This window comes from Mercenaria mercenaria, chromosome 7 (assembly GCF_021730395.1).
Source record: "Mercenaria mercenaria strain notata chromosome 7, MADL_Memer_1, whole genome shotgun sequence".
Lineage (NCBI taxonomy): Eukaryota > Metazoa > Mollusca > Bivalvia > Venerida > Veneridae > Mercenaria > Mercenaria mercenaria.
In genome coordinates, this window is record NC_069367.1 from 12,325,277 (window position 1) to 12,469,455 (window position 144,179).

Sequence of the window (144,179 nt, forward strand, 5' to 3'; positions counted from 1 at the left end):
AAAATTTTAGGGAAAAATACAATAGCTTAAAAACTGTACTGTATCACCGTTTAGGCATTTTCTTCAAAAAGTCATCTTAAATTAAGTAATAATTAAGAAAATTTAGACTTTTCTTCTAAATTAAGGTTTCTTCCACAACCTTAAAAATAAAAAGAGGCGATAAAACTACTCGAAAGAAGCAATACTGCCAATTATGAACTCGCATACAGCCCGATACCATTATATTTTAGTTACCCCCAAGCTGTTGTATTAAACAACAATATATACTTAAAAAATTTTTTGAAGCCTTTTGCATCAGAAAATATGTAAGTGCTGCACTTCTAAAAATGTGTAAAAAATTTAACTTTTAAAGCATTTTGCATTTAAATAAAAAGGGGAAAATTTCAATACGTGTTGAATTTTTAAAGTGTACTTTGTGCCAGGTAGACATTGAAAAAAAAAAAAAAGGGCCCCGACTTGCTTAATATTTTATTTTCATACAGATTTTGTTAAATATATTAGAGCTGTGTTTATGTAAATTTAACTTAATCTTTTAAAGGCTTGGCTTTTTGCAAAAAAATCTTTTTGTTGTCAAAATCTATAGATAAAATCGAGTAAATTTAAATGTTAGTATTTTTTTTGGGGAAAGTTTTTATTTTACTTATCTTTAAATCCAGTTAATTAGGTTATTAAATCCTCAAAATTTACGCTTCAAAAAATTTCCTTTTTTCCCCTGAATGAAAAACGGTCTTTTCAAATTTAATGTATGTTTTTTTAACCTTTAAACGACGCATATGCGTTAAAAGTTAAATAAATTGTGAAATATAAATACAGAATAAAACTAAAGATGTTGACAAGGATACGATATTTTTAATTTACTGATAGCTTCTTCTTTTGAAAAGCTGGAATAAAAAATAAACCCGTAAAAAAAGAAATTTTTATTTATATAATAAATGACAATTACCGAGTCAAATTTTTTTAAGTTTCAAGCACAGAAAACATAATTGGTAACAATAGAAATTATATTTGTAAAAAATATTTATTTAGATAACAGAGGAATTTGTTTGTTTCAGTGTAAGAGGCCAGGCACAAATTTCAAGTAAAAAACTTAAACAATTGCTTAGCTACATATCTTACTTAAAATGCTGCTTTTGAACTTTAGCTCTAAAAGTGTTTTTAAAACTTTAAAAAATAACAAAACAATACCGCCTTACAGAAGTAAAAAGACAAATTTTGTCTGTTAAAAAAGGCATTGTTGTTTTTTTAAAAACAATGTAAAAAATGCCTTGAAAACAATTTGCGTATGAACCCCGTGGATACTTTTTTAGAAAAGGAATTTCAAACCCAAATTTTTTTTACCAAACAAAAATCAGTATCAAAAGATTTTTTAGAAATAACAAAACTGAAAAGTACCCCCCCTTTTAAAATAGAAAAAAAAGGGTAAAAATTCATTGTTCAACAGGGGGGTAATTGGGGAACACCTTTTTAAAGTTTGTATTAGAAAAATGTATTTTTAAAAAAAAAAGCTGAAAAGCAATCTTTGGGACTTATGTTTTTCTTCACTGAAAAAGGTTTAAACCCGAAACTTTGGAAGAAAATTTTTAGAACAACGCTATACTGTTTGTTGTTGTTTTTCCTTTTTTTATAAAATTTATTTGAAATAACTGAGATAGAGCAGAAGGCATAAAACTTGAACCGAAATTTCAAAAAAGGGGAAGCTTAACCTCAGCTTTTTTGGCCGCAAATAAACCTTGTTCACATATTGGCTGATGATGGGGAACAACCCTTTTTTAAAGTTTATTAAAATTCATTTTGAAAAACAGAAATTGGTAAAAGGTGCAAAAAACAAAATTGAAATTTACGAAAAAGGGAAATAACTCAAAAAAAAATTTGTGCCAAAAATATGAAACAACGACGGACAAAATGTGAAAGAAATTTTTGAATTTTGAATAAAATTTCATTTAAACAAAAAATTAGAAAAAAGTGTACCAACTTTAAAAAAAATTCTTAGTAAAAGGGAGGGCAAAATTAGGGTCCTTGTGTCATTTAATGTGGGTTTAGTTTTGCCTTGATTAATTTTTTTTTCTTTTATTTATATGCCTTGTCCCCACCATCAAAAGTCCGAAATATAATTTAGGTTTTTGTAAAAGGGCAGAAATCGAAGTTACGACCCGGCCTGTTTGCTATTCACCTAATGTTTTGTGTAAAAACCTTTTTCCCTTGTACCTAAAATTTGTCCTTTACGAACGAGCTGAGTCCCTAAAAATTTCCCCTTTTATTTACATCACCCGTAAATCGAAGAATTTTGGGGAAAAAGAGGGGGTTAATTACCACAATGTTTTGAAAAAGCAGACCAAAAATGAACTTTTAATATAGCAGAATCGTTTTCTTGGAGAGTTCTCCATTAAAAAACGTAAGCGGAATCCTATTTTTTTAACCATAAAATTATGAACGGATAACGCAATGTGGTGAACAGAAAGAAAACGCCGCATGGGTTTTTTTTTCGAATGACATACGTTTTATACGACTTTTCCATTGAATAAAAAAGTAACACAATCAAAGCACAAATTCTTTCACTTTTTTATCATTCAACCTTTTCCGCTTTTAAAAAAATTGTGCGTTTACGCACTTTTAAAAACAAAAAATGAAATGTAACCCCGATTTTTATTTGTAATACGTCGGCAGCGAAAAAGGATCCATAATACAAAAAACCACAGCTTGTGGCATCTTCACCGCGTTAAAATTTTTTTTAAAAAATTTTGGAAATTAGGGTAAATTTAAAAAATAAACTATATCCTTTTTAAGCGACGGGCGCACTTGCACCAGTACAGAAAAGAAATGTCACTGTACATGTTATATCATATCCCTAGGTATACTCTGACTTAGAATCATTTGCCCTCACCGGGGGTTTTTTCGGGCCTCATTTGGGGGCTTTGAATTTTCATTGAGGAAGCCACCAGTTGGCTTAGGGAAGGTCTGTGTTTTTCCCCCGGGGCCCTGCTTCTGAAAAAAAGGGGAAAAGGATGCAGGGGGGTTAACGGGGTTTTTCCTCAACCATAAAAGGGGAAAGTCTCCAATGTCTATAGTGGTGCATTTTAACTAAAAAAAAAGGAAGAGAATTAAACCCAAATCTGAATAATATAGCCCGTTTCGTGGCGCATTTCTCCCCTTTAAAAACGCGCACTTGGGAAAAAGGGGGTACATGAATTTTAACTTTTGAGTTTTAATTTTTCTTCTATTACCAAAACAACGACTAAAGAAAGGGTTAATAGACAGCTTTATTGCTAAAACCAGCTCAGCAAAAATGTAAACAGTTTTAGTTTCTTAGGGAAAATGAGCAAAAGAAAAGATAGTAAGTATACAAAAACACCAAAAAAAAGCTGAAGTACATTGACTCTCATTAAGTAAATTTAAACACAAACCAACACGGAAAGGTAGGGAAAACTATTTTTCTCATTTGCCAAAAGGGTAACACGCCCCCAAAAAGGCGCGCATAGGGCGCTACCGCTTGATTGTCTAAACAAAATTAACTTATCAATTACGGGGCTTTGCGTTTGCCAATGAACACTGAAGTTACAAAAAAAACCGTTTCGTATCCTTTTAAAGAATATGAAAAAATTGCCGAAAAATAACAAATATGCTGGTTTCAATTTGGTATGAAGACTATGCATCGCATGGAAATTGTTTGATTTCAAAAAAATTTTTTTAAAAAAGGGAAAAGAAAGATGTAAAGAATAAAACCCTTCCTTCCATTTTTTTGAACACGGCTTTCTCGAACGGGATTTTTTAACCCTACAACTGACTAAAAAAAAATTTTAATTTTATTTGATGAAAAAAGTTTATAACCTGACAGTAAAGAACATTTATTTCATTTTCCGGGTATCATTTTGTTATTTCATTCGTACCCTAACTGATCAAAATATAACTTATACACAGTAGTGTCATGAGGCTTTGACAGTAAATGCATCTTCGGACATCAGATTGCATCGAAAAAAAAATGGAAAAGAACAATTTTTCCCATAAAGAAGGGAATCAGTCGTGAGAGTAATTACTACCATTTTTCAAGAAAAAAAAATTAAATTTAGTAAAGATATCAAACAGTTTTCAAAATTTTTATCAAATTACGTTTTTTTAAAATTTTTCAAATGGGGGAATATTAAGAAAACCTTTAAAACGGTGCGAACACAAATAAACCCTTTTAGCTTTTAAGGGTAGTAACGGAGTTCCTATCCCTAAACAATAAATCTATGTTTTTAAAAAAGAACTACAAAACTTAAAAAAAATATCCCCCAGTTATAGAGACGCATTTGACCGCGAGGTTCCCTTTAGGGTTATTCTTTCGTTATTTCATTATAAACAAGGGTGTTCTCATCTTCCCTCGGGTCAGATCGCCTGTGTCTGTACAAAGAGAGGAGATTTCGCCCCCGTGGGGCTGCATTGCGTAAGCGCCTTTGAACGGTTTTCTGAAAAGGGCGCTATATAAATTTGGTTATAATAATATAAAATTTAGGGTACCCCTGAAATTTTTATTGGAAAAAGTTTTTTAAACGTGCATTTTCAAAGAAAATACTTCATTTTGATAAATTTAAAAATTTTTCCAATACACTAATTTTTATTTCACAAAATTATTTTCCCTTTTTCTGGCCCCCGGGTTTTTTACGTACCCCTTTTCAAAATAGGGTGCCTTATTATGTTTTTAAGCAAAGGTAAACCCATCGGTGTAAAGTTCTCCACATATGCAGTTTTAAGCTTAGATTTTAAATTTTTTTAAGTTTTGTAAAAAATTAAACAGTGCTGCAATTTGGGACTTTTTTTTTAAAACGTTTATTAAAAAAATCTATAAAAAAGATTAAAAATCTGGTAGCTTTTGACTAACAAACGCTTCCAGAAGATTGGTTGTAAATTTTTTGTATTATTGACACAGTTTGTACGGTTTGTATGGAAACTATTTTGATAGCATACACTAAGGTTGTCTCTCATGAAAGCCATCTGAATCTTTGGAGTCAATTCAGGTCCACTAATTTTTTGTTTTCATTGGCCTCTCTTTGCTAAGAAACCTAAACATTGTCTTAATACTAGCGTCATTTTTTTATTGTGCATTCGCTTTTTTCGTCAAATCTTTCATTCTTTTGTTTGTATTAGTCAAATTTTTTTTTCCCAAAATCAGAAGTTCATCCCCCCCTTCTGTTCCCTTGGTCTGAAAAAACATAGAGCGTGTAATGTGCGGAACGTTTTTAAAACATAGTGTGGCAAATATATGTAAAATTACTTGGTTTTACAAATGTACATAGCTTCAAAGCGGTCAATCACGTTTCGTCATTATTTGATCTCATTTTATAATCTGTTTATGATGCTTTCCAAGAAACAAAATGATGTTTTGTTGGTTTTTTTCGTGGAAATTTGTATTAATCCCAATAAAACGAAGTACATGTAGGGAAAAAAAAATAGGAACACTGCTTTTATTTTAATATTTAATTTCAACTTTACAAAGCATTTTACGTTTTGGGAAAATTTAGCGACTGGCACCAGACCAGAAAAAAAATGCCATGACAGTTTCCCGTACCCCTGGGTTACTATAAAAGAACAGTTCAGAACAAGAAAATTACAACCCCAAAATTAACCAAATTGTCTCACATAAACGTACATTTTCAATGAATGGGTCCCATGGTGCTAATATATATGCGAAAGCTATTGAACAAGGGGTAATTTATCTTCCTCGTGTACCATTGAGGTACAGGGTTGAATATTTCTACGAAGAGACACTCCAATCTTTTGATACAGGAATTTTCCCTAATAAACCCCCGGGTCTAGAGTTACAGCGGTAACACGAAAGGGAAATAAAAAAAAAAGAAGAAAATATTCAAAGTTTTAACAAAAAAAATCAAAACGGGGGAATGAAATTCATTTTAAAAGATTTGCACTGGAAACTTTTGTATTGTTTTTTTAATTTACATTGACATTTATGCTGCGTATCACAATTTAAAATTTCGCGTGTAGAAAAATGAGATTTGAAACATTTTCACATCAGCCGTCAAAAGTTTTGAATTTTATAGAAAGTTCATCCAGACTTTTTCTGTCCCCATTGATGAAACTTAAAACGCTTATTTTCAGGAGAAAAAGGTTTGACGGAAGGACTTGTACCAAGGAAGAAAAAAACCCTTGTTAAAATACACAAAGTACACATTTACCGAACGCGCTTTTAGGGGAAAATGCGCAAATGAAATGGGTTAGTATTTTTTTCCTTTCGCCATGGTTTTATAGAAACCCCGGGAAGGGTATAATATGTTGTGGCATTTTCTTTTTTTTTGGTGCCAGGAAGAAACAAAAAAGGGCATTTTAAAAAGACAACAAAGGGGGGTAATTATCTTTTCAACTTTTTTCAATGAATTTCGGTTTAAATTTTATATTATAGTCAATGTAAATATTTGACAAATATAATACAACATTTCTTATGCTCATATGCTTTCTTTGGTAAAGAATGTTTGTTGAACTCATACATGTGCAAAAATATCTTGGTTCCGCAACAAGGACAAGGAAACCATATTCTGAAATCCCCTCTAGTGAAATTCAAACATGTATAATGTAGTCGGCGGGCTCAAATACGTGTAACTGAACACTTGTTAAACTTTCGACGAGTTTTATTCTTTAGTAAAAGCGATTCACCGCCTTTTTTTTTTAAAAGTTTTCACTCTTAGATAAAGTTTCAGGAAAACCTCGTTTTTTTTTCAAAAAAGGTAGAAATGCGTCGATACGGAACCAAATGAAAATTTACGCCTATAGCTTTGTACCTAAAATATCATACAATTCTGAAAATACATTGTTTTAATTTTAAAAAAAGAAATACGTTTCTTGGAGTTTAAAATCACGGTGTAAATAAAAAATTACCGTTATATGCATCAGTTGAGTGATAAAAATACATGTTTCATATACAGTGGTCTCCCTTTGCAGAAAAAAAAGACCACTCAAAACACAAAATTTTATCAAAATCTTATCAAAAAGTTTTTTGTTTTTTTTGTTTTGTTTTTTCATATTTAAAGATTTTAATTATTTTAATTGTTTTGAGCATAGTTCATAGATTTAAGGCTAATTTGCGTGATTCTAATTTCTTTTTAACGGTGTTTTTCATGGTCATGTGAAAAATTTTTTTACTGCTGGAAATTTGAGTATTTTAGCTATTTACCTTTCTACACCCAAACGGGTTGCACCTGAAACCCTTGATTAAAATCCTCAGACGATTGCTTCGTTTGGGTTAGAAAAAACCATTTCTTCGCTTGGTTTCGAAAGTTTCCCCGTTTGGAACGACAAAGATATAATTCCTTCGAATTTCCAAAAAAGATTTAACAGTAGTGAAAGAAAACATCAACTCTGTGAATTTGATCTCCCGTTTTCGGATGAAAAAGTTTTTACCCCCTTAAAAAAAATTCACTGCCAAAAAATACTTAATGCAACTGAAAAGTCTCTTTGAAAGCTAGCATTCCCTTAAATTTTTTTGTTGCAGGAAACCTTTTTTTGTTTTTAATAGTGACCCCCTTTATTTAAAACCCAAAAGAAACAAAAAAATTGGCCTTTTGGAAGCTACCCATTTAAGGGTTTGGCCGTTTACCTCATTTAAACGAAAGATTGCAAGAAAAATTTTTTTTTTTTCTTTTAGAAATGATATTGACCTTCGCCCAAGCAAACAAAATTTGGGCTAAGACATTTTCATGCCCCCAAAATAAATGGAAAATTACAGAGCCACCCTTTGTTAAAACTTAAACTCTACATGCTTATTTAAAGCTACCAACCAATTTTCAATAAGACTCGGCGGAGACAAAATTGGATAAAAAACACTATTAAAGATAGCACTAGATTATATATAATTGAATGGTCAAAAATTTTTTCTTCTTTTACCCAAACGAAGAAACTTAAAGGTCTTTGCAGTTTTATTTGTACAAGAATTTAAACCCCAACCCCTGTCCCATAAAACCAGCGGACGAAAGTGGAAAAAACCTATAAACGTATTTAAAATCATGTTAAAAGACCTAAATCTTTTTAACGAAATTGCGTGGTTTTAAATTTATGGTTTACTATTTTTATTCTTAAGGTTTCAAACATGAGTTAAGAAACCGAAAGAGTCCCTTTCCTATGTCGTTACTACATTCTGATAACTTCCCGTATTTAAAAGGTACATGTAGAAACTAAAAATTTTTACTATAGACGACTTGGGTGAACATAAAAAGGGGAGCAACCACAGTTTGTTTTAATATATAAATATGTTTCTTACCTGTAAACAAAACTGGAACGCCCCTTTTTTGAAACTCTCAACATTTTTCCCCTGCCCCCCGACCTCAAAATTGTAATTTTTATTTAAATAACAACGTTAGGTGTTCCAAAACGAACATGCTTTCGATAACAAAAAAGATATATCATTCAATTTAAGATATACAGCGAACTACGACGAGCAAAATTCACTGGGAAAAGACCCACCCACCCCGTTAAACGCTTGCCTTACAGCAAAAGAACACTGGGGGATTATAGAAATGCCAAAACGAAAAAGTAAATAGTTCTTGAAAATGTTGTTTTTAAAGGCGTTTAACTGTCGAAAGTATGTTACTTTAGCACTTCTTTCGGAATTCAAGAACACCAACAAAAAACCTAACGGGTTTGTTTAATTTTATTACACTTTAAAAAAGCTAATTCACACAAATTCCCCATACCGAATTTGGGAGGTACTGCAGCTAATTATTTATTTTTTAAATTCCGACAGCCCCCGGGGGCGTTTCCTTCTCACCAGAATTGTGTTTTTATAGTAGGCTTTTTTTCATAATGCCGTAAGTTATGGACCCCTATTGGGGCACGCCCTGCACGTGCAAAAATAATCATGGATTTAAAAAATTAAGCGTTACATTGGCCGTGAGCGGCAAATACAACAAAATTTCTCATCCTATTCAAAAACGGAGTAAAATTTCTTTTAAAAGCATGCATTATTAAAAATAAAATAATCAATAGAAACTCCAATTAGGAATTGGTTTTTATGTATATCAGTATACAGACAATTTTTGTAGATTTAAAAACAAATGTAACGATTTAAATTTTCGAGTGAAACAACCCCTTTTTTTCTATGATTTGAGTTGTCTGAATTGTTTTTTTTCAAAATGAAGAAACTTTAAAAATATAATAAATTTTTCAATAAAACTAACACAAGAGCTGTCGTGATTCGCGCTCGACACGAAGAAATGTTGAGAATGGGGGCACAAAAATTTCCTAGATTTTTAGACAAAAAAAAAATGGATTAAACAAAAAGATGTTCCTGTATTTGGGATTTTAAATTAGTCTTGCCTAAAGGGAATGGTGACCATGAGGCAAATAGTTAAAACAAGTTAGGCAAAATATGGATTTTAGAAAAAATTTAACTAATTTTCCCAAATCAAAAAAGGGCCATAATTTTTAAAAAAGTTACAATTAGTATCTTGCCACAGATGGGAAAACATGTTGCAATTAGTGTTAAAAAATTTTCAAAAACACAGTTTAAAAGTTTGCAAAACGAGAAGTAAGAAAAAGAACAAAAATTTTAAAGTCCAAAAAAGGGCCCCTAAAACAGCCCAAAAAGTTTTCAGAGTTATTACCTTTTCCTCAAAAAATCTAACGGATAAAAAGTTTTAAATTTTAAAAAAGCCATATGCAAATAGTCTTGAAAAAATGGACAAATTTAAAAACAAACAATTTCCAATTCAAAAAGGGCCCAAATTCAATCAAAAGATGACAGAGTTATGTACTCTTTTCCTATTTATAGATACCATTATATTGAACAATTATAAAGCTCAAGCCTAGTCAAAAACCCACAAAAAATATAAACTGGGACAAAAAAAAAATTTTAAAGGGGCCTAAATTTAGCCAAAAACTTTTAGGGTTAGGGACTCTTGCCTACAACTGGGGCTGGTGAAAGAAACAAGTGTTTTAAAGTTCAAAGCTTTACCCCAAAAAACTTTGTCAAAAAGTAAGGACAAAAAATTTTAAACCCAAAATTTCTAAGTTAAAGGGGCAAAATTCAACCAAAAAGCTTTATGGGGTTAGCTTTTGCCCACAAATGGCATGGGGATGGTTTTAAAAAAGTGTTTAAAAATTTTAAAGCTTTTTTTTCCCAAAAGACTTTTTCAAATTATGAAAGGTACGAAAAAATAACCAAGATTTTCGAAGCAAAAGGGCCACAATTAGTCAAAATGCTTTACAGATTATTTCTCGCCAAACTGGCAGATGAGGAAAAAAAGGTTCAAAATGGTGAAAGTTTCAAACTTTATCCAAAAGACTTTGGAAAATGTGGACTGGCGAAAAAAAACCCGGGTTTGGCGCCGACCCGGGGTGAGTGGAACCCTACTTATTCTTCGAATACGAACTAAAAAATGTTTTAAATTTTCAAATAATTAAAAAACATGATTTGGGAGGAAAGATATAATATATCTTGAGCTGGGACTGTTTCGGCTTAAGGGAATTTTGCAAGGCCGGATCCGCACAGCGCCAGGTGTACCGACCTGGAAGATCCCAAAAAACCCGAAACAAAAAAAAGAGCTTCCGTAAACAGCCAAAACGACACGAATATGCACAGAAGCAGAAAATTTTTACCCAAAAATTTAAATATCAAAAGAATTTTTAAATTCGAAAGGGGGCATAATTTTACCCAAAAGATATCATAGTTTATGGACTTGAGCAACAACTGTTTTTTTTTAACCCCCCCGGAAACAGGTTAAATTTAATTCCCTATCTTCATTAGTTTTAGAGAAAGTAATTGCATGAAAACTTTAACCAAATTTCTAAGCCAAAGGGGAAAATTTTTTCTCAAAAAAAATGTTAGAGTTTTGGGAAATTTACCCCGTGAGGTTTGGGAAATTGACCAAAAAAGAAAAAATAATTTAAAACTATTCCTTTTGGGTAAACTGTATTTCTTTCACGCAAAACTTTAACCAGGATTTTTAAGTTCAAAAGGGGCAAATTTTCCCAAAAATATATGTCAGAGTGATGCAATGATTCTATCAAAGGTTTAAAACCCAAAAACACTAGAAGTTTCAAATTTTAATTCTGCATTTTTTTGGGGATAGAAAAATTGCGTGTAAACTTTAACCAAATTTTTTAAGTCCCAAAAGGGGGGATAATTACCCCCAAAAACAGTCAAGTTAGGGACCTTTACCCAGTAGGTAGGTAAATTTATAGGAAAAAAAAAAAAAAATTTCAAATCTATTTTCCCTTTTTGTAAAGCTGATGACTTGCACCAAAACTTTAACCCAAAAATTTTTAAGTCCCAAAAAGGGGGGATTATTTTGGGCCCAAAAATTTAAGGGCAGATATGGGGCTTTATGCTACAACTATTTTTTAACCCCGAAGAACATGGAATTTCAATTCAAATCTGCATTAGTTTTTGGAGATAGTAAATTGCATGAAAACTTTAAACCGAATTTTTTAAGTCCAAAGGGGGGAAATTGGCCAAAAACTGTTAGAGTTTGGGAAATTTACCCGTGAGGTTTGGGAACTGACCTAGAAAAAAAATAAAAAGTTTCAAAACTTAGCCTTTTAAAAGATGCGTATGTCTTGAGCAAAAACTTAACCAAGGTTTTTACGCCAACGCCCCCGCCAGAAAAGAGTAAATGCTAGAATATTCTTTTAAAAAGCGACTAATAACAAATCACACTGTTAAATACCCCTTTTTTGATACCCCCATTTTTGTTTGTTGTTTTGTTAAGAAAGAAAACTTTAAAAATTATCGATTTGAAAAAATTTTTGGTTCGCCATTATAGAACTCTGTCAGGCCATGCTATTAAATAAAGTTTTGTCAACAACATACAATTAAAAAAAAGGTACAAAGTATTTTTCGGGCTGTTTTTTTTTTACTTTGAACCAGCGGTTTTTTGCGAATAATGGATACATTCGTTAATAAAAAAATTTATTATATTTTATCAACGACATGAAGAGAACATCGTTTTCCAAAAACGTCTGACAGCAAATAAAAATGTTAACATCTTGAGAATAATTAATACTAAACTGATTTTTACCGAACCTCTTCGAACTTTTCCTTTAAAAATTTTAAATTCAGAAAACAACCGTAAAAGTTTTGACACCTATACTATTTGTATCTCATCTTTTTTTGCGTTTCATGAAAAAAAATTTCTGGCTGGCTTAGGAAATCCGAAACCAGGTAGCAACTTCACTTCAATTTATCAATCTATAATGTTTTATAATTCAAAAATCAAACACATTTTTAGTACATTGCGCTTTTGGATTTATAATTTTTGGGGCTTAGTCAAGGGCCAAAATGGTCTACCCAAATTAAATCTTTAACCAAACCCCAAGATATCAAATCCATACAAAAAAATATGATGTTTTCATAATCCTCGTCAGATATTCTTGATATCCACAACCTTTTAGACCTTATCATATTTTTGCCTAATTTAAGGACCATAACTGTATTCTAACTGTGGGAAATCCCACTAAAAACATCAGATGCACACTTTCACATGCTAAATAACAACCCGGTGAGGCTCTGAGTCAAAAACATTTTTTTAGATAGTTCACACAAAAATTCGGGCGGGCGGGGAAAAAGGGAAAGGGCAAAGGCAACCAAAAGATCCCTAAAAATTTTAGGGGGATACAAAAAAAAAACAACACAAAACTTAATATGTTCCACCTCCACAAGTTTAAAAACGAAATCGAATAATTTAAAAACAAAATGTAAATTTCGTAACCGACAGGGGCTAAACTATTTTTACGACAAAGCCCCTTTAAAATTCCCCCTACTCAAATCCGCCAACCAGATGACGACGTCGCCATAGGAATGCCCCAAAATTTCCAAAACATCCGTAAGAAAAAAAGAAAGAAAACACTAAAAAGGAAAATTTTTTTTACATAACAATTTATTTTACGAAATTTCGTTTTAATGTAATTTTTTTTCAAGAAAAACGTCCCCTACATGTAACAACATGGCCATATTTAACAATTTTAAACAAAAAAAGGTAGTTTAATCATTTAATGCTCCTCACAAAACAAACCCTAAGGGGGTTTTGCTACCCGAAGTTGAATTAATTTCTTGACCAGTGTTTTTGCCGAAGCGTTTTTTTTTTTCATAAAACAGGAGAAAAAAATTGTCCCCTTTTTTCCATCTAACAACCCATAACAGTACAGTGTTTAATGCTGCTTTTCCCCTGAAGCTTCGGCAAGCATTTTTATTTTTATACCCCTTTTTAGAACGATATTTCTAACGAAGGGTTAAAACACTAAAGCAGAACCGTTCTCCCCCCTAGAATTTTTCACATGCAACACTTTTAAAAAATGCTACTTCTTAGAAAAAAAAAACACATTAATAAAAATTTAATCATCTTTAAAAATCATGAGTCATGAATGTTTTAAGCTTTTTAATTTGATCACCTGTTGAATATACAAATAAAGAACTGGAAATATCTTGAATGAAAACACTTGGTGTAGAAAAACAATTAAAAAACTTTTCCCAGGTTTAAATATTTGAAACTTAGGGTTTAAGAGCCGTCTGTGGGCAAAAAAACGACAAACATCTATAATTTTTATATTTTAGGCAGTCGTGCGTGCACACATTACCAGCGACTGCTAATCTTACCCCCACGGGGTCAAAATGGGCGGAATCTATTTTGGGTTTTTTTTCACTGTTTTTCTGTGAAATTGAACAATACAAAGATTCGTGAAATTCAAGTTAGTTAATTACCAGAACAAATACGAATATTTTTTGTACAAACAGTCAAGCGCTACTGTGGGGTGCGCATGAAGCTTCTTTCATCCAAAATTTTTTTTTGTTTCAGTAAAGTAATACTACTTAACACGCAAATCCTAAGATACTATTGCAAAGACAAGATTTGATTTGTATCAAAAAATTTTTAAAAAGCTTATTTTAAAATGAGGGAAAAATTTCGTCTGCTAAATAGTAAACGAAAATTTTCAAACCGATTTTGGAGACACAGCCAAAAGCGTACCAGTGCGGTGATAAGACGGCGACGATAGGTAACACCTTCGTCAGAAATGTCTTGCTAATTGTCCATAACATCAGAACATAGGTTCCCAGATAATAAGTCTTCCTGGCATATGTTAGCACATTAGTCCACGCAAGAAGGATAGAGAATGTGCCTAGTATCCACTGCCAATTCTGTTTAAATTATAAGAAGTATTTCTACAATGTGTACAAGATTACAATCTGATTAAACTGAACAATTAAGATACTACAATTTACCAAAAAAAAAAGAAACCAAACTAGAAATGTGTCACAGCAGACACGGATGCCCACGCAACATGAGAATGGTCACAGGCATGGCACTGCTCACAAACTAAAAGAATAACCCTTGACCCTATTTGTTTACAAAAAAAAATATTGTAGGAAAACCAGAAAATTAAGTAATCTGTATATGTAATGAAAATTGGCTAAGTTCAACCATAGACTGTGACCTTGAACTTTAAGCTAGGGAAATGGTTTAGCGCACGACACATTGTCTATCCATGCTTATCATTTCTCTCAAAAAATTCTGAAATCGGACAATACATGTCACAGTATTGGCCCGGACACGATGACCACTTACGAAGTGAAAATTCAATCAAGGACTGTGACCTTGAACTTAGAGCTAGTAAAATGGTTTTGCGCATGACACATTGTCCATCCATGCTTATCATTTCTGTCAAATTATTCTGAAATCGAACTATGCATGTCAAAGCTATGGCCCAGAAACGAACACCATCCTTTCCTAAACACACAAACAAACAAACACACAAACACACACACACGGACAGGAGTAACACTATATGCCCCCCGGCCCCCCCCCCCCCTCCCCCCATCTTATGGCGGGGGCATAAAGTAATTTTAGTTACTATACATTTATACCCTACTGGTCTTAAAATACTAAATTAAGCTTGAATACAGCAGCACATTTTATCAATATACACTTATCAAAATCTAAACTATAGTTTTTATGTTCCGTTTTTGCATCACCAGTACTTTATTCTTTACCAAATTTGCATTTATACAACTTGACTATGAAACATGTTTCCGTAAAGGATACAAGATATAATAGTCAATATTGGACGATACAAAAACTTCCATTCTAATCTCCAAACTAATTTAACATTTAATACATAATATACTGCTTGAAACGATGTTCCTGTATACGGTGAGATAGGAAGCAGTTGTCCAGCGGTAAAGCTGTCTGTACGAATCTAGGGGTGGTGAGTCTGAGCCCCCGCCGAGTTCAAATATGGGCTATTACTGCTGTGTACGAGTGCAATAGAATTCAGTATTGTACTCAACTACCTCTTTATTTCATACAATAATAAAACAAGAGCATCGCCTTGCCATGCAGACACTCGTCTGTTTTTTTTGTCTATGTATAATAGAAATATTGGCATACCAATGAATTTTTCTATCAAGCGATGACAATAACTCGTCTTTCTTTAAAAAAAAAAAGAACAAAAAAACCCCAGACGAGCTTAAAATTGCAGAAAAGCATATATTCACATATATTTTTTAATTGACGATTAGAAACACTTCCATATACAACAAACATAAGAAATTGATATTTTCCTCTCATAATATGTATATTAATGTTGAGTGTGTTATCATGCTATTATTACACCAGCTCCAAAAAATTGCAACAACTTTTCATTAATGTTTTAACCGAAACCATATTCAACAGATAGGAAATGTTTCAACTTGAAAACCGAATGCTCAGACTTATACTTTCGTTCTGAAACTCATCTTTTATTTCCAATTTTACTGAAATACATTATACAAAGGGGAGTAATCCCGATCAAATCATTGCATTAAGGAAGTCGAAGAGTTGTCCCGTCCAATACTAAGAAAATATATGGATATTTTGGACTCTAGTTCAGTAGGAGAAAAATATGGCCATTTTTGACTGTAGGTTTCGGATATTGTTATGTATTATTTAAAAGATCGTATATTTTAGTAGTGTTAAAAACAACTTTATTCCAATATATATGCAAATAATCGAATTTATCACTGGTAGAAGAAGGAATTATCTGTCTCTCGGGTAAATGCTGTCGCGGTAACTTAACGGCTAAACAGTTACTCTCGTGTCAGATATTTCAGTCTACACCATCACCTAGTGAAAGAATGACAAATATTACATACGGCCCGGTAGTCTGTATTTTCGCAGTCTGTGAAGTTTATAACAAACAAGATAGAGGATATGTAAACAGCAAATTCCACGTAGTTTTCTTTCTGCATGAAGTACTCACGTCCGTACATTCTGACCAGCTGGTAAACCTGTGAAATATTTCAGATGGTGTTAGATTTATCTTTGCTAGATATTTAAATTTTGTAATAGGGCTTACTACAAGTTCTGGCCCCGTGTTCACAAAACATTTTCAGTCTCGACTGAGTTTGATAATGAAACTTTATTTGTCATTTATATCTAAATAGCAATTTTAAAGCTAAATTTTAAGTTAATAACTATTTTCAAATGACTTTTCAGTATTGATGGTCAGTCTAAATTGGAATTAAGTCTTGAAGCTTTAGTAAAATTGTTATTGAAATTTCAAACTCAAACTCAGCTGAGACCGAAAAATGTTTTGTGAACACGGGGCCAGATCTTTGTATTTCTTTAAGTATAATGAACCCTCTGAACATGCTAGTTCTACATGGTCTTCCAATATTTATTATGCAAATCTGAAATGATATTAATTAGGAAATAAATTAAACCTGGTACATATAATTTAAAATGTTTAAATTATAAAGCAAAGTGAATGATTAAGCGTTTTCAGATCTGTCACAAATATGATACAATGTATGGGATCAGTAATGATGATAACAATTTTCATATCGAAAGTCGGTCCTGAAAACAAATTGTCTCTAAAAGATGAAGACATGGTAAATGCCGACTTTTTCGATATTCGTGCACACTGGGTGCGATTTATGTAACGACGCGAAACATTTTAAAGGCACTACGTTTGAACAATCTAAGTGCAACACAAACTAATGTGACCCCTAATAGAGTCTCAATGACCATACTTACTTTTGGGCGACCTGTAGAGTTTTCACCTAATGTAGAGGTTTTTTGTAAACTATGTTTACAAGCGATGCGTTTTCAAAGCGATTAAGTGTACATTTCGTTCCAAGCTATTCTAATCACACTCAGGCTAAACACGATTTATTTTGCACTTGCGACCAGTGTAGATCATGATTAGCCTGCTCAACCGTGCAGTCTGATCATGATCTGCACTGTTCGTCATTCAGTTAGTAATGTTTTGGTCAGCACCCCTTTAAACAGTTAAGGGTACTTCCAAATTGAAATCTGGACAAGTTCATTATAGATATTTAGCAGGGCAAGTGCGCTGCTATAGAATCATTCATAACAATACCATAGTTATAAAGCTGGGGAGGTTATTAAAATACTAAGTTATTCTCATCTAAACGTAATTTTGGGTCAATGTTCATTCATAAAATTAGGATGGGTAAAGCCCAATGTATCTGAATGATAAATCTGTACCCTTTAGCTCCATACATGATCGATGCACAAGGTCTGAGTAACTGCTTTCCCTGGTCAGTGTTGGTTATTTATACACAGATACTGGACGTTTTTCATTGCCCAAGGTTGGAAGCTTTGGCAAAAAGACGTTTTCCTTTAATGGTTCTGTTTTGTGGAACCACATTCCCCAGGATCTGAGACAATTACTTGTCCCTCAAAGTTCAAACACGGCACCGAAATCCAATGAATGACCAGATAGTTCTCCTACTTTCTAATTTTCTTTTCATCCAGTCACTATTATGTAGTGCATGATATATTTCTGTGATTTTCATACTGACATCTAGATGTCATTTGATACTTTATACTCTGAGAGTAATATGTGTTATCATATACAATGATAATACATAAAACTAAATTATCTGTGATATACTTAATTTCAAGATATAATGTGTAAAATTTTATAGTTAGAACAAATACATGATTTATGTTTGTGCCCTGCTGCCAATAACAGGGACCACAATAGCATTAATGGGAACTATATTTCTGTTTTGTGTTATCCCTGGTATTGCTCCACATTTCATGGTTTAGAATATAAAACAAGTTATGTATGCTTGTAATTAGTCTGCTTGCCGCCATATTGTTGTTATATATCATGCATCTGTACTACTGCCATGTTTTGTTAGATTTGTGTACGCTTTTACAAAATAAAATCCATCTATCTATCTATCTATCTATCTATCTTTTGATATTTAAAATACAAGTAGTGTTTACCTCTTTTAAAATCATGATGACAGATAAGCCTATGACTAAGTATTGCATATCTACAATCATTGATTTTCTGTTACTTTTAAAGGAATTACACGCCGGTTTGGTTTCAGGATTTCCTAACGTAGTCTTGTTCAAGCACGTAGTTGTGTTCTTGCACGTAGTCTCTGTCGGGGATATCGTGACGTTTGGGTCAGTAGTTGTGTTCCCGTAAATGGTTATGTCGCTTTGACTTCTAGAATGACAATATACATAAAAATCTTAAATTCTTATTACTTCCAATTTTCAGTCATTGTCACAGGTTTAACTATTTGATTACCTTATTAGAAAGTATGACTGCACACATTGTTTTTATTTCCTTTCTTTATTGACCTGATCGTGTAACATTTAAAACTTTTTTTCTAAAAATGCAGTATGGATATTTGCTTATCAGTTTGTTACAAAGATTCAAAATATTTTGAAATGTTATAAAAAATCATGATCCGATTGTATATCCTGTGGATATATTAAACCATTTTTTCATTCTAAGTGTATGTCAGGACCATGGCCAATGTTGGTAGAATGCCACACACGACACATTTTATTGAATACCAGAAGTATAGTTCATTCTTAATGTATGTTAGGACCATGACCAGTCTTTAAAAAGGGCCTAAAATTGTATCGCATGTATGTTTGAAGTATTTGAATTCGGATTATGATACAGCAAAGGAATGTTATTCAGTGTGTGAAGTTGTGTACCTAGGATATGTTTGAGATTTCACTCAGCCAAACCACAGTTATGACCCTATTTAAACTATGTATAAAGAATGATGTCGTACGTATCTTAAAACTTATTTTATCTTGGGTCATGAAACATAATAGCATATTATTTAGCAAGTCAATTTGTGCAGTTTGAGATTTGTTTTGGATTTATTTGAGTTACGGTCCTTTATTCAGTCAAACTATGCACAAAGGGTAAACAAGTTACTATCGCATGCATCTCAAAAAGTATTTGACTTAGCATGTGAAGATTCGCACCTGGTTTTCTGATTGGGGTTTCACTCAGGGACTTCAGAGTTATGGTCTTATCTACACATAAAGTTCTTAATAGTTTGTGTTTCACATATTTTAAAAATATTTGATATAAACACATGAGACTATGTAGGATTGTTATTCAGTTTGTGAATATGTGCACCTGAGTTTTGTTTTGGATTTCACTCATTAAGACCAGAGTTATGGCCCATTACTTAGTCAAAATATGCATTAAGTGCATAAAAAATTGTGTCAAATTTATCTTAAAAAGTATTTGACTTAGAGTCATAAAACATTGTTTTAAATAACGACCTTTTACAGGGGTAGCATAAATCAAAACAATAACGGTGTATTTCCCCCTGTATATTTCGATATATATATTCTAAATAAACATATCGATCAATGAAATTCCGTAAAATAGCGTTAGATTATGAAAGGCGAAAGCACTCGGGTTTATATTCAAACTTTTGACAATGTTTTTTTATAATCTGCAAATCATGTTCGTGTATCATTGTTTCGAATGGTTTTTGTTATTGTTTTATCGTTCGCGCGTGCGTGCGAGTCTGTTTTTATTTATCTTATGAAACTATTACTTTAACTGATAAAGTGAAGAACATTGTAAACATAATTAATGCCTACTTACTGAAAATGTACATATGGTGGAAGAACGGTGTTCACACACACAGTCAAAACAGCCAAATATATCAAATACAAAGCCAAATTAAGAACAAGGAATTTTACATCAACATGATTCAATTTACGCCTTACTAGGGCTTTTAAAAGATGATGATCCAAAAGTAGTTAGTAAATTCAATCATTTGCTGTATCATTCTTCTGCCTTTAAATTAATATAAATATGAAGAAGTGAGTTAGAGGTGCACTTTATCCTCACAGTGTCTAGATAATTGACTTCTGACTGAGTGTTGTACTTAATTCATCTATCAGCAAAGCTGAACTCATTGATATTTAACTCTGTGTGTGTGTGTGTGTGTGTGTGTGTGTGTCTGTGTCTGTGTCTGTGTATACGTGCGTGTGCGTGTGTGCGCTCGTGTGTGCGTGCGCATGTACGTGCATGCGTGTGTGTGTGTGTTGAGAGTCACATGTAACAATAACTTTCATTAATATTCTAAACCAAATTGTAAATCATAATGCCTACTTACTGAGAACGTATATACGGCGGATCAGTGGTACTCACACACAGAGTGAAAACAGACAAATAGATCAGATAAAGTAGAAAATTCGCTGCATGGAATTTCTTTCCTATATGATTCCATTTACGGCTGACTAGGGCAACTACAAGAGGGTGATCCAAAAGTTGTTGGTAGGTTCCTTCACATGAATGATCTTTCAGTTTGCCATCTATCTAAAATTGAATTAGAAATTACTCAGTAAAGTCCATCAGTGAGCAACGTAATTCTATTGGATCAATTTTATATAGAAGTGACGTCATTTAAATTAGGCCGTCATGTCGACATGTTTCAAGCTGCAAGTTTGGTGTTTATATATTTGTTGTTGACGAAAGCATTCCGACTTGTTTCATATTAAACCCCTATGCAGTTGTCCTATTGCCTGCAGCTTGGAAATATATAAAACCATATATTTAAATTGGAGTCGCCAGAAGGACGAAACTGACATTGTTCGGTTTAAGTTCAATACACTTGGTCAAGCTAAACACTGTAAAGAGTGAAGTGCCACTTTCTATCAAAAGGAAACTTTTAAACCCGACCGTTTGAGTTATTTATAGATCACCACAAGAACTAAATAGAATTGTGTGATTTGGACAGGGATGCCGCCATATACTGCATCATTCTCTAAATAGCATTGTTTGTAGCACAGACCTTCTTTACACGAAGGATGTTCGACAACAATTTTGAAGCAAATTGTATTCAGATAAGGTCGTGCATCCGTGCAACTTTGAACCCATTTCTTCAAAAAGTGTACACATTTCTTCACTATGGCCTTTTTAGTGAAATTAAGAAAAAATAATAACTCTAGAAAGAAATAGCCACAGAAAAAAAGTCTATTTTTATAATCATCTTCACATGAAGGTCCTTCACCTGTATAGTGTTTGGGGAGTTGGACATACACGATTTTTTATCTATATTCTATATAGCAGAACTATAAAAAGCCTATAGCTGCGGTAAAAATAGTCACAGCGAAGGTTCATTCATTCAATTATTGTCATCTACATCTGTGAATGTTTAAAGCACATGAGGCTTATAGTGTGGGAGGAGTTAGACACACAAAATTGTTCTCTTTATTCTATATACCAAAGCTATCAAAGGACCATAACTGCGGTAAGAGTAGTCACAGAAATAGTTTCTTTCTTCTTCTGTGTCATTTGTACTTAAAGCTTGTTCATCTCTAAAGGTTTAAAGCAGATCAGGCTAAAATGTTAGGAGGAGTTGGACACACAAGAATTTTCTCTTCATTTTATATTATAATAGCAAAGCTATCAAAAGACCATTACTGCGGTAAGAATAGTCACAGAAAAAGTTCCTTCCTTGATGTCCATTCGCATATCAAGCTTGTTCATTTGTGAAAGTTTGAAGCAAATCAAAATAATTATGTTGGAGGATTTGGACACAAAAAAGATTTTGGACGGACGGACAGCAGCAACGCGACAAGATGACAAACACATCTACAAAGAGGATCAAACAAAAGAACGTGCTATTAAAAATCACAATAATAGAAGGTTTATTAGATTGATGTGGAACTTTAGACTCAGACTGAGGAAGATAACAGTTATGAATTTATCTTATACATTGTGTACATGCACGTACCAAAAAAACTGAACCCTACCCATTCAAAACGTCATCAGCCCAACGAATACTGCCAGTCTGAGGTATCAACAGAAGCTTTTAGAGACTCATATCATATTTGATAAAATGCCTTAAAAGGTCACCTGATTTGTTTAAACAAATTCGAATTGACTGAACATCAAATAAGGTCACACACAAAAAAAACAATCTATCTTACTATTGCAATGTTGATGAACGTTAAGCTTTACAGAAAGAACTCCGTCAGGAAGTTAAGATGTCACAGGAAAGAATCTTTTTCTAAGATTAAAAAGAGCACATTGTCAACTTGTTATATTTGCTTTGTACATGTCGGGATAGATATGGAGAGCCGAGCTTTCTGGTTTAGAATGGCAGCAGAAATTAGAAACATAATTGGTCATTGTGAAAACTGACAGGACTTGGACAGCCAAATGAAAAAAAAAACCTTATGAAGGTATTCATAACAGACCCGATGGAAAAAGAACAGGGATTGACATTTTCGTATTTGAGAACAGGTCATACTTTATAACAAAAGATATAATATGAATTTCTTGCAGATTGATTTCCTGAAAAACAACTACGCCAAACATTTATATATATATAACTCAGAGCATAATTTAAAAGATATAAAATTCCTAATGTGGCGTTTAACGATAATGGGTCTAATACTTTAGCAGACAAACGGGTGGTCTACAGCGCTTGGGCAACTGACCACATTGTACATTTAGAAATTGATGAAATGTATGAACTTCAGACAAGGATATGTTCAATCTTTAATTGTGGTATATCTAAGATTCCTTCAGTTCTCTTCATTATTTATCTCAAATATTGAATATTATCCAAGATAAGCGTGAATTATGATGATTAAAGAAATTGTTTTGAAAGAAGCCCCCTACTGATATCTGCATATATATTATATCCATATCGAATGCCAGTTTTGCCCGAAATAGGTTGTGTTGAGGCAGTTTTTGCAGTCATCCATTTGTCGCCAAGGCAAACTTGATGCGTAAAATCACGGGTTAAGTGAAGAGCTACTACTGTAAATTTAAACCATGGGTAAGTGAGGAAAATAAACTTGGGAAAATGCTTAGTATCACCACATGAAATGATATTCAAAATGATGTATGCTGCAGCTATTTAATGGAGTTGAGAGTTAGTTTAACGGCTCTTAGCCCATATCTATTTTAAGCAAGTCAAAAAAATTGAGTAAACATCTGCGAAATTCAATATACTTCTATGGTTATATTACATTTGATATAACTTGGATCGATGTTTCGACTATTCACTGATTTGTTAAAATAAATGTAATACCATCAGCCAGAGGGGGTGGTTGGTTTTCATCTTCTTCATATTATTTGTGTATGCCTCAAGTTTCTCGGTATCTGTAAATATAATAATTACTATAAAGATAAAGAATCTAAAACCATGAAAACGTACGCATGTGTTCCTACGGACTTTATCGAACCAAACCAATCTGTATTTAAATAACTTGTTAATCATCCAGTAATAAAAATTATATGAAAGTCTGTTACATACGGCTATCTGCTGTCCACTTGTTACTAATTCTCGACATTGACCATATCGACATTAAGGATAAATCCCGTTTTCCGGTATTTCCGTAAATAGGGTCAGGGGGGCTGGCGAGATTAACCGATATAAAGACCGTGTACAATATTAGCCATTATTTTTGCCAGAAGATAAGGATTTCGGAAAGTTCTTACTTTATCACAATTGAAATACTATTCTACAACCTCGGCAACATTTTTTTTTGCAAAAAGTAATCTGTTTACCTTGAAAAATGCGAATAATTTCACACCTTCGGTAGCGAGCCACTGAAGCGGTAGTGTAGAATAAAAGGTAAAATTTCAAAAATAAAGTAAACTTTGAGGATATTTTTGCTACATCTTAAATTACAATAATATTTAATGGTAATCTGCCATACTTTTTTTATTCATTTTCTTTGTTTAAAACTTGAAAAAAATGATAATCTAAACACTACCGCTATATAGCGTAATGGCCGATACCCCCCTCACCGTGAAAACAGGAACGGGTGTTTATTGGTGGTTAGTACCGGAAAACGGGATTTATCCTATAATGTCGATATCGAGAATGTGGCGGTTAGGTCAGCCTCTACCAGTATATCTTAACTTTGTAATATTAATAAGGATTTTGTTTGTTTCAAGTATACTGTATTTGGCCTCTGTTCCCAGGGCCTCGACATCTGCATTTTTAACCATATACTTTATATCATATGTATTTGTATATTGACATTTATGTGAAGCTATGACCAGTTTCTGCCAAACATAATCTAAACGAAATTAGATATTAATTGCCAAAGTACTTTGTTAATAGTAAAATTTTATAAGATAAACTAAACCAGATTTTGCCTCAATTAAGCAGGGGCCCGCCTAAAATCCGTTTAATTTTTTTTCCCTGCTAATATAAAACGGATATGGAATCCTGTTAAGTTAACCGGTATTCGGCCTATAAGCTTAGGCGGAAAAATAGGCGGTGAATTTTATGACTTGTAAATAAAATAGAACCAGTTTTGCAGCACTATGCTAATAATTTTGTCATAAATATGTATTTTTCATTAATTATTAATAAAGATGAAATTGAAAATTACAGTCATTACCAACTTTTAGTAACATCTCGAAACCGATAAAGCGGGACAGATCTACCTATCATAAAATCAATAAAACCAATAATCCGATATCATCGCTACCGGACGAATTCGTTGATTTCCGTACTAACTGTTGTTGTTGTAGTAACACGGGGGAAAATCGATAATTAACAGCTTAAAATTTAGTCAGTATCTGATGCATTTACAGGCGGGAGGTTTACTTAAATTGAATGAAGTTTAGATAATTATTAAAGTGAAAATCGGAACAAGTCGAAAATCTATATAATACTTTATTAATTGTCAAATAAAAGTAATATTTAAGAATATGAATATGTTGTCTAAAATATTTAGAAATCGTTACATTTTATACATCGAACACATAGATTTACTTTCTTTTTAATACATGAAACATCATGCTAACGTATACCTATGTACAGAAAAGAAATATTTACGCACAAGAAACTGTCTGTAAATAAAATAAATATTCAAGAATATGAATGTTTTATCTAAAATATTTAGAAAGCGAATATACTTCCTCTATACGCGCTTTCTTTCGCATATTATGAACATTAGAATATGAGCTTTTGTTTCTAAAATATTTTCAAAATTCTGAATCATTAACGTTTTTCGATTTTCATCGTAAAAGGTAGTAAAAACAGCAAATTCTCATGTATTTCCATAACATAAAGTTTGTCAGTAATTAGTTTTGAAGCCTTCATAAGAAATATAGCTTTTTTCAAGATATCTAAAAAGTATTTTTGTTGTCGAACGATCTGGAGGCCGGTCGCTTTAAAGAAAAAGAAGTATAGAAATAAGACTTATACTTTTAAAAGGAAATACTTAACCCTTACCATGCTGGACACGATTGGTTCTTCCTTTGCAATCAGTTTAGATCATGATCAGCCTGCACATCCGTGCAGACTGATCATGATCTGCACTGTCTGCCATTCAGCCAGTATTTTTTTTGGTATGCACCCCTTTTCATAATTAATAGTACTGTCCAAATTGAAAGATAGACAAGTTCATTATTGTAATTTAGCATGGTAACGATTAAGTTTCTTAATTATATCGTGCCTAAATAGAAATATCATATTTGCGTGACTTGAATAAGTACTGCTGACAAATACTACTACCATAGAATACTTTAACTATAAATATATTGTTACAGGGGAAAAAAAACATTAAATAACAATAACTTCATCAATATCTCAATTTTAGAATAGCAGACTTAACTAAGTAATAACTTAAGATTTTTCGTGAAATTTGGGCCAGGATCTTTACTCAGTAAATATGTACGGAACAACTCTATTAACGATGTGAATTCTAAATTTGTACTGATTCTTCCTACTGTCATTCATGAAATAAGAGTAAAAATCGTAAAAAAAAATCCTGAAAGAAAGGGAAAAGACTATATAAAGACAGAAGAAAGTGAAAGACATATATTACAACGCAAAAACCATAAAAATACCTATCACTTATAGTAAGTGGGGTAACATATCTTTTATGACCCGCCTTGAAACAACACTGACCGGATATTGTTTACCCCTAGGCAATATTGTAATACACAATAAAAGTCAAAGGGTATTAAGATATTTGTTACAATAAAATCATTTTATGCTTAATGTGATGTGTGCAATCTTGAGACTAAAACAAATAATAGATATCGCAATTTTTTAAAACGAATGATTAAAGAATGTACCAAAAACACGCATTAATTACAGAATAATATATACAAAGTAGGTTCGGAAAGATGCAGAATTATCAATTCATCAAGGCTATCTTTCAAATTAAAGTTTGGTCATATTATGAAGAATAGAAAATGATGGGTTTTTTTGTTTCAAAATTATTAAAAAATCCTATATGAAGAAAAAAAGATGACCGCGTCGGAGATCGGACCCGGACCGCCGCGGCAATAAAAAAGTCTCCAGATCGATCGGCAAAAAATAATATAGGTATCTGGAAATTAACCATCGCTATATTTCTTAGAATACTTTGAAACTCATATTACTGACAGACTATATTTTATGGAAACACGTAAGAATTAGTTGCTTTAAGTATTTTTTGCGATGAAAATTAAAAGCATTTGTATATTAAATGCGAATTGAACACTAAATCCTCCATAGCGTTATTTTAAACGACAGCGGATCTAGGTTTCGGCGTTTCTGAGTTCAACAATTAATTTGTTTTAATTTGTCTAATTACAATCTCAGATTGTTCTTTTTTTTTTTTTTTTTTTTTTTTTCTCAATGTGAAGTTGCCTACAGTTCATAGGCTTTGAGCTATAACAATTTGTACCGACAAAGTCAGACTAGCAGACGACAATATTTTCCGTAACAGCTTCCGAGTACTTACGGATAACGGCGGAAGAAGCCGGAATCTTTTAAGAAATGTTCACTGTACACACTAAAATGCAAAAAGGACCAAACAAACAATTATAAAATTTAAAACAAATTACACATAACGAAAATTGAATAATTTTTCTACATTTTTAGGGGTATCGATTTTTTGATTATTTGCGGAAAATATCTCATTTTATCTGTTATATTTGAAAAAGTCAGTTTTTTTTACCCGTTTCCTACAGAGTCTATATGAACTGAGGTGGGTCTGTTTAAGGTCAAAAAGGACCAACCAAATATTAAAATATTTTTTTAAAAAAATATTCATAATATCCGGAATAAATTAAACTTTAATTTGTGGGGTATCGAATTTTTGATTTCCAAATAGAACTTTTTCTATTTAAATTTAAGTATTTTTTTCCTTCTTTGTTTATATAGGCAAATTTATCGATTTTCCGATAGATCGATGTTACTAAAAGTTGGTAATGAATATGTATAAATAATAAAGATATACATGTAGAATTGTACCTAGTATTTTCTAAATATTTCCATTAACCAAATGTTTTTTTTTCTTAAGCAGACGTTTTGCTTTTTAAGGATTTCTTAAGGTGACTTTTTAGACACATTTTTCCCTGCTAAATATCGTCTGGGCAGTTTTTTAAAACTGGTTTCCGCCTTAGAAATTTCGCAGCATATTCCTGCTTTTAGGCGAAATCCGTGTTATATAAACCTCAATTGCAATAAGCGATATTTGCCTTACAACCTTTTTCAGTTTTTTTTTCTGGGCGGAAGATTTCGTACGGGAATGTTTTCAAAGGGTTTTCTTACACATCGAATTAACATTCACAATAACATTCTTACGCTCCTAGATGTGGTCGTCAAAATCATGCCCGTACTTTGACTCAACATTATTATTTTTGTTCCAACGGACCATTGTGTCATCTAGTGGATTCAGTTTTGTTCTATGATCGTGTTCCTTTTAAGGAAGTTCTTGGATGGAGGACTTATGTCCATTTCATTACCTCTAAAAACAAATATTTGTAAACCAAATCTGCTATTATTTTTCTCTCTTCCTCGAATATTCAAAATAAGTTTGAAGAATGTGAGGCAACTAAGTATTTCAAAAATATTTCACCATGGTGTGGTTAATAACCAAACACGCAGTCATTATGCAATTTACTTATATTCCAACGTTTCGGCTCCATGTCTTCTTCAGGGGAAAAGTAAAAATAAACAACGGATGAAACGGTAAAGAATGTTACGCTGAGAATAGCAGGAAACAGGCGGCATTAAAATGGATGCACCTTCATAGCTGATATATGCATTAGTACATTTGAATAAGATTTTTTTTCTCCTAAAATTAATTCATCTGCATTTATTCTAGCAAGAGGGATTGCTATATATACACATTATGGAATATTACTTATACCTTCATTACTTATGTCTTTACTATTTGTATTTGATAAAATCACATTGCCGACATAACTTGCAGAACTTCAACAAACACACCTTTTAACAAACGGTGCTCCCATGTAGACGGATAATCATCATGTTTCGGCGGCCATTCTTTCAGGAAGTAAGTGTCATCCAAAAATTCATAATGGAAAGTAACCTCACTCCTTTTCTTTGTAATGCATTTATTCATCACTTCCAATGCAACCTCTTATGCCATAAAAATACAAGAAATATTACTTTTATCGACATTTATTTTTGCTATATATACCTAAAACGTTGATGCAATTACACAGTACAATATATCGTCAAGAGTATAAAGAAACGGTATCAATTGGTTAAATGTATATAGGTTTTCAATAAACACGCTATCTGGATGAAAATTTTAATATGGACAATCCATTTTTATACTATTTATCCCCGGCAGCTTAGGTTTACTCCGGAACTAGGTTTACGTTTGGTTTCCCCAAGTTTCATGCACGTGCTGTGGGTACAAACAAACCATTTTATAAATAGATTGCGCTTTGTAGCATTGAAATATGTCAAAATATTCAACCCATACATGGACATAAATTCAACCTTATTTCATTAATCCAATACATAATGATGCTGACATATCTTCCTTAAGAAAATATTATCAGTTTGGCTTGTAAATTCAAAGAAAGGCTGATGTATTAAAGGTTAAACTTTAATTGTTTATATAACAATAGGCGATATTTGTACCTACATTGACTTGGAAAGTCCCAGTTCGGGATTACGACTCGAATATTGATGTTTCGCTTTTTCCCTTTCCTTTTGTTTTAATTTACATTCCCATATACCTAAAATGCTATAGATAATACAATTTGCGACAAAATACATCTACTGTGATCCTGGTAATGGTAATTTCCGTCATATAGATGTACTACGCGCAGTTTCTTATAGGGTCTATATTTCTCCATTAATCAGACTTGCTGAAGTGTGTAGACATGCTCAAGATTTCAATGAACGTAATAAGTAAAATTTTATTTAATTATCTACTACTCCTTCAACAGGGCTACCGCTAACATTAATTGTGGAATATTTCTACTATATTTTACTTTAGGAATTTATAAAATTCATAGTAATTTGAAGGCACTTCTGTGACGAGGTTTATCAAAACCTGATTTATATGGGTAAGTTATTTACAAACTTCGGAAAAATGCTGGTTAATGGAAATTTTCAAACTGGTTTAACTGGAAGAGGGTGTGACCCAGTTATTTAGAGACACGCCACATGTTTGTTATTCACCCTTGGCAGTTGGGCGCTAGGCTTTCGTCATTGATTGTGTCGTCGGTCCCTTAATTATGTTTTTCTAGTTGACCTGCTTTCTGCAAATGCATTGATGACTTATGTATTTGGTGCTTTATGTTTAAAAATATTTTTGAATGAGCATTTCTATGTCTTTAGTTACCAATAACCACGTGAAGGATTTACCAGAGGGGGATAACTCTGTTTTACTGTTAACGTAACTTTTGAATATGGTTTGGATAACCAGTGAGGGATTGCGCGCAGTAAGCCGGATTAAGCTCCCGAGTGGTGATTCCGCGACTGACATGTCCAAGAAGGTGCCCTACACTTTTCTTTAACGCGTTTGTATTGTCTTTGATTTCTATTTGTTTTACTAAGTCAGACGGTTTATGTGTATAAGTCTATCTTTTAAACGCACATACAGACCCATTTTTTGGAGTTTTGTTTCAGGAGGCTGCGTTTATTTTGAATTCATGTGCATTTTTCTACTTGAACGATAGATTGATGTTATTGCTTGGCCGTAATAACTTTCCCTGTCCACCAGAAAATTGTTTATATCAGGAGCATACATAATTATTGGTTAAATGCTTTCCCAAAGGCAACATAGAATATCATGATGTTACGAAAAAGTATGTGACTATAAAATATATATTGCGCTGTGTTTATTTCAATACATCCCTTAAAATTTAATGTATGTATAAGAGAAAATGAACAATTACCTGGCATTTTTTCTATAAGTTCCCGAAAAGGCGTGCTGAATGTTTTTCTGGTATTATTTCGAAGCAGTCTAAGCAAGCAATAAAGACCAGTTTCCCGAACTATATACCGGACAATGTTCCTAGAGTTTAACGGAAATTATATATTTAAAGTTTTGAAAATTGTGTTCTTATTGGAAATGAATAAATGTCACCAGGACGATAGAAATCTGTCTTGCAGGCATTTTGATATTCACATTCGTCATCATCAAGGCATTAAAATTGGCATCTTTAAACCAAATGAAGTATGTTATACAGTGTTGACAACAAAACATGAAAACATGTTCTTGAGTTAAATTTTGCCGAAATACATGTTCCAATTTATATTTAAGCTACCAAATGATATTTTTTCATTCCCTGTTATCTTCAAATGTTCTTTTCCCTGATTTACCTAATAAATAGTATGTATTTAATAAAACAATTAGTTTGGACGCAACTATCCCTTCACGTGTTCTGTATTTCCACTTATATCATATAAATATTATTGTTGTGTCGTTTAAAATGAACAGTTTCGTTAGAAATGAAACACATTTTACCTTCTCTCTTCATTAATTTTATTATTAGTAGCAGCCGTAATCTTCTCTAACGCAAGATCTAAAACATTGAAGCCTTCTTCGTTAACTGATACAGCCGTATCAATCCAGTACTCACTCCTTGTTTGAGTATAATGTTTACCTCTTTTTGTGGTTTCGTGTACAGGCCCAGTGCCACATATTTTTTCAAGTTTCTATAAATTAAAGAGATATCAAAAATATAAACAGAGCAAAGCCATCAATTTATCTATCTAAAGTTATGCTTACTTAAGATTTATAAGGATTATGCATATATATTGGTCTTGACTGCATCAAAACTTTAAATACAGTTAGAGAATATGTGCAACCATTGTAAAGGAAACACAATTTTACCAACATTATAACACATCTGGAACATTTCAGGAGCTATTTCAAAAACATATTAAATACCTAGTATAAGTACAATGTTCAAACCAAATTACGTAAAAATAAACTCATCTTGAATGTCATCTAGCTGGGCAATTCGTCATATCTCAAACGATTCTCATTTTCTTTTATTTTGTTTAACGTCGCATCGACACAACTTTAGCTCATATGGCAACCTTCCAGCTTTGGTGATGGAGGAAGACCCCAGGTGCCCCTACGTGCATTATTTCATCACGAGCGGGCACCTTGGTAGAACCACCGACCTTTTGTAAGCCAGCTTGATGGTTCCTCACATGAAAGGCTCGAACCCACTCGGCCGCGGAGTCCCCCGAACGATTCTTACTCAATATACAATGTATACCTTATATAAACGTCAGACGAGGCCTTTCATAAATAATACAAACGTAAAGGTGACAGAATGAGTCAGTGGTGAAAGCTTACACGTGAACATTATATTTCTTATAAAACGAATATTTAATCTTAACATGTCGGCATAAAAATCCGACGATACGTAGAAAATGCTATTTTGATCAGAAAGCAGTGATAAAAATTATTTTGCATATAGAAGAAATTCAAGCCACATAGCATTTGTTAGGCATCTGAATATAAGAACATTTAAGCTTGGATATACCTAAATAATATAATTATAAAACTCTATGCTTTCCCGATACTTTTTATGGCAAATAGGAAGGAAATCTGTTTCACAGAAAGTACATTTTATCTCAAATTCGAAAATAAATCACAATGCATAGATGTTTTGGAATCAAATTGGAAAACACAGGAAAACGGCCGTCCCTGTTATATTTTATTTCAACTTCGACCAATAGTTATATATTCTATTTTAACAATATATAACTGTGGGTCACTGTTTGTTGTTCAGACCATTTGTGCTGTTGATAAAGTCACAAATATTTAAAGTTAGAAAAATTGTTCTTGGCTTTCATTATTTTTGATACATATTTTTAAATGTTTTTATGAGGCACAAAAAGAAAAAAAACGCACCTTGATAATAATTATGAGGTGTCATAAATGTAACGAGTAACAGATTTATTTTGCCCTACCTCCTTTGTCGGAAGAAGACGTTTGAATACATCACAGGCTTTTTCCGAACCACTTTGTACAGCAAAATGAAGTGCAGTATTACCATGAGTATCTCTGTTAAACAAAAACATTTTATTATGTTGGATATAAGAGAATTGACTCATTACTTCAGGATGCTGTACAATGTTCGTGTTGAATGTGAACAAAATAAATAGTTTTGAAAAAATTAAAACGAAACAGAATTTTATGTTTTCTAGACTTTTGAGACCATTCGTCGTTACCTTAAAACAGAGTTTCTTTTAAGCTGTTCCCGGAGAGAGGCCGTGGAAGATAATGAAAATTTTGTTTCCTCAAAGTGAGTACACTCTATTATTTTGCTTAATTGCACTTCATGCTTCCAAGGGAATTTCTCACAGACTCGCTTATGCCTCGAAAGGCTTAAATCTCACCTATATTTAATATGAGCTCCGGCTTGCAGCAGCACGTCGACGGCTTCTTCTTCTCCTTTTAATGCAGCTTCATGCAAAGCCGTTCTCTCATCATCCTTGTCGCTGCAACGAATATAAAGTCGTAAGCCTGCAGTCAAAATGTATTGTCTTTTTTTTGTATTCTTGTCAAATTTCAACACTATTGCTAATTAGCAAGGGTATTTTTGTGTAATTAATATGATAAACGATGGTATTCAATTTTAGAAAAGAAACTTAAGCAATTTCAACGAAAGTTTGATGAGGTAAAGAGATCCATTTATCATAAATTATCAATTTCTAAACTCGAAAAAACTACTTACCAGGAATTTACATCTTCGCCAGATTCGATAAATTCTTTCAGCCTGTCTATATTTATTGGACTCTTTTTCACACATTCTAGAATGTAGCTGAAATCACACAAAAAGATACTGAATGGGACAAAGCATGTTAAAACATCTAGGTATAAAACGCCTCTTTGTATTCTTTTAACATACTAGTATATTTTGTACTATGAAAATACTTCATCAGAATAAGCCGACTGTCTATTGGATTGCACCAATTATTGATGCTGCATTGATTCCAACACAGATTATCATTGTTGCATTAAATGATGTAACCACATTGTGAGTTCTACAAGCTAATATTATTCAGTTGTATAAAAAGTTTTATGTAAATTAAATAATGTTGTGACGTTATACACAAGTTAGAATCAAACAAACATTTCAGCACTTTTTATCATTTTTTTTTTATTTATATATTTGATTTGATTATGAAATGTTAGACTACTTTACAAAATACTTCTCAAATATCCGTTAAAAACAAATATCGAAATGTTTCGTAAGCAATGCAACACTTTCTAACCTTGGGGGAAAATTGTTATAACATATTGACCTAATGAGTGACGTATTGAGTCAAAGGTGTAGAACTGTAAAACGCGAATTATTTACTTTGTCAGAATCGAAATAATCAACATGTTCCAATACTTTTTTCAGTTAATAAGATATAAGCAGTCGGTCGGATGCGAACGCTAGTTTAAAGCAAGAGTACTACGCTCTCGTGTCTTAATCGTCAGGCATTCTATCTCCTGCCTATGGCATGTCAAACGTTGCTAAATTATATATGTTTGTTATTACATGTATTATTGTATGTTTGTTATTGTTATTTAATGCCGTATTATTCATATTCTAAAATTTTCTTTTATTATTGTATATGTCGTTATTTTTCTTTTATGTTCCTTGTATGTTTTATATTTCATTATTGTTATTGTATCTTTGATATTGTTATTCAATGTCATGTCATTCATATTCTAAATCTTATCTTTGATAATGTAATTCAATGTCGTGTCATTCATATTCTAAGTCTTACCATTGTTATTGCATATGTCCTTATTCTTGTTGTGTGTTCGATATACTTACGGTAAAAGTCATTACTGTTGCTCAGTATCTGATAATTCTATTTACATATCATGTCTTTCATATTCTATGTTATGTGATTGTATTTGTATATCGTCGTTGTGCTATTTATATCGCTTGGAATGATGTAATTAATTCCCATATTTTTAACAAGGTTTTTTATTGGCTTCTCATAAACGAAAGTAGACCACGTTTCCATCGAGAAATACAGAGTATTACTCTCTTACTTTTACTGTTTGGTCAGTACCAGATTGTTGATAATGTTTATCATTTTGTATTTTGTTTTCTTGCCGGTTTGATGCATGTCGGTTCCTAAGAAAATCCAATTTTTCTATTAATTCTATTTTTAATACTAACGACCTAGGTGTCATTGACCTGACCCCTCCCGAGGGGTTTGGTAAGAACTTAAAGAATGAACCCAATGCCCCTTACTGTTCAAAGATTAATTAAAAAGATAAGCATTGTATATTACTTCTATGTTAAAAATAATGACCTTCATCTATGAGGTAGGGTTCCGGGTTTTTCGCATGACACATTGTCTGATAATGGAGAAAACATGTGCCAAGTGATATTAAGATCCCTTGATTAATGACAGAGTTATGGACCGGACACAAAATTGCATTAAAAAAAGACCATTTACCTATGACTTCCTAGTGTGACATTAACATTTAAGATAGCGGTCTGGGTTTTGCGCATGAAACGTCGTCTGATTATGGGGAACATCTGTTCCAAGTAATATTAAAACCTCTTGATGAATGACAGAGTTACGGACCGGATGTGAAACTGCATAAAAAACTCTGTTTAAATTTGACCTCCATGTATGACCTTGACCTTTGAGACATGGGTCCGGGTTTCAAGCACGACATGTCGTCTAATTAAGGGGATCGTCAGTGCCCAGTAATATTAAAATCCCTTGATAAATGACAGAGATATGGATCGGACACGAAATTGTGTAAAAAAGCCCAGTTTACCTTTTACCAGTAAGACCTTGACCTATGAGACTGGGGACCGGATTTGCGCATAACACATTGTCTGATTATGGGAAACGTTTGTGCCAAGTAATACCAAAAACCGTTGATGAATGACAGAGTATTGGACCGGACACGAGATTGCGGACGGACGGAATGACGGACACAATAACGAAATACAGAATAACAATAATGACTTTTACCATAACAATATCGATAATACAATAAGAATAACGACATGTAGAATAACAATTGTAATAATTGGAATATGAATGAAACGACAATGAACAACAATATAAGACATACAATAACAAAAACATAATATAGAATAACAATAATGACTTTCACCGCAAGAATATCGAACATACACTAAGAATAACGACATACAGAATAACAATTGTAAGACTTAGAATATAAATGACACAATATTGAATAACAATATCAGAGATACAATAACAAAAATAAAAGGAATATAAAATAACAATAATTACTATTGGGACAGATTAATTATTTCTTAAACACAGGATGTCTATTAGAAGGCAGCAATAATCGTCCAACACAGAATGTCTATTAGAAGGCACCAATTATCGATGGAAAATTAGAAGTAACATAGCCGGTAAAGGTCCCAATAACATGCGCATGTTCACGTCATGTTGATGATGTATACAATATAAGTTTCATTTCAGTTGGATGGAAACAGTAGTAAGAACTGAGCACAAAATGTTTTGATGTCGCTGAAATATGTTCAAGTCAAAAAGGGGTCATAACAGAAACAAAATATAAATGAAAAAGAAAAAGGCATATAAAATATAAGGCAAATAAAAGGCACATGTCAAATTCATGATGATGATGTATAATTTAAGCTGGATGGAAACTGTAGAAGAAGTTGCGTACACAATGTTCTGATGTAGCTGTATTATTTATCTGAAGGATCGAAAAGGGCCATACCTCCAAAGAAATTATCGGACATAAAAGTCTCCACAATATGAGTATGTCCGATTCATGTTGATGATGTATACTTAGTTTCATTTCATTTGTATGGAAATTATATGAGGAACTGAGCAAACAAAGTTCTGATGTAGCTGATATATGCAACAAGAGGTTTATGATCACCCTGGATCGCTCGCCTGGATTATATGAGCTATACATGTATCTTAAAAAAAAAAAACAAGAAAGTAGGTCAGTAAGTCACATTCATGGTCTCTAAAAGTCAGTTTTATGATCGTTGTGCAAAACTGTGCATGTCATCCAAATTTTAAGGCTTTATCTAAAAAACAAGAAAATATGTCAGTAGATCACATTCATGATCACTGAAAGTCAGTTTAAAGATCGGTGCAAAACTGTACATGACATCAAAATTTCAAGGTGTATCTTAAAAGAAACAACAAGAAAGTAGGTCAGAACGTCAAGGTCACAGTCGGTGACCACTTATCACTTGGGCCATCAGGTAATTATAATCAAACAGTCTGATAATTTTTGAAGTATTTTTTCCTATATAACTCATATCACAAGTGACCCCCGGGGCGGGGCCTCTTTTCACCCCAGGAGCATAATTCGAATAATTATGTAAGAGATCAACTAGGAAATGATACATACAAAATATCAAAGGCCTAGGCCTTGATTTTTCAGACAAGAAAATTTATAAAGTTTTTTTTTCCTATATAAGTCAAAACTAGGAACCCCCCAGGACAGGGCCTCTTTTCATCGTAGGGGAACAGTTTGAACAATTTGGATACTAGGCATTGCAACAAACCAAATATCAAAAGCCTAGGCCTTGCAGTTTTAGGCAAGAAGATTTTTAATGATTCTTCCTATATAAGAGTATGTAAAACTTGGGACCCCTGATTGGGGCCTCTTTTCAACTCAGGAGCATAATTTGAATATTCCCGGTAGAGGACTACTTGGCAATGCATCATAATAAATGTCAAAAGCCTAGGCATTACAGTTTCAGACAAGAAGATTTTCTAAGTTTTTCCTTTATAAGTCTATGTAAAACTAGGGACCCCCAGAACAGGACCTCTTTTCACCCTAGGGTAATAATTTGAACAATCTTGTTAGAGGAGTACTAGATGATGCTACATACAAAATATCAAAGCCCTAGACCATGTGATTTTGGACTAGAAGATTTCCAAAGTTTTCCCGATATAAGTCTATGTAAACCAGGTGACCCCCAGGGCGGGGCAATATTTGACACTAGGGGGATAATTTGAACAAACTCAGCAGAGAACCCCTAGATGATGCTGCATTACAAATATCAAAGCCCTAAGCCTTGCGGTTTTGGACAAGAAGATTTTCAAAGTTTTTCCCTATATAAGTTTATAAACCATGTGACCCCAGGGCGGGGCTATATTTGACCCTAGAAAAATAATTTGAACAATCTTGGTAGAGGATCAGTAGATAATGCTACATACCAAATATCAAAGCCCTAGGCCCTGTGGTTTTGGACAAGACAATTTTGTTAAAGGTTTTCTTATATAAATCTATGTAAACCATGTGACTATAACCCCACCCACCCAGGGCGGGGTCATATTTGATCCTAGGGGAATAATTTGAACAACTTGGTAGACTACCATTAGATCATGCCATATACCTTATATCAAAGCCCTAGCTACTGTGGTTTTGGACAAGAAGATTTTAAAAATTTTCCTTTCGATTGCCATGGAAACCAGAGTTCTGTATAGAATTCATTTTTTGATTAATTTCTAATGAGGATGATGCAAGGAACAGTCCTGTGAAGTTTCATCAGAATTGGACCGTTGTTTCGTCTGGGAGATGTTGACGGACGACGGATTACGGACGATGTACAACGGCGGACGCCAAAGAATCACTGACCACGGTGCACAAAAGCTCACGCTTGGGCACTTTGTAGGAAACTGTAGCAGGAGCTGAGTAACGTTCTGATGTAGCTATATGATTTAAAATTCATAAAATGGCAATACCTCCAATAATAATAATAGTACCGGAAAGTCCCGATAATATGCGCATATCCACTTTGTGTTAATGACGTATCCTAAGGCATTTTGGGAAACCACTAGACTTTGAATATTGTTGTGCAAAAAAAATGGCCAGACATAGCATACCATAGTCCCCTTATTTCCTCGGTAGACCCACTGGCGCCAGATCAGAAAGAAAATGCCTCTGTACATGTTATACCCTACCCCTAGGTATTCTATAAGAACCATGGTCGTGAAAGGGAAAATATACTTACCCATTTCAATCGCGTATTTCATACGATACCTAAAACACGCAGTTCAGTAAATGTGTACTATTGATATTAAACAAGTGGTAATTTATCTTCCGTTGTGTACCGGTCGCATTTCTTCAATACTTCTTATCTTAGAAAAACAACGTGTAGTTTACAGTTTTTTCAAAGGTACACAAAAAACTTGCTTGAACTTCCCTGGTGATTTTCCGGTCTAGATTACAGACACACTCTGATTGGCTGATGTGAAAATGTATGTCAGTCGTCATTTTACTACACGTGTACGCTAAAATGTTTATATGCAGCATAAATGTGCAAAATGAATTAAATAAACAAAATAGATGTATACCAATGTATGATTCCAAATTCAAAATCATATACAAGATGAATTTCATTCATCATTTCGAGTCTTATCGTAAAACTGTGAATATATTGCATTCTGTTTTTGTTTGTTTATATTTCGCTTAACATGTGCACACTGCCGTGACCTCTAGACCGGATGTTTATTAGGGGAGTTCACGCAAGTTTTTTTCTGTAACGTTGACTAAAGCATAAAATATATGGAGCATCTCTGCAATATGGAGTATTAAGACAATGTGACTGGTGCACGATGGAAGATAAATTATCGCTTGTTTAATATCAGTAGTACACATTTACTGAACTGCGTGTTTTAGGTATGAAACACGCGATTGAAATGGGTTAGTATATTTTCCCGTTCATGACCATGGTTCTTATAGAATACCTAGGGGTAGGGTATAACATGTACATAGGCATTTTCTTTCTGATCTGGCGCCAGTGGGTAGACCGTTATATCCGCATTAAATTGATACTTTCTGAGAACACTCTGGAAGTTTGAATGCGTCTGTCATTTTGGAATGACAGTTTAATACGGACCTACAGAGTTTATTCTAGAAGAATAAAAATCATATTTCAAAATATTTACTACAAAAACTGGCAGTGAAAGACCCGGATATTTGAGTATAAAGTATATACATATGTTTATATGCATGAAACTTTCTTGCATGTAGAGACTAAATAAAAATCAATAAAATTCAATGGCAGCTAAAATGTGGTTTCTCGAGTTCAAGGCAATCATTCTGATTAAATTTCATGGAGATCGATTGAAAAATATAGCCTCTTTCGTATACGCAAGGTTTTTCTTCGATTTGACCTATTGACCTCCTTTTTAATTTCAGATAACCCATATTCAAACCCGTCCTTAATTTTATCAAGGCGATCATTCTGACCAAATTTCATGAAAATCAATTGAAAAATACAGTCTCTATCGCATACACAAGATATTTATATAATTTGACCTAGTGACCTAGTTTTTTAAACCAAATGACCCATATTCAAACTCGTCCTAGATTTTATCAAGTCAATCATTCTGCCAAATATTCATGAAGATCAGTTGAAAAATACAGCCTCTATCGCATACACAAGGCTTTTCTTTGATTTGACCTAGTGACCTAGTTTCTTGACCCCAGATAACCCATTATCGAACTTGGCCTAGATTTTATCAGGGTAATCATTCTGACAAATTTTCATGAAGATCAGTTGAAACATACAGCCTCTATCGCATACACAAGCTAAATGTTGACAGACAGACAACACAGACAGACAACAGACGCCGGACATCGAGCGATCACAAAAGTTCACCTGCTCAGATGAGCTCAGAAAATAGAAGAGATTTTAGTAAATGCAGGAAATCCAACAACTGAAGTAACGGGAATAAAAACCAAGAGATGCACATAGCTGTGGAATTATCACAGAGTTAAAGAAATGAATGAACGTTCATAAATCGTGGTTTAAAACAAGAAAAGGAAAGAAAAGATAAAAATTTAGTAAACTGCAAATTTGTTTATAGAAGTAACTATGAATTTTATGAAACAAAATTTAGTCTATCCTGGGTTATTATTCAAACTCGAGAAAAACGCTCTTTGAAATGCCAAACTGCAATAAAAGTAATTGTGATAAAAAGCACACAGCAATTGAATAAATTGTAATTCTTCCAAAATAACACAACCTTAAACAGTTTTTGTTTCAGGCTCCCTATCTGCTTTTGTTTAACATAAAATGTAAAGTTGAAATGCATCACCTTTTTTAAAAACTTAAGGTAAAAGTAATGTTTCAACTGAAATAACATTATTGTTCAGGAGTTACCGACAATGCTTGCAACACTCCGTAGTATTTTAGATGAAGGAACGTTTTACGAATACCTGCATACATTTACATTTATCCATTTATCATAGAGCCTTAGAAGTAACTAAACGTTTAAATTAATGCTAAACTTAAATAATTACAATTATTTGCACTCATTACGAAGACTTTCATTCAAGCCGGCGTATGACTATATGTTGAATAACAGTTCAGCTTGCGAACGCCGAAATTATTTGTTACACTGATTCAGTTGTTGTTTCTGGCTCAGATATCAACCAACCATTTCTGCCAGTATCATAGTCACGGTTTCCATGTTAAGAGGAAACATGCGTTTGTATGTTCTTTCATTTGAAAAGAAAACCACGACGTTGAGACTTTGTAACAATTTGTAATACTGCATGAGCTCGGAACATTTGTGACGAGTTTAAAGTGACTTCGTATTAAGATCGTTTGATTTTTCACATTGCTTATAATAACCAATAAAGCTCTCTCACTTCAAAATCATCTTTTCATTAATGAAAACGTAGAATCAGTGCTTCTTTACACAAAATAATTGAATCAACAAGTCACCAACAACTGTTGTTGAGACATTGTTCCATGTTATCATTGAGACTCGATTTTGGTTGAAACGAGTGCATTAGATATGACGCAGCACATCGTACTATACGTATAACAACTATAAAAAAACAAATTAATCAGAAAGGTTATGTATATTAAAATAGCGAAACAAATGCAAAGAGTAAATCCGCGTGCGACATTTCATAACATCTACAAGGCAGTCTGAAAGACAGCTAAATCCCCCGCCACTGCTATGGATAGTGAAAGGGTAAACCTTTGATTTTAGCTGTGACCTTGACCTTGAACTGACATGGCTGACTCATGAATTCTGCACAACGTCTTGATGAGGTGATCATTTGACCAAAGTTTCATGAAAATCCTTCAAGGGGTTTAGGAGATACAGAGCTGAAACCTTTGACCTTCAGTTGTGACCTTGATCTTGAGTTGACATGGCTGACTCATGAGTTCTTGATGAGGTGATCATTTGACCCAAGTTTGATGAAAATCCTTCAAGGGGTTAAGGAGATACAGTGGACACCAAATGGAAGGCTCAAACCTTCGACCCTTAGTTGTGACCTTGACCTTGAGCTGGCATGATTGACTCATAATTTCTGCACATCGTTCTGATGAGGTAATCATTTGACCCAAGTTTTATAAAATTCCTTCAAGGGGTTTAGGAGATATAGAGCGGACACGAAATGGAAGGCTTAAACCTTTGACCTTCAGTTTGTGGACCTTGAACCTAGAGCAACAATGGGCTGACTCATAAGTTTCATGCACATTGCTTTGAGAGGTGATCGTTTGACCCAAGTTTGATGAAAATCCTGCAAGGGGTTTAGGAGATATAGAGCGGACACAAAATGGAAGGCTCAAACCTTTGACCCTAAGTTGTGACCTTGACCTTGAGCCAGCATGACTGACTTATGGGTTCTGCAAATCGTCTTGATGAGGTGATCATTTGACCCAAGTTTGATAAAATTCCTTCAAGGGGTTTAGGAGATATAGAGCGGACACAAAAGGGCAGGCTCAAACCTTTGACCTTGAGTTGTGACCTTGACCTTGAACCGACAAGGTGACTCATGGGTTCTGCACATTGTCTTGATGAGGTGATAATTTGACCCAAGTTTCATGAAAATCCTTCAAGGGGTTTAGGAGATATGGACCGAACACGATTTTGTTACGGACGGAAGGACGGACAGACGGACGGAAGGACGGACGCAGACCATTCCTATAATCCCTCCGCCACGGCGGGGGATTAAAAAGAGAATATTGAATTGTTACGTTATCCATTGCACTTAAGAATGATTTAAAAAATCAAGTTTAACCACTGTTACACGTGTAAATGTCAAGCTATCAAGTTGCCTCTATACAATAAATAGATTAAATTCATGGTTAAACTCAAGACGACTATAAATCGAGGGTTCCCGTCGTTTATATGACTGAAAAATTGTTGGAAAAGACGTTAAACCCGAACACACACACACAAATCGAGGGTTCGCGGGTTCATCCCCGGTTGTGGTTTATAAACAAATACAGATAAGACCGGTTACTACGATAGAGTGATGTCTGTAATATAGGTTAAGACACAAGAAAAAAGCTACTGTAACAATCGTTTGATTCACAAGCTTTTTTTTTTCAGACATGTTCTCGTATAAAAGTTTGTTTGTTTGTTTTTGGTTTAACGCCGTTTTTCAACAGTATTTCAGTCATGTAACGGCGGGCAGTTAACCTAACCAGTATTCCTGGATTCTGTACCAGAACAAACCTGTTCTCCGCAAGTAACTGCCAACTTCCCCACATGAATCAGAGGTGAAGGACTAATGATTTCATACACAATGTCGTTTATCAAATAGTCACGGAGAACATACGCCCCGCCCGAGGATCGAACTCGCGCCCCCGAGATCCGTAGACCAACGCTCTTACCTACTGAGCTAAGCGGGCGGGCTATCTCGTATAAAAGTATTTCTATTTTCTTTCCGTGTCCTTGAGGTTGCCACACTCGCTGAATAATCAACCAGTTTACTTATTATAATGTAAATGCTGTCTTGGTTGGAAAGCAGGTTAATCATACACGGGTATACCACAAAAACGTACAGATAAACAGAATGTTTATAATTCACCGTGAGTAAGGCGATATCTTCAAGGTAGTTTTATCTTTTGTCAAATGAACTTTCGACTCCTTCTACGAAGCTAGTCCCTTGTCAGCATGTTTCTAGGTATCAAAACATAAATAAACCTTAAATCATCTATTCAAGGACACTCTTTGTTATGGAACAGGAAAACATTCAAGTACTTCTGCAAAACTTTAGGTATCAATGTACCATACATAAATGGGCTGCCATCATAATGCGTTTTCAAGGCGCTTTTTTTATGTAAAAGAGATACAGTTTGTTCTAGTGTCGAATGTAAATCGGTTATATTCATTTTGATTTGGTTTAAACATGACATAAATGCTGGTCCGACAACACAATCAAAAAAACAAGAGTGCCGAATGTAAGTATTGTCAAAATACACTCAAAATGGATGTACATGCATGCTGTTACAAGAAAAGTGGTCCCGATTTTTCCATAACATAGTAATTGAAAATTAGAATTATAAGCTATATATAGTAACAACAATGGATGTCTATTTCTAAAGAAGACTGCGATGACCGTCCATGATAGTGTACAATTTGCCAAGTTACATCAAACATCCTCGTGCACAAGAGAAATGCTACACAACAAGTTCATTCTTGTATCCGTTCACCTCTAGCATGTGACCTTACCTTAAACCTAGGACAGTTCGGACAAGCCACACGTCCATATCGAGTATCGAAAATGTGCAAAGTTACATCAAAATCCACCAAGCCGAAAAGATATCCCGACAAAGTCATCTGAATTTACATGACCCTAAAGTGACCTTGACTTCAGACCTAGGCACCTGTTACTGCGCACGAACTCGTCACATGATGGAACAACTGAGACCAAGTAATCAAAAACTCCTCATGCATGAAGAAAAATGCTCCGAAAATTTTAATTCTTTGTATCCTTTGACTCTGGACCTGACCTTAGAGTTGTGACCGCTGGTCTTGGCATGAACATCCGTCTTTAAGGTAAACAACTAGTGCCAAGTTTATTAAAATCCTCCATTGCATGAAAACATATGTCCGGCAAAGGCTGTGGACGCCGCCGCCATCCGCCCGACCAGCGTTTCCCTATAATCTCCCGTTTTTCAAACGTGCGTGCAAAAATGTTGTTTGTATAGGGACACAGAGATACAACACTATAATACAAGGAAGTTAAAAGATCGCTTTTTTACATCTTTATTATATTTGTTATGCATATACATGTTATATCAACACAATGCTCTTACTTTCAAACAAACTTTCTCGTGAATGTTAATGTACTGGCAACTGTCATTGAATGAGATGTACATGTAAGCTGCTATTTCAAGAATTCAGTGTCACCTTTTGTAAAACATATTTTTTGCACATTTACAAATGTTATAACTGTATTGCATGCTCATTCAAATTTTCTTTTTCTGATCTCCAGACAACACAGAACGCACATTACGAGTATCAACTCACAACGCACATTACGAGTATTCAGACAACACAGAACGCACATTACGAGTATCAACTCACAACGCACATTACGAGTATCAACTCACAACGCACATTACGAGTATCCAGACAACACACAACGTACATTACGAGTATCCAGACAACACACAACGCACATTACGAGTATCAACACACAACGCACATTACGAGTATCAACCCACAACGCACATATCGAGTATCCAGACAACACACTACGCACATTACGAGAATCCAGACAACACACAACGCACATAACGAGTATCCAGACAACACACTACGCACATTACGAGAATCCAGACAACACACAACGCACATTACGAGTATCCAAACAACACGCAACGCACATTACGAGTATCAACCCACAACGCACATTACGAGTATCCAGATAACTCGGAAGGAAACTTGCATATGATAAGGTATGTAACAATGTAGGAATAATACACGTTTTTTTTGTGTATTAACGTCTGCAGAAGCCCGCGGGATTGTTTGTGACCGAGACCGAAGGTCGAGGTCACAAACATATCCCAAGGGCTTCTGCAGACGTTAATACACAAAACACACGTGTATTGTCGCTATTCTTGCATAAAGATATATTTCACGACGATTTATGTATTGTTTTCATATGTGATGACTTGACGATTCCGGTACAGTTTTTATTTACCATTCCAGTTGTTCTTGGAAACAGTAAACATGTTTTAAATATCCGTATCCAGGGCCCGGAAATAAACAACACTATCAAAAGCACATCCTGAAGGTTTTTAAGCGATTTTTTATCTCTCATTATTACAAACATAATATTACCAATAAATGTTCATATCATTTCACAATTTGGTGGTCTCGATTACAATTTCAAGAACAATAACTTTACATTCGAGTTATATTGAGTACGGACACGCAGTTGGAGTACGGATGAGTACGAACGTAGTGTCAAGTTTCCAAGCTGTTTATATAAATTCTTTGAGAAATTAGATAAAAACATACTGACTAATACATACCAAAATCATAAATATGATACATAAAAACAAAGAATCGCACAGGTAAACACGCGATTCTTTAACATTCACGGTTGTCTACAAAATCTGAATTGACGCAGAGTTCTAAATGGGGAATAAACAAGGGAAGAAACGAGTACGAACAATGTTGGGGGCAGCGCATTTTGCGTGAGTAATGATACAGTAAAACATTCTATGGTTTAGATTGCATCTTTAATGCTTCAAGAAGAGGTTTTTATGAAAGAAAAAGACGCAGACCACATGTCAATCTGCGCAGAATTACATATACGTCCCTGGGAAAGCATTTCAAAAATAAAAATCGGGTATTAACAACACGTGAATTGCCTTGTTTGCACACGATTTTCCTCCCGTTAATACATGGGCGGATCCAGTGAAAAAAGTAGAATATCTAACACAATTTTTATCAATGTGAAATACCTTGATTTTCCGGCTGAAATAAGAGGAAGTGTCGGCCATTTTTTTACCGTGCACGTCCTCATTTTAAGTCACGATATTTCCCACACTAAGTTTCATTACAATTTGATGGAAACTGTCGGAGAATTTTAAAACACGAGAGAATGTGCCGGCCGGCAGGACGGACATTTCAAACACTATATGCCACTTTGGTCTTCACGACCGTGGTCATTAAAGAAGGACCTACATGTAATTAAGTTTAAGTAAGTGTATATAAGTGAAAAAAGCGCAAATAGAATTCCTGTAGGCTGTAAAAGCAGCAAAGGCGGTAATGTTCAGATAGGCCAAATTATGCGAATAATGAACATACGTTTTATCAAGACATTATGCACATAGAAACCATCAGAAAGAGAACAGAATTAAAAACGGATAGGAAAACCAAAACAAAAAGAAACAAGAGCACCGCCTTGCGGGTGCTGACGCTCATCTGATTTTTTTGTATAATAGAAATATTGTCCTACCCATGATTTTCAAAGTCTAAAAGGGGCCATCATTCTAGCAAAAAGCAGGATAGAGTTAAGTTTCTGGTGTACAGCGTCCGCTCTTATGATGGTGAAAAACTGTTGCAAGTTTTAAAGCAATAGCTTTGATAGTTTATGGGAAAAGTTGACTTAAACATAATAATCAACCAAGAAAATGATTTTCTAAGTCCAAAAGGGGCAATAATTACTGCAAAAAGCAGGATGGAGTTATGTTTCTTGCTGTACAGGGTCAGCTTTTGATGGTAAACAAGTGTTGCAAGTTTCAAAGCAATAGCTTTGATAGTTTAAGAGAAAAAGTTGACCTAAACATAAAACTTAACCAAGAAATCTGATATTTTCTAAGTCCAAAAGGGGCCATATACCTTGCAAAAAGCAGGATGTAGTTATGTTTCTTGCTGTACAGGGTCAGCATATGATGGTGAACAAGTGTTGCAAGTTTTAAAGCAATAGCTCTGATAGTTTAGGAGAAAAGCTGATCTCAACATAAAACTTAACCAGGCAACGCCGACGCCGACGCCGACGCCGACGCCGACGCCGACACCGCTCAAGTGATGACAATAACTCATTTTTTTTTTCAAAAAATCAGATGAGCTAAAAATAATTTATTTAAAAAAATCGTAACGACGATTCGAACTCATACTAAACCATTTGTGCCGTGCCAGTCGAAAACCAACATAGTGACTTTGCATCCGCGCAGTCTGGTCAGGATCCATGCTGTTCGCTAACGGTTTCTTTAATTGCAATAGGCTTTGAAAGCGAACAGCATGGATCCTGACCAGACTGCGCGGATGCGCAGGCTGGTCTGGAACCATGCTGGTCGCAAAGCCACTATGTTTGTTTTCTCATGGCACGGCTCAATGATGATTTGTTATTGGTATCTGCATTCTTACCGACTGAGCTATTGTGCAATAAATTTAAAAATAATTTGAATTGTTAATATATCTATTATCATGAAATAGACGCGTCCTAGAGTTTGCGCGGGAATCATTTTATCATAGGGGATTAGTATGTTATTTCAACGGATATTCGTTTGAATTAATATTAAAATCACGTGATCCCGAAGAATTTCCAACCGATTATGGAAAAGCGGTAACCACAAAAGTAGGACAAAAAGACCACCCATGTCAACCTAAGAAAATACAAACAAAAAAATATTCGTTTCTCTGCACATGTTTTGACTTCAAGGGAATATTGCAAGGCTATCGTAATTTTTCAGTAGTATATTTCAAAATGTGTAGTCTTTTACAAGTTTTGTGTTTTTTATTTGTCTTTATTTAGCATGTGTAAAGGAAGGGATAACACCACCAACATACATGAAAATGGACAAAACGTATAACGATACACTGACAGAAAACAAGTTGAAATTAATAGAACCGACATATGAACAGCCAGTAATCTGTGTAGCTATAAACTTTTTGAACTCGTTTGTGGCATGCCCACCTCAGACTAGCAACACTTCTACGTGGTACGTTAATACACGCTTGTGTATTATATGGAATTATGCGTGCAGTGTTCAAGGGGTCTTAACGTCACCATATATGTAGTTCCAATCGAAATGAGAATAATTATTAAAATATTTGTAAGACTACCTAGATATATAATATATAACATACAACATATGAAATACGGGTAGAGATGATATTATGCATGTAATATAAAAACTTGTATTAAAGATGAGACATACTTAGTATCATTTGCGGCTTGTCTTTCTTCTATTCTTTCTGTACCGTTTTGTCCGATCTAAAATATAAATTGATAATTCTTTTTTCTTTTTCATATGAATAGTTTGATGTTACAATTGTTGTTGTTTATTCTTTCATTTTGATACAGTTGCTAAATATTTACCAAGCTAAAATGAGATGTGGCATCATACAATTTGCTGAATGTTGTTAACTTTGAAATTGAAATTGGCCATCTTGCACTGTACACGCGTAATAACTATAATTATCATGTTACTGAGAGGAGAAATATTCATACCGTGTGCATTTCATGACTATTCTCCGTTTCACTTCCAACCCCAATCATAGGATCTGTCTCATTCGCCATCTTAAATGAAAATGGTTCGCTGGTTATTACATATAAAAATACCCATAATATGAACTGTAAACGAAGGAAACCAACAAAATTGAAATAGCATTACTGATATCAAACGATATATTACATTAAAACACAAACAGCTAGAAACTTACAAAGTTAAACAATATACTATTTTCTTATTTTTGGAGCAGATGTTTTAAACATACTTACGTTAAAGATGTACTGTGTTCATCTTTCACTAAATCATTTTTATCATTTTATTAAATATTTATTTAAATCTAAATCTTTTTGAAAAATATTCAACTTAGATAAATAATTATATAATAATTTTCAGAAGAACAACAAGTTATAACTCAAGCTATTTTTATCTGAATTGAACCGGCACGACGATATGATATTTTTTCTTCTTTCTTTTTTGTTGTGGTTAAAATTCGTAAACTGTTGTTTTTTTGTTTTTTTTTGTTTTTTTTTTTTATCGTGAGCGGGCCTGTTTGGCTTTTCTATTAAGACGTTAAAAAGATCGGTACCCTGACTTTTATTTCACGCACTGTCATAGCTTACCTTAATTCATTAAACACATTCAAAAAGATTAAATGCATGTTCAAAGGGAAAATAAACTACTTGTACTGTTATAGACTGGGTGATAATGTGTGATGGAATTTTTCATTATCATTTTCTAGTACACGGATATATTGTGAAATAATTTTAAAAAATTTGAGTTAAAAATGGTGACCTTTGACGACAGGTTTTGTAGTTGTGGTCTTTATTTAAAAGTAGTCGTTTATACAGGTTCGACTGTAAATAAGAATTGCATTAGATACTCAAAATTAAACCAGACAGTACCGCGATATTTAAATACTGATGAGAGTATGTTCCAATATCCACCAGTTTTATGACATCACTATTTTTAATGTAGCTTTCAAAGAAAATGCTGGAAAAGCAACTACTATCATATCGAAGTTATTAACTTAGTATCTAATCATATTATATTGGTATTGAACGCATACAAGAACTTAGTCTTATGCTGTAATTTGCCTATAAATGTTTGTTCTCCATTTTTTTACAACATGTTTTTTTTTGTTGATAACTATTAAGTGGTATCTTATGACATGATTGTTTTGTTTGTTAAAGGTCCAATAACACTTAGAATTAACTAACAGGACATTACTTGTTGTTGATAGCTTAATAATAAAACTATGTTTTATTTTACTCTAAAACATGTTACCACATATCTTTCTGTGACATTTTAGTCGTTTCTTCACGGAAAACGGTTAACAGAAGACATTTCTCTCTTTTTGTTTGCAATATCATTGAAAAAATACTGTGCTATATTTCCGTTGTATAATTTCAACTTAAAAAGCAACACTAGGATTAGTGTCTGAGCAAATAAAGGCCAATTTCATCGGAAAGATAACTTTCTTGGTAAAATAAATGGCACTTGTAATTATTACCTCCAAAGCGTTACTGGGCCGTCTAACTATAACTCTAATGTGGATTGCTAATTGTTTCTTTTAATAGTGATACACATTAAGTTGTTGAACTTTCATATAGGGTTCATATACTTTAATTCAAAGTGTGTTAAATTTCCAAAGCATTCAAAATATATTTTTAATAATACAACAATTGATCTTTTTCTTGAAGCAATCTGTTATTCCTCATGCAATGAATATCATAAACATATAAAAAATGACCTTATGTTCACCTTAAAAACAAGAGGGTCATGATGACCCTGGATCGCTCACCTAAGTAATATGAGCTACATGTTTCAAATGTCAAACTGATGCTAAAACATTTAGAAAGTACCCTAAAATACAAGAAAGTAGGTCAGTAGGTCAAATTCATATTCACTGAAATTCAGTTTTAAGATCAGTCTGCAAAACTGTAAATGTCATCCAAATTTCAAGGTTGTATCTTAAAAAACAAGAAAGAAGGTCAGTGGGTCACATTCATGGTCACTGAAAAACAGTTTTAAGATCGGTGTGCAAAACTGTTTATGTCTTAAAAACAAGAAAGTAGGTCAATAGGTCAAGGTTACAGTCAAATAACCCCTAATTACTTAGGGTCATCAGGTAATTATAATTAAACAGTCTAGGAAATATGATCAGATAATTTTTGTAGTATTTTTTCCCCTAAATAACTCATATAAAAACTAAGTAGCACTCGGGGTTGGGCCTCTTCACCCAGGAGTATAATTTAAACAAAATCTTGTTAGACAGCCACTAGGCAATGCTACTTACCAAATATCAAAAGCCTAGGCCTTGAACTTTCAATCAAGAGGATTATTGAAAGAAAGTTTTTTTGTCCTTTGTAAGTCTATGTAAAACCTGGGACCCCCAGGTCAGGGCATCTTTTTACCCTAGAGGCATAATTTGAACAATCTTGATAGAGGACTTCTAGGCAATGCAACATACTAAATATCAAAAGCCTAGGCCTAGCAGCTTCTGACTAGTAGATTTTTTAAAAACATTCCTATATAAGTCTATGTAAAACTTGGGACCCCCGGGGTGTGGCCTCTTTTCACCACAGGGGCATAATTTGAGCAATCTTGGTAGAAGACCACAAGGCAATGCTTGATACCAAACATCAAAGGCCTAGGTCTTGTGATTTCAGACAAGAAGACTTTTTAAAGTTTTTTTCCTATATAAGTCTATATAAAACTTGGGACCCCCGGGGTGTGACCACTTCTTCCAGGGGCACAATTTAAAAAAAATTGGTAGAGGGCTACAGGGCAATGCTACATACCAAATATCAAAGACCTAGGTCGTATGGTTTCAGAAAAAAAGATTTTTTAAGTTCTTTCCAATATGTCTATGTAAAACTTGGGACCCCCGGGGCGGGGCCTCTTTCAACCCAAGGGATATAATCTGGAGAATATTTATAGAGGACCAATAGATGATATCACATGCCAAATATTTAGGCTCTACGCCTTGTGGTTTTGGACAAGAAAATTTTCAAATTTTGTCCCTATATAAGTCTATGTAAACCATATGACCCCCGGGGCGGGGCCACATTTGACCCTAGGGGGATAATTTGAATAAACTTGGTAGAATACCATTAGATGATGCAACATACCAAATATCAAAGCCCTAGCTACTGTGGTTTTGTGCGAGAATATTTTGTTTTCTTTTGGATACCGTGGCAACCAGAGTTCTGTATGGAATTAAATTTTGAAAAGTTTTTAATGAAGATCTTAAAGGGAACATCCCTGTGATGTTTCATCAAAATTGGACTGGTTGTTTAGGAGATGGTGTTGTTTAAAAGAAAGTGTGGAAGGACGATGGACGATCACAATAGCAGGTGAGCTAAAAACAAGAAAGTAGGTCAATAGGTCATATTCATGGTCACTGAAAGTCAGTTGTAAGATCGGTGTGCAAAACTAAACAGGTCATCCAAATTTCAAGGCTGTATCTTAAGAAAGAAGAAAGTAGGTCAGTAGGTCACATTCCACATGATCCAGCAAGCGAACTTTACCTAAAGATCATCAAGGTTAACATTCTGACCAAGTTTCACGACGATACAGTCATAAATGTGACATCATGTGTGTAAGCAAACTTTTCCTTTGATTTGACCTGGTGACCTAAGTTTTGACCCCATCTTGCCCAGATTTACACTTCACTTAAAGATCACCAAGATCAACATTCTAGTTTCATAGAGCTAGTGTTATTAATCGTTTCATAGAGATATTGTCATAAATGTGGCCTCTAGTGTGTTAGAAGTCTTTTCCTTTAATTTGACCTGGTGACCTAGGTTTTGACCCCACCCAAATTTGAACTTGACCTAAATATCATTAAGATTAACATTCTGACCAAGTCTCCTTAAGATATGATCATAAATGTGGCCTCTAGAGTGTTAGCAAACTTTCCCTTTGATTTGACCTGGTGACCTAGTTTTTGACCCCATCTAAAATAGATTTAAACTTGACCTCGAGATCATCAAGATTTGATAGAGCTATGGTTATTAATGTGGCCTCTAGAGTGTTAACTAGCTTTTACTTAGATTTGACCTGGTGACCTAGTTTTTGAACGCACCTAACCCAGATTCGAATTTGAAATAAAAATCATCAAGAATAATATTCTGACTAAGTTTCACGAAGATAAGATTTAAATGTGGCCTCTAGAGAGTTAACTAGCTTTTACTTTGATTTTACCTTGTGACCTATTTTTGTACCCAACTGACTAAGACTTGAACTTAGTCTAAAGGTGGCCTCTACAGTGTTTTTCAAGCTTTTCATTTGATTTGACCTAGTGACCTAGTTTTTGACCCAAGATAACCCAATGTAAAATTCGTCCAAGATTTTATTTAGGGTAACATTCCGACCAAGTTTCATTAAGATTGGGTTAAAATTATGACCTCTAGCATGTTAACAGTCAAATTGTTAGCGACGGACGACGAATGACGACGGACGACGGACACAGGGCGATCAAAAGCTGACTGTAGAGAAGGCTGCTGGTAATTTGATAGGGCTATTACAAGCCAATCAAAAGATGCTTTCTGTAACTCTCTGGCATTCCATGTTACTATAATTTCACGCCAATCATTAACCCTCTGATCAGAAATTCTGGGGGAGACATTTTGGTAAGAGTAGATATGTAAATTTAGTTAAACTTTTTTCTGCTGCCGTTCAAACTAATACGCTGTACATAATTAAACACCTGGTTTAGCGATGTTCTGCAACAAGCAACAAAGAATTATTCCGACACAGTATGATAGATAGCGGGACTCGGCTAACGCTTCGCCCACCCCACACCCCGCCCCTTTATCATACTGACCCCATATATTTGAAGGCAAGATATCCCAATTTCAATTTTCCCATTATAATGTGATGCCCTCGAAAAAAAATCACTACAGCATTATAAATATAGAAATATATGAATATGTGTAAAGTTTCCACTTTTCTCTATTTTCTTATGTTGTTGAAACGCGATGGCTAGTTTGAAAACTGCAACAAAATATATCAAGATGTTGTGGTGTTTCACGCATTAATAGATAAATATAAACAAGAAAATATCGGTAAAACCGATGGATGCCCCTCGAAAAATGCACATGGAAAGAACAAAAGCGGAATTTACTGGTTTATTAATATTGATTAATCAAGGGCGATGTCCCACTAAAACAATCATTCAAACGGATAATAAGGAAACTAAACACATCACCTCCAGGGAGTGAAGCATTTTATGAATTCGGCTGTAGTAGCTATGAAATACTCACGAATAAGATGGAGCTATAGCTTACTAATGTTGAATAATCAAAGGGCAATAAGTGAAAAATCATTCGACCGAAATACAAAGACAATATCCGCATCTCGATCTCTTGATAGTAAAGCTTCCTATGAAGTATGGTTAAATTTCATCCAGTGGTCGCTGAGAAATATTCAAGACAAGTATTGTGCTACATGTTATCATTGTTAAATAATCTAGGGCCAATAACTTTGTGAAAATCATCCGACCGGAACACCAAGATAATATGCGCATTTACTAGTGATGATGAGCTTTCCTAAGAAGTATGGCTAAACTCTTACCAATATTTCCTGAGAAATGATCTAGACAAAAACTGTACTATAGTATACTATTGCTGAATAACCAAAGGGCAATAACTGAGCGACCGACCCAGACAAAAAGATTATATAAGCATATCCTCTTGATAGTTAAGCTTCCTTTTTAAGTTTCGCTAAATTTGGGCAAATGGTTGCTGAGAAATACTCCGAACAAGAATTGTACTATAGTGTTCTAGTACTACTGTTAATTAGTCAAAGGGCAATAACTTGGTGGCAAATCATTCGACCGGAAAATGAAGATAATATGCGCATCTACTCATAATAGTGGAGTCTCCTACGAAGAAGCAGTGGTACTGAGAAAAACTCTGAACAAGAATATATTACAGTACACTTTTGTTGGATAATCAAAGGGCAATAATGCGGTTACTAATCATTCGACCGGAAAATGAAAACAGAATGCGCACTTCATGATGATAGTGAGGTTTCCTATGAAGTTACAATGAATTCTAACCATTGGTTGTTGCGGAATACTCCAGACAAGAAATGTACCTTAGTATAATATTGTTGAATAATTAGATGTCAATAACACTGTGAAAAATCATCTGACCAGTACAAGAAGGTAGTATGAAATTCTTATAAAGATAATAAAAGTTTCCTCTGACACATGGCTAAATTCCAACCACTGGTTGCTGACAAATTCTTCGGACAATAATTGTTTTATAGTATACTATTGTTGAATAATCAAAGGGCAATAACTCAATGAAAAATCATTCGACCTAAACATGAAGATAAAATGTGCATCTCTTCTTAATAGTAAAACTTCCTATGTATTTTCACGAAATTCTGGTGGTTGGCGGACAAGAACTGTAAAATAGTATACTACTATTGAATAACCGAAAGGCAATAACTCTGTAAAAATTCACAACAACCAAATCACGAAGTCAATGTGTGCATCTCCTATTGATAGTCAAGCTTCCTATAAAGTTTCACTATATTCCAACTAGTTATTGCTGAGAAATACTCTGAGCAAGAATTCCGGCACGGACGGACGAAGCGGCGACTATATGTTTCCTCTTCAGACAGCATAAAACTATTATAAATAAATATGCAAATGAGCAGTATTAACTGATTCAAGGGTAATAACTATAGTATAACTGAAGCAGCTACGCCCTTTCAATCAATATCGTCCGTAAACTTATCACATGTGGACAAAATATGCCGTTTGGCTACCTCAAATGCCATAACTTACAAGCGTAGTATTGCCCATTATTGAAATTGACTGAAACAGCAGATTATGTGCAAGGACTTTTTTTACAATAAATCAGTGTTGAACATTTGCTAAGTGCATCCATAGCAACAAATAACACTTTTATTTATGTTTCTGATGGACACATACGGAAAACAACATTAGTTATTCCTGTCATTATTGACTGTTCTAGAGATATTCACCTATTAGTAAAGATATCCGATAGCCTTATCAAAATTCTATGACATTCTTTTTTTATAAGTGTGAACATTTAAATTTCTTTTTTGTTGGGTTTACCGTCATGATTACAGGTCATACAGCAATTTTCCACCTTTGATGATGGAGAAAGACCTAAGATGCCTCCGTTTATTATTTCATCACGAGCGGGCACCTTGTTAGTACCACCGGCCTTCCGTAAGCCAGCGGATGGCTTCTTTACATGAAGAATGCAACACTCGGAGTGAGGCTCGAACCACCATCGGTGAAGGGCAAGAGATTTGAAGTCAGAGCGACCTAAACCACTCGGCCTCGGAGGCCCCCATTTATTATTGTTACGACTAGGGGTAACAGATTATTGTTACTTAAAGCTAAAGGTAAAAGAAAAACAAAGCAGTAACTATTAACAATAACGAAGTTTATAACGAATATTAACAATAAAAATGCCTTTTAAATGACAACTAGCCGTAAAATCTCGTCTGATATGCAAGAATATTCCAAATTCTGTCCTAGTAAAATTTAGATCCAGTAAGTAATAATGTCAAATTCCTCACAATATTCAAACTGTATTTAGTTTATTCAACAAATTTAAATCCTCTCTTTAAAGACAAATTTCCCTTTTTTGAAAGCAAAACTGGTAATATTTTGCTTTCGAGAAATACTTGAACGTTTTTCAATAAAATGTTACTTAGGTTTTTCCTTGCCCTCAGAAAGTGTCGAAATTTAATTTGGAAGGTTCCAGCACTTTCATGTTATCACCAGGAATAAAAAGAAGATTCTGGAAAAATCCAGACTTTACAATAATTTAAACTTCCTGTGGCTGGAACCTTCAAGAAAATCATAGACTATAACTAAATATAACTTACTGAAATATATAATGTCTCAAACCTAGGACAAGCTTTAGAGTAACAATGAGTCATCGATATAAAACAAATAATAATAAGATAAAGCATAATGGGGAATGACAAGAACATAACATTATTGTATTTATTCTCTTATTTATGTATTTACATACTGATTGCCATTACAAGAGCTTGAATTCAGAACCCGCATGTGGGAACAAGGCTTCTTTCTATGTAATGGTAAATTAAGCATGCTTTTTTGACAAGCAAAACATTGTCCTGTAAATTATATATATATATATATATATATATATATATATATATATATATATATATATATATAATCACAAAATGAATAACTATCATACAGATGCCGATATTAAACAACAGTGCCAGAATACCACAATATACGCCAGTCATATCAAATTGCTACACACTAGCACCTCTATTTGCATATGGATTTTACCAGTATAAAAAAGGAACCGGAATCGGTTCCCTAGACTCCGAACTTATTCGTCCGGAACCGGTTCTCTAAGCAAAATGCCGTGCATAGGCTAGGGAACCGGAATTTTATTTCTATGCATAATACTGCCGAAATCCACTTTGTTTCTTGGTTAATGTCATGCATATTATTATCTTAATTAATTTTACCATGCCCTTGCATTTATCTGCGTTTACTGTCTCCCAGAGTGTACTCGCCGCATATATACCGTGTCTGCCGTATTCAAATGATATAAATTAGTACGAATGAATGCGTGAAAACTACTTTGCAGTTTTTAAATGTTATTTGCTTTAAACTTGTATTATGTTTAAATTATCTAAATATAAAATAATATTGGTTTGTATTTGCGTCATTACATGTTTATAGACGAATAAACTAATTTAATTGCCCTTAAAACTTCATACATATTCTTTGATCACTTTAAATACTGGTTTGTAACACCTCGGCATTTCACGTTCAAAGATATGTAATCGATACTGAAATTACTTATTTTGTTTTAATCGTTTCTTTTATTGTCTTATACCTTTTAAGTTTAAATTTCAAGATTATTTCGGCTCCAGTGTCGACGATTTCGCATTCATTCGTACTAGTTTATTTTATCATTCCAATATGGCGGACAGTATGCGGCGAGTACACTTCTGGAGACACAGTAAACACAAATAAATAAAAGGGCATAGCTTGCTGAAATGGTAAAATTAATTAACTAATTAAGATAAGAACATGCACATGATACTTAACAAAAGAAACAAAGTGGATTTCGGAAGTATTATGCATAGAAATAAAATTCCGGTTCCCTAGCCTATGCACAGTATTTTGCTTAGAGAACCGGTTCCGGACGAATAAGTTCGGAGTCTAGGGAACCGATTCCGGTTCTCTAGCCACTGCCTATGATATAAGTTATTAATAGTAACAACAAAGGGAAGTCAATCCTTAAAAAATCTAAATAATTTAACTGCACACAAAACTTCTTACCAGGTAGAGCTAGGTCAAAATACACCTAAAATGGATATAACATGGATGTTATAACACACAAAATTGGTCTTGAATTTTTCTAACAGCCAGAAATAAAAACAGTTACAATTTGAGCTATTTTTAGTTACAACAAAGGTAAGTAATTCTAAAATCAAGGGTGCTCTATAGTAGTGAAGATTTTGGTGCCAAGTAACATCAAAATCTCTCCATGCATGAAGAAAAGCTCCAGACAGAGTCATTCTCTTGTAGTTGACTTTTGGCCTTTAAGTGTTACCTTGAGCTTAGACCTAGGGACTATCACTTTGGTCTCATGATGGTGAAAATTTGTGCCAAGTTAAATCGAAATCCCTCTATGCATGAAGAAGAAATGCTCCAGAAATGTTTGTGGACACCGGCTGATCGCCCTTCCGACGTATGCCCACCCCCAAGAGGCGTTCCTATAATAGTCCCGTCTTTCAGACGGGCGTATAAAAAGGAAGCAAATATATATTAGAACATTCGTAGTAATTGTACATGTATTATTCAATATAAAAATAAAGTTTAGCAAAAAAAAAGAGCTGTCGGAGGACAGTAACGCTCGACTATTCAAGATATATATAATTTTCTACAAATGGGAAACAGGGTTATGGAACCTGCATAGTGTTTTATATCAGCTTGTAACAGTGTGTGAAGTTTCAATCCATTCCCATACGTGGATACTGAGATATCAGCTTACATTCAAAAACTTAACCAAAAACTGCTAAGGCGAAAAAGGGGCATAATTTTGAAAAAAAAAAACACTGCAAAGCAGAGTTATGGAACGTGTACATTGCACGACATCTCATGACAGCTCATAACAGTGAACAAGTGTGTGAAGTTTCAATCCATTCCCATTAGTGGGTACTGAGATATCAGCTTACATACAAAAACTTAACCAAATCGGGACGCGGACGCCGACGCACGGGCGAGTCCAATAGCTCTACTATTCTTTGAATAGTCGAGTTAAAAATACTAGGAAAGCATACATCTCTCATTATACAAAACTTCTCTAATAGCGAACATGGTTATAACGAATCTTAAACGTCCCGTCTTCCCACTTTATTCTATGTAAAACAAAACGGTTACATCGAATACGCTTATAGCGAATTATCAAATATAAGGAACGGACACGCTAACATATTTTAATTCTAAAGAAAATACATTAAAATATCAACGGATAGAGCGAATATCAAACCTTCATAATTAGAAATTGTATTAGGATTTAACGTAACCCTCGTATGTTAAAATAAGTATATACATAATTATAGACCTTCTACTCTGACGTTGATGCCAGGTCAAGTAGGACAGCTCTAGTGCAGTCTGATATTGGAAACAAAGAAAAAAGTAAAGTAGTAGGTAAAGTTTACAATGAACTGTTTTTCCAACTGCACATTTCATGTTGATATCTCTGTCAGATATTAAAACATTTCAGTGGAAACTAGATTCATGTACTTGATAAGTTGTTTTATTAATGAAAAATAAGATACCAATCGTAAAATACCTAAACCATCTATGTGACATATACTGAAAATTCTCATAATGACTGCGACCGGGTGATTCCTGCCGTATGAGCTAAAACACGTCCTTATATGATATTGTAATGTCTACATTTATGCGTTATTTGATTTGTATCGGAAAAATACACGATCTCACTAGCAATGATTTTGCACGAAATTAGAGCACAATAAGGTGAGTGCCTATTTGTCATCGCGAAGCTAATTTGCTTGTTACATCTGCATTTTAGCAACGTAATGAGAAACAATTCGTTCTTTTGGCTGGGTAAAATTAGAATTAATCGATGCCAATGCAGTCTTTAACGCCACGACACTCATTAACTTGATGTCATTGGTGATGTCAGGTAGGTACAAATCAGTTGGGAATTGACAAAACGTCAATTATTCAAGTCACTTTGTTGCATATTTTACATTTCTCCGCGAATGAATTTTGCTATTAGTATGGCCGCATTAGCATCAAAACCAACAATGTTTATCGCTCCGTAATCAGGCTTCTCAGGTTCTTCAGTACTGTGATTTTCTACAGCCGTTACCACAGTTTCTTCAGGATCTGCATCTGTATGATTATTAGGTGTCATTGCCACCACAACCAGTTTCGCCTCAGGTATATTCATTTCTTTTCTATAGTCATTTAAGGCCTTTGATGGATGAACTTGCCCTTTTGTACGCAGGTTGTCAGTGTACACGATAAAAACATCTATCTTCTTTTTGTTTTCTTTGGCCCACATCATTGGTAGTGCACTATCAGCTTTCCCACCTTGCAGCAAATCCATTTTCTCTTCAATTTCAGAAAGTGAGTCCGTCTTGGCAATGCGAATTCGAGACAATGTTTCAGAGAACCCAAAAATCTTACATTTGGTTTCAGTTCGAACTGTCATCATCATCATCGCGGCCGCAGCCTGGTGGCATTTCACTGCGGGACAGCCTTCACATGGATCTTTCATTTTGTCGCTTACATTGACTGCTAGCAGGAAACGCTTCTTTGTTGGAAGTAGGACATCAAAAGATAAATAATAAGCTTCGTTTAGAGCCTTTACGATATTTTTGTTCACAGTCCATACTAATTCCCCTTTTGTGCTCTTTCCTTTTTCGTACGTCAATAACGCCGATAGCACCTTTAGAGGATGTACCCTTGCGTCATGTAAATTCTTAGCATTGGTAAGCGTCTCAACTATCTCTTTTTCGATGTCGGAATTTTCACCACAAAAGCCTTTGGCAGATAGCATGCCGATATTGCGAATCTTAGCTTCAGGCCTCATGTTCTGGATTAGTGCTTCACAAACGCTTTTTGAGTTCAGCATTTGCGTTGGAATGTGTTCCCTTTCTAGCCTATATCTCTTTATAAGATCCACCATATCATTTGGATCAGTGCATTGCTTTGCTTTCGTTGTTCCCTCAGTGTAAGTCAAAAATTTCGTAACCCTCTCAGTACTCCCTAATTTCGTGGACGCCAGTTCTTTAGCTTTCCTGAAGCCATTCAGGACAAAATGCATCACCAGTTTCATCAGATCATCAGATGGTGATGGGTGAGCAAGCCTAAAAATGTCCCTATGAGACCATCTCTCCGCCTTTCCATCACCATTTGTAGCCACTTTACGTGCTTTATATTTTGTCAAAAGACGCGCAAGACCTTCAGGGTTTCTACTTTTCTCTTCGTACCATTTTAATACAGCCCTTTTATGAGCTCTTCCCCAGCCCTTCCATGAACCACTTTCTTCTTTGCAGTAATGAACAAACAAGAAAAAGTGGGTTGGAGTACGACAAATCTTGTACAGCTCGTCGTAAGCCAGTTTCTTAGTTTCAATGTCATTAGATCTCGCACAAACTGCAAGTGCAAAAATTAAGTAATTCTGCCTTGGAGCCCATCCACAGTGACTTATCTTTGATATTAGACGCACAACATCTTCACCTCTTCCATCGGCAATCAATCTAAAAGATATTGAATATCAAACTTACACCCAGTGCAGGGAAAGTGAACCCCATTCTATGAGTATGGATACATATTTAATGAACATGTTGGGAACTACCACAACCAATGAATGATCGGTGTTCCAGCGAGCATTGTATGTATTTATAACTAATTTAAACCTGAAAAATTACAAGAGCTTCGCAAACATTGGCTTTTGACCTAACGACATGGTTCATGCGCTGGAATACTAAGGCACAAAACTATCAAGGTGATTTTTGTTGGGAGCGGGAGTGTGGTGCTGGGGAGTAATGTGGATTGTCACCTCATTCCCATCAACATATATTCCAAGTATAAAGGCCTTGAATGGTTCTGAAATTTTTCTCTAGACACAAAATACGAAGGGCAGATCTGAACTCAATTTGTGTCCTTGACCTATCGATCAAGTTTATAAGCTATGAACATTGGCTCATCACCATCTACCTATATACCAAGTTTGAAGTTAATACCTTGAATAGTTATAAAGGTATATAGACGGAAAGATTATTTGGCCTTGACTTTTCAATAACAGAACTGGTTCAAGTATTTTGCACATCGTCTCAGCGAAACATACCTAATCGCAACATACCTAAATACAAAGATTAAAAGTCAATAACGAGAATTGTTATTAAGCTATGCTCCGGACATGTAATATGGAGGACAAATTTAAAACATCCATAAAATAATTAAAGTTTTCTTACAACATATATAACTTAAACAAATGACACAGAGCAAGGATTTATACTCGTATTACGACTAAAAACGCCGCAAACTCGCTTATTATCATTTTGCAATTATTAGGTAATACATGTGTATATTTTGCTCTGTTCACTGACCTGTCTATACATTCAGCATACTTTCGTTGTGGATGTTTGTTTGATGCATTGTACGCAGTGTCTGATCCAAGGAAAACGAATCGCATTAAGAGATCCATGTCTTCAACAATCCATACATAGGAACCATCATCCGTTTTAACTTGTTTCGGATGTGGTATGTCGTCCTGAAACAGAAACAAAACAAAAACTTTTATATATTGAGATCAAGACGAGTCATAAAGGATGTTAGAAATACATCATTTCAGGAATACAAATCACTTTGCTTTAGATTTAATATTATATGCTATGCTTCTATTTTTTTGAAAAACAAACCTTCTTTTTTGGATTGTGTTATTGATTTTGGACAACTTAGGGTAACTTTGTTTGTTGACAAGTTAGGATAACGTTAATTATTTGGTGCCAATATAGGGAAACGTTAATTGTTTGTTGACAACTTAGGGTAACGTTAATTGTTTGTTGACAACTTAGGGTAACGTTAATTGTTTGTTTAAGTCAGGCAAATGATACTATTATACTGAAATAATCTCACCTCTTGACAAGGTTTCCTTGAAGGTGTCCATTCGTCCTTTGACCCTGTTTGTCCCATGGGTGAGTTCTATAAACGGTTGTTTGTATATGAAACGCCGGAAATATTATATCAGTGCAAAATACTGTTTGTACTGCTTTAAGGATGATCAAAGAGACTCATCCGAATCTGAAAGTCCGAAAGTAACTTTCAGTGAGACAACATACAATATGATCATTAAAGCGAAACCATTACCTCTCCAAGTCTTCAACTCAAAACAACGATATTGGGCAAATCTATTCATGTCATTTAAATGTCAAATTAAGTATCTGGGTGATGTAATACTCATTTCTATGCATCGTATAAAACTAGAAAATTTTCTTGTTAATCAATATAATATTCGTATGAAAATCCTACATAAAACATTTCACTTTTTATTTGATAAACATAATAATTTGAGTTTCATAAAATGGTATTTGTTGCAAAGCAAAATTCTTGTTGTCAAACTTTGAAATGTTGGCTTTCAATACAATTTCCGTGTTCATTATTTAAATTATTATCGACATTAAAGTGTTCTTCGGACTCAGATAAGTGACTACCATTTAGAGATAGTACTTATAGTTTAACATTATGAAAAACGATTAAAACATTAACGCAGGTTGCTTTTATATAACATTTAAAACCGAATATAATACATAAGTCTCGATTTGATTATTTTGAAGCATGTTTTTTAAGATTTTTAGAAACTTCATACTTTAATTTGCAAGCGGCCGATCATGTAAACAGTCCTACTAATCAAGCCATTGATGAATATTAAATCCCAAATTCACTGCGGGATGAACTTTTGTCTATTGTATGACAACAGAGGATGTTTTAAGTTTAATAAATTAATCCAAATCTCCTATAAAAACTGAAATTTAAATATAGACGATCTGACGGTAACAGAAATGCACATGTTTACTGAAACGTGAAATATCTGTTACATGTATCCTATAATAAAACCGATTTCCGCTTGTGATTTGGGGCCGAATAATTTTACTACGTTGAGTTCCCTGGGCCGATTGGGACCGATCTGAACAAAACATTTACACCGTTCAATTGATTGAAGTCAATTGTTTTTGTTTGTTTTTTTTTTTTTTCGGTTTTTTTTTTTCAACTTAGAAATGCACTATTGCTCCTGTATATAAATATTGCTATGGATACAATAGGGTTATTATAACAGTAGCTGGAGCTGGGATGCTGTATTCGACTCGAGTGGATTGTTTTTGCCAGATTGGATCTCAGGAGGCACGCAAGCGCCGAGTGTGATCCGACCTTTTAAAATCCACGAGAGCCGATTACAAAATCCCAGTTCTAGCTACTGTTATAATGACCATTTTATTATATATTGTGTTATTTTTTTTAACCTGTCAAATGTGCATACATTATACGCTCTGTGCGTTCGATATTATAATATTCGGCCCAACTTCGGTGCCATCCGTATGTTTTACGGGAATCAATTTTGGTTAAGTGTCTAAATGCCATTATTAGTATTGTAAGTGAAACCCTTATTCGTCGTTCGTACCGATGGCTTAGTGGCTACAACATATGACTTTTATGCGTGAAATTGCTGGTTCGAGCCCATAACTGAGAACATTTTTTATTTTCATTTTTAATTGTTTATTGGTTTATATGTTTTAAATTACAAAGGGACACGTGAAAATCAAAATTCACGGGCTTCACGTTTAAATGTGTTTCGTACTGAAATTATAGAGATCGAAACTGAATCATGAATATAGCTTGTTTTAAATAATATCAAATAACTGAACATAGAAAGCTAAACGTGAATAAAAAATCATTTAGAAAAAATTTTAAAAATATTGCAACAAAAATAGTTCCTACTACAAAATCAGGAGAGATATATTGAATAAAGTGTACATTACAATAGTGTTTGTGAACAAAAAATACAATACCCGATCGATGCTAAAAATTTATGTGAAGCCACGTAGCACGTGACTTCGATACCGCGTTCACGCTTTTATTAGCCTTTTAATTGCAATTTTTCCGTTTTCTGGCCGATGCTTGATCTTTTAAATGAAAATAATATTTCTTTCAAACAACTGGAAAGCATTCTTTCATTATTGTTAACTGACGAATATTTTTTAGCAATTGAATGAAGTTCTGTATTCACTCCGGAAAGAAGTACTTCCTGTGAGCACCTATCCGTTAGGGTGCGCTTTTTAAGAACTTCCGACGAAACTTTTCAAATCCATCACCAAGTGTGGAAGTATACTTGCGTTACCGTAAAGCTCGATTCTCGAGCAGGCCCTTCGGGCCTGCTCTTCGAGCTCGCTATGAAACTGTAATATACTGAAATAAACCGTGAATAAAAATAATCTTAAAGAAAAGAAATTTTAAAAAAAGATAAGCATAAAAAAGTAGTTGTAAAAATACAATGGAGGAAATATTAGATAAAGTGTACATGTACAAAGTGTTTGTGAAAAAAAAATACAGATACTGCACGGATTCGAGCTTAAGAGCTCGAAGTTTCATGCTACTGACAGTGACCACTGAGCTATCGTGACTATCGAACCTCGGTATACACGCTTTAAATATAAGCCATTTTAATTGCAAGTTACTTTCCGTACACTGCACGGAATGTACCGAAAATCAGCCGAAGATTAAATATTCTGTGCACCGAAAATAGTACAATATCTCTACCTTTATCTTTAATATTTATCGCTATTAAAATGAAAGTTAGTGGTTTTATGTGCGCTATTTATAGAACTGTGTCAGGTCATGCATTTTAATGAAATTAGTCCGGCAGCTTACAATACGGAAGGTACAACACGGAATTTAAATGGTACAATACGGATTTTTCTGCCTGTTCATATTCAATTATGAAATACAAGCCGATTTTTTTTACAGAATTTATATAGGTATGTAATAAAACAATATACAAAACGCTGCAAGCATATCATGAAGTCATTTTTGAGATAACGCTACACAAGAGACGTCAACGTAGAAATTAATAAATAAATTTCAGTCGTTTGAAAGTAGTAGATCTGACCAAAGATATCATCATACAGTAAAAAACTGTATAGACAATTTAAAGAAAAAATGTCAAAATAAGATCTTCTTAACATCGAGAAATCGAAAAATTTTTTAACAAATAACAAAAAGAGTATTATGTAGTGATGGTTACCTGGACTATGTTCAACGTAGTATGTAACCTTTTTAAAAATAAAATATGAGCCGTGCCATGAGAAAACCAACAAAGTGGGTTTGCGACCAGCATAGATCCAGACCAGCCTGCGCATCCGCGCAGTCTGGTCAAGATCCATGTTCTTCGCTTTTAAAGCCTATTGGAATTCGAGAAACTGTTAGCAAACAGCATGGATCCTGACCAGACTGCGCGGATGCACATGCTGGTCGCAAACCCACTATGTTGGTTTTCTCATGGCACGGCTCATATTAACCCAAGCTCATCAAACTGCACGACAATTGTCAGATCAATATGTTCACAGTACAATAGATGTTCTTTATAAAATAACCCGGACAAATTAATATCTTGTTGAAATATTTTTTCCTTTTATCGTTTTTATTCAAAGAATGTTCTAAACTGTCGTAGCTTTCTATTGAAACTACTTCAACTGTGTTATAGTTATACAAACATTAAACCTGTATTTATTCGTTTCATCTTAAGTAAGAAATTTTGTATATATATTTTTTCTGTAGATATAAAGAAGATATATGATGGTGCTCTAAGTAATAAGAAAAAGATATTTAAGCTACCAGTGTATTTATGTACTATTTATGGCTACCAATGTATGCAGGCACGGAAAACATAACTAATATATCAGTGTAGTAGTCATTTCGTTCTATCAAAATTTTCCGACAGTTAATGAATTCCAGAGTTAAATGTATTTTTGAAATCATTTTCAAACAATCTTGTTAAAACATAACGTTACGGAAAATTGCAGGTCATTGGATAGGATACAGTTGTTTGCTCGGAAGTGTGACTATAAATACCTTGATATTTGAGCCGTACCATAAGAAAACCAACATAGTAGCTTTGCGACCAGCATGGATCCAGACCAGCCTGCGCATCCGGAATCATCCTGTTCGCTAACGGTCTTCTAATTGCAATAGGCTTTGAAAGCGAACAACATGGAACCTGAACAGACTGCGCGGTTGCGCAGGCTGGTCTGGATCCATGTTGGTCGCAAAGCCACTATGTTGGTTTTCTCATGGCGCGGCTCAATTATTTTGTTAAAATGCGGCTTGTGTTTAAAAAAAAAGCTTATTAACAATCAAAATCCGTGCGCTGGATGGGAATCCGATTCCATATCATACCTTTGTTACAATAAACCTTATAATTATTATACACACTCAAATTTTAATATACCATTTGAATGTTTAATTAGATGGTTTTGCTGAATTTTAATTATATGATTTTTTCTCCTTGAATATTTCTTTAGAGCTGTATCTTTGTAAATGGTATTTTTCTGACGTAGAAATGGATGCATAGTTCTAAGAATACAGAGGTAGCTTTGTTACAGTTCAGTTCGTTGTTGTACATTTTGTGTTTACATCACATAAACCCTGTCTTAGTTATTTATTTTTTGCTGACCTTTTGTTCTGAAGTTTTACACGCATATGGAAAAGAACATGCAACATAAGAAAGAATGCCATATCCGTTTTAAATGAATGAAGAAAAAGATGATACCTTTCATTGTTACAGTACATCTCTGTCGTCCGTTTAGCTCAACAGGCAAAAGCAAATTACTTAAAATCCGGGAGGTAGTTAGATGGTATCTTGGCCGAGAGGAAGAAAGATTGAATTAATGGAAAATTGATAAGTTTCATTAAATTGTATCAGTACATCAGTTTCATCTACTTAGTTCAACAGGAATAAACAAAATACTTAGAATTAGGAAGTTGTATGTTGCGTTCCAAATCGGGACATATTTTCTACATGGCGATTTATACTGGAGACAGAATCATAAATCAAGTCACGTCGCCAACCTCTGATTGTGCGGGAACTTCTTTCAGTCACTTGCAGAGAATTTAAGAATTACATCATATACAGCTGCTGCTATACATGTATGTTAATACTAGAAGGATTCTTGTAAGGAATCCAGCATCACTGTTACTGTTAACTAAAATTAGTATGCATGTAAAATGCAGTCGAAAAAAATATGGTTAAAACTCAAAAAATCATCATGTAACGCATTCACAGTGCAACCGCTAGAGCAAACACCACTGGGAAGACAGAAATGTATTTGTTGTACAGATGTTGTTGTTCTTGAGAAGTTAATTTACTTAAGAAATAATAAGTTCCCAAACGTGGTTTATCGTAGAATAACCCGAGTTTTGAGTTCTTATGCGTAAATATATATCACGGAGGCCGTAGGCCTGAGTGATATATTGTTTCGCATAAGAACGAAAAATAAGGGTTATTTAACGATGAATCACACTTGGGAACTTATTATTTCGATTCTAACACGACATACTATGATACTAGTATCAAAAGTGTTTAAAAATGGTAACTACTTTTTACGACCGTGCTACGCACCTGGATCGGATGACGTCATTGCACACGAGTGGTTTATCGCAGAATAACCTGAGATAGATTTTGCTCTACATGTATGTAGGTTATTTGCTGGTTGTGTTAGAATATAAATTACTGCAACTGAGAAAGAAAATATTTGTCTCTACAGGGTGGTATTCGCTGCTCAGAGGAGTCTGTATACAAGGGTATACAGTAACTAGAATATGTCCTTGAGAAATATCGTAAAATCCCATTGAAGATAAAATGTTTTCTTGCAGTTTTATGTAAGTTGAAAGAATTTATACTGTTATGATAAATTTTTTTTTTTTGGATTTAACGTCGCACCGACACATGATATATGGCGACTTTCCAGCTTTAATGGTGGAGGAAGACCCCAGGTGGCCCTCCGTGTATTATTTCATCACGAGCGGGCCCCTGGGTAGAACCACCGACCTTCCGTAAGCCAGCTGGATGACTTCCTCACATGAAGAATTCAACGCCCCAAGTGAGGCTCGAACCCAAGTGATTTGAAGTCAGTGACCTTAACCACTCGGTCACGGAGGCCCCTATGATAAATTTAGACAAGAATATCATCTTAAATATCTTAGTGGCTATGAATATATCAAGCAGTTGTATGTTGAGTGTTATATCTATTTATTCCATGTATTGTATAAATGGGATATATTGTATGCCATAAAGGCAAGAAAAACGAAAGCAAATTATGTTTTGTGTAGTATTTACTTGTATGAGTGATAAAATGTTATATGAGCCGTGCCATGAGAAAAACAACATATCTGGTCAGGATCCATGCTGTTCGCTTACGGTTTCTCTAATTACTATAGACTTTGAAAGCGAACAGCATGGATCCTGATTAGACTGCGCGGATGCGCAAAAGAATGGACCCAGACCAGCCTGCGCATCCGCGGTTTCTCCAATTCCAATAGGATTTAAAAGCGAACAGCATGGATCCTGACCAGACTGCGCGGATGCGCAGGCTGGTCTGGATCCTTGCTGGTCGCAAACCCACTATGTTGGTTTTCTCATGGCACAGCTCATTTTTGAAATTTTGGTATCTCATTATCAGCAGCATGTTGACCTAAATGTAGGCAAAGTTTTCAAAAACTAAATTTAGCAATTTTTAAGATATTGACAAAGTTGGGTTAACTAAGCTGTTTCATTCAGTATATATTATAAATATTTTTTCTTTGAAATTATCACTATTTAAAACGTACAATATGACAATTAAATCTCATGGGTTAAATTCATCTAGCGACATTGCATAACCTAGCTGATATTGTTTTCTACCATTTACCAATATTAATAATCTGACGTGTTTATTTTGTGCAAGGTTATGCACACCGTATGATCACTATGATAACAATGTTTGTTTATAGCAACATAAAAAGGCTTATTCAACTGAGTACACAGTACTCGTAGCGTATCATATTTGATTTCACACAATCTTATCTTATTATGTAAAATAATTAACTTGTGTACTAACTTTATGCAAGTAATCCTTTTAAATTTGTACTTTTTAAACATTCTCATCAATTTAATTGTCATTATATGACTGTCATATTACTATTGTTGCCATTATTGTCATGATCATGCTATTATTTATATGAATATTGGTTTATGTCGATGTGCTGTATATGCATAAGACTTAATAAAATTTCTGTTCTGTTCTGTTCTGTAAACGAGAAAACTTAATTCATTTGAAAAAGAGCAAATAGATATGAAATGTTGTAGTGCGAGTTATATTAAATCGTGTCATATTCACAAAGAAGGGTAGATTATATTTTGACAATAAACGTGTTTTAATGCTATATTTACATATTACGCATGCTCGCTCAGCGAGACAGTATTACGATACGACATTACTATTTTTCCTTACTTAAAATATTTTAATATTATGTTTTTGCTGAGTTTAACGCCGCACCGACACAATTATAAGTCATATGGCGACTTTCCATCTTTGATGGTGGAGGAAGACCACAGGTGCCCCTCCATCTATTATTTCATTAGCAGTTGGCACCCAGATAGAACCACCAACCTTCCGTAGGCCAACGGATGGCTTCCTCACGAAGAATTCAACGCCCCGAGTGAGGCTCGAACCCACATCGATGAGGAGCAAGTGATTCAAAGTTAGCGACTTTAACAACTCGGCCACAGAGGCCCCTAAAATATAAAGTGGTTGTAACAGTACTTTCAAGATACAGAATTCGTCCTGGTTATGGGCATGTTTATATGCAATACACAAGTAATGTTAAAACAGATCCGGCTGATCCAAGCGTTAAGTTATAAAACATAAATATATAAGACTAAAATATGTCGGTTTATGTTTGAATCACTGTCATTTTGTATTTGCTTAACAAATAAGTTTAACATATGAGTTATATATGTTTTCTTGTATGCAAAGTGTACCTTTTAAATAAAGTAGAATCACAAAGCTTCGAAGAGAATCTACACAAAATATGTCTATACGCATGAAAATCTGTATTTAGCTGATATAAATCAGGATTACACATGATTTTCCGGCTTAAATTAATCTAAGAAGGCGTCCCAACCGGTGACCTATGTTTTGTTTGTTTATATCGAACAGTTTTAAAACAATTTCCAAAAGGCTGATTCATGACCAAAATCAATTACAACCTTTGACACACAATTTATTCAATTACATTTTGCATATATTCAACATACAGGCCCAGAAAAAAGATATTAAGTCCGAAAAAGGGGGAGGGTTGTTAAAAACTACAACTGTATCCATAAGACACGGATGCCCCGACATAGTGCGCCATCCTCTACATAGCAAAGGTCTGACTAAGAAAGGACCATACTTCTAGACAAATAGCCACAGAACAAAGTCCATTATTTCTGGTCATCTTCATATGAAGGTCACTCATCTGTGAAAATTTCAATTATATCCTTTCTTTAGTGTTTGAGAAGTTGGACACTATAATAATTTCTCTGTATTCTATAAAGCAAAACTATCAAAGGACCATAACTGCAGCAAATATTCTTACAAAAGAAATCATTCCTTCATGGTCATCTTAACATCAAGCTTGCTCATTTGTGAAAGTTTGAAGCAAATCAGGCTTACAGTGTGTAGGAGGAGTTGGACACAGAAAAAGTTTCTCTATATTCTATACAGCAAAACTATCAAAGAACAATAAATGCGGTAAAAATTGTCACAGATAAAAACTACTTCTATTTTGGTCATTTGCACATTAAGGTTGTTCATCTGTGAAAGTTTAAAGCAAATCCGGCAAATAGCGTGGGAGGAGTTGGACACAAAATATTTCGAGACGTATGGACGTACGGCAGGCAGCAACACACACTATATGCCCCCACATAAATGAGGATGCATAAAATCTCATTTAAATGGCAAATTTACTTAATTTCAATCATTAAGATATCATAGATGAGATACCATATCACATAACTAAACAATTTATGTATATCATGTATAAGATAACCTAAGATAAAAGAAATTTTTTCATTGTATCTTATATAACATGCTTACATGTACATAAATAATTTGCCTCATCAGTCTTGAATATTCAGTTTTCATTCCTGTTCCCTCCCAGTATTTCATTCTATCATACTTTTATCAATGATAATGTTGTATTTTGTGTAACTTGAAGTACATATTAGCTGTTATACATCTATTAGGACAACAGATTTACATTAAAACATGAGGCCCTTTAAAGGGTATTTTTTGTATGCTTTTGTAGTCTTTTATATACTGGAATGTCCCACAAAAAGCTTATGCTAATAAGCGTAATCTTATGTGCGTTAAAATTTAATAATTTTTTTTTATAACTTATGACATGAATCAAATGATGCATCCAAGGACTCATAAGATAATAGAAACTGGAGATTTTTACCCTTTCAATAAATATCAGAGAACTGTAATAGGTTTTCCAGTATACTTCTCTGGGATTAAGTACTAACAATCAAATTGCCAAACGGTTCACAGCTTTAACAAAGAACGGGTTGATTTGTATTTGTGAAGGTGAGTGCAGTCGAGACACCTCCCGAGAGTGCTGATGGAGGTCTTGAGGTCATGTACGGGCGAGTCCAATAACTCTACCTATTCTCCGAAAGGTTAAGCTAAAAACTTGGTGATAGCTTATTTCCTTCAAATGTCAATTTTCGAGGTTAAAATATTCAAAAGGTTTTTGTTTTGTTTTGATGCATGATAGGTAATATAGTACACATAACATTATGTCTGGATATCAACTGAAATAACGGATCTGATTTTTTATTAGAATTAAATCATTTTCTGATCTTTATATTATGAAACATTTTACATTAAAATGAATGATATTTCTGATATACTATCGACCAGTCTTGCGTCGTATTGCGCGTTATTTCCTTTTGTAGCGCGTCGTATCGCATGTCGTACATCGACATAGAAGAATAGGCGGACGACCAGCAACATGACGCGCGAAAATGTGACACGACGTTTGACACACGGCACGATTTTGCGATACTAATGTCCTGTATCGTGCCTCGTAGTACTGTAGCGCTTCCTGTCGTGTTTCGTGTCGCGCGTTCTACGTCGACCTTAAACGCGACGGACAACACAGACAGAAGTCCGTACACTTTAGAACAAAGACAGATTACTATTGAAAAAAATCATCAAAAGGTTATTACTTACTCTGTATTATTATGTACATCCCTCGATATAAAATATAATATCGTTATACACAAGTCAAAAGCTGCTAACGCAGACGCTTTACTTAAAAGTAAATACCATTTAGTGAGAAATAAACCAGGATGATAAAACTTACTACCGTTTGCACACTTGCTAATCGGACAATCTTCGATAACCGGTGTAGTGAAATACACCTGATAGCTTGAAAGATACTACGTTACACTGTTAGTCATCCGACGACAATAACCTATTTATTCACGAAAGGAGTTTCTGTTCGTTATTTATATCATACACTCAATAGGTTTAAACGTTTGTCCAAATTCATAACACCGTCCTACTTTGCAATTAATACACGCTTAGACCACGATAATCCGTAAATAGCCAATCGCAAAGCAGACTTGTACCCGTCTATATTTCATATACAACAGTAGCGTTGTATATATATCGGGGGAAACTTGGGCAAAAAACGCGTGAATTTCGTGCCATTTACCATCTAACAATACAGGCTAACGCCGGCGTTAAATGACCTTGCAATATTCTCACCAGTTATCAATGGGATAAAAAATAAGACTGACTTGGAGGTAAATTCAGTTGACAACGTCTAAATATTAATATTGTAAAAATGACCCCATGTTATTAGATATCAATAAAAATGAATTACAATAAACTACATATTTATAGTGTAGAACCAACTTGGTAAAAACGTAATTTACACATTCACTGAAACGTTTCCAACAGTTGTAACTTTTTATGTTCACTTGTTATAAAAAAGACATGTCAGCACGATCCTTACATTTGCAATCAACTGGATCCAGTTGTTCGAAACTTTAACAGGCGATTGAGTTAACGATCGATTGACTTTATCAATAGATTTCGACAGTTTAGAAAACTTAGAAAATCAAATGCACTTGTTAAGGATTATAAACACTAAACCATCTTTACAGTAAAATTAAAACATCATACTAGTGTTTCCCACCCACCAAGACTAGTATCATAAATAGAAATTTAACAGGCGGTTAGTTTAACAGCTTAATGCAGTGGTCGTGGGTTCGAGCATCATTGGGGTCACGACCATGACTTTTCATATGACCCCAGTACTAGTTTTCATAGGAAACGGACTCGAGAGTGGTTACAATAAGCTTAAACAGTTAAAGCTTTCATCAAAATCGAGCTAAAACAAATTAGTATAAACTAAACTAAACTAAATTACAGTCCGTTAAAGTTTCGAACAACTTGGCCCAGTTAGAAAGTAAAACAACTACATCATTCTTACAAGAAGGGCACGATATAGTAAAAGGCATTCGTAGTCCTACGAGCATCTACGCACTAACTATATCCTGATAAACAAAGTAAACAAATAAAAAAAGAACTAACTAAATAAATAAATAACCTGGCTATCTTCTTGAATCAACGAATCAACGTATCTGTCATCGTGTTTCGCCAACATGCAAACTCCTCACAAAAAACTAATTGTTCAGCATGCAGTCCAGTTTTGCGTATTTTTGAGAAATCCATATTTAACTGTTTAGCATTAATTTTGTGATTGCAAATGACTCAAAGTGTTAATGAACGTTAAATCTTAGTAAATCCAGTATTTGAGTAAAACTGAATTTATACAAATAACCTGCATTCTTTCATATGCCCTACTGACAATTAAGCGCTAACGGTACAAAGATGATATTACTCTTATAAAAACACGTTAATCCTAATTTCTATAGAACGCGTGGGAGAGTTTTCAATAATTGCAGTTTTTATGTCGCGTGGTCTAAGTCGGATAGACAACTCGTGCCGTTGTCTACGGGATATATACAACTCGCTTTGCTCGTTGTATATATCCCGTAGACAACGGCACTCGTTGTCTATCCTATACATATTATTTAGGAAGTAAAGGAGTGCAAATAGTATCATAATCTCAAAATCTAACTTACAGTTTCGGTCATGTGACCATTTTCATAGAATATTCCGTGTTTTTGTTTTCTTTGAAGATTATAAATCTGTTTACCCTGATGCTTGGGTCTCTATACATAATTTATTTAATTTAACAAAGGACTTTCACGAAATATGACCGTCGACACTTCTTAAGCGCTCCCCGCATTTACAAGATTTGCATCCGCTTCGCATGAATAAAAATAAACCAAATCAGTTTCAGATACATTTGTAAAAGATGGCATCGACACTTTTGATTTGTTATTTTTTATTAACAAAAGTTGCTTAATAATCATGTAAAGATGATAAAACTACAGTAATAGTAATGTTCAAAGAATGGCATTTGCTTGATATATTCTTAAAGCTGACCGTGTTTCGGATTTCGTTGCAATTTTTAAACAACTTTCGCCGTGCCGTTTTTTGTAAATTTTGTATAGTTCATGATATTTCCTCAAGCTCAAGCAGAGACAAATTTCGAAGTGATGGCCACTATACAAAACGTTTGCAGAGAATTCATTTTACCATTAATTTTGATAAAAGAAACATCAAACTATTGGTAAACAATAATAAAACACAAAATAAAACTATCAATATAATTTTTTCTAGGGTGCCTTAAGTAAACGGATTCAAGGAGACAGAATTCTAACTCCAACATTGAAAAATTAAGGTCGAATCCTGCGGGTCTGTTTTGAATTTTGCTCACTTCATTCAAAAATAACCTTGGGGCAGAAGTAAAACCTACCTACATTTCTTCCACACTATATAATCTAAAGTGTTAATGCAAAATAGAGAACTTTTACCGCATGTAACTCAATATTTTTGAAGATATCTAACTCTACCCCTTCTGTTTCAGAGATAAATTCACTTTGAACGGCAAGAAATCGCTTATAAAATGATTTTTTCTACTTTTGTATAATAAATCAATAATAAGTCTTGAAAGAAGTAAAAACTTACTAGAAACAAGAGCACCACCGATTTTTTTTTGTATAATAAAAATATTGTCCTACCCATGATTTTCTAAGTCCAAAAAGGGCCATCATTCTTGCAAAAAGCAGGATAGAGTTATGTTTCTTGATGAACAGAGCCAGCTTATGATGGTGAACAACTGTTGCAAGTTTCAAAGCAATAGCTTTGATAGTTTAGGAGAAAAGTTTACCCAAACATAAAACTTAACCAAGAAATCTGATATTTTCTAAGTCGAAAAGAGGCCATAATTCTTGCAAAAAGCAGTATGGAGTTATGTTTCTTGATGTACTGGGTCAGCTTATGATGGTAAACAAGTGTTGCAAGTTCCAAAGCAATAGCTTTGATAGTTTAGGAGAAAAGTTGACTTAAACATAAAACTTAACCAAGAAATCTGATATTTTCTAAGTCCAAAAGGGGCCATAATTCTTGTAAAAAGCAGGACAGAGTTATGTTTCTTGCTGTACAGGGTTAGCTTATGATAGTGAACAACTGTTGCAAGTTTCAAAGCAATACCTTTGATAGTTTAGGAGAAAAGCTGACCTAAACATAAAACTTAACCAAGAAATCTGATTTTCTAAGTCCAAAAGGGGCAATAATTCTTGCAAAAAGTAGGATGGAGTTATGTTTCTTGATGTGCTGGGTCAGCTTATGATGGTGAACAAGTGTTGCAAGTTTCAAAGCAATAGCTTTGATAGTTTATGAGAAAAGTTGACCTAAACATAAAACTTAACCAAGAAATCTGAATTTTTCTAAGTCGAAAAGGGGCCATAATTCTTGCAAAAAGCAGGACAGAGTTATGTTTCTTGCTGTACAGGGTCAGCTTATGATGGTGAACAAGTGTTGCAAGTTTCAAAGCAATAGCTTTGATAGTTTAGGAGAAAAGCTGACCTAAACATAAAACTTAACCAGGCAACGCCGACACAGACGCAGACGACGCCGACGCCGACGCCGATCAAGTGATGACAATAACTCATTTTTTTTTCAAAAAATCAGATGAGCTAAAAATGAAAATAAGGAAAAAACAATTGGTCCCAGTGGGGCTTGAACCTACGCACCCCTGAAAATTGCAGTCAAGGTAGGTTTATGGTAGGAATTGAATACTCTTCAAAAAGGAGGTACTCTATTACATGCCTAATACCTTAGTGGAAAATTGTCACAGTTTTTGAGAACGCTTTCTTTAATTGGTCTTGTACTCGACTGAAAACTGTAGTATTCGGACGAATGTCTGAATAACTTAAAGGACAGATAGAACTGTATAAAATGTCTGAATTTTTCTATTAAAGCATTTGCAGAAAACACTTCTAGTTCGATCAAAATACGTTTACATGTACATAGTCGAGTGCTGAAAATTCTATTACAAATATCAGCAAAACCGCACATACTAATAAATAAACAGGCCAACAGATGGAAGGCAACCACGCGAAATTGTATATTTTGCTTAAAGACTATATGAGGAAAAGAATAAAAATCGGAGCAAGTCTGATAATCATTTGACAAGGATTCCCATTACTTATTTTTGAAGACAATAAAGAATATCATTATAACCATAATATAACATTTAATACCATTTTAACAAGGACGAGGAAAATTTATTTTATACAAAAAGGAAGATAATCATGCACGGATAAACTGGAAGGTACAATTGTATTTGCTGAAACACTGCATGAGGTAGAATAAAGGCACATCCTTGAGGCAGCGTGCCTGTAACGACATTCGGCAATTTCCGTGTGATTATATACTTATTCTCGGTAGACAATCGGCATTCTTCGGACAACAGCTTAACGTCTACGTCTCGGCATAAATAACAAAAAAATGGCGTAATTTGCTGAATGTTGTTACGTTTCCATTACCATAATGCATACACACAGATTTTCGGCACATCTAGACCTTTGATAATGGTACTTGTATCTAATTTGATTTACAAACGGAGACACTATATCGTAAAAGAACTTAAGGTTGTCTATTTTGGGTCTCCATCAAGCCTGAACGACCTACAACGGACAATTTAATTTAAAAAAAAACTGAAATACAAAAGTATTGAGTTACCTAAAAGGTTGTTAAATCGAATTTTATCACTCAGTATTAAGTTTATATTAAATGGGTTTATTCTGAACCTGTGGAGCTCTGGTCACACAATACACTTCTTTAAACTCGAAGGTAAAGTTTTACCCAATAATGTCAATCATTTTTCCCGATTGGTTTATCTGCATAATCAAGTGTACCAAAAGAGCACTGCACAAAGAATGGCCTTGTGCGAACAAAGTAAGATGTCTTGAGTGCATTACATTCCTCAATAGTGTCAAATTACATAAATACAATTTAAACTAGAACTGTCACAGGAGTGACTCATACCCCCACCATACGGTCTTGTCACAGAAGAATGGCAACCATAAGAAATCTTAAAAATACTTTGGAGCACTTCATCCTGGGCTTCCACATATAAGTAATACTAGTATAATACATACTAGTAAATATATTAAATCTCCAATATTAGAGATACACTAAAAGTGAATACAAAAAAAGTGTCTTACCGACCCATGTTACCACAGAAAAATGTATTTACTTTTTACATAGGACTTATAATAAAAAAGTTAGAAAAATACCTAAAATATTGAAAATCTAAAAATAGGATTTCTAAAAATAGACTAATTCCTGGAATTAAAGGGGAAGAAACTCAGTACAAAGGTTAAAAAATGGTTACTTCCCTTTGGCTCTAAGCCAATCAGAATGAGATATAGTGAAAATACATCCAAATTAACCTCAAATTCTAGGTAAACGGGGACACAATTCACGAAAAATTAGTGTCAGAGTTATGCACCTTGTGTCACATGATGTGGGTGATGTGGTGGAACATCTGTTTTAAGTCTGAATCAAATCCATTCAGTAGTAACTGAGATATAGTGAAAATACATCAAAATTAACCTTAAATTCTAAGTAAAAAGGGACATAATTCATGAAAAATTGGTGTCAGAGTTATGCACCTTGTGTCACATGATGTGGGTGATGAGGTGGAACATCTATTTTAAGTTTGAATCAAATCCATTTTGTAATAATTGAGATATAGTGAAAATACATCAAAATCAACCTTAAGTTTAAAGTAAAAGGGGACATAATTCATAAAAAATTTATGTCAGAGTTAAGCACCTTATGTCACATCATCTGGGTGATGAGGTGGAACAACTATTTTAAGTTTGAATCAAATCCATTTAGTAATAACTGAGATATAGTGAAAATACAACAAAATTAACCTTAAATTCTAAGTGAAAGGGGACATAATTCATGAAAACTTGGTGTCAGAGTTATGCACCTTGTGTCACATGATGTGGGCACATGATGTGGGTGATGAGGTGGAACATCTATTTTAAGTTTGAATCGAATCCATTCAGTAGTAACTGAGATATAGTGAAAATACATCAAAATCAACCTTAAATTCTAAGTAAAAAGGGGCATAATTCATAAAAGAAATGGTGTCAGAGTTATGCACAATGTGTCACATGATGTGGGTGATGAGGTGGAACATCTATTTTAAGTTTGAATCAAATCCATTTAGTAATAACTGAGATATAGTGAAAATACAACAAAATTAACCTTAAATTCAAAGTAAAAGGGGACATAATTCATGAAATCTTGGTGTCAAGAGTTATGCACCTTGTGTCACATGATGTGGGTGATAAGGTGGAACATGTATTTTAAGTTTGAATCAAATCCATTTGGTAATAACTGAGATAATAGATTTCGGGACGCGACGGGACGCGACGGGACGCGACGCGACGCGACAAAACTGACTCCTATATACCCCCCTCAAACATGTTTGGTGGGGGTATAATGAATATACTACATGTACGCAATGTATTTTATTCTATATCTAGGACAAATCGTTTCACCCAACGCGGCGTTCGCCTGTCACTTATGTGAAAATAATAGTTATCACTAACGATCGCAATGCCACAATAAAAAGTAATTTAATTCCTAATTTGTTATACTTTTCCACTGTTAAAATTATGTTGGACTACCACAGCCTCCTACGCAGTGGTCTTCCCTTACAGTAAGGATAACTCTTGCAGCCCAAACATTTTTTAAAGCTTTTGTTTATTTCATCATTTGAAAAAAAGATTTTAGTTACTAAAATTGTTTTGAGTATTTTAAAAGACTTAATGCTAATATACTTGATTAAATGAAAAAAAAAAGAAAAATAAAAGTAAATAGTATTTGAATTTCTTTTCAATGGGCATGTGATTTTCATTTATGATTGATATACCACTTGGGGAAATAATCGCTTCTGCGAGTGCATGACTATCAGGAAACATGCAAACCTTTGTGAGGCTTAGTGGCGTCGCAAGTCAGGCGTCAGGGGTGGGCACTTCGGCAAGAAAAAGTGAGAGAAAGTTATAAAAAAAGTAAGTTACTTCTAACATTCTTGCAGAAACGTTGAATGCACACTGGAGCTACCCAGCAGATCGGGACCAATGGTAACCTAGGCTTATATAATTGATCATGTTTTTGTTGTCACACCGACTCAATTATAGGTCAAAGGCGACTTTGAAGCTTTGGTGGTGGAGGAAGACCCCAGGTGCCTTTCCGTGCATTATTTCATCACGGGCTGGCACCAAGGTAGAGCTTCTGACACCAGCTCAATGGCTTCCTCACATGAAGAATTCAACGGCCAGTGAGGTTTGAACCAGCATTGGTAAGGGACAGTCTCTACCCTGAGTTGTTAATTACAAGAAACCCACATGGGTCTGAGCGGATAACCTTAGGTTGACTCTGACGTTTTTGGTCTTGCTTTTAACCTAGTTTTGCTAACATCTATTAAGAAGTTTATTAAATGTAATATGTTTTCATTATTTTAGCTGTCACGACATCAAAACCATTTAAGCAATTTTGATAGATCCAACAAAAGGTCAACAAATCAAATTTATTCATTCAGGTTTGTAACAAGAAGTTGTTTAAGGATTTTCCTATATCAGCTCTTGCAGCCCCTACCTTTAAGTCAAGCGGTAACATTTCAATAAAATTTGGAAAAGTTATCGAAGGAGGCTACATACCAAATTTGTCGAAGATCGTTCAATTTCTTCCCGAAAAGAAATTATTAAAAGTTGTTTTCCTAAAAGGTTCATTAGATTTTAATAATTTACTCTTTTTTTTTATCTCCGACTGCACCTAAAAGAGGTCAATAGGAACCATTTTGACACACTTGAGAGAGTTTCATGCAAGGATGATCCTTGTAACAGGCCAAGTTTGATCACGACCTGTCAAGCTGTACATGAGAAGAAACGTTTGAACGGTTTTCTATCTTTAGCAATGCCCCTACATGAGGTCAAGCAAAGCCATGTTTACAAACTTGACAATGGTCCATATGATAATACTACAGACCATGTTTGGTGAAGATACATAAAGTTGTTCATGAAGAGAAGTCGTTTAAAAGTTTGTTTCTATTTTAGCTCTAGTGGCAAGTACAAGGGCCCCAAAAGGAAACAGTAAACACAGCCAAGCGAGGACCTTACAGTAATGCTAAATTACATGTTTGGTAAAGACCCATCAGGCGACTTATGAGAGGAAGTTATTTTTCATGTTGTGGTCAAAAGAAAATAAAAGACTAAATAAGTTCAGCGGAACTACTTAATTACATATTAAAGAGGTCTCTGCATGGATGCAACAGGCCAAACTTGATAACGATCCATTTATTGGTTCATGAGAACTCTGAGGGCTTCTCATAAAGGCCCGATGAGGAACCATTTTAACAAACTTTATCAAACTTGAAAGAAGACGCATATACACAAGAATGCTTTAGACCATTCTGATGAACATCCATAAGTGTTTCTTGAGAGGAAGTCTTTTAAATGTTTTTTTGGTGACTGCTAAAAGGAATCAATTGGAACGATTTGAACATTTGAACAAAAGTGAGAGAATTCTATTACAGAATGCTGCAGACATAACTTGATGAAGATCCGTCAAGTTGTACATTAAATTCAGTCAATAGTTATCTCGCTCGATACTAACAAGAGCTGTCACAGGAGACAGCGCGATCGGCTATTTCAATGCTGGGTAGTGAAACTGAGCACATCTGAGGAAGCTGGAGCTGTCATTAGAGTGCTTAATGACTCCAATAAGAATGAAGATATTGGACAATAGAGCCTCTGTCAAAAGTATTAAGTAATAAGAGAGATAAAAAAACATTAAATAAGTATAATTCTAAGCAAAAAAGGGGATAATTCATGAAATATTGGTGCAAGACTAATTTTTCAAGTTTGAATCAAATCCATACTGAGATATAGTGAAAATGCATCAAAATTAACCTAAAAGTCTAAGTAAATGGGGGCATAATTCATGAAATGTTGGTAATAGAGTTATAGACCTTGTGTCATATGATTAGGTTGATAAGGTGGAACAACTTTTTAAGTTTGAATCAAATCCATTAAGTAATTACTGAGATGGAGTGAAAGTGTATCAAAACTTTAACCAGAAATTCTAAGTAAAAAGGGGTATAATTCATTATGAATGAAATGTTGGTGCAAGAGTTTTGGTCCTTGTGTTATATGATGTGAGTGATGATGTTGTATAACAATTTTAAATTTGAATCAAATCCATTCAGTAATAACTGAGATAAGAGTGAAAATGCATCAAAACTTTAACCTGAAGTTCTAAGTAAAAGGGGTACATAATTCATGAAATATTGGTACAAGAATTATGGACTTTGTGTCATATGATGCGGGTGATAAGGTTGAACAAATCCATCAAGTAATTACAGAAAAATATTGAAAGTCCATCAAAACTTAAACCAAATTGCGTGAACAGGAAAAAGCAAATTTGGAGTGTTTTTTAATAACATGCTATATGTAGATGTATAGGTGTTGATCAAGATTAGGTTACTTTATAACCATCAGGTAGCCTTGGTAGTCTTAGAGGGTATATCAGGTGACCAAACAGTGTTCGCTTTTAAAATATATCACTACTTTATCCATGTTTTCAACCCAGTTTGATATATATGGACATATCCTCTTGGTAACCATTTCAGATTAAGATCGAGTACCTGAGGAGAAGTCATTATTTTTGACTATATCTGGAATGTTTTCAAGCTGGTACGAGCCTTTACGATACTGGAAACAATTTGAAATCTGAGCTGTCTTTGGAAACTCGGGTAGATCATACATTGACGTTTGGTAGTAAGTTCAAATTCCTAGACGATGATGCCACAAATCGATGTATCAACTCCATATTTCGACTAGGTAACACGATATTTCAAGATACAACCTCAAAAATTTCGACTAACTTTACTCGTAATTTCGAGATAGTAAGTCAAAATTTTGAGTTAGTCGCACGAATTTCGAGATACATTAGTCGAAAGTTTGAGTTACGTATCTGAAAATTTCGAGTTACTTATTCGAAAGTACGAGTTAGTAAATAATTAGAACCTGCCACTCATGATCTGCAAAAGGTGAAAGTTTTTATGATTGATTTCACGTATTGGCAAAGATTGCATGTAGGTAAATTGTATAGCCTTCTGTAACTTTAAAGCAGAATTACTGAATCTGTGTATTGCATGCCAGAAAGCCGAAAAAGGGACATAACATTCGAAGATGCAAAACAGTTATTGAACCTGTGCAGTGTATTTGGATTATCACAGTGAATAAGTGTGCGAAGTTTCAATCCATTCCTACAAGCACTTCATGAGATACGGGCTTTCATACAACAAGAGCTGTCCGTAAGACAGCAAATGCTTGACTATCATTGTCTCAGAAGAAGGAAAAGTACCCTAAATGTTAAAATATCTATAGCCTTTCAATCTCATATCCGCATTAGTTTGAGAGATAGTAACTTGCACGCAAAACTTAAACCAGAAGGTTTTAAGTTCAAAAGGGGACATTATTTTACAAAATAAATATCAGAGTTATTGGACTTGTTATTATGACTGAATTTTAAAAAAAGAACCTGAAGATACTAGTGAAGTTTTAATTCAATATTTGCATTAGTTTTTGAGATTGTAACTTGCATGAAAAACTTACACAAGGATTTGCTAAGTCCAAAGTGGGCGCATTATTTGGCCAAAATGCATGTCAGAGGTATGGAAACTGATGTTATTACTTAGTTTTATAACCCCAAAAAACATTTTAAGTTTCAAATCAAATATCTGCATTAGTTTAGGACAGTAATTTGCATGAAAAACTTTAACCAGGATTTTCTTGGTCTAAATGTGGGCATTATTTGCCCAAAATGCATGTCAGATTTATGGGACTTGATCCTGTGAGGCTGATTATTGACATAGAATAAATGAAAATAAGTTTCAAAGCGCTATGCCCTCAAATAATTGCTATATGTACTTGTATGCAAAACTTTCAAATGGGGCCATAATTTGGCCAAATTACATGTCAGAGTTAATGGACTTGATGCTATCACCTAGTTTCTATAACGCCGAAGACACGTGTGAAGTTTCAATTCAATATCTGCATTAGTAACTTGCATGCAAAACTTAAAGCAGGATTTTCTACGTCATAAAGGGGGGGGGGCATAATTTGCCCACAATACATGTTAGTGTCATGGGATTTGATCCAGTGAGGTTTGTAATTCACTAGAAAAAAGAAAAAAAACAAGAGGGTCATGATGGCCCTATATCGCTCACCAGAGTTTATCTGGCCTACTGACCTAATTTGATACCCCAAATGACCCAGTTTCAAATTCATTCTAAATATCATCAAGACAAACATTTCGACCAAGTTTCATATAGATTGAGTCACAACTGTTGCCTTTAGAGTGTTCACAAACTTTTCCTTTGATTTGACCATGTGACCTAGTTTTTGACCCAAAATGACCCAAATAGTCCGATTAAGTTTCATAAAGATTGAGTCACAACTGTGGCCTCTAGAGTGTTCTCAAGCTTTTCTTTGATCTGGCCTACTGACCAAGTTTTTGACCCCACATGACCCAGTTTCGAACATGAGCTAGAAATCATCAAGAAAAACATTCTGATAACGTTTCATAAAGATTTGGTCACAACTGTGGCCTCTGAGTGTTCACAAGCTTTTCCTTTGATCTAGCCTACTGACCTACTTTTGACCCCATATGATCAAGATTCGAACTTGATCTAGAGATCATCAAGACAAACATTCTGACAAAATTTCATAAAGACTGAGGTATAACTGTGGCCTCTAGAGTGTCCATAAGCTTTTCCTTTGATGTGGCCTACTGACCTAGTTATGACCCCACGTGACCCAGATTCAACTCTGACATAGAGATCATCAAGACAAATATTCTGACTAAATTTCATAAAGATTAAGTCACAACTGTGGCCTCTTGAGTGTTCAAAAGTTTTTCCTTTGATCTGGCCTACTGCCATACTTTTTGATGCCATAAAACCCAGTTTCAAACTTGGCCTAGAGATCATCAAGACAAACATTCTGACCAAGTTTCATAAAGATTGGGTCACAACTGTGGCCTCTAGAGTGTTCACAACTTTTCCTTTGATTTGACCGGGTGACCTAGTTTTTAAACCCACATGACCCAGATTCGATCATGACCTATAGATTATCAAGAGAAACATTCTGATTAATTATCATGAGTTTCAAAACTTAAATTATGATCTCTAGCGTGTTGACAAGTGTGACGCCTTCGCCGACACCGAAGCCGACGCCAGGATGAGTAGAAAAGCTCGGACTATTCCTCGAAAATCAAGCTAAAAGGTAACCCAAACTGGAACACTCCGACGTACGGGTGAATCCAACAGCTCTACCTTCTCTCCGAATAGTCGAGTTAAAACTTAGTGACAAGTCATCCCCTTGATATGTCAATATTGACAAGGATTTTGATCTAAATATATATATATATATATATATATATATATATATATATATATATATATATATATATATACGATAATATATGAAGGATACTATGATGAAGATAACAGTATATCTTAACATAAGATGAAACTGATATTTTATTAAAATTGAAACATTTTCTGTTCTCTATATTATGAACACTTTTAGCATCATAAGTACTTATTTCCGATTTACTATTGACTTTTCTTGCATCGACCTATAACACGACAGACAACACAAACAGGATTCCGTACCTTTTAGAACGAAGACAGATTATTATTGAAGAATCATCAAAAGAGTATTACTTACCCTGTATCATTATATAGCGCCCTTGATATGAAATATAATACCGTTGTGCACATGTCTAAAGCTTACTAACATTTAGTAACAAATCAACCCGGAAGAGAAAAGAAGTGTTTCCGACTTAAGAACGTTTGCACTTGAAAATCGTATATTGTTAACGCAGTGAAGTAGAGCAAATTCCATGGATAGTATCATAATCACGATTTCAACTTATAAATTCGGTTATCTGATCATTTTTCAAAGAATATTCACGTGTTTATCTTGGAAGGTAATAATACTGTATACCCTGATGCCTGTGATCCTTAATCTTCTCTATGAATAATTCTTTTAATTTAACGAAGGACAATTTTTGAAATTTCTATAGCACTCGTCACATGCACAAGATTTGAACCTGCTTCGCGTATAAACTGTAAAGATAGTAACTGTTATGCAGACAACCGGATCAGTTTCCGATACATTTGTTAAAGATGACATCGACACTTTTGATTTTGATTTGTTATTTCTATTCTCGCAAAAGTTGCTCCATATTCATATAAAGATAATAAAACTACAGAAATCAGAAATAAGAAACTATCGGCAACAGAGAGTACTTTAAACTTGCAAGGTCTAATCATAATGGAAAATTGTCACAATTTTCGAGAGCAGTTTTATTCACTGGTCTCATACTTGATTTAAAACTGTTACGGTAGTATTCGGACAAATGTCCGGATTCCTCAAATTCCAGGTTGGACTTGGTTCTTGAGTTCTGTATAAAATGTATAAATTATTCGATAATCAAATATTTCTTTTATGAAAGCCGTTGGAACAGACCCTTCTAAATCGATCAAAATACGTTTACATTACGTACTTTGCCCGCCCGCCTGCTCAGCTCAGTAGGTAGAGCGTTGGTCTACGGATCGCGGGGTCGCGAGTTCGATCCTCGGGTGGGGCGTATGTTCTCCGTGACTATTTGATAAACGACATTGTGTCTGAAATCATTAGTCCTCCACCTCTGATTCATGTGGGGAAGTTGGCAGTTACTTGCGAAGAACAGGTTTGTACTGGTACAGAATCCAGGAACACTCGTTAGGTTAATTGCCCGCCGTTACATGACTGAAATACTGTTGAAAAACGGTGTTAAACCAAAAACAAACAGAAATTGTATATATGCTTAAAGACTACATGAGGCAAAGGACAAAAATCGGAGCAAATCTAAAACTGATTTGACAATGATTCCCCTTCCATATTTTTCAAGACAGTAAAGCTTAATTATTATCATATAAAAACGTAACACTTTATGACAAGGATTATGAAAAATATTTTATAGAAAAATATCAAGATAATCGTGCACGAATAACCTGGAAGACAGTCACGCGCTATAGTAAATTTTGCTTAAAGTCTTCATGAGACTTCTTTGAGGTAGTGTCCCGTAATAACACTTCGGACGTAACTATAGCTCAATGCACACGCCACGCCGCTCTCCGTAACAAGAGCTGTCACAGGAGACATCGCGCTCGACTATTTCGAAGCTGAATAGTGAAAATGGGCACATTTGGGGAAGCTGAGTTGTCACTTAAGTGTGTAATAACTCCAATGTGGATGAAGATATTGGACAATAGCTAGAGTTTGTATCAAAATTAACAAGTAATAAGATTGTATCAAAACATTAAATAAGTATAATTCTAAGCAAAAAGGGGGCATAATTCATGATATATTTGTGCAAGAGTGCTGCACCTTGTGTCATATGATGTGGGTAGTGATGTGGAACAACTACTTTAAGTGTGAATCAAACCCACTTAGTAATAACTGAGATTAAGTGAAAGTGAACAAAAACCAAAAAAAAGAGAGATAATTCAAGGAATGATTGTGCTAGAGTTACGATCCTTGTGTCATATCATGTGAGTGATTATGTTAAACAACTATTTTAAGTTTAAATCAAATCCTCTCTGTATGAACAGAGATATAGTGAAAATGCATCACAAATTAAATTAAACTTAAATTCTAAGTAAAAGGGGGCAAAATTCATGATAAATTAGACAATATGGACCTTGAGTCATATGATGTAGGTAATACAGTGGAACAATTACTTTACGTTTAAATTAATCCATTTAGAAATGACTGAGATAAGACAGAGTGAAAAAGAACCTAAACTTTAACCTAACATTCTGAGTAAAAAGGGTTAATAATTCCTGAAATTCCTGTGTTATTTGATTTGATGACGTGGAACAATTATTTTAAGTTTGAATCGAATCCTCTTTGTATGAATAGAGATAGAGTGAAAATTCATCATATTCAACCTTAAACTCAAGTAAAAGGGGGACATATTTCATAAAAAATTGGTGCCAGAGTTATGAACGGTGTGGTTGATAATGTGGAACTACTATTTTAAACTTGAATAAAATCCATTTAGTAATAACTGAGATAGAGTGAAAGTGCATCTAAACTTTAACCTTAAATTCTAAGTAAAACGGGGGATAATTCATGAAATACTGGTGCAAGAGTTTTGAACATTGAGTCATAAGATGTTATTGATAATGTGGAACAATTATTTTAAGTTTGAATCAAATCCATTTAGTAATAACTGAGATAGAGCGAAGGTGCATCAAAACTTTAACCAGAAATTCTAAATAAAAAGGGGCATAATTCATGAAATTCTAGTGTGAGAGTTATGACCCTTGGCCGTATGATGTGGGTGATGATGCGTAATAACTATTTTAAGTTTGAAACGAATTCGTCAAGTAATTACAGAAATAAAGAGAAAGTGCACCAAAACTTTAAACAATGTGCGGACGCGGAAGGACGCCAACGCCGGGCCGAGTAGGACAGCTCTCCATACTTCGTATAGTCGGGTTAAAAACGAGATTGAAGAAATTTTCAAAATGTTGTTACGTGTCCATTACCGTAAATGCATACACACAAATTATCGGCAGTCCTGACTAATGGTATCTGCGTGTCTAGACTTTTAATAAAGACCCCAAAATGATTTACAAACGCAGAAATTTTATGGCAAAAGAACTAAATGTTGTCTATTATGGGTCCTTATTAAGCGCTGACGACCTACAACGGACAATTGATAAAATATTAAATTCCGTACATATAACGGAACATGGTGACATTTGCCGAAAGTTATACATGCACACAGATTATCGGCACATCTAGACGTTGATTATGGTATCTAATTTGTTTTTTTTTACAGACCCTAAATTGATTTACATCCCGAGACACTATATTGTAAAAGAACTTAAGGTTGTCTATTATGCATCTCTATTAAGCGTGAACGACCTACAACGGAAAGTTTAATAAAAACAAGAGCTGTCCGTAAGACAGCCAAGCTTGACTATTCGAAATATTGTCACAGAAGATGGAAATTATTACCCAAAATGTTAAATATCAAAAGAGTTTTAAGTTCAAAAGGGGACATATCAGAGTTATGGGACTTGATGCTATCAACTAGTTTTATAACCCCGAAGAAACATGTTAAGTTTCAATTCAATATCTGCATTAGTTTTGGGGATAGTAACTTGCATGTAAAACTTTAACCAGAATTTTCCAAGTCCAAAAGGGGGCATAATTTGCTCAAAATACATGTTAAGAGTTATGGAACTTGACCCAGTGAGGTTGGTAATTGACTTAGAAAAAGAATAAATAAGTTTCAAAGCTATATGCCTTTTGGTAATAGCTGTATGTACTTGCACGCAAAACTTTAACCAGGATTTTCTAAGTCCAAAAGGGGGCATAATTTGCCCAAAATACAAGTCAGAGTTATGGGACTTGGTGCTATCAACTAGTTTTATAACCCCGAAGACACATGTGAAGTTTCAATTTAATATCTGTAGTAGATTTGGAGATAGTTACTTGCATGTAAAACTTTAACCAGGATTTTCTAAGTCCAAAAGGGGGCATAATTTGGCCAAAATACATGTCAGAGTTATGGGACTTGACCCAGTGAGGTAGGTAATTGACCTAGAAAAAGAATAAATAAGTTTCAAAGCTATATGCCTTTAAATGATAGCTGTATGTACTTGCATCAAGGTGTGACGCCGACGCCGACGCCAGGGTGAGTAGAATAGCTAGACTATTCTTCGAATAGTCGAGCTAAAAAAACTGAAATACAAAAAAAATCGATTTTACCTGAAAGGTTGTTCAATCCAATTCCTTTCACTCAGTATTAAGTTTATACTAAAAGGGTTTTATTCCGAATATGTAGATCTCTGTTTACATGATACACTTGAATGAACTTCTTAAACTCAAAGGTAAATGTCAATCCTTTTTTCCAGTTAATGTATCTATAACATCATGTGTACGAAAAGGGTATTTCTGAAAGAATGGCCCTGCCCGAAGATAGTAATATGAGTGCATTCCTCAATGTGTCAAATTACGTAAAAAAAAAAAATTTAAATGGATATACAGGTGCGCATGTACTTTATTCTTTACTGTAGGCCAAGTCGATTTACCACACGCGGCGTTCGCATGTATCTTACTTGACAATAATAATTTTTACTAACGATCATATTGGCGCTCGCCGGCCTTGAGAGCCACATAAAAAATGCATATTATTATGTTGGACTACCACAGTATCCTTCGCAGTGGTCTCCCCTTACAGTATGGATACCACTGCAAATCGAATTTCTTTTTTCAAAGTTTTGATAAATCGTTTTTTTATCATTTGAAAATAGATTTTAGTTATTGAAATTGTTTCGAGACTCAGTATTTTAAGAGATTTAATTTTAATGTGCTTGACATAATTAATATAAGAAAAAAAGTATTTGAATTTCATTTCAACAGACATGTGATTTTCATGGTCACGTGATATTTGTGATAAAAACAGTTGGGGATATAATCGATGCTGCGAGTCGAGACCATCAGAAAACATGCATATCTTTACAACAACAATGTCTATCTCGGTGGCGTCGCAAGTTAGGCTGGAGGGGTGGCACTTCGACAAGAAAGAGTGAGAGTCGATCATAAAAGAGTAAATTACTTCTAACATTCTAGAAATCGATGACAAACTAGAGCAACCCAAACAGCAAATCATCACCAGTGGTAACCTAGGCTTGTATTATCGATTAAGTTAAGTTTTTTTGTTGGGGTTGACCTCACAATCACATAATTATAGTGCATTGGCAACTTTCACGCTTTAATGGTGCAGGAAGACATAGGTGCCCCTCCGTGCATTATTTCATCAAGGGCTGACACCTGGGTTTGAACCACCGACCCTCCGTAAGCCAGCTGGGTGACTTCCTTACATGAAGAATTCAACGTCCCAAGTGAAGTTTGAACCCATATCGGTGTGGGGCAAGTAATTTGATGTCCGATGAAGTCTGTTTAATCCGGGTGTAAATCTTTGCTTCAAGAGGTAACAGTAAACAAATTCGAGCGAGGAACAATACTACAGAACATACTTGATAGAGATCCACCAGGCGGCTTATGAAAAGATGAAAGGATGCAACAGGCCATCTTTTAGGGGTTATCTAGCTTGATATTGAAAAATGTAACTCTTTAATTTAACTTAGGTAAACAGTAACACAACATTTTGGAGTTTCTTTATACCATGATATATACATGTATAGATGTATAGGTCCTATTCGCGATTAGCTACCTCTTTAACCATCGGATAGTCTTAGAGGGTAATATAAGATCATATCATTATTGTAACCACGTTTTCGACAGTTTGATATATAAAGACATTTCCTCCGGGTAACCGTTTCAGATTAAGATCCAGTACCCGTGTAGCTTTCGATTTTGACAACATCTAAAATGTTTTCGACCTATGTAATACCGCCAGTACATACTATACATGTACACGCAGGAATACATCCTTGATACAATTTGAAATCGCATCTACCTTTAGATCGAGGCTAGGGTATATCATATATTAACGTATGGTAGTAAATTATAATTCCTATATATAAATGAATGTATATACGACAAGTATATGTGATGCATGTATGTTTATGCAGCTTTCTTATAAAATCTTAACCAAACAACTAAATAGAAACAGGGGCATAATTTTCGTATTTTTTTTTTTTAATTAAAAGTAGTGATATTTCAGATTTCCTATCGACTTGCACTGCGTCGTATCGCGCGGTGCTTTAAATATACAAGACATATTAAAGGGTTATTAATTGCCCTGTATAATTATGTAGAGCCCTTTATATAAAATATAATACAATGTACCCATAAACGGCATTCCTTAAAAGTTATTAACATTTAGTAAGAAATAAACCAGGAAGATAAAAAGAGTTGTTTCCCAATTAGTAACATTTGCACTATAATGAAACACAACTCCACGTGATAGATGATACGCACATTGTCTCTTTAACAATACCAATCCTATTTTGCTGGGAAGACACCAAAATCTGATAGGCAGATAATGTTTAGGAAGTGAAGGAGTGCAAATTCTCAGGATAAAAGTATCATAAACTATCTCGAAATATAACTTACAAATTCGGTGATGAGACCAGTTTAAGAGACTATCCACGTGTTTGTTTGTCTTGGAAGATTATAATTCTGTACACCCTGATGCTGGGAAATGCTGTAATCAACTCTATAAATAATTTGATGAATCTAATACCCCAGTCACACATACGGCGCGGATACCTACGCCTGGCCACTGATAGAAATGTAGTAATCCGTATCAATCCGTACCTATGGATTGGTACGGATTGATACGGATTACTACTGTAAGGTACGGCTCAGGTACGGATCCATACGGATAACTATGTTTCTATACGTGGCTAGACGTAGCTATCCGTGCCGTATGTGTGACTGGGGTATAAGAAAGAACAATGTTTTTAATTTTCACAAAGTGTGACTGGTCAACACTTCTAAAGCGCTCTTCACATGCGCAAGATGAACACCCGGTTCGAGTATAAACTGCGAAGTAAAAAATAGGTATGCACACAGTCCAAACCAGTTTCCGATACATTTGTAAAAGATGACATCGGCACTTTTGACTTTGATTTATTTGTTGTTGTTTTTCTATCGAAAGCTACTGCACAGTCTTGTTAAAATGATAAAACTATAGCACAGAAATCAAAATTAAAACAACTAAAGCGAACAGAGAGCTACTAGTATTTAAACTCGCAAGGTTTATTTCTTATTGATTATTCTTACTGAAAACTGTAGTATTTATATCGAATGTTCAGATGCCTAAAATGATAGGTTGGACAGGGTTTTTCAATTATGTATAAAATGTAAACATAAATGGAGATCAATCAATGACCCAAATCATAATCCTACCTTGCATTTACCTATACACCTGTATCACACAAGTTAAAAGGAAAAACGAAGAAACTATAAGATTAAAACAAGAGCTGTCCGTAAGACAGCCAAGCTCGACTATTCGAAATATTGTCACAGAAGCTGGAAATTATTACCCAAAATGTTTAATATCAAAAGAGTTTTAAGTTCAAAAGGGGACATATCAGAGTTATGGGACTTGATGCTATCAACTAGTTTTATAACCCCGAAGAAACATGTTAAGTTTCAATTCAATATCTGCATTAGTTCTGGGGATAGTAACTTGCATGTAAAACTTTAACCAGAATTTTCTAAGTCCAAAAGGGGGCATAATTTGCTCAAAATACATGTTAAGAGTTATGGAACTTGACCCAGTGAGGTTGGTAATTGACCTAGAAAAAGAATAAATAAGTTTCAAAGCTATATGCCTTTTGGTAATAGCTGTATGTACTTGCACGCAAAACTTTAACCAGGATTTTCTAAGTCCAAAAGGGGGCATAATTTGCCCAAAATACAAGTCAGAGTTATGGGACTTGGTGCTATCAACTAGTTTTATAACCCGAAGACACATGTGAAGTTTCAATTTAATATCTGTAGTAGTTTTTGAGATAGTTACTTGCATGTAAAACTTTAACCAGGATTTTCTAAGTCCAAAAGGGGGCATAATTTGGCCAAAATACATGTCAGAGTTATGGGACTTGACCAGTGAGGTAGGTAATGATCTAGAAAAAGAAAAAATAAGTTTCAATCTATATGCCTTTTAGTAATAGCTGTATGTACTTGCACGCAAAACTTTAACCAGAATTTTCTAAGTCCAAAAGGGGCATAATTTTGGCCAAAATACATGCCAGAGTTATGGGACTTGACCCAGTGAGGTAGGTAATGATATAGAAAAAGAAAAATAAGTTTCAAATCTATATGCCTTTTAGTAATAGCTGTATGTACTTGCACGCAAAACTTTAACCAGAATTTTCTAAGTCCAAAAGGGGGCATAATTTGGCCAAAATGAAGGTCAGAGTTATGGGACTTGGTGCTATCAACTAGTTTTATAACCCCGAAGACACATGTGAAGTTTCAATTCAATATCTGCATTAGTTTTGGAGATAGTAACTTGCATGTAAAACTTTAACCAGAATTTTCTAAGTCCAAAAGGGGGCATAATTTGCTCAAAATACATGTTAGAGTTATGGAACTTGACCCAGTGAGGTTGGTTATTGACCTAGAAAAAGAATAAGTAAGTTTCAAAGCTATATGCCTTTAAATGATAGCTGTATGTACTTGCATGCAAAAACTTAACCAAGGTGTGACGCCGACGCCGACGCCAGGGTGAGTAGAATAGCTAGACTATTCTTCGAATAGTCGAGCTAATTAGTGATAAGTCATTTCATTGCAATGTCGATTCTCATGGTAAATACTGAAGAGGTTTTTTTTTCTTATTCATATATATGATGTTTGCTATGGTACAAATAGTAGTGGATGTGAATATATTTTATTAGACTTTAAACATTTTCAAACGTCATACAATATGCAGGTATCTGGAAACATTTTTGCATTGACATAAGTTCTTCCGTAATAATCCAGATATAACTTAGGATTAACTATTTATCAATGGCTTGAAATGTTGGCCTATCTGTAAGAGCTTCAACATGGAAATTAAAAAGGATGTTTCTGAAAGTCTTCAATAACATGCCTCAAAATGATCAAATCAAGACTTAAGTATTATACTCTTTCTTATATGTTATATATAAGCAGCATGCGTTAATTTGTAATCGCTTTTCAAAATTCAAAATTTAAGGTACTATCTCTATACAATAGGGTCATGATGGCCCTGTATTGCTCACCTGAGTTTAGTTGCTTGCTTGAACAAATTTCTTTGCTAAAACTTCGGAAAAAAAAAATAGGCGAGTAGATTATGGTAAAGATTATTCAATATAGCTACTGAAATCTGTATCAAACATTATACAGGTGGTTCAAATACCTTTGCTGTAACTTCAAAAACAAGAAGTAGGTCAGTAGGTCAAGGTTAAGAATAATTAAGATGGGTATTTAAATCTGTATCAAAAGTTATAAACGTGGTCCAAATTTCTATGCTGCACCTTCAAATACAAGAAAGTAGGTCATGTTTAAGACTTTTCAAGATGAGTATTGAAATCTGTATTAAAATCATACATGTGGTCCAATTTTCTATGTTTTAACTTCAAAAACGAAACTGTAGGTCACTAGGTCACAATTAAGACTATTCAAGATGAGTATTAAAATCTGTATCGTTCATTATACTTGTGTTCCAAATTTCTTTGCCATTGCTTCAAATAACAAATAAGGCTACACGTAAACCAAAGGGCCGTCCGGGAGTGGCCTTTACTGACCCCAGGGTCATGATTTGAACAATCTTGATAGAGAGCCACAAGACCATGACACATACCAAATATCTATGGTTTCAGAAATTCAGAAAAAGGTTTTCCCTTTATAAGCCAATGTAAAAACTGTTGACCCCGTGGGGCAGTCAATTTAATTTTTGACCCAACGGCCATGATTTGAACAATCTTGATAGCTGACCACTAGGTAATACTAAATACCAAATATCTATGGTCTGACCTTATGGTTTTTTACTATCTAAGTCAGTGTAAAACAAGGTGCCACCTGGGCGTGGCATATTTTGACTTCAGGGTCATGATTTTAATAATATTGAAGGAGAACCACTGGAGCATGCCACACACTAAATATCTAAGCTATGGGCCTTATGGTTTAAGACAAGAATCGTTTTAAAGGTTTTTCTCTTGAAAAGTCTATTTCAGCCATGTGACCCCGTGGCGGGGCCAGTTTAACCCCAGGGGGATAATTTGAACAGTCTTGGTAAAGGACTAATACACGATGCTACATACTATATATCAAAGTTCTTATCATGTAGTTTTGTACAAGAAGATTTTAAACGTTTTCACTATATAAGTCTATATAAACCATGTGACCCCCTTGGAGGGACCATATGTGACCATATGGGATTATCTGAACAATCCTGGTAGAGGGCCACTAGATGATGCTACAAACCATATATCAAAGCCTAAGATCGTGTAGTTTTGGGACCATGTTTGACCCTAGGGGGATAATTTGAACAATCTTGATTAAGGACCTCAAGATGATACTACAGATTAAATATAAAAGCACTAGGTCCTGTTGTTTTGGACTAGAAGATTTTCAAAGTTTTTCCCTATATAAGTCTATATAAACCATGTAACCCCAAGGGAGGGGCCATATATAACCCTAAGGAGTTATTTGAACAATCCTGGTAGAGGACCGCTAGTTTTTCCCTATATAAGTCTATATACACAATGTGACCCTAGGGAGGATAATTTGAATAATCTTGGTAGAGGACTACAAGATGATGTTACATAACAAATATAAAAGCCCTAAGCCATGTTGTTTTGGACAAGAAGATATTCAAAGATTTTCCCTATACAAGTCTAAATAAACCATGTGACCCTCAGAGCAGGCCATGTTTGACCCTAGGTTGAATATTTGAACAATCTTGGCAGAGGACCGATAGATGATACTACAGACCAAATATCAAAGCCCTAGACCATGTAGTTTTGGACGGAAATATTTTCAAAGTCTTTTCTATGTAAGTCTACATAAACCATGTGACCCCAGGCCGGAACCACATTTGATCCTCGTGGGATAAATTGAACAATCTTTGTAAAGGATCACTAGATAATGCTACATATCAAGTATCAAAGCCCTAGGACCTGTAGTTTTGGACAGGAAGATGATTTAAGTGTTACATTTTGGTTGCCATGGCAACAAGAATTCTGCATAGATTTTAATTCTTTGGGCAATTTTTAAAGAATAATTCCTGACAATTTCCTGTGAAGTTTAGTGTAAATTCTGCATAGATTTTAGTTCTTTGGGCAATTTTTAAAAGATAATTCCTGTGAAGTTTAGTGTAAATATGCCTAGTAAAGTTGAGGAAGAAGATTTTTTTAGAAATCGTTGACGGACGCGTGACGCACGCCGGACGACGGACATCAAGCGGTCATATGAGCTGACTTTGAGCCTATGGCTCATGCGCGCTTAAAATGTCTGGAATTATTCTATAAATTTTTTTTTTTTCTATTCAAGACTGCAGAAGACCCGTATAAAAGTGATTAAAATTATGATACGTTTACATTTACGTAGTCGTGTGCTCAATATTCTGGAAAAAAATATGAGCAAATTCATGTAAGAATTAACAGGCCAATGGCTAAAGGGCAGTCATGCGAACATGTTTATTTGCTTAAAGACTGTATAAGGAAAAGGAAAAAAACTCAAAGCAAATCTGGAAATAATTTGACGGAGAATACTCCTTTAAAACTTTTAAGACAGTAAAGATCCATAATATAACACTTTATGACAAATACAAGGAAAAATATTTTACACAAAAAATCAGGATAATCACGCGAGAATAAGCTAGCAAACAGTCATGCGCAATTTTATCTGCTGAAAGACTGCACGAGGAAGAATAAAGACATTTCTTTAAGGCAGCTTGCCTGTAATGACACTCGGCAATTTCCGTGTGATTCCGTATTCTCGATAAGCAATTCGGCATTCTTCGGAAGTAACTACAGACAACGCCAACGTGACTTTCCGTAAAAATATCAGAGAATGACGAAATAACCTATAGAAAATACGTAACTTGCCGAATGTTTTACGTGCCCATTACCGTAAATGCATACACAGATTATTGGCACATCTAGACTTCTGTTAATGGTATCTGCGTGTCTAGATTTTTCGCGCTCGACCATTTCGATGCAGAATAGTGAAACTGGGCACATCTGAGGAAACTGGATTTGTCATTGGAATGTTTAATGGCTCCAATGGCGTAAGAAGATATTGCACCATAGCTTGAATCTGTGTAAAAATAAAACATGAAGTAATAAGAGGGGTAAAAAATAAAGTGTACTAAAACACTACATTAGTATAATTCTAAGCAGAAAGGGGGCATAATTTATAAAATATTGGTGCAAGAGTTATGCACCTTGTGTCATATGATGTTGAGGAACAACTACTTCAAGTTTGAATCAAATCCATTACGTAATTACTGAGATATAGTGAAAGTGCATCAAAACTTTAACCTGAATATCTAAGTAAAAGCGGGGATGATTCATTAAATATTGGTACCAGAGTTATGGGCCTTGTGTCATATGATTTGGGTAATGATAAGATATAATTATCTAAAGTTTATAGCAAGGCCATCCAGTAATTACAGAGATAAAGAAAAAAAGAGAAAGTGTCCCAATTTTGGGGCCCGGGAAAAAGGCCGGCCCCCGGGATGGTAGGACAAAATACTCCATAAACTTTTTTTAAGTCGGTTTAAAATTTTAAAAAAAACAAAAAATTTATCGGTTTACCTGAACAGTTTTTAAAATCCAATTTTATCACCAATATAAAGTTTATACCCAAGGGGTTTATTCCAAATTTTAAAATCACTTAACTCTCTTCTAAACCAAAGGAAAAGTTCTTCTCGATAATGATTGGGCGGGGTTTTCTTTCCTTATTTACTTCCCCGTCTATTAACAAAAGGGTTTTGCAACGACGGCCCTGTCAAAAAAAAAATAGGGGAAACAGGTTTAAAATTTTTAAAGTAAACATTTACGGGTAGCTTGTGCTTTTTTCATATTAAAGGGCCAAATCGTTTCACCCTGTTACCCCCGAAAATTTAATTTTTTTTTTAAATATTTAAACAAAACAAGCCGGTCGCACTTGCGGTTATGTCTCTCTTTGTTCCTTAAATTGCTGGTTTTAATTTTAAAACAACAACAACAAATTTATTGTAATCACAATAAAACCTTTTGGGCTAATGAACAGAACAGTTCTTAAATCATGCTATAAAAAATTTTGTAATCAAGTTTTAAAAACCCCTTAAAAATAAATTTTCCCTTTAAATTTTACACCAAAATGGGATTTTTAAAAAAAGTCGAATTGAAATGGGGTGTTCGTGTGGGGCAGGTGGGTGTTTTTGAGTGTTTTTTTTCGGAAAAAAAAAAATGACTGGAAAAAAAAACCCCCCCCCCCCCTATAAAATGGGGGGGTATTTTAAGGGGTGTACGTTCATTTTTGTGCACGCTTGTTGCTGCAAATAAACCCTTGACGCGGTAAAACATCGGATTCCCGGGTTTAATGGATACTGAAAGTTTCAAACCAAACCCGGAAAATCTACTTTATACACGAAACCTTTGCAAAAATTTCTAAAACTGTGCTCAAAAAGGTTGACAAGTGTCATAGACATAACACAGTGGGACACCGCTTTGGTCTAATGCAAATGGAAAAAACATAACTGTGCCCCGTAAATGGCTTTTCCCCAAAGGGGGTTTTCTCACTGTGTGCTTTTTTTTTAGGGGAAGTTTGGGTGCCACAGGGGGATATTTCGGACCCGATTTAAACTTAATGTATTGAAGAAATGCAGTTAAAGCTCGGAAGGAGTTATCTTCTTCATTTATAAGTTCAAATGGAAAAAAAAACTCTTTTGTATTCGACCAAAAGGCGAATCCCTTTAAATTTAGTGAAGGGGGCAAGTTCCCCACACATCACAAAGATCAATCAAAAGAAGTAAACATTAGTAGATACATCTTGGGAAATTTTAAAGAAACTTGGGTGGAATTATTCACGCCCACATCAAAAACAGGAAAAGTTTGACCTTTGACTTTTCAAACATACCCGACAGTGAAAATTTTTATTGCGTGGAGTGTGCCTTACGTGATTTTTGACTGCAAAAGAATGCGTAGTGAAGTACGAGGACAAACAAAAAAAAAGGACAGACTTGGGTATGAATTATTCAACAGGTGAAATGCTTAGAAAAAACATGAGTACTTATCATTTGATATAGAACTCAGTGGTGTGAGCACAGGGTTTTGGGCCCAAATTCGGGTTGTTTGTAATACAAACGGAACCCCAAAAAGAAGATGAGCAGACAAGGTCTACTGAACATTTTTAAAATTTTAATTTGACACCCGTTGTAAGAAATTGGAGTTGAAAATTTTTTTGCTACTGAAATTTGCTATGAAAAATGACACATACAGTAAATAAAGTCTCATACTGTTTTTTTTTATTTTTTTTTTTAAATTTTTTTTTTTGTTTTTATTTTAATGAAAGTTAGACTGAAAAATAACCGGGAAATTTTCGGGGTTAAAATTTTCTAATATAGAATTTGGCGAAACAACTGGACTTTTCTTGATCAATTTACAGCGAACACAACAGCCGTCCCTTTGGAAAAAGTAAAACTGAATTGAACGGGAAATAAAAAAAAAAAAGTTCTCTCTGAGTTTTTGGAGTTTTAGGGAAAAATTTTGGGGGTTTTTTGGAAGTAAAAAAATAAAAAAGGTAGGTAGTTTTTTTTTGTCAGTGAATGACTTTATTTTTGCTTTGATAAGTTTGTAGGGGGGAAATAAACATTTAAATTTTGACTTTTTTTCGCGCAACGGCATGTTTGGCAGAATGATGAAATTTTCTGTCAAATTTTGGGAGCTCATTTTTTGTTAAGCATGGATGTAAAAAATACCCTCTTTTAGGACAAAAAGCCTTTTTGCTAGCGTAATAATGCATGCAAAAATTTTTGTTCTGAAAAAAGGGTTTATGTTTTTTTTTTTTACTCTAAAAAAATTGTTAAAATTAAATTAAAAAAGCTCGCGAAAATGAGTGATTTTGAAACGAAAAATATCTTTTTCTTTCTAAAATAAAAAATTCTGATGATTTCTCTTTTCGAAAGCTAAACCCTTTCTTGTTTCAAAGTTTTTTTGGGTTTTTAATTTACAGAAGTGGGGAAAATTATATATTTTTAGCTCAGTTTTTACAAACCGAATTTTTAAAACAAAACAGTAATGCCCCCATTTGCAAATTTTCAAGTTTCAGCCCCCCGTAGTTTTCTTTTGCTTTGGATGAAAAAAATTTATTTTTTTTAGGGCAAAAAGTCATTTTCGCTAGCGTAAAAAAAGATGCAAAAATCTTTTCTAAAACACTTGGTTTTTTATATATTTTTTTCCATGAAAAAATTTTTAAAAATTATGCAAAAATGATCGCCAAAATTTGGGGGTGATTTTTAAAAACGTAAATATTTTTATTCTTTTTCTCAATGTAAAATTAAGATGGGCTCATTGCAGCAAACCCCCTTTCTTTTTTTAAATTTTTAAAAATGTCAGAATTTAAAAGAGTGGGGGAAAAATATGATTTTTAGCTAAAAAAATGACAGGGAGATTGTAAACCCATAAGGGAAATGCGCCATTTGAAAATTTGCAAGTTTAAACCCTCCGTTTTTTCTATTGAAATTGGATGTAAAAAATATCTCTTTTAGGACGGGAAAAGCCAGTTCCCTTGCGTATTGAATGAAATTTTGGATTTTTTTTCTGGAAAAAATTTTTGGTTTGGGCATATTTTTGAACATGAAAAATTTGTAAAAAATTGTGTAAAAGGCTCGCAAAATAAGTAAATTTTAAAAGGGTTAATATCTTATTCATTTTTCAATGTTAAATTATGTTGTTGGTCTCATTCGATAGCAAACCCCCTTTTCTTGTTTGTGTTAATTTGTCACAGTTTACAAATTGGGGGGGAAGGACCTATTTTTTGCTCAAAAAAGGGACACACCCCCCGGTAAACAACAATGGCCGCCCCGTTACAACAAAGGTGCGGGTTTTGGGGGCAAAAAAAATTTAGCAAAAAGAAAATTAAGAAAAAAACTGAAAATTTTTTTACAATGGGGAATAAAAGTATTGGTTTTAAATGAGACCTTTTTCCCAACTTTCTGCATCAGAAAAAATTTTAAAAACTTTGTTTTTGAAATGACCCTGTCATTACCTTTTCTCGTTTTTTTTTTTTTTTTGCATTTTTCCGAGAATAGGGTCACGTAAGGGTTTCGTACCCCATCACTCACGTCCTTTTAGGAGCTGAATAAAAATTATAAAATATCTTTCAACGGTAAACAAGTTTTTTTCTCTGAAATAAAACTTTATTGGTTTTGTAAGGGAGGACGGAAAAAAACTTTTTGAGAAAATACATCCCCGAATGCCTCCCTTTAAAAAAAAATTCCCAAAAGTTGGAGGCGAAGGGCAGGGTAAAGGAGCTAAAAAAGGGGTTATTGTATTTTTCATCTGCCCACTGCTCATTATTGTTGTGATTTGAACTTTTTGAAGTGGCTAAGCTTTTTTAAATGCTCATTTTTGTACATTTTAAAATTTCCTTATAGACCAGATTCGGTCTAAATTTTCATCATAAAAAAAAAATTAATAAGCTTTTTTGCCTGAATAAATTCTTCAAAAAAACAATGATAGAATGATGTTTTGCTTTTTTTTTTTTTAGAGCAACATGTCCAACCTGCCAAATATAAAGGTGGAAGCATACGAAGGATTTGTGTGTTGTTTCCAAGCTGAAAATTATGGAAAGAAAGCAGGAAATTTTTTTTAAAAATTTTTCTCTTTTGAATTTAGCGAAAAAGGGCCTTTTCGCTTCTTTCACATGAAAGGCTGAAAAAAATTTTGAAATTGGAATTTATGTAAGGCGGGAAAAACTTGAAAATTTTAACACTGTTTGAAGATAAATAAACTATTCAGTTTTTCAGTAATGTTCAAAAAATTTTTTCTAGACAAATTTTCATCTCTTTCTTTGTGTGTAAAAATACATAAGCACTTTTCAGAATGAATTAAAAAAATTTTTGTTTTTCCCAAGGGATTGCTTATTTTTTTTTTCCAGTCCCCGGGCGGTGAATTGCACAGGCCAAAAATTTCTAAAATTGTACTTTCAAACAAAATTTATGGGTGACGGGGTTTTACTAGCAACTTGTGAAAAAAAATCAGGTAAACTATTCATTTTACAAATACGAATTAAAAAAAAAAACAATACCATTCAGCTTTATGCTTGAAAAATTTTTGTTATAATTTTTTTTATACGGAGGCTGCAGTATCAATGTCATTTTACATTTGATTTGTGTGATGCACAAAAAAATAAAGAAATTTGAACAAATGAGTTACAGATGCAATGATGATTTCCTCAGCATATTTCTTTAGAGATATTTGAAAATTTGAAATGCCATTTAGTCTTTTATTTTTTTCTAAAACAGGTAGCTAGAAACAAGACCAGATCGTGAAAGGGGGTTTAAACAAAAAAGTAGAGACGTTTTTCAATTTAAATGTGACTCTGTTTTTTACATGAATTGTTTTGTATGATGAAATTTTCCCGTACAAGTGGGTATGCCCGGGAAAAAAGGGGACACTTTTGCTTTTTGTGTTTGTTGTATTTCAGTATAAAAAGTAATGGTAAAGGTTCCCCCGGATGAAGGGTTTTGTGTTGTTGTCTGTAATTTTGAGTCCAAAAGCCTGGGCCTTTGGGGTCCGCAAAATTTAAAACTTTTCACTTTTTTGCCTTTAATTTTGCTATCCCCCAAAGAAATTTTTTAAAAGGCACTGGGTTCACCAGTGGAGTAAACTTTTTCACTTCATCTGGTAGTGCCCTTTTTGTATTAAGGTACTTTTTTTGGCCCAAAAGGGGGGTCTATCACATCTCGGAGAAACAAAAAAAATTAGATCAAGTTGGGTCGTTGAAAAAAGAAAAAAATTAAAAGTTATACTATTTAAATTTTTAAAATTTATGGGAAAATTTATAAGGGAGATGGGCCTTCAAAAATTTAACACTTTTTAACAACAAAAATTTTTGATTTTTACTGACATTTTCTTGAACGTTTTCATTTTTTCTTTGTCACCGAGCCCTTAAAATTTCCAACCCGCCGGGTACTGCATCGAAAATTGGGAGTCAAAAACTTGGTACCTTGGTATTTAAAAAATTTTAAAACACTTACAAAGTATAGTCTCAGCGATAACTTTAAAATTATGTAAAATCATTACAAAATCCTGGATGTTTTTATCAAACCCATCGGGGTAAGTTGTAATGGGAAATCATTACAAGACAAATACAAACTATCGGAAAGTCAAAACATGACCCTAAAGGGTATATCAGAGATTTGAAATGCTTTTCGAAAGCAACAGTTGGTTGGAAATTTTATCCTAATCCCCCCGTAATCCTAATGTTTGGGAAAAATTTTATTTTTAGCCTTACCTGATTTTTGAGCACTTTTTTCCCCCCTTTTTTTTGGATTTAGACCCGGGATGGGTTAAAAATTAAAGCGGGTTTTCATGACCCGACCAATTTTGGGGGAGGCACGAAAAACCGGATAGGGGAAATTTCTTAACCCGGGGCCCCTGCGAGGATTCAAGGACAGGGATTAAAAAACTCTTGCCCCGCCCAAAAAAAAGCACGACGTTCCTCTAATGAGATGTGCGAATACACTCTTTGGTTGCCTAACTGTCCGGACGCCGCAGTTAGATGTACGGGGAAGGGCATCGAATGTCTATCCATGCTACCGATCCGTCAATTTGAAAGTGAATTTGGCTTTTACTTCTTCCTATATTTTACTCTTTAACATACTATTTGGCATTAAAACGATCAGCGTGGGTCAAGCGTTAATGATGGCTAAAGCCCGACTCTGTGCTCAGTAGGCAATGACGCTAGTACAGGGAATTACTTGGCCCATCATTGCTATGATTGTCTGCAAGGTATAACATGCCAGTGCCACGTTCATTGGAAGGGCGACACTTCTCTATTGAGACGTCCGAATACACCTTTGAATAGCCTTGCCCGAGACCACTGTGATCAAGAGTTTCTCTTATGTCACAGTGGTCTCGAAACATGCCAGTGACAAGTCTGGACGAACGCAGAGTCAAAGAAATTTGGTACCTTATTTTTTTAAATGTCTGAACGAATACGTCGGCTAATACCTCAGGCCGATGTCCGATTAGCTTAATATTGAAAAACGAAATGTCAATTCAAGCTTGTAATTTGGACACAATATTTTTACATGCCAAAGAGCACAGATGCCTAATTAAGAAAAGCTATATCCTAATCGACATGATTTAATTGTAAAGCAAAAGCAATGGTCATTTTCGAAGGTATTCATGTAAAAGGCTTGTAACGCCAAGTTTGCACAAACAAGTCCTTCTGTTAAGGCATACAAATATCCAGCATGAACTGATAAATGCATTTGGTTTTTCATAATGTATCTTTTCACTAAATTCTGAAGAGCGAAATCATAGTGACTTTTTACTACATGCTAGTATACTGTTAATGAAAGTATTTCAAACTGATGGTCAATTGTCTACTCTGAGATCAAATTATAAGTCTCAAGTTTGAGATCGCATAGTATCATGATAAGTGTAGAGAGTAGTGGTTAAACCTGAATTTCAGAATTAGTAAAAACAAAGCAAAGTGATATGTTAGCATTTTATTGCCATCATGATAAGACAAGAAGGAATAGCATCTGTCAGTCATTTAGTCTGTCAGTCTCATTTTTACACACGATTTTACTTTGGCCATGCAAAAGAAGCACTTTCCCTTTGCTTTACTCTTATGTGAACAGTCTTTGCAAAAGGTGTGTCCGCAAGGCACTAGTGTGTGATCTTTCTCGGCTGACAGACATATTATGCATAATAACAGTTCGTCCCTTGCCTCTTGCTTAGCTTTAGACAGTTCTCTCTGATGAGCCACCAGCATCTCATTTTCCCTCTTTTCCCAAACCGTTTCTGACAATGTACTGCTTGTGCTGCTTGCACTTGTAACCGTTGATGTAGGCCTTGAGTACGGTTTCAGCCTATGCAGTCCTTTGATGCCTTTTACGGGACGTTTTGACTTCAAAGTACACGTAGGTGTTCTCATTAAAGTCGGACTAATTATATCTGGTAGATCATCATCTTCTTCTTCTTCTTCATCACTATCTATTGCGATAATATCTGTCGGAAGCAACTGTCTCTTTGCTCTGTCACTATTGTCTGAAACAAATAAGAAAAAACACGAATTTCAGTTAAATCTTATCTAAAAATGTTACACGGTTATTTCAAAAAGTCAAATCACTATTAGCTTAAACAAAAATATATCAATTTGAAAGTGTCAACTCACCAATTTCATCCCTCAGCAAGCCTTGATGCTCCAAGAGAAATCTCGCAGCAGCTATTACATCCGACATATCTGTTTCGTTCGCCGCCTCTCTGATTTCGTTTTCCCACAAGTTAAGTTTGGATAGCGCCGACATGCTACTCTTGAACAAGGAAGGATCTCGTCCGCGATCCAAGTTGATGCAAGTAACGACGTTATCGATGTTTTCGATCAAGTTCTGAGCTCTTCTAATAAGGCCTCTTCGTTTGTATACAACAAATGTTTCCATTGCTTGTTGACGGCTCTTCGTCATGAATGAGCTAAGTAAATTTGCAGCTGCTCTGTTCATCTTTCTGATACAGAATGAGAGTTAAAAACCATCCGCGCTCACTATCTCTAGCAAAAATTGTTTTAACCAATCAGAATGTGGCATTTAAACCACGCCTACTTTGTATTATCCAATCAGAAAGCAGATTGATTGAAAAAGTTATTTTTCGGTACAGTATCGGGGAAATCGGCACTTGAGCTTCATTATATCTTCAGCTCTCAAACTGTCAAGATGCAAAATAATTCTCAACAATTTGGCGAGATGAAAGTGAACATTATTAGCATTGAAACACTGAGACAGAGATCTCGAACTCTGGATATGCTATTAAGAAACGAAGATGACGAAAATAAGAATTACAACGAGACAGAGCATACATTGTTGCTCAGCAGATGTCACCAGAGTTATTTGGAAGAACAACTGTATGGATTTCTTTCAGACGACGACATCGAACATCTACATGTGCTGTTCATTACGGACTTGTCGAATCCTGTTGTGAATTACGAGACAGCTTTGTCGAAATATGATACTAGATTCTTGATACTTGTGGTAGACTATTATGACATACAACTGTGGAGAGATGAACTCAAAACCTTTGTCGCGAGGAATGAACGGGTATATTGGATTGTGGCTAATGCAACGTTTCTACTGTCGTTTGTCGATAATGGGATAACGGACAGGTTCATGAGAGAAGTCGATCATAAGAAACATTACAGGCCTATGCCACCGTTTGTGTTTTATCAAACGCCTAGAAGAAACGCAACGTGTTTCGGGGACATTTATGCAGCGATTGGCACTCGTAACCGCAATAAAAGTACATAAACTTGAATATTTGCCTTGTTGTATTTTAACGAACAAGACTGATTGTCACAGTAATTTGCTCAATGTTGATCAGTCAATAGCCCTCATATTGTGTAAAACAAGATGTTACTTAAGTTTGTAAAACAGACAAGCCCTTACCCTAACCTCACCTAACTTCTCCTAGCCATACACCTGGGACCAGACACCACCAAAGCCGATTTCGTTGGACTTTTTTCTTAGCAGATGACAACAAATTGTCAAACATTTTCAGATTTGGCCACGATGTTTTTGGCAAATATTTTGAACGTAAGTTTTTATATTTAGGACAAGTCAATAACACATGATACTCAGATTCTATAACATTTAAATTACAATTTTGACATATTCTTTGATCCCTAGCTATACCACTATACCTTCCAGTTTCAATAGCTAAACAATGTGAAGACATTCTAAAACAACTGAGTAATTTTCTTAAGTAATCATTATCAACATTTGTGAGATATGGTTCAAACATAAACAGCGTTTTAAATCTTGAATAATATTCTAGTTTTGGCATGTTTGTAATACTACCATGCCATTCCTGTATAAACTGGTCTCTTAACCGTTTTTGTAGCATTGGAAAATAGTTAATATTTGGCGCTATATGGTTCCATAAATATCCATATCCTAATTGTTCTAAAAGAGTTTTAACATATTTGGGCCAGTTTGTACATCGGGGAGAATTGACATTGTTACATTGGTCTCTAAAAATATCAGTCATGATAGAATCTGGATTATTTACAAGCTTTAACCAATATTTTAATAATAACCACTTTATTTATGCTCTCAAGTTAGTGAAAGAAAATCAGGAAAACATATTCAAGTTGAAACAAACTGACGGTTTAATTATATTACATACAGTCACATCATTTTTATTAAGCAAGAGTTACCTGAGATTATCACAGTCTCTTACGCAGTAGTCTCCCTTAAGAGTAATCACAATTTATCAAAGTTTTGATAAAACGGTTTTTTCATCATTTGATGTTATATTTCGGTTATTGAAATTGTTTTGCGTATAGTTCGTAGAACTCCGACTACTAATGTGCTTGATAAAATAAATAAGATTGTAGGGATAATACATGTTATTTTGTGTATTAACGTCTGCAGAAGCCCGCGGGATTGTTTGTGACCGAGACCGTTAATACACAAAACAAACGTGTATTGACGCTATTCTTGCAAAGAAAAACATGACACGATGACTTAATTTATTGTTTTCATACGTGATGACCTAACGGTTCCAGCACATTTTTTATTTACCATTTTGTTGTTCTTGGAAACGGTAAACGTGTTTTAAATATCCATAACCGGGCCCCACACATCAATAACGCTACCAAAAGCAGGATTTGAAGGTTTTTGAGCATTTTATTTTTATTTATCGTTATTAAAACATGACATTACCTATAATTTTGCATATTACCTAAAACTTTGATAAACAGGAACACAATTTTGAGAATAATAACTTTACATTCGAATTATTTTGAGTACGAACACATTTAGAGTACGGATGAGTACGAAGGTAGTGACTAGCTTTCAAGGTTTATTATATGAATTCTTTGAAAAAACAGCTAAAACATACTGACAGATACTTACCAAAATCATTAATATGATTCCTAAAAACTAACAATCGCACAAGTTACATGCGATACTTACTCATGAACGGTTATTTACAACTGAACAGACGCTTTGTAGAGGGCGTAAACTCTAAGAGAAGCGGGTGCGTACATTGTTGGGGGCAGTACGTTTAGAGTTGGAAACTGACACAGATAAACATACTACGGATTACATTGTATCTTTAATGTTACAAGAAGATGTTATAAAGGAAAGAAACAAGACGTAGATGCCAAATATCAGTCTGCGCAAAGCATTTCAAAAATAACAAGAGCACCGCCTTGCGGGTGCTGACACTCATCTGATTTTTTTGTATAATAGAAATATTGTCCTACCCATGATTTTCTAAGTCTAAAAAGGGCCGTCATTCTTGCAAAAAGCAGGATAGAGTTATGTTTCTTGGTGTACAGTGTCCGCTTATGATGGTGAAAAACTGTTGCAAGTTTTAAAGCAATAGCTTTGATAGTTTATGAGGAAAGTTGACTTAAACATAATACTCAACCAAGAAAATGATTTTCTAAGTCCAAAAGGGGCAATAATTATCGCAAAAAGCAGGATGGAGTTATGTTGCTTGCTGTAAAGGGTCAGCTTATGATGGTGAACAAGTGTTGCAAGTTTCAAAGCAATAGCTTTGATAGTTTAAGAGAACAAGTTGACCTAAACATAAAACTTAACCAAGAAATCTGATATTTTCTAGGTCCAAAAGGGGCCATACATCTTGCAAAAAGCAGGATGGAGTTATGTTTCTTGCTGTACAGGGTCAGCTTATGATGGTGAACAAGTGTTGCATGTTTTAGAGTAATAGCTTTGATAGTTTAGGAGAAAAGCTGACCTAAACATAAAACTTAACCAAGAAAACTGATTTTCTAAGTACAAAAGGGGCAATAATTCTTGCAAAAAGCAGGATGGAGTTATGTTTCTTGGTGTACAGGGTCAGCTTATGATGCTGAACAAGTGTTGCAAGTTTCAAAGCAATATCTTTGATAGTTTAGGAGAAAAGTTTACCTAAACATAAAACTTAACCAAGAAATCTGATATTTTCTAAGTACAAAAGGGGCCATAAATCTTGCAAAAAGCAGGATGGAGTTATGTTTCTTGCTATACAGGGTCAGCTTATGATGGTAAACAAGTGTTCCAAGTTTCAAAGCAATAGCTTTGATAGTTTAGGAGAAAAGCTGACCTAAACATAAAACTTAACCAGGCAACGCCGAACGCCGAACGCCGACGCCGACACCGCTCAAGTGACGACAATAACTCGTCTTTTTTTTTCAAAAAAAACAGATGAGCTAAAAATCATGTATTAACAGCACGTGAACTGCCTTGTTTGCACACGATTTTTCTGCCGTTAATACACGGGCGGATCCAGTAAAAAAAAATAGCTTTTATGCAAGAGTTAACAAGACGGTCAGTAACCCTAAAGCGCTCGCCTGTATAAAATGCTTCAGTGTGTTTGTATAACGTAATGTTAGGTTCATAAGCAATAAAATATGATCTATAGTATAGAATCTGGAAAACATGTAAGACAGAAAAGTGTGAACGCATGGCAAAACAAAATTTGAACTAAAGTTAAGGGCCAAACTTTGGAGTGTCATATATATGTCAAACATATCCATGTTGGATTCAAGAGTGTAAACCTGTGCAGAAATGTTTACATTAATGCGTAATGACAAAGAATTGCACTGAACAAGTGTATGTGGCTGGAAGAGCACACATGTGGGCTACCGTCTCACTGAATAACCAAACTTCAATCCCTTGAACACTTATTTGATTTGTTTTATAATACTCAATATTTGAACAGTAGTAGCTCATCAATATTTGTGCGTGTAACCGATTTCAGGTGGTCATTTTGTGTCATGGTTAAATCAATATAGGGTGATTTCTGTTATAACTTGATGTGATTTTTGAAGAGCTATACCTCTTTCATAATTATGTACATGTTTGATCGAATTTAATTAAGGCAGTTATTAGGAAAGTTGGAAAATGGAGGCCATCTTAATTTGAGTAGTCTTTGTAACTAAATAACCTATTCTGTTGGTAGTTTAACAAACTTAAATTTTGGTCGATTTAATTACTACGTTCATAATGACTACTAAAAAGAAGAAGAATAGTTTATTTCACTAATTAAGGACTTGAGCCATTATGGTTCCTCGTCCATAAATCTATTACAATCTAATACAAGGTCAAAAAAACATATATACATAATATCATATAACGTTCTGAAGGTATAGTGTGATAAAGTACAGTATTGAGGATGAACAAAAATAATATCAAAATAATATTGTTGGCTACATCAATGCACATAGCATAATACATTTTCATAAAACATTTTTTATAGAAGTACCAAAATATATAATATGTACTAAAATAAAACAGTAAACATATTTCTATCTCATAATCACAAGATATTGTTAATAGTGGCAGATCGTATATTTATGGCATTTTTGATAAAGGCTGCTAAGTTATTTAAAGTTTTTCTATCTGTTGAGTTCAATAGTTCAATAAATTTCCACATACTAGGATTTCTTCTATATCTCTTTGCAATATAACGTTTTCTTAATGCGCTGTATTTTGTACATATTAAAACAAAGTGGTATTCATCTTCTATGTCAGAGCTTCTATTGTCACATATTAAGCATAGTCTTTCATTTCTCTCTATCTTGTTTCTACCATATCTGCCTGTTTCTATTCTAAGCGTATGTGTCGATGTTCTAAGTCTTGTTAGTAAACTTCTGTAATATTTACTGTTCATTGAATTTAAATAACTTTCATACATAAAATCTTTCTTCAAGTGTTTGTATAGCGATAATGTTCTATTATTTTGTAGGTTCTCATGCCACTCTTGTCTGAACATATCAATTAGTCTTTGTTTAAATATAGCAGGGAATAGCTTTTGATTTATTGCTGAAGGATTATCCCACACATATCCGTAACCATGTCTGTATAACAATGATTTAACATTATATGCCCAATTTCTTTTCTCATTATTACAGTCTTTTAAAGCCTCTGAATATAACTAAAAAGACCTAAGCTAGCATAGAAGATAATTAAAGTCATCAAAATATGAAAACTTTAGTGGCATTAACTCATATGTATAATAATTTCGGATTCATTTGAAATAACTGTCATCTTGAACAAAGACTGATATTGCTTATTTCTTTATTAGACACCAACGTTTTTAAAATCGTCATTAAATTTTACTGACATATTGCTCAGACCGACATCCACCCTTAAAAGTTTCCTGAATAATAGTATAATATCATGGTATAGCTCAACCTTTGCCTAATTTCTGGGTTACGACTTTCAATTATTTTTTTGGCCTTGGCCCATAGACCACCACTTTTTCCGTACCCAGGTTTGTCCTTGATTGCTATTTAAATATACCATATTTACATTTGAATTAAGTGTCTTTAAAAAGATCTCCAAAATTGTAGATGAACTTTTTAAACGTTTGAACATGTCACCAAAATTGTTTTCAGTGAACTTTGTTAAAACTAGATTTATTTGCTTAACAGACTGTTAAAAACTTTCAGTAAATATTTAGTGTTAAGCATTAGACTAGCCACTTGACTTGTCGGGTTTTACGTATGTACGAGTAACAGTGACAAAAGCAAAGATGTCGCGTCAGGACCTGAAGCTAGTGGTCAGAGACTACCAATTAAAAAGGTACAGGGAACTTTTTGTGAATTAGGTAAGCGTATACATAAGATTAAGGTAACGATTGTCTGTCCTGATTGATCAGTCATGTAAACAACCCAAGAAGTGATTTTTTTTTTCAAAATTGAAATTTTGTAATTTGCATTTACTGCATCTTATTATGCATTTTGACAAATTCTGCTACAATCGGACAATCTGCAAAATCTTGCCAGATCCAAGCGCCTACAGATATACACTATGGTCTCGGGAAAGAATTTATACTGCTCGCAAACCTCATCTCTGCTTAGGACCTCTACATCTAATTGCTTATTTCTTTTAAAAAAACTCGTCTGTCAACTCTTATAAATTTGTTCAAATTCCGGATTCTTCTCACCCATCTTTCAATATCCGCCATCTTTGCTGATGGAAACTTTGGATGGTCATCATTTCCGAGATAGATGTCTCGAAAAATCAAACTCATAAGAAAATCAGTTTTTGAGATTTTTTTTCTTTTGTGAACACCAACTTAAAACCGTTCTCAAAAGTTCATGATCAAACTCAGATTGAGACTGAAAAACAATCTCAAGTAGCTTTCTGAATAAGGGGGTTAGCGGTACATGTTACTAGTACCTGAAGGTAAATAAAACAATGTATACAGTTACAGAGCAAATAAAATTGTCTTTAATATGGCATAAAACAGTGTATATCGTATAATTATTCAACACTGTTAACCGTCTTTCATTCCCCGCATTACTCTAAATAAGTCGGAGTTAGCCTCATCTTCTGACGCTACGTCGATCTATTTTCAAATTAGAGATTTTCTAATTGTAACATTATCATGATACATGTACTACATAGAGAATATAGATCTTTTTTTCGCAGCTTTAAAAACAAAACCAAAAAAAAAGATATCTAGTAGTCCAGGAGTTAGACTATGTAAGCTCAAAAGCAAGCTCTTTTTCAAATATTATGCAAACTGTAATCACTGGCAGGAAAAATATGAGCCGCGCCACTGGCAGGAAAAATATGAGCCGCGCCACGAGAAAACCAATATAGTGCGTTTGCGACCAGCATGGATCCAGACAAGCCTGCGCATCCGCGCAGTCTGAATCTATGCTGTTCGCTTTTAAACTCTACTGCAATTAGAGAAACCATTAGCGAGCAGTATAGATCTGACCAGACTACGCGGATGCTCTCTGACACATCGTGATTAAACGACCAGGAAACTCGCCTGGGCAATGTCTTGTACCACAAGTCGACCTGTGTCGTATTTCAACAGATACAGATACTAATATGTTAATAATCGGTTTTAGTCTATCATACATAACACAACTTACTTGTTATATTATACCCTAAACAGCCTCAAATTTTACGCACAGTACGTGATCACAATAGCTCACCCAATGCCTTTGGCTCAGGTGAGCTTAAATATCAACAGAGATTTGCTCTTTACCTTCAACAATAAGTTCTTTCATCCCACTGTCCAGGTCCTTTCAGAATTCATCCTCCATGTGCAACATGTTGACCAGTTGTCTGCTTTGGACTTTTTTACGGATGTGGAATCAATGCTAACCAGGCTGCCCGTATTTCAGTGACACAGAACCCTATATTGAACAAAAATATATTTTAGATGAACATGAGCTTTAACCAGTCATTAAATGTATTTTTTTCTCATATTACTATCATTCTAAATCGGGAGTTATCGCCTTATACATGTTTTAATTATCTGAAAAAAGGGGAAGAAACCTCTTCCTGAAATACTTAAAAAAATCCACGAAACATCTTCTAGGATGGATAAATCCAGTCATGCTTTACTTTTGCATTATACCACTTGGTGGAATTTATATATATTAGGATAGTTGGTGCTTAACCCTTACCCTGCTAAATTTCTGTTGATATGAACTTGTCACTCTTTAAATTTGGCAATGCCATTAATTTTTAAAATGGGCGCTTACCAAACAAAAACTGACTGAATGGCGAACAGTGAAGATCCATGCAGTCTGATCATGATCTTCACTGGTCATTTATACATGTATAACTGAAGTTATATTTATTTCAGAAAATGTGCATGCAAAAAGTGCTAGAATTTTAGGCCCGGATCCAGGGCCGGGCCGAGGGGGGCCGTGACCCCCCCCCCCCCCCCCCGCACACACACACACACCAGTTGGGTTGAGAAATTACCTATACTCATCAAAGATGCGCCCTACTATTTTGGCAAAAGAATATTTTTCTCAAAATTTATACCCAGAAACGCACCAGAGGCCACAATTACATACCTGTATTTCAAAATTTTTCAGGGGGAGAGCCCCCTGATCACCAAATGACGAGGGGAGTAACGTACCCCGACAATACCTCAAAATATAGACCTAAAAATGCACCAGAGGCCACCATTTCATGCCTGTATTTAAAAAAAATCCAGGGGGAGAGCTCCCTGACCCCCTACCCCCGCCCCTAATGTGAGGGCAACTTACACCCACAAATAAATGCACCTGAGGATACCATTTTATACCTGTATTTCAAAAACAATTCCAGGGAAAGACCTCCTGAATCCCCTTACATGGGCAAAGGCACCCCCTCAAATACCTTGATATGCGCCTCGGCGGTGACGTCTTCGTTCAAGACTGGTGCCCCCCACCCCCCTCCCCACCCCACCCCAGTCAAAAATTTCTGGAGCCGGCCCTGGAATTTTATACGGATTATAATATTCTAAGAGTAAATCATTACCATATCATAAAATATACATAAATATCAAACAAAATATCTGTATCACTTTTAAGTGGAACTTGAATTTATCAAAGTAAAAACTCTGAAATACCTTATCTATCGTCTGCCATCAATCTTTCGCCAGTGTGTCCTGCCAACTGGTGCTGTTTTCGAGCGGTCTGTGAAGTGTACTTTGCTATTTCCTCCAACTGCACATCACCGAACACTGCAACTGAATCAAAACTTTTCTTCTTGGAAACCAAATTCTAGTATATCGTCTGTGTTTGTAAAAAATCTGGTTAAGATACAATATTTTTGACTACAGTCAATACGTATAAATCAAAAACTGGTCAGATATATACATGCCGTAGGCACAAAATTCATTCAAATAATAGAAATACAGTTACTCTTATGAGAATACAATAAATTCGGTCACATGGTCTAAGCTGCGATTTCTATACGTATAATTATCACATGTGTATATAATTTGAAAGTGGCTTTATAACAATACTAAAGCTGAAGACGTTATTCATTTCATCAAAAGTTATATAGTCACTTTTACTGTTTGAAACACTTTTCCGCGATTTCTCTTTAACCTTTATACTGCTAAATTTCTAAAATGGACTAGTCCATCATTCAATTTTGGCAGTACCATTTATTATTCAAAGGGATGTTCACTGAAAATTTACTGACTGAATAGTGCGTGAAGGCTGATCTCGGTCTGCACTGGTCGCAAAGACAAAATCACTTGCCGCCAGCAGACTAAAGATTAGATATAAAATATATCATTTGGATTAAACGCCATTATAAAGATCTCCCACTTTTACACGTATGAATTTATCATACCTTTAACAATTTTCTGTCATTTTGAACATAAAAAAAAATCTTTTAAAACTCCAACATTGCCTTTATTTGCTAATGTATTGCTACAAAATGTTAAAGTTTGTTTCTAAATTAGCATTAAAGCATCATTGCCTTTTAAGTATTTTGTAAAACAAACATTTCATTAAAGTATCTCAGTATCCACGAATTCATTCTCCGTTCAAAATACAGGCTTTATCAAACAAGTTGGTCGGTTAGACGTCATATCCTTTTGTCGTGCTTGCGATTGCGCATTTAATATAGACAACATTTTGGGTAAAACATCTTTTATCCCATACAGACAACATTTTGGATAAAACATCTTTTATCCCACTGTAACCATTTAACTTCTCGTCTGGGACCAGTAGTATCACGGCAAACTCGGCGTATTCTGAATCCGTCTGACGGACTACTTTTAGGTAGGTAAGTGATACACTGAGCAAATTGATATAATATTTCTTATATACTATTGTTCTAAAGCGTGTACATGCAGAGTTTCATTAAATTCTGTAGCGAATCTGTATTTCTTTAACAAACGTCAAAGCAATAGTCCCCTAAAAGACAAAGAGAATTCTATTTATTCTCGGCATGTTATGAAGTTATGATATTTAGTAGAAAAGAGTAACATCTATGTCGCAAATAATCTGTACTGTACAGATGTACAGTGTAACCTCTGCTATAACAACACCTCCTAAAACCGAATACCTCCCTAAAATAGAAATTTTCATTAACCTGAGACATAGTTCGAAGAAAAACGCCCTCTTTAGAAAATCAACTGCGTATAACAAACACCTTTTAATATTGACATTCATTTCATTTATTAAAAAAACATTTCAGTATTAACAGTGGAAATACATTTAAGTATTTATAGTGGAAATACATTTCAGTATTAACGTTGGTGATAGTAGTCGAAGAATACTGTAATTCCACTAGGCTTCACAAAATCTAAATAACACTTAATTAATGTAATGCATGCAGTGAAATAATATAGAGTTATATATATTATATATATATAATAATACTACATAAAAACGTCAGTAAAATCCTTGTGCCGGTATAAAATACACTGCTGTTTTTCCTTGGAAATTGAACTTTTATATAATAAAACTACATATCTATCTTTTATATGGAATCGATCCAGCCGATTCTCCTACGTTAACATGCTAGATACAAAATGAAACTATAGGATCAAATAAAAAATGTGTCCTTAATTGGAGGAAGACATTTTTCCCTTGTACCAATAAGCATCTAGACAACTAGTCGCACCGCAATGTTTCCAACATTATAAGTAAAGAGTAACGACCGGTAGTTCGCTTTTATGATAGATCAAATAGAAAGAATTCTAAATTAAAACCTAAAATTTGCATCTACTACGTTTAGCTGAAAGTTGTTGGAAGTGTAACGCATCCACTGAATAAAAACATAGGAACAAAGTGGTACTGTCTTATTTCCAATCTAGCCGTGCTGCAAGATTTCGAAGTTGAGGACTGATTCCGACTCAAAATCTATGATAGATTAAACTTTGCAGAAATACTGAAATAGAAACATCCAGGATATATAACTTCTAGATATTTCATGGTATACTATATAGTATGTCAGAAAATGATAACCTAGAGATGTCAGTATCTCAGGGGCCTCCGTGGTCTCTTGCAATGGAACAATTAGTAAGGGACATAATCGCAATTCTCACTAAGACAATCAATTATTGCAGTTGTATGGCGGCATACTTCTGCCATGAGATAGCTACGAAGTATGGTGGCATATTTCTGCCACGAGATAGTTAAGCGATTATATTGTAAACTGTAAACTGTTAATGAAATGTGTGCATTTTTCTGTAAACATTCAGCAATATATGATATTTTCTAGATATTTCATTCATTTGCTGAATATAGGTTATCGCAGTATGTCGCGTTAATGCTTGAAGCAATGTTGTACCTACTACCAAAATGCGTTACACTCAACGCAATTTGGTTATTAACAAAAATTAAGTACCAAAATGCGTTGGATGTCAAAACGGTATGAATAAAAATCTCATGATTTACAAAAAGAATATTTTGTGACGAAAATCATTCGCATCTATATATGTCGATGAATAATAAGATACATGACATTGTGTACCTTATTGCGGAAGAAATTTCATTTCTGAGTAAATGATATATTTCTTACCCATCTAAACTCACAGAACACTCCATTTCCATGCGTTGTCCGGGGAGGACCCAAAAATACCACTCGCATGTATAACACCAAAACCAAAATCTAAATCTAACGAAGGAGAATTTAGTTTTTGGGAAATTATTCGAGTAAGCCCATGCCCACTTTTTACCATTTTTTTACGTTGTGTTTCAAAAATATCTGTGGTGGACTCTCGAAACCCCTCACCTTTAAAGAGAAAAAATCTTTTTGCCGGAAATATTTATCTAAGACCCCGAAAACACGCACAGAATTTTCCATTTTTGTTTATGTGGGATGTTTTAAAAATATCTAGGTGGAGGACCTACGTGCCATCCTTATATTTATACTTCGTTTTTTCAGAATTCAACATTTTCGTGCTTTAAAAATCTCCATGGACTTATCCATCCGACAAATCTAGCATATTAAAACAACAAAACAATACGATGTTGTTGCATAAGAAACGTCGTTTGAGACCCCGTAACTCGCTCAGGGAACTCCGAACCCCCTCCCGCACCATTTTTACAGGAGACATTCCCTCCATCTATCTCTAATGTATAAATAAAATGAGCACAGCCCCTGATGTAGAAAAAAAAACTACCAAATTACGTTCCATTCTATGATCTTTAACACGTTATATCTACCCTTGCCCTAAGGTAATGACATGATTTTAAATAGGTTTTCTTACATATTCGTACAATGGTCAAACTGTTACAAAATGATATTATTTTCTATACATTGTATTGCTATTCTGACAGAACATACAGTAACAATGACCTGTTATGTATGTATACAGGAGATAGAAAACAGCCCCAGGCCAGAGATAATCTTTTTTGACAATAACTACTGGACTCAACATTCATTGTATTATTATTAAACGTTCGATTTTATCTGCTATGAAAATTCTTAAATTTAGCTATGATATCCAATTCAATTTATCACTACTGTTAACACTGAATGGATTATTAACTATTAGGTTGATTTCTTTTATATATATATAATTGTCACAAACAGGCTGAAATGGAGTGCTTCCATATCTGAATCACGTTTAAAAAATCAGTTTGATTCAAATTAATATAATTTCAAGTGGGTATATTATGTCTATTTTGTAAAACACAGATAGGTGTACCGCGTGATTTACACAATTTAACAAAATTCTACTTTTTAATGACTAAGAGTTGACAGTCTTTTGTTAAAACACAATACTAAAGACTACGCGAGCACTTTTTATAAATACATACGGCACACAGAAGTCACTAACATTATGATAAGATAAGATAAGGTATTTAGATAAGATATTTTATTAGAGTCTCGCTTTCCATGATACATATACAATACAATTTTAATAAAAGACTTATCAAGGAAACCTTTCTTAAAATAGAAATATGAGAGATTATTATTAAATTTTTACATTTGTTTAAAACATAGTAAAACATATACCAAGCATTGCATATCAAGATCGTCAACCTTCTTATAGCTGAGGTAACAGAAACTGCTATTTATTACATTTCCTATATATAAAACTTTTGTAAAACCTAATGCACATTTTGCATTCTAAAATGGTTTAATGTATAAGTAACTTGAGCTACTTTTGAGAAAAGCGCATGTCTCCCACACTGCATAATCATCCAAATAGTAAGTCAGTCTTTGTATACCGTTTACTCACTGCAAAAATACCTTTGAAGAGTAAAAAGGCTGATTTGGGGTAATGCAAGGGTCATAATTCCGAGGTGTCAGGGCCGATTTAGCTAGTTATCGAACTTTGCCGAGGACTTATGGTCAAACACATTTGTTCGTGTTTGGTAAAGATCGGATGAGAAATGTTTGATTTAATGCAAGGGTAAGAGTAAAAAGGCCGATTTTTTCGATAATTCAAGGTCCATAACTCCAAAGTGCCTGCACCGATTTTGGCTAGTTATCGAACTTGGCCGAGGACTATGATCAAACACATTTTGCGAAATGTTCAGCTTAAGAGTGTGGAGTATAAAGGCCGATTTTCGGCAATTCAAGGGCCATAACTCCGAAGCACCTGGGCCGATTTGGCTAGTTATCGAACTTGGCAGAGGACTTATTGTCAAACATATTTCACATTATGGTGGATGATTTCTGCCATATCTCTCAGACGGTCCAACATGCAAGAACGAGATAGCAGAAACCAGCTATCCTACTTAATAATTTATGTTACAAACAATGCTTTGCTTTTTACTACAGTTTCCAAATTCCCAAACTATTAAGATATATACGTCATACTGAGAAATGGCACGATAGGTGAAAATTAAAAAGACTTGAAAATGCGAAAGGAGCTGCATTTCGCGAAATGGATTCCGGTTTACTTCGGTTACTTTTGTACATAGCAGGATAGGTCTATCATTTCTGTCTCTTTTTGTATCCTTGTTTAAGATTTATGGCTGAGAAATAACATAGATTTACTAAATAAACTCCTTTTTTCAAATACATGTATTTGTATTGTTTTGAAAATTGCTAATTTGACACATTTTTTAGGATGAGCATGTTGTTGTTATCTAATACCCGCTTTGAACTGGTTAAAAATACAAGAGCCGTGCCATGAGAAAACCAACATAGTGGGTTTGCGACCAGCATGGATCCAGACCAGCCTGCGCATCCGCGCAGTCTGGTCAGGATCCATGCTGTTCGCTAACAGTTTCTATAATTGCCATAGGCTTTGAAAGCGAACAGCATGGATCCTGACCAGACTGCGCGGATGCGCAGGCTGGTCTGGATCCATGCTGGTCGCAAACCCACTATGCTGGTTTTCTCATGGCACGGCTCAATTAAGAAGTATTGGAAACCCGTAATATCAAATGAAATATAATCTGACTGGATAAAAATGTAATTATTACAATCATAAAATTTGTGTTGAAATCAAGTAATGTAATGTTTTCTGTGAAGTTCGGAATATCATTCAGGCGTTGGGCCGAATGCCTGACTGTTTAAGAATAACCATTTTAGAATTGTAGACATCTGTGGGCATTTGACCTCTTTACGCCAACAACTGGGTAGGTGTGTTCGAAGATATTGTAAAAAAATGAATACAGAATTACTATTTTCTGGTTCCCGTCATGTTATTTTACAGAATTTTACAGAAAAGAAAACACATCTTGGGTCAATTTTATAACTGAAACCTATAGAATATCTTCCAAACTGACCGCAAAATGTGGTTATGAACACATGAGTAAAAGCTTTGTTGGATTTAACGTCGCACCGACCGACACATTTATAGGCCATATGGCGACTTCTTATCTATACATTTCTATAAATGCAAAAAAAAAAAAAAAAAAAAAAAAAAAACTTTGAAAATGCTACCAAAATGTCAAGTAGGACTCCACAATGAAATAAAAACAAGAACTTTCTTACATAAAACATAAAAGTGCCACTTTACCTATGAAAATTGAGGTAGTTTTCTTTCCGCCATTATAACTCTAGGTCGGAAGTGCTGCTTGATTACCTAATTGGTACCATTGTTTCAAAAGGTCTGTGACTAAAAAAAAGAGCTAGTGCGCCCGTGATATATTACAGACTCCGGTATATGCCGTATTAACTAAATTTGAACAAAAATATCTTAAACGTATATATTTTGTAACCATGGTGAGACTAGCTCTAACCTTTAGTCAGTATATAATGCATATTATACACTAAATGCGTGCGGACATGCGAAAAAAATGCGTAATTTTGCTGTGCGCCCCTATTGATAATCCGGGCATGCGCAGAACGGCTGCGCCAGCTCTAATGAGAAACATCGGTTCAAGAGTGTAGCCAGACCAGTATAAAACCCGGACCACTAACCGTTCCTATTCTCTAGCGACTGAGGTACCGGATCGCCTATACAAGTTTAACATTGCACGAGCAACCATTTGTCACAATATGTATTCGCATTCTCATACACCTGTTTTAATCTGTTGATGATTTGTTTTGAGAAAACGAAGATAGACAGTTCGGTACAACGGATCGGTTCATTTTCTTTTTACTGAGTCCATTCGCATAGTCATTTAGTGTCTGTGCATAATCATAGATTTTGATCACATAGTAAATGTTTTAAATAAAATTATAATTCAGATTTTCGAGAAAAAATTTCATAACGATATTGTAAATCTGGAAACAACATAGGCTGGGTCGCTTTAAGCTAGCTGTATGTTCTTGACAAGTCTATTCAGATAATTGTATCCATATTATCGCTGGTTTTTTTTACGAATTCTACTTATGACTGACTGTGCCATAATGCCACACTCTAATTCAATGTGAGGCTTTTGCATACATGGAAATGAAACAAGAAATTATTATATTGAAAAGTTTGACTTCTAATGACCGCTGCTGTTGCTTTGTTGAACCGTAATTTTCATACATACGAATATGTCACAAGTTTGAAAAATTCGTACGAATTCCTCACACATTGTGTGACAATTACGTACGAATATGTCACACATTTGTGAAAAATTAGTTCTTTACCAAAACCCACTTCAAAGCAAAAACGTATACATTTATGCCACTTAGACAGATCTGTAGGGCATATTGTTTTTGCTATGTTTGATTACAGCCTCATTTTTCACAGGATGACAGAACATATTGAGTAGATGACCCATGCAGAATTTACTTCATGATTCAGGGATAGGTTTGAAAATAACTTGGCAAAAGTGTTGACCACGTCATGTGTAGCGTGCAAGACCCATAGCATAAAGGTCAAGAGCACAGTGCAATTTGAACTTTGTTGATTTTCACTGTATAAGAATAGTGATGATGTTGTTGGTGTCTGGGGCATTACTTTGCCATGCATAGTGGGATTATAGAATGACTTGGCAAAAATATTAACAATAAGACCTGCCGTCCACTTGCCGATAAAAGTTTGCTAGTATCGGCATGTATTCGAGGAGTGGCACACGAACGGTTGTGGTCCGCAGTAGCCGAATGCGACGCGGAAGAACGCCGACAGCCCCAGAATTGGCTCTCAAATGTTTCCTGATCATGCAGAACGGTTGTGGTAACATTGCAGAACATGCTGAAAAGTTGCTGAATCGTTGCTGATAGAATGCTGAAGTGTTGCCGATTTGAGAGTCGGGGTATATAAATAATGCTGAACTACTATCTTGTTGTGATCATAGCTCAGTGGTAGAGCGCACGACTTGGGATCTAAGGGTCTGGGTCTCGCGACTTCACAAATTTGGGCTAAGTAGTGGTCTTTCCCAGGAAAGAAACCCCCTATTATGTTATCTCTATTGAACACCTATCTCATTTTCACACATATAATGTAATCTCATTTTCACACCTATTATGTTATCTCAATTCAACACCTATCTCATTTTCACACCTATTATGTTATCTCAATTCAACACCTATCTCATTTTCACACCTATTATGTTATCTCATTTTCACACCTATTATCTCATTTTCACACCTATTATGTTATCAATTCAACACCTATCTCATTTTCGCACCTATCATGTTATCTCAATTCAACACCTATCTCATTTTCGCACCTATCATGTTATCTCAATTCAACACCTATCTCATTTTCACACCTATCATGTTATCTCTATTCAACACCTATCTCATTTTCACACCTATCATGTTATCTCTATTCAACACCTATCTCATTTTCAACACCTATCTCATTTTCACACCTATCATGTTATCTCATTTTCACACCTATAATGTTATCTCAATTCAACACCTATCTCATTTTCACACCTATCATGTTATCTCTATTCAACACAATGAAATTCATTTTTACGATTTGTGTATGTCATCAAAATTTCAAGGCTGTATCTTAAAAATCAAGAAAGTAGGTCAGTAGGTCAAGGTCACAGTCAAATGACATCGTATTAGAAGATTTTTTTCCTATATAAGTCTATGTAAAACTTGGGACCCCCGGGGATTATTTGAATAATCTTGGTAGAGGACCACTAGATGATGTTACATACCAAATATCAAAGCCCTATGCCCTGTGGTTTTGTACAAGAAGATTTTCAAAGTTCTCCGTATATAAACCATGTGACCCCCGGGGCGGGGCCATATTTGACCCTAGGGGGATAACAATCTTGGTAGAGGACCACTAGATGATGCTACATACCAATAGGGGGCGGAGCCAGATGAAAAATAGGAGGTGCGCAAGTTCATATCATGATTAAGGCAAAGTTTTATGAATCTATATCAAATACTTTTTAAGCTAGGTGTGTCACAAGGTGAAAATCTGCATTATTGACTATTTCAGGGGTCATAACTCTGGAAATAGGGGGCGGAGCCAGACAAAAAATAGGAGGTGCGCAAGTTCATATCATGATAAAGTCTCATGCAAGGTTTCATCAATTTATATCAAACACTTTTTGAGCTAGGCGCGTCACGAACTTCGGACGGACGGACGGACGGATGCACGCACGGACAAGACCAAATCTATATGCCCCCACCACTCATGGAGGGGCACAATAATTATTGTATATCACAAAATATTTTTTCTAAATTTACTATTAGGGGTCCAATACTATCAGAAATGATAAGTATTCTAACTTGTTTCCAAAGCCTTTCGTAAAGTTTCAAGTCAATGCATACACTTAATTATGACTTTGCACGCGAAACTTTAACCGGCGCCGACACCGACGACGACGCAAGGATGAGTAGGACAGCTCTCCCTATTCTTCAAATAGTCGAACTAAAAATTAAAATGAATTGACCAGGGTCTATGCATTGTATGTTTACACCGAGGATTTATGGGTGGGGTAATTATGTCAATATGTAAAAATGAAAGGTAATCGTTAGTGACAGATTATGCTTATATAATACTGGCACCACCTTGTATTCATATTAATACTGGCACCATCTTGTATTCATATTAACCTGTAACACCTGAAATCCCTATAACATTAAGTGGGATATTATATGTTTTATAAAGTACCAAGATTTTTCTTTTACAAAATTTCTGCTTGAACAGTGGGTGAAGAAAATGCCCTATAAAATTAAAACGAGTTCGGTGACCAATGTTTTTTCTTCTCTTGTTTGTCTTGGAAACAAATGTTCTTCAAGCTCACAGAGAATGAAAACATTCTTCACGTTAGAAAAAAATTCGCCCCTACATCCTTAACATGTATGTTTATAGGGAATCGATCCTACCGATTTTTGTCGCGTCGCGACGAAAAAAATCAGGATCGATCCCTCTACGGTAACATGCGATATATATCGAATGAGACATACTATCGAATTAAAAATTTTTTTAAAAAATGTATTCTTCCGGCACATGCACAGAGCGTCTGTCTTGGTTTTTTTTTTTTGGAAGAATACGTTTTTTCCTTGTGCGTAATAAGCGTCCACATAACTTGTCCGAACCACAACGTCTTGCACACCCGTACAATTATGGGCAGTATTGTTTTTATTCCAAAAATCTACCTTTAAATGGATACAAATGCATATTTCTGGGTAAGCTGATGAACTGTAACGATTCCCGATTGAGGCATTGGCGTATTTCATATTACTGGATTAAAAAGGATAAGATCCACATTTATAGAGCTATCAAAAAGGTGAACAGTGGGTGTAACAAGATTTGTGTCTCCGGGCTTATTGTAGCAATAACTACAGGAAAGATAACTCTTATATACCCTTGATTGAGGATGTCCAAAAAAATTGTGTCCACAACAAATTGAAAAGTTCACATTTGCTTTTCAAACCTAGCTAATAGTGTTGCATAAAGGGTATCGTAAATACTGTATGATTTTAGACATAAAGTGTGTCGATTGGAAAGGGCTGTTCAAAAATAACTTTTTCTCTACTCTTTATATTGAAACGTACGCGGGGTCTGCTAGCCCTCGCACACATCAATATCCAAACTTAGGTTCTTCTCAAACAGACATGGGGAAAAATAGGGAGATAATAGGGAGTAAATTACACGGACACCTGTAATAAAGTTAAAACACTTAAAAATCTATATTATGGCTCTGGTTCCTCTTCTATGCCAGTCAAATGTTCCTCATCTAGATGTAGTTCGGGAAATTCTAAAGAGTATAGAAAGGCTTGACAAAAACGGTGTCACGTCTTGCCTCGGTAATATTCGAGACTTGACAAAAACGGTGTCACGTGATGCCTCGGTAATATTCGAGGCTTTACAAAAACGGTGTCACGTCTTGCCTATAGGACTTGTCAGGAAATCTGGTTGCTGATTCTGTCTCTCGGATGGATAAATAGAGTTAAACTATATAGTTGAAAGGAATCTGTGTTAAGTCTAAATAATGATAGTATGGTATTGGTAGTATAGTAAATAGTGATCAGTTTATTCAGGGTCATTCGTGTATAGGGAAACAAGAAATAGTATTTTATTCTTGGCTTGTGGATGTTATGTTATATCTAGTTAGGATATTTGCAGTTTATTAAAGGAATTTTATTATAGTTTCATATTCGTCTCTGCCAAACTCTGCCAATCATACGTGGCTCTGCTGCATCATCTAGGTAGCTGCAAATCATTCATAACGTATTTTGACATACTTAGATGTGTGGTGTAACCAAGTGGTCCCTGTGAGTTCTAACTTTGTTTTGTTTTATTCATTTTTATTTGATTACGCTGCGCTGTGTAGTTTTGGCAGTTTCCGGCCAAACTAATCAATCGACCTGATATCAAATACAGGTCGATGCCTGGATATGTTCGAAATTGAAATAAATGTATTATGTTTAAAAGGTGAGGGGGTGGGTGGGGGGGGGGGGCGCTAATGCAAGGCCCAGATGTTATTTTGGAACATGTCTGTGTATTAGTGGAGGTGTTGTATTATTTTTGTAATGTTTTATATGTTATTACTCATTAATTTTGTCTAAATTTCCAAAAAGTAAATAAGTTAAGTAATACAAAATGTATGATTGCTGTATTTTCATAGTAATTATTTAACAAAATCGATCTATAAAGGGACCCGTGGCCCCCCTCCTGACAAAACTGCCAAGGTCTGCCAAGTATTTATAGTCTCGGATTGGCATGCGGTACCTAGCTTGGCAGAGTGGTCATGGTGTTACCATCTGGTAGATGACATCATTATCAGGTATGGCTATATTGGCATACGTTGCCTAGCTTTGAAGGGTTGTCATGGTGTCATCGTGTGGTAGATGACATCATCATCAAGTCTGGCTATATTGGCATATGGTGCCTAGCTTGGCAGAGTGGACATGGTGTCATCATCTGGTAGATGACATCATCATCAAGTCTGGCTAAACTGGCTTGCGTTGCCTAGTTTTGAAGGGTTGTCATGGTGTCATCATCTGGTGGATGACATCATCATCAAGTCTGGCTATATTGGTATACGGTGCCTAGCTTGGCAGAGCTGTCATGGTGTCACCATCTGGTAGATGACATCAACATCAAGTCTTGCTAAATTGGCATACGGCTTTGAAGTGTTGTTATGGTGTCATCATCTGGTAGATGACATCATCATTTAGTCTTCCTATATTGAGATACGGTGCCTAGCCTGGCAGGTTTGTTATGGCAGTGTCACCATCTGGTAGATGACATCAACATCAAGTCTGGCTATATTGGCATACGGTGTCCAGCTTGGCAGGGTTTTCATGGCGTCACCATCTGGTAGATGACATCATCATCAAGTCGTGCTATATGATATTGGCATACGATGCCAAGCTTGGCAGGGTTGTCATGGCAGTGTTGCCATCTAGTAAATGACGTGATTGCCAAGCTCGTGTTTGAGAATTTTGGCCCTTGCCAGAAATAGCATTGATGGTAGGCAACATAATTATGGTATGAGTATTTCAATGAATCTAGCTAGAACGGGTATTTCTAGTTTTTCTTTATGCAGGGCGTCATAGATTGACGTCGAATCACGGATTCTTTGTCTCATCTCGGTCTTTGCTACGGTGTTCCGTTTGGACAATCGTAACATTTTATTTAATACTAAACCGCGATGCAAGATGGTACGATGACGAAAACACGATGGCGCGATGGCACGATGATGAAACAACGATGGTACGATGGTGAAAACGCGATGACACGATGATGAAATCGCGATGGTGCGATGGTACGATAGTGAAATGCTGATGTAATATCGCGTTTTCATCATCGTACCATCGCGTTTTCACCATCGCACCATCGCGTTTTTATCTTCGTACCATCGTGCCATCGCGTTTTCACCATCGTACCATCGCGTTTTCACCATCGTGCTATCGCGTTATCATCATCGTACCATCGTGGTTTCACCATCGTACCATCGCGTTTTCACAATCGTGCCATCGCGTTATCATCATCGTACCATCGTGGTTTCACCATCGTACCATCGAGTTTTCACTATTGTACCATCGCGTTTTCACCATCTTACCATCGCCTTCAGGTTAGAAATGCGTAGTCCCGTGCACTTGTATTTTTGTTAACAATAGATGAATGTATCTCAATGTATTTTGTGAGAAGAAATTTACCATTTAGATTCTTATGTTTTGCAAAATGTTTTACAAAATGTGCTCAGTTCAATAAAACTGTAAAATCTTCAAGGTCACATCCTTTGTATTTTATGTATGCATGAAAGTAAATAAAAAGCTGGGTGTAATAGTCACATGGTATTATTCAAACCCAGCTTATTCTTGTTAGGATGTAGAAGGTACATAGTGCAATGTGAATATGAGATTGTATCAAGCCTGTATTGTACTGACACATATACTGTACCACAGCGCGTCACCACCAGATAACATGACACCAGATCGGACAACGCGACACTCTAAGGAGATTGTTGTAGTTTAGAAATAAGTATTTTCATTTTTTTCTATATTAATGTGAATCAATGAAAACCAGATAACATATGCCATGTTTCGAGGATAGAAAGAGGCATCTAAAGGAACATTTTCTGAATTCAAAAGACCAGCAAATACTCATACAGATGGCTAATCCACGGCCAGATTTTCATTGTTTTGGATATTGAACCGAGGATTTTTCTCATTTCTGAAGCAACAAGCTTGGCGTTACCCTCAATAAAAAGCCAAACATTCCTTCTCTTTGTCTGCCAAATATCCCGGCGAAATCTCCATTACTTTCGAAAATACGAGTTGTTAAAGTCGGATGGATAGACCAAAAATGTTCTGTCTGACACCACATGATTCCCAGGGAAGGTTCTTACTGACACCAATTTTTGATGATTAGATGTTCTGTCTGACACCAACATTGGTTCATATATATTTTTGCCTTTGATTTCGCTCGGTTTCCAGTATTTTATCGAATTTACGCGTGTTTTCGGGTATAACGGGTCGTTAAATTCATTTTTTTCTAATTAGGTTTAGGTTATTTAATGTAGCAATTCACCGTAATCCGGTCGAAAATATGCCTTTGTGGTGTAGCTTAAAGAAGTATCCATAAAAATCCTTACTTTGTTTATTTGTTGCACCTTCGCGTGTAAAATGGGGCTTATTTCATTCGCAGAATGTATTTTCAGTAAAATAAGACAGGTTTCAGGTTTAATATCGCGTGTATACATATGGCAAATGATGAGAGAAAACGAGTTAGGTCGTTTACTGCGCGACGCCGTCAACGACGCGATCCGAGAAAGGGTCAGTGGTCAATTTATACTGGTATAAAACCATCAAATTTCAAGAGGAAACTAGTACGATTTCAGGTGTAACGACACTAATTGTGTAGAGAAAGAAAATCCCCTAAAATGTAAGGGTTATACACCTCGGTGGTGTTGTGGGTGGGGGCGGGGGGGGGGTCTTAGGAGGCATATTTTAATAGGGATGTCCGGGTCAATATTCAACACCCACTCCCCTTTAGTATAGAAAAAATTGAAAATACTTACTTCAAAACAACAATTTACTTTGAGTGTACGTCGCGTTGTCCAATCAGGTGTCACGTTATCTGGTGGTGTCGCGCTATCACGTTATAGAGTGTGGTAAAGCGTAGTTGTGGTAATTAAGAAGTTCTGCGAGCTTCGCCTATCAGCAAAAATGTCACACAAAATATATGACAAAATTACACAACGGTTTTCGAATTCTATAAATCATATAATATACAACAGGCGGCTTTTGACAGCTAAAGTATACTTTATTTTTGAACAACCCTCGTAAAAATTGTTTTCCAAAGCGAAAGTGCCATGTACTTCAATGGGGCTAAACTTTCATTTCTATTGTTTAATTGAATGGCTTCGTTATCTCTCTGAACACATTAGGGAATTTTCCTTTAAAAACGGATGAGTACAATGTAAGACATATTAATCTTAGCCTGCTGCCGGCAAGTGAGTGTGCCGTTCTCCCCAGTGCAGGCCAAGATCAGCCTTCACATCCGTGCAGTCTGGTCATGGTCTGCACTGTTCGCTTCTCAGTCAGTAAATTTTCAGTAAACATCCCTTCAAATAATAAATAGTACTGCCCAAATTGAAAGATGGACCAGTCCATTTTAGATATTTAGCAGGGTAAAGGTTAAAATAAACCTAATACAAGTAGCAGCAAAAATGCAATTAGTTGTGGACATTTGCCCACAAAAACAGGAACTGAAAAGTTGTTTCGTGTCAAAATCTAGGACATGTCTTTTGCGCAACATAAAATTTTATCAAAAGATATTATGTTCAAAAGCACAAGTGCTTTGTCATTTGTACACATAGAAAAGTCCAAAACTATAACCAAAACTAAAAATGGTATTGGTTTAGCTCGATACCTGGTTATAATTATGGAAAGGAAGCCTGAAATTTAGATGTATACAGTTTTTCAAGGAAAGGAATAACAATATAAAGAATAATAGTTTACCTGAGTATAATCATGTGTAATATATCCAAAAATGTTTGGTATTTTTTTCCAATCTTTTCAACACAACCATTTTTCAAAAAAAAACATGCACATTGAAGTTACAAGATCGATCGTGACTGGTTAAAACAAGTCACATGTGTAAAGTTTATAAAACATTATCCCTTAGGCCATCAAGTCTGATTTTCATGGCAGTATGTAATGTAATTGTCAAAGGGATTGTCGTGTTATACTAACACTCACTATGCATGTTACAGGTAAATCCCCCATGCAGGTGTCTTTACAGGCAAGCATGAAACGTCGCATACTTTCTTATGCACAAGGGCCAAGCTGGAAGTATGGAACGTCTGCCAGGCCATCATATACCTTTCTTTTACCATAAAGACTACGGAAAAACTTGCTGATTAACATGTTTTTTCATTGTTCAGCGTTAGAAACAATTGCCAATTAAACAAATCATCTTGAGCCATCCGATATTTACATCCATTACATATTTTGTATGGAAAGAAATAAAGCGTGTTTTATTTTTTCTCCAAAAGTCATTATCGGTGTAAAAATATCAAGAACAATAAAAATTATATTTCTCTTTCAGCGAGATTACACGCATTCACAAAAAGCACATGAAACGTAAACTCGTTAAAGGGACTGGCCTCCTCGTTCGGCAACAACTTTTTTTTAGATATCTGGAAATGAATGCTATATTTCTTAAGATGGCTTTAAAACTTAATTACTGTAAAACTATATATTATGGAAACACATGAGAATTTGCTGTTTTTACTACTTCTAACGATGAAAATCGAAAAGCATTTGAAACGCTTTACTCCAGGAAAACTGTCTCAACTTTAAATATCTATATTTTTAATACATAATTCACTAAATCCGCTATAGCTCTATTAGTTACGATAGGAATATGTCTTTATTGCCGCGGCGGTCCGGGGTTCGATTCCTGACGCGGCCATCGTTTTTTTTTTCTTGATCTGGACTTTTAAAAATGGTTTAAAAACGAAAAGAAATCATATTGTAATGTTCATAATATGACCAAACTTGAATTTGAAAGAAAAATTAATTTTAGCCAAATGTGGAGGTCAGTGATTTTAAATAAAATTGATAAAATGCTTGGAGAGTCTCTCATTTAATTATCTTATTCAACTCCATCAATATATCTAATATAATATGATAAATCCTCTATACATGTACTTGTTTCGAAAGGCAGTGGTTTCGGACAATTGTAATTTATTACTTTTATTATTTATAGGTAATATAATGAAAAGGTTTATTATTTTCCTATGAAATTATACTCATTAAAGATAAAGCTTGTCTTTCGCGAAATCCGACTATATTAGACTATGTTCAAAAATATCCATGTTCCGGTATCAAACATAAAACAGGCGAGTGCAAAATATGGCAGAATAGGTCATCATAGCAGAATTTTGATCTCGGATGTTTTTCACCAGCATATATCGGTAGGGGTTCGAACTGAATATCAGCCCTACCTCAAAACTTTGTCAAAATAGTGATATGCTAAGATTGAACTTAACCAGTGCGCTTTGTTTACTGTGAAATCATTAATATTCGTGTGTGTGTGTGTGGGGGGGGGGGGGGACTAATTTTCGTGGATTTCGTTGTTGAGTCAATCCACGAAACCTAATACCAACGAACAAGTAAAATTCTCATTCATTTGTGTTAAAAAGTTAAAATCCACGAAATCATACCCCACGAAATTGCCGTTTTGACCAAAAGCACGAAATTTCATGCCCACGAAATTAAATGATTTCACAGTAACATGTTCGTGGAAAACAATGTATTGAAAAACAACCGGCTTTCACTCGCAGGTTTGGGTGTAATATTCATTTTGATTGTCTGTAAGTCATGAACATATGAATAATGTGTATTTTACAGGGTTAGAGCGAAACAATACTAATTGCTATCTATCCATAGACTAGACCACTTTCGGTCCAACTCTCTGTGATTTATGACTGAATATGTCAAAATTTGTCAATGTTTCGAAAATAAAATATGGTCCTACATCTTTCATCTCCTTCTGACTATTGATTATTAACCTATAATGTGTAATTGCTCTAAAGCAGGTTTCACTTTTACACAGTTGTCTAAAGAACAAAAAATACAAATGTGGGTTTGAAACAAAAAGAAAAGCTCTGCATTTTACAGAAATGCGACATATTTAAGTAGAATAAATATTGGGATAAGAATAAAAAGTACACATGGTCCTATGACTGAGCAAAGGACTCAAAGTAATAAACAGATGCAGTGAATACTGTAAAATCATTTAATTTCGTGGGCATCAAATTTCGTGGTTTTTGTCAAAACGGCAATTTCGTGGGGATATGAATTCATGGATTTCAAATTTTGAATATAAAATGAATGGAAATTTTACTTTTTCGTTGGGATTAAATTTCGTGGATTGACTCAACCACGAAATCCACGAAAATTAGTCCCCCACGAATATTAATGATTTCACAGTATGCAGGCGGGATACATTATGAACATTTTCGAGATGTCGGTGTACGTCAGTATAGTCTGTTCATGAGAGGTAAAGGAATGTACAACCGTTGCTGTTTTCAAGGGAGACAATTTCGACAATAAACCAGCGAATAGGCTTTTATTTCTGGATACGATCAAGCAGCGGACTGAGTCTATGTATGGGAATGTTTTTTAAAGGTCGCCACACGGTACTTAGAGACTTCTGTCGTGATAGTAATGGTTCTTTGGGAGCTTACAACGCAACCAATCAAAATAATAGCAGCTTAAGTCTATCAATGAGACGTATTGAAAAGTGCAGCACCCCTTACACGTGGCCCCATCATGCCGGCCGACCCTAAAAATTCTAAGTTCAGTGCTGAACAGTTAGTTATACGACTGAATATACTTAAAAAATTGTTTAAGTCGCAACCTCGAATTGTTAAAGCCATGAAGTTTAGTAAATAGACATTTTATCTATTTGTCTGTGGTCCTGAATGACCATGGGACCATATTGTATTGTGATTGTCACCAAGGAGCAAGATTCAATTTCTGAATATCATTGTATAGCCAGTGCTCCGAACAGTACCTTGGTATGCGGTATAATGCTTTTAGAAGTAAATACTTAGAAATTTCGACGTTCGATATTTCTAGATATTCTGTTAATTACGTCCAAATCTGCAGGGATATTAAATTTAATAAGTTAAACACTATATATAGGTTAATTGCTTACATTTCAAAACATAGTTTTTAATCAAGTCGAATTGTTGTAGCGGAAGGCCAGGTTGTTCTATTATGAAAGTAATTACAAACCCGCGCTGGTTGAAGTTCTTAAGACTATGATCACTAGCAGCCGTCCGCTTAAAATAAAGAACACGAACGAACCATATCATGTGACACCACTCCCAATTGTCCCTGAAGTACTGGTACCCCATCGAATCATATCATGTGACACCAGTCCCAGTTTTCCCTGAGGCACTGGTACATCACCGAATCATATCATGTGACCCCAGCCCCAGTTGTCCCTTATGAACTGGTACATCTCCTAATCATATCATGTGACCCCAGTCCCAGTTGTCCCTGAGGTACTGGTGCAGGACCTAACCATATCATGTGACACCAGTCCCAGTTGTCCCTGAGGTATTGGTGCAGGTCCGAACCATATCATGTGACCCTAGTCCCAGTTGTCCCTGAGGTACTGGTACATCACCTTACCATATCATGTAACCCCAGTCCCAGTTGTCCCTGAGGTACTGGTGCAGGACCGAACCATATCATGTGACACCAGTCCCAGTTGTCCCCATGGTACTGGTACATGACCGAATCATATCATGTGACCCCAGTCTAAGTTGTCCCTGAGGAAGTGGTATATCAATATCATGTGACACTAGTCCCAGTTTTCCCTGAGGTACTGGTGCAGGACCGAACCATATCATATGACTCCCTTACATTCAATCGCCGACTGATGCTGCTATCAAAATAAATCCTAATTTTGTATATAAAGCTGTTGCTCTAAATACAATTATTTTGTATGACTCGAGACATGTTCAAAACCCTGATAGAATATGTCTGCCTGATGTCTCAGAAAGAAAATGCTCCAGCAAAATCATGTACCGCGTACTAGGTCCGAGGTTACAAAACTCAGTTTGGAAACCGGTCTAAAAACTTCGGCATCTGATTTGCTGATTCTGAAATCAGTCTAGAAATTGACCAATGATAAGGATTTGCTCTGAAAATGTTTTACCAACACAGCTTCCTCCGCAACGTCTTCAGCAATCTTACCAACGTCACAAGTAAATAATACTGAATTCTTCAACACTTGATTCAAAGGGAAGCTACACCTACCTTTCAAATATGTTTAACCATGCCGCATTATCTCCCTTGCTTTCATTGAAGTTTGAGAGAATAATGAACATACATGATAAAAGACAGTCGCCGTCGCCTGTGTAACATGTTACTTCTCGTTTTTAAAAGTTAGCTGGAAATAAGACTTTCACTGTTTTCATGTTGTTGTTTTTTTTTGTATTCAAAGGAAAAATTGTTATATCAACACGGCATGTTGTCGTTAAAGTTATTTACAAACATGTCTTATGTTTGATTGTACGAAGACGACAGGAAACAAGCGATGGCTGCTTTTATGTATTTAAAGTTATTTGAGAGGCTTTCTGGTGTAGGCGTAAGAGCACAGACACTTCCTGACCTCATGTGCCGGTGCGTAAGAGCGTCTGGCTCCTAACTCGGGGCTTGCGCAATCTGACTGAAGTACTTGATCTTCTAAACGAAGATCTGAGAACGACCCATTCACATACGTCTTCTGTATATTTTGGATTTCCAGTATTGCTATTTTTATTTTAACCAATCAGACGACTTGTTCGAATGCCAAAGAGTAAGAAAAATATGCAGTTATTTCACGGCTCGAACCCGGGACCCCTCGCTTACAAAGCAAGTGGCCTACCGACTGAGCTAACCGGTCATCTGACACAATACGACATAAGAATTGTAAATATTAAAAGTCAAGGCTACAGGTAGATTTGCAAAATGTTGTAAGCTAGGCTCTGATTGGCTAGCGAAAGGGTCGTCAGAACGAGGCCATGAATAGGTCGTTCTCAGATCCTATGCGTAGCGTAATAGGATATGTACTTTAGTCAGATTGGGGCTTGCGAAGCCGGATTCAGGTATCACTAAATAGGAGATATTAGGTGTGAATCAAAGTGAAAGAAGAATTTGACCACAGTTTACACAATTAATTACTTTAATGCGAATGCAGAAAGAATGCATAATGCATTGTTACTGTAGAATGCTAGGTTTGCTTGTTTGGTTTTTACAAACGCTTAATAAGATATTTATTTATTTATTTATTTATTTATTTATTTATTTATTTATTTATTTATTTATTTATCTTGTTTGGTGTAACGTCGCACCGGCACAGTTAAAGGTCATATGGCGACTTTCCAGCTTTGATTGTGGAGGAAAACCCCAGTGCTTAAATACATCTTGACTTTGTATATTAATCTATTACTATGAACTCAATTATTTTTGATTGATCAGAAACCTGAAGACTGCGACTAAATGCAGACTTGGAGCGCCGGTATAAATCACAGACTCCGGTACATACCGGATTAACTATATTTGAAGGAAAATATATTAAATGTATATATTTTGTAACCATGGTGATACTAACCCTAACCTTTAGTCAATATTTTATGCATATTGTACACTAAATGCATGCGGACATGCAAAAATATGCATATTTTTGCCGTGCGCTACAACTGATAATCACTTTCGGGCATGCGCAGAAGACAGCTCCAAGTCTGCAATGAGTTACATCGGAAACCTGAAAGCTGTGTGTAAAATGTGTTCGTCTTACGCTCACGCAAAATCATTACCGTGTACGAGGTAGGACGTTGTAAGATGATACAGTTTGAAGACAAGTCAAAGACCATTGGCAGCAGACTGGCTGATTTCGGTGTGTTGGCTAGCTTTCAAAAGTTTTGATTTGGTTTTGATGTAAGAGACCTGAACGTCTGGATAAAACTAAACATGTGCCAGTTTTCACTATACGGTATCAAAATTAAAACAAAATACATGTATATATTCTGAACTGCAAGTTATAACGCATTTCATTTCAAACTTAAATTTATCCAAAGACTTTAATTGAAAAGGGAAGTAATAAAGGTACTGCAATTTCAAGATAAACTATTTTACAAGCGTTTCAAAAACATAAGGATGAACAAATACCCCACACGTAAACTAAAAACAGTTTACGTTCATCAATCAGTGCATTAACAAAATGCATTTCTATTTTATAGAACATGCAGAAGAATGAGTTATTCCTACTGAAACCCGAGACAACAACACTTCATGCGCAAGGCGAAACACCATAATAATCAAAATACTCAGCAGTTTCTGTAAAAAAAAAACAAAACAAAAAAAACAAAAAAAAACAACAATTTATCAGCTAGGTTAACAGGAGAAAATATTTTATATGCTTCTTCAAAGCCATGCTTTTAATTTACGTACAAGAAAAAAGATTACGTCCCAAGTGTAGCCTCACTTGACGCGAAAAGATCCCCAAAACCGTGCTCCTACTGTTTACGGGACTGTTAGGAGAGCTTGGCGAACTTAGATTTACACTCGTTAGTCCGTCCAACAGTTTTTTTTTACCACAGATATATTTGTATATTTTGTTCTTTGGGATATTGTTTCGTGACGGTCGTACAAAGACGAAAATGTATGCCTTAGGTAAACGGATTTAAAGTACGAATTCAAAAATAGCCGTGAGAGAAGAAAATCCTCCTTTTCACACGAGAGCGAGTGCCTATCATGCAACCTAAAAATAAGTAAATTTGTTTGTTTAAAAAACAGCCGATCTGTTGTTATCGTCAATTCCAGGTAAATCCTGTTGGTGAATCTGCCATAAATGAGTGTTCAGTACATGAACTCCTGCTAACTCTGGGTATTCACGTATTTACCTCGGATAAGAATTTCACAATTCGAACAGGTATAACAAGAAACATTTCTGATAAACTATTTTGAAAACTGGCAAGCATGTTCAGAGATTTTCATATTAGATCAATGTTTTTTGTTGTTGACAAATCAAGATGGTTTTAAAAACTTAGTACAGGGTCACCAAAAGAAACATTTTGTGAAAGTATAACAAAACTGAATCAGTTGTTAAGTAGGCAGGTTTCTTCTATGTTAGCTTACTGTATATTATATACATTTCATACACATTTTTAACCTAGGGCAATAATTTGAATAATTACTGTAGAAATTACAAATCTGATATCACATGCCAAATATCAAGGCCCTAACCATTATTTATTCAGAGAAGATTTTCAAAGTTTCTTATATAAGCCTATAGTAAGTACATCTCAGACACAGGGGCATGGCCATTTGTTTTACCTTAGGGCAATAATTTGGACAAGTATGGTAGAGAGTCGAACCCATATATCAAATGCGAAATATTAAAGCTCTAGTGGTAAGGATATTTATAGTCTGATAGCTAAAAACCTATTTTACCCAGAAAGACCCATAAATATGTTCAATGAACCGGAACCATTTGAACAACTTTGACAGAGGGCTACCAAGAGATCATTTGTGTAAAGTTTCTTCAAAATCCATCCCAGGAGATATCATTTAAAGAAATTGTTGATAGAAAGTGACCACGCCATCTGGCGGCCATGTTTTTTGACGAATCAGAAAAATTTGAACAGTATTTGTAGAAGGTCACACAAGAAGCATATGTGTAAAATTATTTCAAAATCGAGCTGGAAGTTTCACACAAGAATATATTTAAAGTTTCCACTATATACATATAGGGAATAGTGACCAAGCCATCTGGCGGATGTTTTTTTGACGAATCGGTATAATTTGAACAATTTTGGTAGAGGGTCACACAAGGAGTATTTGTGTAAAATTATTTTAAAATTGGACCAGCAGTTTAAAATTTCAACTATATGCATATAGGGAAAAGTAACCATGCCCCCTGGCAGTCATGTTTTTTGACGAATCGAAATAATTTGAACAAGCTTGGTAGAGGGTCACACAAGGATCATTTTTGTAAAATTATTCTAAAATCGGGCTAAAAGTTTCACACAAGAAGATTTCTTAAAGTTTCCACTATATACATATAGGGAAAAGTGACCACGCCCTCTGGCGGCCATGTTTTTTGACGAATCAAAATAATTTGAACAATCTTGGTAGAAGGTCACACAAGGACCATTTGCGTAAATTATTTTAAAATCGGGCTAGCAGTTTCACACATGAAGTTTTTTTAAACACATACAGTCGAAACTCGGTATCTCAAACTCGCTTACCTCGAAATTCCGCTTAAGTCGAAGAAATTTTCAAGTTCAAATTTTCTTCTTTATGTATGTAATTCAACTCCGACTACGTCAAAATTTGACTTATCGAGACTCCGGGTGTCTCGAAAGGGATTTTCAGTCCCGCCAATAAAATTCAAGTGCATTGTATACTCGGTAAGTCGAAGTTTGAAAAAAATATGCGATAAGATTTCACAAATCTAATTGTGAATGTGGTTGATTTTTAACACATGTCCATTGTTATTGCCTAACCAGAAAGCCGTGATGCTGACATATCAAAGGTGCGGCGATTATCAAAGTTAGGTGATATCATACTTATTTGCACGTGTCATAATGATAATTGTTTGATGTAAACATTAGATTTCTTAAATCAGCGGTCATTTGAGATGTTATGAAAACTGCATTTCTTTCAAACTAATAAATTAATTAGTTTGAACAGCAGGAATCTTTACTAAGGATTAATTAGAGGTAATCGCGATGAGACTGTATAAAATATTATCTTCTAGGGGGAAAGCATCATTCGTTCAAAATGTCAGATCGAAATGCTGTCAATCCTTCGGGAGAGGAATGTAGTACAAAAAGGAAACTTGACTCAAAAACATTTGATGTTAGTGGAATTTTTATTCTTCGAAAAACTGAACACTTTGATAAACACAAACTGTACGGAAGATGTGCGCATTAAGAACCGACAGTGTATACACGACATCAAGGAAACAGTTTTTATTTTTTATTTAAATCTTTTCGTAACTTAACCAGCTTTTTTCATCATTTCGTCTATGTATGTTCCTCTTCATAACTCGAATTTCGGTTATCTCGAAATAAAATGAACAGTCCCTTGAAATTCGAGATACCGAGTTTCGACTGTATTTTTGAGCAATCGGTATAATTTGAACAATCTTGGTAGAGGGTGACATAAGGACCATTTGTGTGAAACTATTTCGAAATCGGGCCATTGGTATAGATGTCATTTGAAAATTTTTCTATTTTTAGCTCTGGCAGCCCCTATGTGCAACCAAGCGGAGCCCTTTGAACAACTTTGGTAGAGGACCATCCAAGGAACATCCATGCCAAGTTTCATCAAGAGGGCCATGAAGGCCCTGTATCGCTCATCTGATCTACTGATCTGAAGATCATCAAGATTAACATTCTGACTAAGTTTCATTAAGATATGATCATAATAATATGATTCATTAAGATATGATCATAAATGATGTGGCCTCTAAAGTGTTAAATAGCTTTTCCTTTGATTTGACCCAGTGACCTAGTTTTAGACCCCATTTGACCCAGATTCGAACTTGACCTAATGATCATCAAGATTAACATTCTGACCAGGTTTCATGAAGATACAGTCATAAATGTAGCCTCTAGAGTGTTAACAAGCTTTTCCTTTGATTTTACCTGGTGACCTGTTTTTTGACCCTAGATGACCTAATATCAAACTCGTCCAAGATTTTATTGATGGTAACTTACTACCAAGTCTCATTAAGATTGGGCCAAGCTTGTGACCTCTAGAGTGTTAACAAGGCAGTCTGAAAGACAGCTAAATCCCCCGCCACTGCTATGGATAGTGAAAGGGTAAACTTTTGATTTTAGCTGTGACCTTGACCTTGAACTGACATGGCTGACTCATGAATTCTGCACAACGTCTTGATGAGGTGATCATTTGACCAAAGTTTCATGAAAATCCTTCAAGGGGTTTAGGAGATACAGAGCTGATACATTAGACCTTCAGTTGGGACCTTGACCTTGAGTTGACATGGCTGACTCATGAGTTCTTGATGAGGTGATCATTTGACCCAAGTTTGATGAAAATCCTTCAAGGGGTTTAGGAGATACAGAGTGGACACAAAATGGAAGGCTAAAACCTTCGACTCTTAGTTGTGACCTTGACCTTGAGCTGGCATGGTTGACTCATAATTTCTGCACATCGTTTTGATGAGGTAGTCATTTTACCCAAGTTTTATAAAATTCCTTCAAGGGGTTTAGGAGATATAGAGCGGACACGAAATGGGAGGCTCAAACCTTTGACCTTCAGTTGTGACCTTGACCTTGAGCCGACATGGCTGACTCATAAGTTCTGCACATCATCTTGATGAGGTGATCGTTTGACCCAAGTTTGATGAAAATCCTTCAAGAAGTTTAGGAGATATAGAGAGGACACAAAATGGAAGGCTCAAACCTTTGACCGTAGGTTGTGACCTTGACCTTGAGCCGGCATGACTGACTCATGGGTTCTGCACATCGTCTTGATGAGGTGATCATTTGACCCAAGTTTGATAAAATTCCTTCAAGGGGTTTAGGAGATATAGAGCGGACACAAAATGGAAGGCTCAAATCTTTGACCTTGAGTTGTGACCTTGACCTTGAGCCGACAAGGCTGACTCATGGGTTCTGCATATCGTCTTGATGAGGTGATCATTTGACCCAAGTTTCATGAAAATCCTTCAAGGAGTTTAGAAGATATAGAGCGGACACTTTCATGAAAATCCTTCAAGGAGTTTAGAAGATATAGAGCGGACACAAAATGGAAGGCTCAAAACATTTGACCCCAAGTTATGACCTTGACCTTGAGCCGGCAAGGCTGACTCATGGGTTCTGCACATCGTCTTGATGAGGTGATCATTTGACCCAAGTTTTATAAAATTCCTTCAAGGGGTTTATGAGATATAGAGCGGACACAAAATGGCAGGCTCAAACCTTTGACCTTGAGTTTTGACCTTGACCTTGAACCGACAAGGCTGACTCATGCGTTCTGCACATCGTCTTGATGAGGTGATCATTTGACCCAAGTTTCAAGAAAATCCTTCAAGGGGTTTAGGAGATACGGACCGGACACGATTTTGTTACGGACGGACGCAGACCATTCCTATAATCCCTCCGCCACGGCGGGGGATTAAACAAGCGTTTCCTTTGGTTTGACCTGGTGACCTAGTTTTTGATACCAGATGACACAGTATCCAATTCGTCCAAGATTTTATTGAGCGTAACAATCTGACTAAGTTTCATTAAGATTGGGCCAAAATTGTGACCTCTAGTGTTAACAAGCTTTTCCTTTGATTTGACCTGGTGACCTAGTTTTTAAACCCAGATGACCCAATATCAAACTCGTCCAAGATTTTATTGAGGGTAACATTCTGACCAAGTTTCATTAAGACTGGGCCAAAATTTTGACCTGTAGAGAGTTAACAAGCTTTCCTTTTGATTTGTCCTGGTGACCCAGATAATCCAATATCGAACTTATCCAAGATTTTATTGAGAGTAACATTCTGACCAAGTTTAATTAAGGTTGGGCCAAAATTGTGACCTCTAGAGTGTTAACAGTCAAATTGTTGACGACAGACGGACGACAGACACAGGGCGATCACAAAAGGTCACCTTTGAGCACTTCGTGCTCAGGTGAGATAAAAATCCATTCAGTGCTTTTGGAGATGTCTTTTAAACACAATTGTTGATGACGGACTGATGGATGCACGACGGACACAGCGTGATCCTAATAGCTCACCTTAAGGTATTAGGCCCCCAATAGTAATGTTTAAAAAATGGCATTTGCTTTGTATATTCTTACAGTTGACCGTGATTCGCACTGTGTTGCAAATTTTTAAAAACTTTTACCGTGCCGTTTTTTATAAATTTTGTGTAATCAATGGTATTTCCTCAAGCTCAAGTAGAGACAAATTTAAAAATGATGGCCTTTATCTAAAGCGTTTGCAGAGAATTCATTATACCATTATTTTTTATGAAAGAAACATCAAACTATTGGTAAACAATTATAAATATATATAAATGATATCAATATCATTTTTATAGGGTGCCTCCAGTTAACGGATTTAATGAGACAGAATTCTAACTCCCAACACCGTAAAATTAAGGTCGAATCCTGCGGGTCAGTTTTGAATTTTGCTCACTTTATTCAAAAATAACCTTGGGGCAGAAGTAAAACCTACCTACATTTCTTCCACAATATGTAATCTAAAGAATGAAGGCAAAATAGAGAACTTTTATCACATGTAACTCGGTATTTTTAAAGATGTCTAACTCTACCCTTTCTGTTTCAGAGGTAAATTTGCTTTGAACAGCATGAAATCGCTTATCAAATGAATTTTTTTCCACTTTTGTACAATAAGTCAATAACAAGTCTTGAAAGAAGTAAAAACTTGCTAGAACAAGAGGACCATGATGGTCCTGAATCGCTCACCTCTTCCCACATGACCCAGTTTTGAGAATGACGTCGTTTTTTCTATTATTTGACATAGTGACCTAGTTTTTGAGCTCATGTGACCCAGTTTTGAACTTGACCTAGATATTATCAAGATACAAATTCTGACCAATTTTCATGAAAATCCATTGAAAAATATGGTCTCTAGAGAGGTCACAAGGTTTTTCTATTATTTGACCTATGGACCTAGTTTTCGAAGGTACGTGACCCTATTTTAAACTTTACCTAGATATCATCAAGGCGAACATTCTCACTAATTTTCATGAAGATCTCATGAAAAATATGGCCTCTAGAGAGGTCACAAGGTTTTTCTATTTTTATACTTACTGACCTAGTTTTTGACCGCATGTGACCCAGTTTCGAAACTGACCTAGATATCATCAAGGTGAACATTCAGATCAATTTTCATGAAGATCCATTGAAAAATATGGCCTCTAGAGAGGTCAAAAGATTTTAATTATTTTAGACCTACTGACCTAGTTTTTGACCGCAGTTTACCCAGTTTCAAACTTGACCTAGATATCATCAAGATGAACATTCAGACCAACTTTCATACAGATCCCGTGAAAAGTATGGCCTCTAGAGAGGTTACAAGGTTTTTTTATTATTTAGACCTACTGACCTAGTTT

At 34.9% G+C, this 144,179-nt stretch overlaps 3 protein-coding genes across 12 annotated transcripts; all 3 read right to left on the reverse strand.

The window, feature by feature from the left end:
* Positions 1-13,364: 13,364 nt before the first annotated feature.
* On the reverse strand, positions 13,365-21,558 carry LOC128546126 (transient receptor potential cation channel subfamily A member 1 homolog). The gene is made up of 6 exons (XM_053547039.1): positions 21,529-21,558; positions 20,378-20,580; positions 18,213-18,441; positions 16,106-16,240; positions 13,944-14,113; positions 13,365-13,368 (listed from the first exon to the last, which is right to left on the reverse strand). Exons 1-6 carry the CDS (start codon positions 21,556-21,558, stop codon positions 13,365-13,367), a joined length of 771 nt encoding a protein of 256 aa, XP_053403014.1.
* A 1,674-nt stretch (positions 21,559-23,232) lies between these two features.
* Positions 23,233-86,195, reverse strand: LOC123554917 (RNA-binding protein RO60-like). 10 transcript variants are annotated; one of them, XM_053547577.1, is made up of 10 exons: positions 86,040-86,195; positions 48,684-48,752; positions 48,391-48,446; positions 33,199-33,285; positions 32,861-32,962; positions 32,432-32,525; positions 30,969-31,159; positions 30,397-30,515; positions 28,466-28,618; positions 23,233-23,379 (listed from the first exon to the last, which is right to left on the reverse strand). In XM_053547577.1, the coding sequence occupies exons 2-10, from the start codon at positions 48,750-48,752 to the stop codon at positions 23,291-23,293; spliced, it is 960 nt and encodes a 319-aa protein (XP_053403552.1). In that variant the 5' UTR covers positions 86,040-86,195; the 3' UTR covers positions 23,233-23,290. The 10 variants fall into 10 exon arrangements, with proteins under 10 accessions (XP_053403552.1, XP_053403553.1, XP_053403555.1 ...); XM_053547578.1 differs by lacking the exon at positions 86,040-86,195 and adding an exon at positions 73,163-73,303; XM_053547580.1 differs by lacking the exon at positions 86,040-86,195 and adding an exon at positions 73,166-73,248.
* Positions 86,196-105,528: 19,333 nt separating this feature from the next.
* On the reverse strand, positions 105,529-106,641 carry LOC123533010 (uncharacterized). Its single transcript, XM_053547581.1, has 2 exons — positions 106,215-106,641; positions 105,529-106,087 (listed from the first exon to the last, which is right to left on the reverse strand). Exons 1-2 carry the CDS (start codon positions 106,537-106,539, stop codon positions 105,591-105,593), a joined length of 822 nt encoding a protein of 273 aa, XP_053403556.1. The 5' UTR covers positions 106,540-106,641; the 3' UTR covers positions 105,529-105,590.
* Positions 106,642-144,179: the final 37,538 nt, after the last annotated feature.

Excerpts from the sequence above, each read along its gene's own strand:
- LOC128546126 (XM_053547039.1), bottom strand. The coding sequence starts at position 21,558 with ATGACACAGAAGAAGAAAGAAACTATTTCT. Across the intron at positions 20,581-21,528 it reads AGAAGAAAGAAACTATTTCT|ATAGATGGCAAACTGAAAGA; the intron begins GTGACTACTCTT and ends ATTCAATTTTAG. Across the intron at positions 14,114-16,105 it reads AAAATACAGACTACCGGGCC|AATTGGCAGTGGATACTAGG; the intron begins GTATGTAATATT and ends TAATTTAAACAG.
- LOC123554917 (XM_053547571.1), bottom strand. The coding sequence starts at position 62,914 with ATGGGACAAACAGGGTCAAAGGACGAATGGACACCTTCAAGGAAACCT. Across the intron at positions 62,493-62,857 it reads CAAGGAAACCTTGTCAAGAG|GACGACATACCACATCCGAA; the intron begins GTGAGATTATTT and ends TTTCTGTTTCAG. Across the intron at positions 61,477-62,328 it reads TATGCTGAATGTATAGACAG|ATTGATTGCCGATGGAAGAG; the intron begins GTCAGTGAACAG and ends AATATCTTTTAG.
- LOC123533010 (XM_053547581.1), bottom strand. The coding sequence starts at position 106,539 with ATGAACAGAGCAGCTGCAAATTTACTTAGCTCATTCATGACGAAGAGC. Across the intron at positions 106,088-106,214 it reads CTTGCTGAGGGATGAAATTG|ACAATAGTGACAGAGCAAAG; the intron begins GTGAGTTGACAC and ends TATTTGTTTCAG.